Source organism: Geotrypetes seraphini, chromosome 1, assembly GCF_902459505.1.
Source record: "Geotrypetes seraphini chromosome 1, aGeoSer1.1, whole genome shotgun sequence".
Classification (NCBI taxonomy): domain Eukaryota; kingdom Metazoa; phylum Chordata; class Amphibia; order Gymnophiona; family Dermophiidae; genus Geotrypetes; species Geotrypetes seraphini.
Window position 1 is genome coordinate 72,107,496 of NC_047084.1, and position 126,400 is coordinate 72,233,895.

The following is a 126,400-nucleotide window of genomic DNA, read 5'->3' on the forward strand; positions in this document are numbered from 1 at the left end:
CATACGAAGGGGTTTCGTCAGTCGTAAGGCGGAAGTCATTATGCCATTGTATAGATCCATGGTGAGGCCCCACCTGGAATACTGTGTGCAATTCTGGAGGCCGCATTATCGCAAGGATGTGCTGAGACTGGAGTCAGTGCAAAGAATGGCCACCCGGATGGTCTCGGGACTCAAGGATCTACCATACGAAAAATGGCTTGACAAATTACAGCTATACTCGCTCGAGAAGCGCAGAGAGAGGGGAGACATGATCGAGACGTTCAAGTATCTTACGGGCCGCATCGAGGCGGAGGAAGATATCTTCTTTTTCAAGGGTCCCACGACAACAAGAGGGCATCCGTTGAAAATCAGGGGCGGGAAACTACGAGGTGACACCAGGAAATTCTTTTTCACTGAAAGAGTGGTTGATCGCTGGAATAGTCTTCCACTACAGGTGATTGAGGCCAGCAGCGTGCCTGATTTTAAGGCCAAATGGGATCGGCACATGGGATCTATTCACAGGGCAAAGGTAGGGGAGGGACATTAAGGTGGGCAGACTAGATGGGCTGTGGGCCCTTATCTGCCGTCTATTTCTATGTTTCTATGTTTCTATTACTCCCCAAAGTCTCTAAAAGGTCCTAAACAGATCCAAAGAAGCCTTAGGCATCTGAGCCAATTGGATTCTTAGGCCCCTCACCATGCATCTGGTGGCAGAAGGGAATGGGTATCCCTCCAATCAATTTTTTTTACGAAGGAGAGCAGGGAAATGGAGGGGGACAGTTTGGGGGGTTCTTGGCATGGGGAGGACATCTGGTGGCAGGAAGGAGTGGGCATCTCTCCTGCTTATTTTGGCTGGCATGGGGGTTTTTCAGGGTGGGAGGAGGGAATGTACATCTCTCCTGTCTCTCTGGGTGTGTCGCTGTCACTGGAGTGGCCATCATTATTGTGTGTGTGTGTAGGGGGGGTTTCGAGGACCTGCGGTTGTCATTGGGGGAGGGATGTGGTGGCTTGTCATCATGGGGGGAGGGGCTCGGCTCATTTTTTTTTTAATGGGGCAGATATTGTGCATGTGTAACACACACACAGCATCTGTGCCCTTTAAAAAAAGGTATGGTATGTTATATTAATTTCAGGGCTGAACTATGGGTAGGACAGGCAAGTGACTTGTCTTGACTAGTTGCTTTTTTTGGTTCACTAAAAACGATCAATTGGGGGTGGGGGGGCATCAGGAAGCCATGTTAGAGCAGCTGCTAGTTTACATGGCATTTCAATATTAATGACCTTATTTGCATGGCTGGATAGGAGAATGAGCGATCATGCCCAAACCACATGGTGAGCCATTTTGTGCATCGGGTCGCCAAATCCGATTGTCACTAAACTAGTTAAAACTGGTTTAATAACATTCATTAGATGATTGCTGACTTTAGTGCATCTGGGCCTTAGTAAAATATGACTCTTTTCCATAACTTTTGTTAAACAAAAGAAAGGGTAATAAAAATACAATAGGACAGAGCATTAAGGCAAGAACTGCAACCAAGCAGTCTTGTTATATAAAAGTTTTGTTATATATGTTATCATTATAAGTTTCATTTACTGATAATTCAAAGGTTCCACATGTATTAAATCAATTACCGTAGTTACTGTTACAAGCAACACAGGTTGTTATGGATCTTCAACTGAGCTCTAAATACACAGCAAAAATAAAACATAAAGAATAATTGTAACATTATTGCATAAACTTGCTAAAAATAGCATTTTCCAGTTAAAGCTGTAAAAATAAGCAATCAAATTTCTCTCCTGAAAGCAGCAAAAAAGAGATTATGTTCTTACCTAGGATATGTGGCACCTGGGGCCCATCATTTTTGACACCCCCCCCATGTAAAAAAATATTTTTTGTAATAACCATGAAAAATAAATGGTCATAATAGAAACAGGCACTGAAAATTTTCTTTTATTGAACCTCATATATGTAACCATTAATCCAAACATAACATAAATTATGTCTAAATTGTCATGACATCAGAAGTACATATGGATTAGTTGCAGGTGATGCTTGGGACAGTTCTGATTGTGTTAGTTTGGTTTTATGTGTTTTTTGAATAGAAGTGTTTTTATTTCTTTTTTGAAGGTTTTGTAGTTTGTGGTCGAGGTAAATAGGTTGTAGAGTTGGGGGTTGAGCGTTAAGAGGTTGTCGAACAGTTTTTTTTCTTTTGACAATTTTGGTTGGAGGGTGTGTAAATGGTGTGCGAGTTCTCCTATGTCTGGTTGAAGTGGATTTAATTATTTAGCTGAAGAAATTAGTTACCCCCCCTCCCATTCCACACACATTAATTCTCTTCCATTATAAAAAACACTGATAAGTTCCCAGAAAAAAAATACATTAAAATAAAAAGTGAAAACAAAGGCCCCTACAGATGAGAACATAACATAAGAATAGCCTAACTGGGTCAGACCAATGGTCCATCATGCCCAGTAGCCCATTCTCATGGTAACCAATCCAGGTCACTAGTACCTGGTCAAAACCCAAAGAGTAGCAACATTCCATGCCACCGATCCAGGGCAAGCAGACACTTCCCCCATGTCTTAATAACAGACTATGGACTTTTCCTCCAGGAATTTGTCCAAACCTTTCTTAAAATCAGCAATGCTATCTGCTTTTACCATAATTTCTGGCCACTTCATTTTTAAGCTTAGATCTTTCCTTCCAAACAGAGACCTTGCTAGATGTCAAATACAGAAAGAACAAGGTAACTTCACAAGGACTTAGCTGTGCAGGAAATGTGAATCTCCTCATACACCCACCATATAGTGCAAAAATGTGCAAAGGTCTGGTTTTTTCTTTCGATCACTACATAGCCTAATGCCACACAAGCAGCGCTGTTACAAACATATTCTGAAGGTCAATGCTATGGTTAACAAAGTTTCCTTCCTTGGACCAGAAGGAGATACTGACAAACCACTGGAAGAGATCCCAAAACAACTACCCAGGCACAACACCCAAAGATCCACTCAGTGTGTGAACCAGTTGAATGGAGTGGACTAACTGGAGGGTGGAAATGGGCCCGAAGTTTGCTCAGCAGAATTTCCCAGACCACCTCTTCCTCTCAACACATTGACACGCTGCCGCCACCATCACCACCATTAGGAACACCTCACCGGGTAGGCCAGCAATGCTTATAAACTTTATAAAACACATTATTATATTTTCTTATAAAGCACATATTTTAACTGAACTCTCCGACATCCTCAGCCTTGCCATTCACAAAAATAGAAGGAAGAAAAGTTCCCGTTTCCTGCTGTCTCATGTCCCCGGCCTATACAATATTTTTCTTCTGCAGACCCTTCAAAAGTCTGACCAAATTCTCATTTCACTTGCATTATAAAGTACTGAGGATGCTATTTCTCTCCAATCCCAGGTCCTAAAGTCTAAGACAGTAGCGCAAACTAGTGCTGCCCGATACAAGAAAAAAAAAAAATTTAGATTTGATTCAGCCTATTGAATTGGTTTATCGATTCAACTTTCCTGCCAAATTGGGTGTTTGTTTTTTCAAACATCCTGGTAGGTTTATTTTATAGCTTTTTCACCCCCCTTTGGCTTCTCCTAACCACACTGGCGCTGTGGTGTAAATAAAATAAAGAAACAAAAAGGACTTTTCCTCTCTGTTAAATCCTAGCTCACGTTTGCAGTCTAACACCAGTTCTGGCAGGATACACATTTCAAATCTGACATATTGTAATCACAAAACAGAAAATAAAATTAGTTTTTCTACCTTTTGTTGTCTGGTTATTTTTCAAATCTTGTTGGTCCAAGGCTCTGGTTGTCTTCTGATAACTTGCTTGCCAGGGTCTCCTTCTTCCTTCTTTCTGCATCCATCTGCCATCTCTGTCCTCCCCGTTTCCCTTCCCTCCCCAAGAGGTCTGGCATCTATCCTTTTTTCGTCTCCTTCCACAGATCCATCTTTTCTTAACAACCCTTTCATCCAGCATCTCTCCCTCCTTCCCCATCACCCCAGGGTCCACCATCTCTCCATTTCTTTTCCCAACTACCCTCCTATCCAGTATCTCTATCCCCCCCTCCACACCATCCCTTGTGTCCAACTTCTCTCCCTTTCTGTTCCTTCCCTCTCTAAAAAACCATGGTCCATCATCTCTCTCCCTCTTCTCTATTTTCAGACTCATTATTTCTTCCCACCCAAAGTCCAGCATATGCGCGTCTCTTTGAACCCCCCATTCCCTCTGTGTATTTTTACACCAGGGCCCCCCTCCCTGAAGGCCTGTCCCCCCCCTTAAAGGTCTGCATCCCACCCCTGAAGGCCTGCACTCCCCCCGAAGGCCTGCACCCCCCCGAAGGCCTGCACCCCCTCAAAGGCCTGCACCCCCCTTGAAGGCCTGCATCCCCTCTTGAAGGCCTGCCTGCCTGTCCCCCCCCTTGAAGGCCTGTCCCCCCCTTGAAGGCCTGCACCCCTCAAAGGCCTGTCCCCCCCTTGAAGGCCTACCTGTCCCCCCCCTTGAAGGCCTGTCCCCCCTTTGAAGGCCTGTCTGCCTGTCTCCCCTTTGAAGGCCTGCCTGTCCCCCCCTTGAAGGCCTGCCTGCCTGCCTGTCACCCCCTCCCCTCCCCCTTGAAGGCCTGCCTGCCTGCCTGCCCACCCGCCCCACCCCGAAGGACCGCTAGCCCCCCTGGCTTCCCTGCACCACCTATGACGCACCCTGCAGCGGGATCGCGATGTCAGCGATCCCTGCGCTGCTTCAGAGCTGCTTCCTGCGCCGCGGTCCAGCCCCTCCTCTGACATCAGAAGAGGGGCGGGACCGGGCGCAGGAAGCAGCGCCGAAGCAGCTCAGGGATCGCTGATATCGCGATCCCGCTGCCGGCTGCTTCTTGGTGGTGCAGGGAGGCCAGGTGGGCGAGCGGTCCTTCGGGGGTGGGGGGGACTGAACGGCAAGGCCGGGAGCACCCCCTCAGGGCTTGTCACCCGGGACGGACCGCCCCCCTTAGTACGCTACTGACTACTACTACTATTAATTATTTCTATAGCGCTACCAGACGCACGCAGCGCTGCAAGAGTCACAAAGAGTAAGAAAACAGTCCCTGCTCGAAAGAGCTTACAATCTAAACAGGCAAAGACAGACAAACAAGATGTCATGGATACAGTTAAGGGGAATGGTTATTCAGCTGGCTGAGTTGCTGGGCAGAGGAGTAGGGTTAAGGATTGAAAGCTATATCAAAAAAGTGGGTTTTCAGTCTGCTTTTAAACAAGGGAAGGGGCTTGAAGGACAAACTCCTTGATAATATCTTTTCCAGTAGATAGGTGTGTCATCCTGGATAAGCAGGTTATCTCCCCATGGCCATGAGCCGTATGCAGAAGGAATCCACTCTAGATTTTTTTCTGTGACTCTCCAACTTCACTGGGAGCCCTGCTGCCACCTGCAGTTAGTATCCAAGCCTGCAAGAGCTCCATGTGAAGTAAGGGAAAATGGGAAACTTCCCAACCGTTCTGCTTGAACATAACATGGAAACAAGCAATGAACAACTAACAGCCAGCAGAAGCATCAAAGAAGTTCAGGTAGTACCCCTGTAGATGCTAAAACATACTATACAGCATTTTTCAGGGCCCAAAGAGCTGACTGGCAACCAAGATACAAACTTGGAGCAGAATAAATAGAATGAAATAGTAGGCAGGCGAAGGAAAGATAGGGCGGGGGTTCAGAATGACACACATATCTACTAGAAAAGATATTATCAAGGTAAGAACATAATATCTTTATCCAGTGCAATAGGTGTGTCATTCTGGAGAAGCAGGACATACAAAAGCAGTTCCAGAAATCTAAGGTGAGCTGACTGTGCCAGCCATAACAATGAGGACCCAAAAGCAGAGTTCTCTCTTGCAGCAACGCCCACCCTGTAAAACTTTGCAAATGTAGGTAGAGTGGACCAAGTTGCACCTCTACAAATCTCTGCTTGAGAGACTGCCTTAGCTTCTGATCATGACAAAGCTACACTTCTGGTCGAATGTGCCTTAATAGAAACAGAGGACTTTTTCTCACAGATAATGTAAGCTGACAAAATGGCCGTATGGATCCATCTGGAAACTGTGGCCTTGAAAGTGGGCATGCCTCACTTAGTCGAATGAGTCAAGTATATAAAAATAAAATTATTATTATTGTTATCACAGACGGATGGTCTGAGATCTAAACTCATTAGTGACTTCCAGATAGCGAAGAAGCATTCTTCTCAAGTCCAACTTCTTCAAAATGCGGTCATAATTCTTAGAACCTGTGGACTGGAATACAGGTAAATGGATTTCCTGATTAACATGAAATGCCGAAACCACCCAGTAGGTGTAGGGAGACTCCAGTGTCTGAGATTTTAAGGAAAAGCTATTCACAAGAAAAGCTATTCACAAGAAAGAGCCTGGAGCTCTGAGACTCATCTCACTGAGGTCACCGCTACCAGAAAAACTGCCTTTAACGTCAAGTCCAAGAGAAACGGAGAGCACCCTTCAAAAATCTGGCGATGTCTAGATAAGGTGCTAGCATAGGTTTGGGTTCCCAAGCCCTGAAACAAGAGAACCCTGCTACTTGGACCCGAAGGGAAGCCACAATGAGGCCTTTGTCAAGGCTGGTTTTCAGAAAAGCCAACACCACCAAAACTGGAGCTGTAAACAGCTCCACCCATGCTTGGTCACATCAAAGCTGGACCGTCTTCCATGCTTTAGCATGGGCAGATACTGTGGTCAACTTCTGAAACTTGAGAAGAATGGCAATTACCACTTCTGAATATCATCTTCAATGCTGATCTTCAGGCTGACTGCACCCCCCACCCCCACGGGCCAACAGATGCACTACCAGAATTAGGGAGACAAAAAATGCAGCCTGTGAGACACTGTTGAGCCTCTTAGAGAAGCCTAACAGCTTGCACTCAAACCCCTGCTATGCAGTAGGTGAGAAGGTAAGCAGGTACCACCAGAGATCGGCTTGTTAGTTGCAGACCTCAATCTGCTTCATCTCTATGCAGGCAGAGCTGACACTAACAGTGATAAGCTCCAAGCACTTAAAAACACCAAATAAAATAAGAACAAGGAGAGAGCAGAACATGATGGCAGATAAAGGCCAAATGGCACATCCAGTCTGCCCATCCGGAGAAACCATTATCTCTTTCTCTCTCCGAGAGATCCCAGGACCCAGGCCCCAGGCCCTCTTGAATTCAGGCACAGTCTATGTTTCCACCACCTCTTCTGGGAGATTGTTCCATGCCTTTTTGTAAAAAAGTATTTCCTTAGAAACACTCCTTCCAGCTCATGAGCAGAAGGGAAAAATTGCAGGTGGCAGCAGAGCTCCCAGTGAAATAGGAGGGTCACAGAAAAAAATCAGGAGTAGATTCCTTCTGCATATGGTTTGCGCCCATGGGGAGATAACCTGCTTGTCCAGAATAACATAACATAACATAAAATTCATTTGTATACCGCAAATACCATTAAGTTCTATGCGGTTCACAAAAATTAGTAATACAAATAAATAAGGATCCAGATTCTAACTTCCAAAAGATTCCCAAGAAAGATACGTTTTTAAGGCACGATGAAATTCTTGGTATGAAATTGGAAATATAAATATATGAGTTAAATCCCTAGTCCATGAGGCTGCCTGAAAAGATAGCAGTTGCCTGAAATTTCTTGTATTTACATCCCTTAACGTAGGGGAATGAAAACAATGGATGCAATTTTCTAAGATGTTTAGAACTTGTAATAATAAAAGATTCCATGATATACTCAGGAATTGAGCCCATTAGTGCCTTAAAGCAAATGCAGCTGAGCTTAAACTTAACCCGCGTCTCAACTGGAAGCCAATGCAGTCAACGATAAGAATCAGTAATGTGGTCAAACTTCAAGTTGAAGATCAGTCTGACTGCTTAATTCTGGATTATGTGCAGTCTATGGAGGTTTTTCTGGGTACCAACAAGATGAACAATGTTGCAATAGTCTAACTGACTAAGGATAAGTGATTGAACCAGCAATCGAAAGGAATTAACATCAAAATATGCTCTAATAGTTCTTAATTTCCACCTATTGCACTGGAAAGGCAAGTTCATTGATGTAATCTGTAATAATAAAACCATAAATCCCAGATTCTCTCTGTATGGGCATGGGAAGACAAGAATTTTTGATCCTCAGCTTCAAAGCAGTAACTAGGCAGTTTAGGAGGGAATTCATCAACAGATACTAACCACATTAATGCAAGCTAAACGTTACAGATGGCTATTATATTCCTATGAGAGTTTTTAGCATTTAGCGCACGCTAATTGTGAGAGCGCTTGCTAACGCGGTAGCACCTGTTGATGAATTCCCCCCTTAATGTCTAGGGCAAGCACACATATTTGCACCACTGTTCCTTCTTGTATTGGAGGTCTGATGTTAGAGAGGTCTGATATTACAGAGGCCTCTCATGAAACGAGAAACTAAAGGGCATTGAGAAATCAGTTTATTGTCCAGGAAAGGATGATAAAAGCTGCAATTGCTGCTACATGAAAATGGACAGTTTGACTTCAGTCCTGAATCTGACAAGTGAAGCAGGTAAATTAAAATGTAGTTGAGAGGGCAGTGAAAAGGGTTTTGCTTCTGAGCCTGTGCACAAACGGTAAATTGCTTCTATTCTGACTGGTAAGATTTTTGAGTAGAAGGACGACGTGCTACTAAGAGAACTGACTTTACAGGTTGAAAGAACGGAAGTTGAGTTAAGAGTGAGCTCTCAACTTCCGAGCTTTTAGGCTGAGACTGCGCAGATTGGGGTGAAGAAGTTGACCGTTCTGCTGAGATAGACGAGAAGGATGGGTCCCCAGTGGAATTGGAGGAACATCGAGAAGGTCCAGTAAGAGTGGATACCAGATATGTCTGGGCCAACGAGGGAAATATGACCCCAGACTATAAAACATTCAGAAAAGAAATAAAGATTCTACTCTTCAAAAAATTCCTGCAAACAACTTAATACCGCTAGCTCCTTCCCACTTCTCAATACCTTCCTGATTCCCCAAAGCAACCTCATCTGCTCCGTATCTCCTCTAGAAATTACCAGATATCTTCATGTAATACCTTTTTTGTAATTCTTTTGTAATCTGTCTTGAACCGCAAGGCAATGGTGGAATAGAAATCTCTAATATAATGTATGACATGCGCCTTGTCTCTGAGAATTTTCTGAAGTACTCTGGAAATTAGAGAAAATGGGGGGAAAGCATACAGCAGATCGTTCCCCCAGTGAATGGAAAAAATATCTCTTGCCATGGCTTGAGGAGCCGGATGGAATGAACAAAATTGGTTGCACTGGGCATTGTCCTGGGATGCAAAAAGATCCATGTTAGGGTTTCCCTATTGTTGGAGCTTCTTTTTACAGCCTGCCGAATCTGTTGACTTTTTCTTATTATGCGGCTTCGGCGGCAAAATGCTTCCCCCCCACTTGCCCTGAGTCGGATATTTAAATCGACGCTTATTGCCTTACTGAATAAGATATGAAAAAAAGAACTACAGGCCTAGGGCAGAATCATTTTAAAATCGTAATGCTTTTCTTTCCTAATTGCTATTGGATGGCTCTACTTCCTCTGTGCATTTGTGAGAGTTTCCTGGCAAATAACCAAGGTTCCAAAGTGCTTCCTTCCCAGTATTTCCATGCCTAATCACGGGTCACAACCTATTAGACACGTTCTCAGTTCTCATCACATTTTTCACACTTAAATGAAAACATGCCAAAGAAAGGTACCACGTTTGTAAATGACCTCAAGTAGGGATCATGAGGGCATCATAAATAAGTAAGGCATTCATAGGCGTAAAAATCAATTTTGCTGGAGATGGTAAAGTGATGAGTAACGTCTGCCTTATGCGAGAAGGCATGACTGATTTAAAACAAAGGATCCTGCCATTTTGGAGTGGTTGCAGTTGCTGCTTTTGCTGCTCGCCAGCTTATAAATCCTTGCAAGAAGTCAAGGCATGAGCCTTGACAGCCCAAGCATCTGAAAGGATTGCATTGCTGTAGAAGAGCATTCTACCTGGGCAAACATTAATTTTCTGAGGAGCATGGCACTGCAGGATTTCATCAAGTGGCATCTGCTGTTCTTACTTGTCCTTCCCTTCTGCCTGTGTCAAGACGAACACATAGAGGTGAGGAGAAGATATTATAAACCTGTGGTCAAAGTAGTTCAAAGCCACCACCAGCTGACAGGCAATAGCAGCTCCAGCAGAGAAATGATAGGAGAACGGAGTCAACCCGTAAATAGGACTTTTGATGGTAACTCATCTTCTGATCAAAACTGGCTGATACCAGAAGTCCCTGTAGATGATGTAACAGAGACTACCTCAGACAGAGTCCAGGTACTCTGAACTAATCTTTGACAACTTCAAGAAAAAAAAATGTTAATGACTTTTTGTTTACAGATTATTAGTGAAAAGTATCAAAGGATAAGTTATTTCATGTCATTAGTAATTTACATAGCTAAATATGCATGGGTGAGTCTATACATCTAATACCACAGTATTAATAACAGCATAGCCATGCAGGGTAAAGATGGATTTTAACTTATTATTGTTCTAAATATACCAAATACAATTTTTTAAAAATAATATTCCATTTAAACTTGCCACACAAGTTCAGTGAGATATGTATGAATTCAGACTACAGATAAAAAGTACTATTACTTGAATCTATACAGGACTTTTCATTCAAACAGGATTCTACTATACTTTGTAAGTTAGCATTTCCAGAGATGTCAGAGTGAACTGCAAAGAAGGAGATTTACCACACCAAAGAGTGAGACAGAAGGTGGAAGAGTGAAATTTTTTTTCGGAAGCTATATCTGGAGTATAAATCTAGAAAAATTTAGGTTCCACACTGCTTTGTAAAAGAGAGAGAGAGAGAGAAAACAACCCCCCAGCTTTTCTTTGGTGCTTCTTAAAGGGTATAAACAGATAAAGCACTATGAGACCATTTTCAAAGGAATTAGTCCTTGTAACTGAATAGTTACCTGTACCAGTTATGCAGACTGAAAGTGCCCTCTGCATGCACTTGTAGGTATGGGGAAAAGGAATGGGGCAGGGGGAGATAAAGTATACAGGAAGATGTGCTCAGAATTCTTCCTATGGCTAGGCACCTTGCCTTTTCTTCTCTTAGGTTTGTCTCCTCATGACAGCTTCAGATGATATGGGCAGTCCGATTAGAGCAGCAAGCAGGTTCCTGGAGGAGCCGAGTAAGCGGTGTAGTGAACTATAGAGATGGAGACTCAGGCCCATATCTCACTCTAACTTAGAGAATGACACGGGGACAAATTTTTCCCCATCCCCGTGGGAACTCATTTTCCCTTCCCGTCCCTGGGAGTTAGTTTCCTGTCTCTGCCCCATTCCTGCAAGCTCCATCTTCATCTTCACAAGCCTCCAACACTTTAAAATCATAAGTGTTCAAGGCTTGTGCGGTTAAGGCAGATCTTACAGGAATGGAGCAAGGACAGCAACAGCAACAAAACTCATGGGGGATGGGATGGGGAAATTGAGTTCCTGCGGGGACAGGGACAAATTTGTCCCCGTGTCATTCTCTACTCTAACTGCTACATTTATGGTGGAATATGTGTTTTCCAAAATCCACCCAAATTCCACTGTACCTACATTTAGGTGATACCTGTAGGCATATGGCTATTGGAGTGGTGGTAGGTTTTGGAGGGCTTGTCATACAACACAAGTGGGTTATGGTGAGATGTATACCTGGGACTTTTTATGTGAAGTTCACTGAATTCCACCCTAGGGTGCCCCACTTCTCTGCTGGGATGTCTGTGTGGCCAGTCGACTACAAATGCTGGCCCCCCCGTACATCCCAATGACTTAGTTGGTGTGTTTTTATTTTGGATGTTGTTTTGCATTTTTTTTTTTTTTTTAACATTGTTCAAAAAGACAGACACATTGAGGACAAACACATTTGCGAAATGGCCATTTTCGAAACAAAAAGATGGATGTTTTCCTGTTTTGAAAATGGCCATATTCGCTACTGGATTTTTGTGTGTGTTCCGTGAAATGTCCAGACTCGGATTTGGATGTCATATTGAAAATGCCCCCCCCCCCCCCCCATTGCTTGTGGGGGGCTGTCCGCTGCTACTCAGTGGCACTTATCCAGTTAGTGCTGCTGAATATTATCAATAATTGCTAAATCCATAGCTGGCTATTTTGTAGGTGGCCTGGGGGTGGAGCCAGCACTACTGCGATTAAGTGGCCAGTATTCGGTACTTAACTGCCTAAGTTCTTTAAGGATGGAAATTAAAGAACTAAGGCCGGTATTGGACAGACCTGCACGGTCTGTGTCTCATATATGGTGATTTGGTATAGGATGGGCTGGGGTGGGCATCAATATGAACTCCACTAATATGAAACATGTGGATGTCACTGGCCAGACTTTACGGTAAATATCCTGCATACGGGATGGTTGGATAGGCTGGAGTGAGCTTGGACGGCAACTTCAGCATTTGGAACCTGGGACAGTGCCAGACTTTACAGTCTACGGCCCAGAAATATCAAAGAAGAGACAAGTTAATCTAATCATGTATTTTTAATGGGTATAACTTATGGGCAGACTGGATGCACCGTTCAGGCCTTTATCTGCCATCATTTACTATGTTAAGCAGACAAATCAGACCACATCGAACACAGTCTTATCTTTGTCCATTTTCACTTAGGTGGTTAAGGGCTCCTTTTACGAAGCCGCGTTAGAGGTTTAACGCGCTAATTTGCTGGCCGCACTAGCCGCTGCCGCTTCCTCTTGAGCAGGCGGTAGTTTTTCGGCTAACGCGCACTAAAAATGTACGTGCGAAAAAGCTGCTAACGCGGCTTCGTAAAAGGAGCCCTGAGTGCTGAATACTGCACTTAATTGGACAACGGATAGGCAGACACTGCCTGTGTGGTGTCAGGTCAAAAGCGCACCGGGACAAAGGCGCACGCAGACAACTGAGCGCAATGCAGAGATGTGCGCCAAAGAAAATGACTGTTTTAAAGGGCTTCGACGGGGGGCGTGGGGGGACTTTATACAGATCGCGCCGTGTTGTGGGGGCGTTGTGAGGGGTTTGGGGGTTGTAACCCCGCACATTTTACTGAAAACTTCACTTTTTCCCTAAAAAACAGGGAAACAGTTAAGTTTCCAGTATAATGAGGGCGGTTACAGCCCCCCAAACCCCCCCAATGCTGCCGCGATCTGTATTAAGTAAAGGGGGGGTTTCCCCAACAAAACCCACGTCAGAGCCCCTAAAAACACTATTTTTCTTCAGTGCGCGCTTCCGTCTTGTCCGTTGTCGGCGCGCGCCTTTGTCTTCGGCGGTTTTGTCTATGAACCGTGCAAAAAACAGTAATCAGACTCCTTCATCACAGTTCAAAGTTTGACATGTCACCCCCCACACACACACACACACACTTAAAGGTGAACACAATCTTCCAGTAACCTATAGAATTCCTTTCAAATACAATATTCTCTTTTAGTCCTCTAGTCTCCCTTTTTTGTACAATCTTCCAGTTCATTAATCTTCACTCTTCCCAGAAGCACTTACTGACTGTCCCTTTTTTTTAGACAAGTATTCCTAGATGTTCACAGAAACTCGTCTTTCTCAGCTATGGCTCCTATTTTATGCAATTCTCTTCCTCTTTACTGAAAGCTGTTTCTCAAAATTTAAAGCACAACTACAAGCCCATTACTTCTCTCTAGCCTTCGTTGCATAGCTTCCCTCACCTTATACATCTCATTCTTGAATTAAATCAACTCTCCTGCTAGTAGTAAGCTCTCCCAATATTTTTTATGCTCTTTTCCCTACCCATTGATCTTTGATATTATTTTTCCTTGTGTTCCAGTCATGTCTTGTTCATTGTTTTGTCAATTTTTTTTTAGTATGTCTCCGCATCCTGCACATTTTCCATTGCAAACCACTTAGGGTATTAACGTGCGGAATAGCACGTGATTCAATGCTGCACATGCTGAGCTGGCGTTAGTTCTAGCCGCGCAGCGTGGGGTTAGTATGCGCTAATCTGCTGCGTGCGCTAAAAATGCTAACGTACCTTAGTAAAAGGAGCCCTTAGATTTTAACTATATTTTATATTTGCAGTATATCAAATAAACTGAACTGAACTGGACATTGCCTGGCATTGAATATCTGGGCATAATACCAGAAATGGCCAACAACAACAAAATACTGACCCCCACAATTGAATATTTACCCTTATAAGCAACCAAGGATGACAATTTTTATACCTGTATCCAAATTCTGTTATGCTATAGAGTGATCTATTAAATAAATATTTGCCTCAGTGATTTTTATTCTAGTTGTCCAGTATTTCTTAAACTGTATGGATGAAAGGTCTTACATACATTCAAGTAATATTCCCATTATCACGGGTAGCTGACTAGATGACAGACAGACAAAGAGGGAGGTAAACATTGATCTTTATTTGCAATCTTCATATAATAAATACATATATATACACAATATAATCTTATTAACAACACATAATGGTTAACCACAAAATTAAACTACATAAAGCACACTGTATGCTTCTCAACATTCATTCCTACCAGAACACCTGGCCTTGGTCACACATGAAGAACATAGATAACCCCTATGCATATATAGGACCACAAACTAAAAGTACTAATATATACAAATGAAACTCTAAGATGCAAGACTCTGTATGCAGTACAAGCCCAGAGAAATAGAAACAAATGCATTTCTTCCTGAACAGTGCAAAATATAGACAGCAGATGTAGTCTTAAAACTGACACAATTCAATCACTAAATTGAAAATAAAATTATTTCCCTTACCTTTGTTGTCTGGTGATTTTGTTTTTCAAACTATCTTTTCCCAGTCTCTGCCTGCACTTCCTTCTGTCTGTGCTCTTAACTGTGTATCCAGGGCTACCTTATCCATTTGCTGTTTTTCTCTCCTTCATTTTCTGCCATACATTCATCTTTAGCATTAACTTATAACATTCAACTTTATTCCATTTTTCTGCTTTCTTCTCAAAATCTATCTACTTTTCCATGTCTTCCCTTCCCATCTATCCATGTATACCATCCAGTGGTGTACCAAGGGGGGGCTGGGGGGGGGCGGTCTGCCCCGGGTGCATGCCTTAGGGGGGATGCACAGTTGGCCAGGTCTGGGTCATCCAGTGTCGGTCCGCGCAGGGCCGGCAAGATTGCATTGGGGCCATCGGGAGAACAAATGCTGAATGGAAGTGGAGAAAGAGAACACATACTGGATGGAAGGAGGGATAAAGAAAAAGGACATATGCTGGATGGGGGAAGAAGATAGAGTTAGTGAGATAGTGGAGGGGTGAAGGAAAGGGGTGACATGCTGTGGGTAGACACAGTGAAAAGAGGGAAACTGATGATTAGAAACAAAGAAACATAGAAAATGATGGCAGAAAAGGGCCACGGCCCATCAAGTCTGCCCATTCTAATGATCCACTCCCATAACTTCTTCCCCTAAGAGATCCCACATGCCTATACCATTTTTTCTTAAAGTCTGGCACGCTGCTGGCCTCAACTACCTGCAGTGGAAGATCATTCCAGTGATCAACCACCCTTTCGGTGAAGAAATATTTCCTGGTGTTGCCATGAAATTTCCTGCCCCTGATTTTCAGCGGCCGTGGGTCCTTTAAAAAAAAAGATATTATCTTCCACCTCGATATGGCCCGTGATATATTTGAACGTCTCAATCATGTCTCCCCCTCTCTCTACGTTCCTCGAGTGAGTATAGCTGCAATTTACTCAGCCTTTCCTTATACAGGAGATCCTTGAGTCCTGAGACCAAGGATCTCCCATATGAGGAAAGGCTGAGTAGATTGCATAGTAAGAAAGAATTTAATTTAGACGGAGGCAGAAAATAAAGAAGGAAGACCAGAAAAGGAAAGGGAAGAGAGAGAGGAGAGAGAGATGCCAGAGAACGGGGAAGGAGACAGGGATATCAGATCTGAGCGGAGGAAATGAGAAGAGATAGATGCTAAAAACCACAAGGAGGAGGGAACGAGAGATGAAAAGAGAAAGATGCCAGTCCAAGAGGGAACAGAGGGAAGATGATGGATATCAGACCAAAGTGTGTGTGTGTGTGTGGGGGGGGGGGCTAGAGGAGAGATGGCAGGGGAAGACAGACAGTTTCATTCAGTGGATGGAATGGACAGATGCTGGATTGGAGAGACAGGGCAGACGCTGGAAGGAAAAGAGTGAAAAGAAGATAAAAGCAGAAATCAGAGACAACAAAAGGTAGAAAAAAAATCATTTTATTTCTATTTTGTCATTAGAATTGATCAGATTTGAAATATGTATCCTGCTAGAGATATAACTGGGGAGTGCAAAGCCCAGGCAGTGCTTCTTTAGCTAGATGGAAGGGGTAGAGAAAGAGGGCACATGATGGAAGGAGGGGATAAATAAAAGGAGGGCACATGATGGGGGAAAAAGGATTGAGTTAGGGAAATACTGGAGGGGGTGAGGGAAAGAGTGGTGAGCTGTAGGTAGACAGTAAAAAAGGAAATTGATGAGAGGGTAGAAATAACTTAATCTAGATGGATGCAGAAAATAAATTGAAAGGAAAATGAGGGAAGAAAGGGATTGCAGAAGAGAGGTGTGGGAGAGGGAGGAGAGGAGAGAGATGCCAGACCAATGGGGATGAAAGGAGAGATGGAAGGGGGAGGCATAGAAGGAATTTCCAGTTTCTGGAAGGGGCATAGAAGGAGAGAAGATGCCATATAGGGGCAGAGAGACGGCAGATAGTGGATGGAAGGAAGAGAGTAACAAGAAGATGAGGAAAGCAGAAACCAGAGAAGACAAAGGTAGAACAAAAATTTTCCATTTATTTATTGCTTTAGGAGACATGTGTCACTGTTTCTGTGGTGTTGCATTGTATGCAGAGTCCAGCTTCTTGCTGGTTCAATTTAACCTTTGTCTATGTATTTCTATTTCATCCCCCCTTTTACAAAACTGTGGAGCATTTTTTAGCGCATCAGAGCTGTTACCACCGTGGCTAAAATCCACACTAGTTTTGTAAAAGGGGGAAGGGTTAGTTTGTGATGGCATATTCCATACTAGGCGAAGGTGTTTTCTGTGTTCTGTGTGTTCGAAGGACATGGTTTTCTGTTAGGATTGACGGTGTAGGATTGATCTGTACTAGTCTGGCTTGTTTAGTTTTACAATGGGTGTATTGATGTACTGCTCACTGCAGTATGTAAGATGCTGCCTTTTCCTAGGTACTCGTGTGTGACGTGTGGCTTGTTACTAAAAATCATATTTTTCCTACAGATGGGGGGGGATGTCAATAAATGATGGGCCCCGGGTGTCACATATGCTAGGTACGCCATTGGTACCATCTCCTCCTTCTTTCTTTTTCCCTATGCCCATCTATCCATAAGAAGCATTTCTTCTATCTTTCTTCCCTGCCACACCCATTGCTGTGCACCATCTCTTCCCTCTGTCTCCCCTTCCCCTCCATCTCTGTGTACCATCACATCCCTCTCCCATGGTCACACAACTCTGTCTTCCCCCTTCCCCCCTCATATGGTCTGGCATCTTTCTCCTCTCCTTCCCATAGCCTGGAATCTCTCTCTCCTTCCATGGTCTGGCATCTCTCTCTCCTTCCCTCCCCCTTCCTGAGGTCTAACATCTCTCTCCTTCTCTCCTTTCCTTTCTGCAGTCTGGTATCTCTCCTTCCTGCAGTCTGGCTTCTTTCTTTCCCCTCCTTCCCTTCATTCCGTTGTCTGGCATCTTTCTCTCTCCCCTTCTCATTCTAGTGGTCTGACATCTTTCTCTTCCCTCCTTCTATCACCCTTCTCTGGAATCTGACATCTCTCCCTTCTTTGAGTCATTTCTCCTCCCTCCCAGTGTAACATTGCTCCTTCCCTCCTCTCCACCACTATCATGTCCAACAATTCTCCCTCTTCCCCATGTATGCCATCTCTATTTCCTTCCCACTCCACACACCTATGTCCAAGAATTTTCTTTTTCTCTTCTCTCACATACCAGCAGCATCTCTCTTTCCCTCCCTTCCTAACCCCCAGCCCATGCAGCCTATATCCTTCCCAATCCCCTCCCAGCCCATGCAGCATCTGTCCTTCTTGCTTTTCCAACCCCTCTTCCCCTGCAGCCTGTGCAGCACATCCTTCTCTCAATTCCATCCCCAGCCCTCCCTTCTCAGCTGGATCCTACGGTACAACCTGTCCCCAGTTCCCTATTCCCCCACCTACCACCTCACCACCGTTGAAATTTAAAATCTTCGGGCAGCCGATGGTGCAACGAAGCCAGCCTCCCACCATCAGCCTGCCCCGGAAGTGTTCTTTCTGCTGTATTTCCTCTTCCCATGTAGGCACTTCTGCGGAAGGCCAACGGTGGGATGCTGGCTTTGTTGCGCCGTCGCCTGCCTGAAGATTTTAGGTGGGTAAGTTAGGACTCAAGGAGGTTCCTGGAGAGAGTTTCACTACAGTGTAGTGTCAGGTGCACAGTCACCGCAGGCCACATTAAATGGCCAGGCAGGCCTTGTGTTTGACATGTGTACCATAGACCCTTCTTCCAGCTGCTGCTTGTCCTGGAGAGTTTTTAAGAGAAGTTGTTCCTGCACTACTCTGCTTAGCTTGTGTGTGCTGGGCTTAGGTTTGGGTGTAGCCCTGGAAAACTTATCTGAGAGGGAAGCTGGCTTCAGCTCCCTCTGGCTCCCCTTGTGGCCACCCAGGAGATTTTCCTGCCCTCTAACTATAGGGACCTGCCTGGGTTCTGCCTTGGGATAGACAGCTCTGAATGAACTAGCCTTACACCTATTGTGTGCCTGCCCTTTTCTGCTAGCATGAAGCACTGTTGCTTGTTCTCTCTGGGTGACAGGTCGCACTTTATGGTCTGAATTGTCACAATATGGCACGACTATAAAATCATCAGTCCCGTGTTTGATAGTCTAGATCAGTATTTCCCAAGTCGGTCCTGGAATACCTCTTTGCTAGTTAGGTTTTCAGGATATCAACAATGAATATAAGCAAATCTCTGATGTTTGCCCTCTGAAAATTGCATTTGCAAATTTTGCATGTACTCAATTTGTGTGTGCAATTTAATTGAATAACTACTGCTACTAGTATTTATCACTTTTATAGCGCTGAAAGGTGTATGCAGCATTGGGCATTTAACAATCAATAGATGGTCCCTGCTCAGAAGAGCTTACAACCTAATTTGGACAGACAGGACATCTCAGGCTTGGGGAGTTTCTGGCAGAAGAAAGATATGATGGGTAAAGTTAACTGACAGTTAGAGGGAGTTAAGAGTTGAAAGCAGTTTGAAAAAAGTGGGCTTTTAGCTTGGATTTGAATACTGCTGTTCCAGGCATATGGTGCAGCAAGAAAGAAGGGATGGCATCTGGAGTTGGCGGTGGAGGAGAAGGGTACAGATAAGAGGGACTTGCCCGACAAATGGATTTATTGGGGGGGGAGCATAGGGGGAGATAAGTGAGGAGAGCTATTGAGGGGCTACAGAGTGAATGCACTTCAGTAAGAGGAATTTGAACTGTAACAGGCTAATTAGTGCCATTAATTGGCATTTTAATGAGCAATTATTGGTGCTAATTAGAATTAATTACAAGTTATGCACATAAATTAAGTGTGGGATCTGTACCTATATTTTACACTTGAGTCAAAAAAGGAAATGGGTGGGTCATAGGTAGATCGAGGCGTTCCTTTAAGTTACACAAGTATGGCATAAGTGCATCTGCGCCTACACTTACCCCCCTCTTCTATGAAACCGCGCTAGCAGTTTCTAGCACGGGGAGCTGCGTTGAATGGCCCATGCTGCTCCCGACGCTCATAGGAGTCGGTCCAGAGGAAGGCTACTAAAAGAGTGTGTGGTCTTCGTGATAAGGTGTATGGGGCAGATTTAAAGATCTCAATCTGTATACTCTGGAGGAAAGGCAGGAGAGAGGAAATATGATAGAGACGTTTAAATACCTACGTAATATAAATGTGCACGAGTCAAGTTTCTTTCATTTGAAAGGAAACTGCAATGAGAGGGCACAGGATGAAGTTAAGAGGTGATAGGCTACAGAGTAATCTGAGGGAATACTTTTTTACAGAAAGGGTGGTACATGCGTGGAATAGTCTACCGGAAGAGGTGGTGGAAACAGGGACTGTGTCTGAATTCAAGAGGGCCTTGGATAGGCACGTGGGATCTATCAGAGAGAGAAAGAGATAATGGTTACTGTGGATGGGCAAACTAGATGGGCCATTTGGCCTTTATCTGCCATCATGTTTCTATGTTTCTATTCTGCAAACCACCTGGATCAAGTATGCAACAGCAATCCTTTTAACCCCACACAATCCCCTAACCCCTCACAAAAAACCCGTCTAATCTCCTTAAACCCTTATACTCCACACAAAACCCCCTACCAACCCTAATTCAGATACTTTAACTCCAAAGGTCTGAGCCTCAACCCAACTTCAAGTGCCTAATCCATGCATCCTACCAGTCCTTCAGTTTCATGAACATGGCAATACACGCCACAGTCATTCATGGCAACATTAAATGCTGAACAAAATAAAAAGGCAGGCGAGATGTTCAGAGAGTCAACCAATGGGACCGTTTATTAATGAGAGTCTCAAAATCAAAGTCCCATAAACTGAAGACTAAGGTCCCAACTAGGATCCCAGTTTCGGCATCCTTGATTGCCTTCTTCAGAGGACAAACCAATAGCTAGAGCACGTTGGTAGAAATACCTCAGTGAAAGTCAAATGGCTTTAACGATTTGTGTTGACATATTCATAAACACTGCACAATGTTTATGAAGACGCCAACATGCTCTAGCTATTGGTTTGTCCCCTGAAGAAGGCACCCAATGATGCCGAACTGGGATCCTGGTTGGGACCTTAGTCTTCAGTTTTTTTGTGACTTTGATTTTGAGACTCTCATTAATACACAGTACCATTGGTTGAATCTCTGGACATCTCGCTTGCCTTTTTGTTTTGTTTGTCATATATTGAGGCAAGAACTCTTCACTTTTTTGTTTGGTTTAACATTAAATGCTGACAATATTAAATTCACTCTGCATACTTTTCTAATGTCTAGTAGACTTCAGCCAACCACTGCAATGCCCTTGCCACTTCATATGCGTACTTGTTTTGCTTAACTGACTGCATTACACAACTAACTGTACTATATATTGTATACGTATTGTTTTGTATTGTATAATTTATATTCTATATCTTAAAATCATTCTGTAAGTTCCCCGTGTCCTGCATGGGCTCTTTGCACTGTAAATTGCCTTGAACCTATATAGGCATAGTGCAATCCAATACATTAGATTAGATGTTATCAGCTATTTTATTCCTATGGACCCTGCTGCAGATAACTTGAGCTAATCTATGTGACGGTTCTGGGACACGACTGAAGCTTTAAGCAGGCAGCCACTTTTAAATCTCCCATGATTTTAAAAGTCCCATTCTTCAGATATATTTTAATTTTCAATTTTTGTTCATATGTGCCAGAGAACCAGTCAATGGCCAGGCTGCCTTGGCTAAACCCTTCTTCCACATCCTGTTAATTATGTTAAATATATCAGACTATGCAATATATCAGATCTATGCAATAAAAACATAAGAACATAAGAACTGCCATCTCCGGATCAGACCATTGGTCCATCAAGTTCGGCGATCCAGGCCCAGACAGGTGTACACCTGGCGTAATTTCAGTCACCCATATTCCTCTATGCCTCTCGTAAGGAGATGTGCATCTAGTTTGCTTTTAAATCCTAGAACAGTGGATTCTGCAATAACCTCCTCTGGGAGAGCATTCCAGGTGTCCACCACTCGTTGCATGAAGCAGAACTTCCTGATATTTGTCCTGGACTTGTCCCCCCTTAGCTTCAGTCCTTGTCCTCTTGTCCGTGTCACTTTGGACATTGTAAATAATTTTTTTTCCTGCTCTATTTTGTCGATATATCAGATCTATGCAATGAAACATGATTGTGAGCGTAGTGTTTGAGCAACCTGAATAAGCGGTATATAAACTTGAAACTTGAAACCTGCATTTCTACTTAAGGTACCTTCTGGAGGGCAAGAGCAAACAGATTGCAGTCACTGCTGCCGAGGGGATTTTGCATACCGAGGATACCAAGGACCACCTGGCCCTCCTGGCATGCCAGGTAAAAATGATGTTTAACACTAGTGATGGCATAACATGATTCCTTTCTTTAGTAGTCACCAGCATGGGTATGCAGTTTGAGTTTGGGAAGGGAAGGGCAGAGGGAGAATAGCAGTTCTGCATTCTGTATCTTGGCGCTATTCATTTATTCTTTTTCTTAAAAATTAGGAAATCATGGGAACAATGGAAATAATGGTGCAACAGGACAAGAAGGTCAGAGAGGTGAAAAGGGAGATAAAGGGGACCTGGGAACAAGAGGGGAACGTGGAAATCAGGGCCTGAAAGGAGAGAAGGGCCATCCAGGCATTCCACCAGAACTCCAGGTACACTGCCTGAACACATGAATAAAAATATTATTTACTGTGACTTTCTATGTAGAAAAAGTCATTACACTTCTTATGTATATAAATATTATTCCTGTAGATGTTTAATGTCTTAAATTCATTCATTAAGTCTGTGGCTTACCACTCTATTTATATTCAGTTCACTAGCATATTTCTAGAAAATTTGGCTGACATGTCTTATAAGGAAATTAAAACTTGTTTTCAGAATTTATTAACATTTTGATTAAGAAAAGGGTAATAGAAACTGAGGCTCCAATGGCTGCTTGAAAACAGAACTGCTTGGTGCTCTTTCCAGAACACAACTGATCTTTGCATCCTTTCTTGAGATTTCCAACTTATATTAAAAAAGGTGTTTAAGGGCTGGTTCTGTCTAGGGTTACCACATAGCTCCAAAAAAAAGGAGGATGGATTGAGACATACGAGTTTTAATTCCATCGAAAGCAATGGAAGTAGAACTTGGATATCTCAATTTATTCTCCTTTCTGTCCAGTTTGTCCATCTGAAGGCATGATAAAATTCACAAAAAATTTCCAGTTCAATGTAAATTCTGAGGGGGGGGGGGGAAGGAGTACAGAACTGGATCATGAACTAAACACTAACACTAATGCACAAGCATGGTTTTCACACTTTGCCTCATTTTGTAGGGAGACATATTTATTCAAAATGGTGCATAATAGATGTGAGAACATTCACTGGAGTTTTGTTCCTAGCATCCCTCTCTCTCAAGTCCAGTAATAAAATTCATTAAAATAAACAAGTGCCGGAGTACTGGAAAGTTTTGAGTTTTGAGAAATGGGCTTGTTTTGGACGTTTTGATTTTCAAAAATCGCCAAAAAAGAAAGACGCCCTAACCATGACTCATTTTTGGGAAAAAAAAAAGAAAAAAGACATCTTGTGGTTTCAAAAACTGATGTTTTGCTGAACCAACTTTTGGATGTCCTTGCGGAACCGTCCAAAGTTGAACTTAGATGTCCTATCGAAAATGCCCCTCTAAGGGGTCCTTTTGCTAAGGCGCGCTAGTGTATTTTAGTGCGTGCTAAATGCTAACACGTCCATTATATCATATGGACGTGTTAGCATTTAGCACGTGCTAATTTTTAGCGTGCGCTAAGACGCACTAGTGCGCCTTAGTAAAAGGACCCCTAAGTGTGACTAAAGACCATGTATGACTAAGATGATGCATGTTTTTATTTTAACATTTTTTTTATTTCACTTATGACTAAGTAGATTAAAGGTAAAACAAACATATCAAGTAGTTCACAATTTTTTAACAATTTTATCAAATTTACCCCCCCTCCCCTTTACAAAGCCGTGCTAGCGGATGCTGCTGCAGTATATGCCCTGAAGCCTATTGGGATTTAAAGGGCTTTGGGGCCGTTGCCATGAGGCAGCAGCTTTGTAAAAGAGGGGGTTAGGATTGAAGGCATTGCTCCAGTACCGCAGATTGGAACAAGTTTGTGCTTGAAATGTTTGCCATATTTTGAAATAAACAGGTTTGGTGGCAATTTTATGGCCTCGTGGTCTGTCTTTTTCCAACTTAACATTACCATTCCGAAAACCAAAAAGTTCCAAAACCCGAAATATGCCTGGTCCGAAGGATTTTGGATAAAGGATCTTGTACCTGTACTAGCAGAGCAATGCAAATATGCATGCATAATTTAGGTTCAGCCACTTATGCCAGTCTTAGAGCTGGTGTAACTGCTTGCATCTAGATTGCTAAAAATGCTTCCAAATTATGGTATTCCATAATCTACATCTGTAATTGTGTGCCCCAGCCTCATAATGCCCAGACTCCACCAATTTGTAAACTTACCTTCAAACTACATGCCACTCCATTTAGGCATCGTATTAGGGAATAGCACATAGGCAGAATATTGGCATTTATGCATGTATATATCATTATTCTGGCAATTTTTATGCATTCTTGTGCTTAAATGCCTTCTTTATAGAATTAGCTCCTATGGGTGTAATTGTACGTATAAATCACACACTATAAGTACTAATGTAAAGTTGCAATGCTGAACCCACTTATTTAAGACTGTAGGATATATACCAATCTAAGACTTGTTTTTAGTCTATTTTTATTGTATGGACCTTCAGAATTCAACCAGGCACAAGCTACTTCTGGTTGTTTCTGTCTCCATCAGTCCACCTTTCTAAAGGCGTTAGCCATAAAGGAACAAAAGGATTTTTAAATTGAACTCTTTAACTCCAAGTGGTTTAAATGAAGACATCGAATGGCTCTCAATTATTTAATCAGAGCTTTTTAAACTCGGAGCATTCAGCCCTGTAACCGGTTTGAGCAGGGTTGCCTAGCAACTCGATTGAGCATTACGGTGTCCTGAAGTATCAGCTATACTGACGTCCCTAAGGAGGCAGGAAGCAGTACTAGAATTTGACGCTGTACGTGCTACATGATTGATTCAGTGAGGAATCAGCTGCATTTAAAAGCGGTAATTACAAACCGCGGCCATGTTTCTCGATGGCTAGTAGCTCCCGCAAATGGTAAGCGTTTCAATGTTTATGTGCTTGCTGTTTGATTTGCAATCTGAGTTAGATTACTAAATATAATAATTGCTGGACTACAAACTGATGATGAGGATCTAACCTTCAGTTATTTTTGACACAGATTTAGTTCCCCTCGACTCTGAAGAAAGTTTCCAATGAAACATGCATGTTGGGAGAGGTGGCTAGTGAAAGATAATGAAGAAATATTTTAAAAGCTATGTGATGGTTATTTAAATTATGAACTAATGAATGAGAGAAAAAATATTTAAAAACCCATAATGAATGCTATAAATATTCAATAAAAGGTGGACCAATGGAGATAGAAACAACCAGAAGTAGCTTGTGCCTGGTTGTATTCTGAAGGTCCATACAATAAAAATAGATAAAATAGACCAAAAACAAGGCTTAGATTGGTATATATCCTACAGTCTTAAATAAGTGGGTTCAGCATTGCAACTTTGCACTAGTACTTATAGTGTGTGACTGAGACTTGCTGTACTAGTTAGTTGAGGCTTTAACACTTAAGCAGTATCTGCAACAATTGTACGTATAAAGATATTTATGCACATAAAGTCATTTTTGCTGCTCAGACATCTTTGCACATATAAGTACTGCACCTACAAGATTGTGCGTAGGTGTTCCCAGGATCATGAGCAGAGATGCAAAGTATGTAATTTATAAAATATGCTGGTACACATCTACTCCTTCTTTGGAGAGGGCATACGTTTGTGCATCGGCATTTGCACACAGTTGGGGCTGATTCTAGGTGTCTATTATATAAAGACACGAGGCCTCTATGTTGTCTTTATAATATAGGATTAACATAGGCATCTTTTTGGACTTCTCAAATAGGCCCCTTTTATAAAATGACCCCTCTAATTTTCTCTTTTTCCTACAAAATGGCCAACAAGAGATTATTTGCCCACATACCATGATGGATCTCATCATAAGGAGTGTCCAGGAACAGTGAGCAAGTTGAGGCCCATAGACAGGATTGCCACTGGACGTATACTTCCCAGATTTAGGGGTGATCAGGTGTAATCTTCCACCTGGAGTAGCTGCCTTGTCTTCAAGTTGATCTCTGAAGAGCGGGCAGCTCTTGGGGCTTAGTTGCTCAAGACACAGTGGAGGAACCGGGACAGAAGACTGAGAGCAAATACACCAGGCGCTCATAGAGAAAACTCAATATTAGAGCAAGGCCAGATCCCAGCAAGGGGCCGATACTGGAGTAGAATCAGGATCATGAACACACAAGAATATAGCAAGGAGTCCAAACAGGAAACAACAGTAAGGGTACAGACCAAGCTCTGGCAATAGGCTAACCAAAGACTGGGTTTAAATATAAATTCAGCAGGAGTAAGCTATCCCTGAAGCAAATGTCAGTGACCAGATTGCCAGGTAAGATGTACACTACTGACCCTACTTGTAGAAGCTCAGAAGTTCATCTCACCAAGTTTTTAGCCATCTGTAGACTGGTAGTGGAATGTCACCATACTTGTGCATCTTTTATTCATCCTGTGGCATCATCAGATCTGAAATCTGAATAGATTTGCTCTTTCCTCGTACTAGAATAGCTTCAAGCGGAAGCTCTGTTGCTGTGGTTCGTAAACATGGAATCTCAGCAGGTCAGGTTTTCAGGATATCCATAATGCCAAATGAGTAGGAGGTTGTATTTATGTGATGAAATTTATTTTGTTTTACATTTTTATCTTGATTGTTTTTATGACTGTGTATGTATCATGGAACCTGCCTAGTTTTAGGCGTGCTACAATTTTTTTTAAATAAATAAAATCAGTTGGCCTGCGCTGCCTTCTTGGTATGCAAATACTAAATGCTCTGACGCAGCCCCGACGATCACAGAATTCTTATGAGTGGCAGAGCAGTGTCGGGCTGCAGTAGAAACCTTTACCATGGCTTAGTAAAAGAGGGCCTAAGTTAGCCTTTGCATGGATAAAAGATCAGCAAACTATTGTGTGCTTTATTTCTTTTCTTTTTTTTTCCTAATATTAATGTACATTGATTTAAACATAGATACAGAAAATGATAGCAGATAAAGGCCATATGGTCGATCCATAGAAACATAGAAGATGACGGCAGAAAAGGGCTACAGCCCATCAAGTCTGCCCACTCTGCTTACCCACCCCCTGTCTATGCCCTAATGACCCAATTTTCTTATCTTGACCCTCGTAGGGATCCCACATGGGTATCCCATTTATTCTTAAAGTCTGGCACGCTGTCTGCCTCGATCACCTGCACTGGAAGTCTGCCCATTCTTATTATCCTCCATCTCTTCTTCCCCCTAAGAGATCGCACATGCCTGTCACATAAGAATGTATGAATTGCCGCTGCTGAGTCAGACCAGTGGTCCATCGTGCCCAGCAGTTCGCTCATGTGGCAGCCCCCAGGTCAAAGACCAGTGCCCTAACTGAGACCAGCCCTACCTGCGTTCATTCTGGTTCAGCAGGAACTTGTCCAACCTTGTCTTGAATCCCTGGAGGGTGTTTTCCTTTATAACAGACTCCGGAAGAGCATTCCAGTTCTCTACCACTCTCTGGGTGAAGAAGAACTTTCTTATGTTTGTACGGAATCTATCCCCTTTTAACTTTAGAAAGTGCCCTCTCGTTCTTTCTATCTTGGAGAGGATGAACAACCTGTCTTTATCTACTAAGTCTATTCCATTCATTATCTTGACTGTTTCGATCATGTCCCCTCTCAGTCTACTATTTTCAAGGAACAATAGGCCCAGCTTCTCTAATCTCTCATTGTACGGCAACTCCTCTAACCCCTTAACCGTTTTAGTCACTCTTCTCTGGACCCTTTCAAATAATACTGGGAGGGGGGTCAGTGATCACTGGGGAAGTGTGTGTGTGTGTGTGTGTCATGCTTACATCCCTCAAGCAGTCATCTGGTCAGTTTGGTAATGTTTTGGCACTTATTTGTTATTAATACAGGTCTAGCTCCAAATGTCCAAATTATGCCCTGGACATATTCTAAAAAGTTTGATTGCTGCAGAAAAATGTCCAAATCCTAAGACTGCCCTCAACCCACCCAAATCATATCTTCAACATGCCCCCTTGAGATTTCGATGTACTGCAGATGAACAGCATAGAAATCCATCTAAAAATTGGTTTTAAAAATAGTGAGTTGGAAGGGTTTGGTGAAAAAAATGCCCATATGCCCCTTTATACCAGTTTTTGGATGTTTTCTTTTTTGAAAATGAGCCCCATAACATAGCAAATGTCGACAAAGACCTGTGTGGTTCCTGCTTCTGCCCTAGTTGTTGAGTTATAGAAATACGTACTCTCATTTTGTGCCAAAAAGAGCTTCCTTCTGAGTTCATAAGATGCAACATGTACTGTATAGGTTTAAGGTGCGCTTGAAAATTCATTTTAATTAAGCCTGCAGCATCCAATATGATGGGATCTATTTTTGTACATTTTGTTTTGGTTTCTAACTGCATTGTTTGGTTTTTGAAGATCTTCTCTTTCTCCACTTGATTCACAGAATAATTACTTGGGGCTGAGACCTCAATGCAATTCTTGTGTTTTTCTCCCTTGCTATGATGACTGTTTCAGACTTTTTATTGGTTAGGATTGGAATGTCCCAGGTGATCATAACCTTATTATTTTTGATAATTCTCTTAGGGTCTTGATCTCAATGCTTTTCTGGTATTGTCATGTTGCAATGTTTCCAAGGTTTCTAATAGATGAGATGTGCCACTTTAATGTGTCTTTCCACATTCTTAGTTGTAGATGGATTATAAATAAATGAAATAAAAATAAATATTCTCTCATTGAATTCCTTCTACTTCTTCTGGTAATCTTCCTTCTGATACCTTTGGGGAAACTAAATAATTCCTTTCCCAGTGTCCTAAACTAAACTAAACTAAACTAAACCTTAAGTTTATATACCGCATCATCTCCAAGGATGTGGAGCTCGGCATGGTTTACAAGAACTTAAAATATAGGAAGAGAAGGAAAAAAAGGTTTACATGAACTTATATATAGAAGAGAAGAGTAAGGGTGGATAGAATTACATTTTAGTGAAAAGCCAGGTTTTCAGTTGCTTGTGGAATAATTGGAGGGAGCCCAGGTTCCGCAGCAGGGTAGTAAGGTCGTTCCAAAGACCTGTGATTCTGAAGAGAAGGGATTTTCCCAGTTTGCCTGCATAGCGAATACCGTGTAGAGAGGGGAAGGATAGTTTATACCTTTGGGCAGGTCTGGTAGAGTCAGGACTTGAGGAGTTATAAGATAGTGGGATTAAGGGAGGAAGGATGCCGTGAATGATCTTAAAAGCCAGGCAGGAGCATTTGAAATGGATTCTGGAAATCACTGGGAGCCAGTGAAGTTTGGCTAGGAGTGGGGAGACATGGTCAGACTTGCATTTTGCAAAGATCAACTTGGCTGCAGTATTCTGGATTAGCTGGAGTCTTTGAAGACTTTTTTTTGATAGGCTTAAGTAGATGGCATTGCAGTAGTCTAGTTTGGAGAGGATGATGGATTGGACAAGGACGGCGAAATGTTGTTGGCGAAAATAGGATCTTACTTTCCTCAGCATGTGGAGGCTGAAAAAGCATGATTTAGCCAAGGAGTTGAGGTGGTCATTGAGGGAGAGAGAAGAATCGATAATGATGCCAAGGACCTTGCTTGAGAACTCAAGCTGCAGTGCAGCGCCTGAGGGTAGTGCAAAGAGGATGGGCAGGTGTTCTAATTTTGGGCCAAGCCAGAGTAATTTTGTTTTTGATTCATTCAATTTCATCTGTACTGAAAAGGTCCAGGAATGGAGTCTCATTATGCAAGCTGTAATGTTCTCGTGGAGGTTGGTGAGGTTCTGGTCTGTCTCAAGGAGCATAGAAAACTGAAGGCAGGTAAAGATCATATGGCCTATTTAGTCTGCCTACCTATACAATCTACTATCCCCTCCTCTCCCTTAGAGATCCAACATACTTCTCCCAAGTTTTCTTGACTTCAAATACACTTTTGATTTCCACCACCTCCTCTGGGAGGCTGTTCCATGCATGCACCACCCTTTCCTTGAAAAAATATATTCTGAGGTTATTCTTAGTCTATCCCCTTTCACCCTTATCCTATGCCCTCCTTCCGCCCCTCATTCCAGAGTTTCCTTTCAACTGAAAGAGACTCACTTCATGTGCATTTATGCCATGTAGGTATTTAAATATCTCTATCAGCTCCATATGTTTTATGACAAAGACCACTGGCCATTATAGTAGCCATCCTCTGAACCAATTCCATCTTGTTTATATCTTTTTGAAGGCGCAGACTCCAGAATTGTACCCAATATTCTGAATGAGGTCTCACCATAGTCTTATACAGGGGCATCATTACCTCCTTTTTCCTACTGGCCATTCCTTTCCCTATGCATCCAAGCATCCTTCTAGCTTTCACCATCATATTTTCAACCTGTTTGAACACCTTAAGATCATCACATACTATCACACCACAGTCCCGCTTCAAAAACAGGATGGAGTTGGTCCAGAGCAAGGCTACTAAAATGGTTGATGGTCTTCATTATAAGGTATATGGGGAAAGACTTAAAAATCTCAATATATATATGTTGGAGGAAAGGCAGAAGAGGGGAGCTATGATAGATACATTTAAATACCTACTTGGCATAATGACGCATGAGGTGTCTCATTTGAAAACAAACTCTGGAATGAGAGGATATAGGATGAAGTTGAGAGACGATAGGCAGAAGTAGACAATACGGAAAAAATTTGTCCCCGTCCCATCCCCACAAATCATCTGATCACATCCACACAAGCCTTGAATAGTTATTTTATACTTAACTTGTTTTATTGAAGTATAAAAAGAAACAATTGTCTGTACAATTGTTATTTTATAAATCACAAATAATACAGAGCAAGGATTAACAAAACCCCTGTCTCCCTTCTCCTCCCCCTTCACAAATATCCCCTCCACTATCGAGAAAACTGAACAGGCCAAATTACTACAGAATGCTACATAGAAAAATCAAGCTAACAGAATACTTCAGTCATACATGGCAGGATAGTGTTAGGGGAGTGCAACTATGGCAACTGCCCCCTGGTCAGAGAGAGCCCTAAGCTAGCTGGAAGCTAAAGAAGCATGGTCTGGCTTTGCGGTCCCCAGTTATGTCTAACACCTGCTCTAGCAGGATACATATTTCAAATCTGATATATTCTAATCACAAAATAGAAAATAAAAATTATTTTTTCTACCTTTTGTTGTCTGGTCATTTCATTCTTCACATCACATTTGGTCTCAGGCTCTGATTTCTGTTTCCTTCTTTGTACTCTTAACTAACTCACTAGGTTCTCCTTATCATTTGATATGTCTTCTTTCCTCCATGCTCAGCATTCATCTTCCATCTCTGTGTATGGTATTCCCCATCTCCCTTCTCTGTCTCCTATACTTATTAACAAAAGAGAAGAAATCTCCCTGCGCCCCACAAGAGCAAAAAAGAGGGGGCGAGAGGGAGAGACAGCTCAAACTACTCACTATCAAATAAAGCTACAAAGCAATTAAATTAATAATGGTGAAAGGGAGCCCTCAGTCACACAGCCTGCAATGGGGACAAAGCCCCTAAAGCTCCAGCTGTCACAAATATACACCCAGACAGGGTGTTAACTGTGAAACATCCCCGGGCTCCCTTTGTATTAGTTTTGTGAAAAACCAATACACAACTGGGTGTTAACAGTGAGAGTACAAATCAAAATAATGCCCACTCAAAGAGTCGCTAAAGGCTCTCTACCCCTCATCCGGGGGCAAAAAACAGCGTCCAAAATCAGCAATGCAAACAAGTGAAAATAACCATATATCTGGAGGTACTTAACTTCTCCATAAGCAAATCAGCCAGCAGGCATCTAAATTCGTCCAACGGGACTCCGTTTCGGGGGTGAGAACCCCCTTCCTCAGGAACGAGCCGAGCCACAATTATAAAGCACGGTTGAAACTGGTGCTGGGCCGGAGAGGACGCCTACAATGTTTTAACCGAGTAGACATGTGGCAAGGGTTGAAAATCAGTCACATGGTCGGAAGCTCGGAGGGTTCATAAACCTCTCCGAGACACCTCCGGGTGACACAAAGTTGTAACAATGTTCCAAAAGGTAAAACCCATCTGTGGAACCCTGCGATTCCTAAAATACAGAAAAAATACAACAAAATGCAAAAAGATTACTGTCATAGCATTGAAAGATGTAATGATAGAGACTAAATGGCATGCTGCCATTCAATGTATTCATTGAGCCCCAGCAGATGTAAGGACTGGAGCTCAAAAATCCAATATTGTTCTCTCCGTTGTAGGAGAGATAACCTGTCTCCTTCATATTCCTGGTAGATCTGTTCAATGACTATCCAACGAAGATCATCAAAAGAATGGCCCAATTGCATGCAATGAGGAACTATAGGTGAACTCATAGATTTCGTGTTGATCCTACTTCTATGTTCAATTAGGTGTGTTTTAATAGCCCTTTATGTACGCCCCACATATAACATCTGACATGGACATATTATGATATAAATCACCCACGTAGATTTACAGTGGGTGATAGACTTCAAAGAATACTTCTTATGGGTGTGAGGATGATTCCATTCTTCACACTCGATGGTGGTCTTACATATGTCACATGTGTCACCACATTTTGCATGTTTCCCATCACGGTTCCAGATAGTAGAATCCGGGATGTATCTTGAATGTACTACTTAGTTTGCCACGTTTTTAGTGTGGGAGTATGCTATGAATGGTAGGTCCTGGAACAGAGGGTGTAGTTGGAGAATGTGCCAATGTTGTCTAATGATAGTGAGTAGTTTGGGCTGTCTCTCCCCCTCGCCCTCTCTTTTTTGCTCTTGTGGGGCGCAGGGAGATTTCTTCTCTTTTGTTATTGCTTTCTCTCCCTCTTCAAGGGTTTATTTTGTTTTCCTATACTTATTATACATCATGCAATACATTGAGAAGCACCATGGGAAGCTTTAAAGAAGTATTTACCAAACCGTTCCTTGCGTTCACAATCAACAATGAGGTTATCGCTTGAGCATCTACGAGGTACTCTATTTAAAAAAAAAAACATGGATGGCAGCAATTTCTATGGCTGGGCTTTGGTTATGAAATGCTCTGAGTGGCTCTTTGAGGCTATGTGAAGATTTGAAGTCTTTCAAAAAAATCATTGAAAACACATTTGTTTTTCAAAGCATTCTTTTAGACTATAGAATGTTCTTTCTGGCGAAGTTTGTTTGATTATCTGTAAAGATATACTATTGTTATTTTTACTCAGAACCTGTGTATGTGAATACAGCAATCTGCTTAGGTTATAAGTGGAATATAAATTTTTAAAATAAATAAATACTTCCCTTTCTAGGGCTCCTTTTACTAAGGTGTGTTAGGGCCTTAACGTGCGGAATAGCGCGCGCTAAATTGCTGCATGCGCTAGACCTTAATGCCAGCATTGAGCTGGCATTATTCTAGAAGCGTACCGCACAGTGTAGCATGCAGTAATTTCGTGCGTGCGCTAAAAACGCTAGCGCACCTTAGTAAAAGGAGCCCCTAGTATTTCCCATGTACCCATCTCCTTGCCTTCATCATCAACACTATTCTATGTCCTTATCCCCCTCCGTGCCCAGTGTCAATCCTCTGTGTCTCTTTGGCCCCACCCCTCCTAAGTCCAACATCTCTCTTCTGCGTTCCTTTTCTTCTTCATGTCTAGCCATCTTTTCTCTGTGTCCATATACCCTCCTATGTCTGTATTGTGTCCCTGTCCCTATGCTCCCATCCATGCCATAAGAACATAAGAAGCGCCATCTCCGGATCAGACCTTCGGTCCATCAAGTCCGGCGATCCGCACACGCGGAGGCCCCGCCAGGTATACACCTGGTTTATTTTATAGCCACCATATCTTTATATGCCTTTCTCAAGGAGATATGCATCTAGTTTGCTTTTGAAGCCTGGGACTGTCGATTCCGCAATAATCTCCCCTGGGAGAGTATTCCAGATGTCAACCACTCTCTGTGTGAAGCAGAACTTCCTGACATTAGTCCTGAACTTGCCCCCCCTTAGCTTCATTTCATGTCCTCTTGTCCGTGTCAAATTGGACAATGTAAATAATCTTCTCTGCTCTATTTTGTCGATTCCTTTCAGTATTTTGAAGGTCTCGATCATATCCCCACGCAGTCTCCTTTTCTCAAGGGAGAACAATCCCAGTGTTTTAAGTCGATCCTCATATACCAGTTTCTCCATACCCTTCACTAGTTTAGTTGCTCGTCTCTGCACCCTCTCCAGCAGTTTTATATCCTTCTTTAGGTAGGGAGACCAATGTTGGACGCAGTATTCCAAATGGGGTCTGACCATTGCCCTATAAAGCGGCATTATTACTTTCTCCGATCTACTCGAGATTCCTTTCTTTATCATGCCCAACATTCTATTTGCCTTCTTTGCCGCTGCCGCGCATTGTGCCGACGGCTTCAGGGTCCTATCTATCAGTACACCCAGGTCTCTTTCTTGTTCACTTTTTCCCAGAGTTGCACCTGTCATTTTGTACTCGTATTCCTTATTCTTACTGCCTAAATGCATTACCTTGCATTTCTCCACGTTGAACCTCATTTGCCATTTCTCCGCCCATTTTTCTAACCGACACAAATCGCTCTGGAGTTCCTCACTATCCTCCTGCGATCTGATTGCCCGGCAGAGTTTTGTGTCGTCTGCAAACTTGATGATCTCACTGGATGTTCCGTTTTCCAAGTCATTGATATAAATATTAAAAAGGATCGGCCCAAGTACTGAGCCCTGGGGTATACCACTAGTCACTTTCTCCCAGTCAGAGAACTTCCCATTTATGCCCACTCTCTGCTTTCGGTTTTCCAGCCATTTGCCTATCCATCTTTGTATATCTCCCTCTATGCCATGGCTTTGTAGTTTCCTGAGAAGTCTTTCGTGTGGAACTTTGTCGAACGCTTTCTGGAAATCCAAGTATATTATGTCCACCGGCTTTCCACTATCAATTTGCTCGTTCACGGTCTCAAAGAATTGGAGTAAATTCGTCAAACACGATTTCCCTTTCCTGAATCCATGTTGACTGGGTTTCATCAAGTCGTGTGTGTCCAAGTGCTGAACTATGCTATCCTTGATCAGTGATTCAATCATCTTGCCGGGGACAGACGTAAGACTCACAGGTCTATAGTTGCCCGGTTCTCCTCTCGATCCTTTTTTGAAAATTGGTGTGACGTTTGCTTTCTTCCAGTCGTCTGGTATCTGTCCAGTTCTGATTGACAGGTTTGCAAGTTTTTGCAATAACTCTCCGATTTCAACCTTCAATTCCTTCAAGACTCTCGGGTGAATTTCATCCGGTCCAGGGGATTTTAAGTTTGTCGATCTGGTAGTATATCTGATCCAAGTTCACTTCAACTGTGGTGAGGCTGTCCTCTATTTCTCCTGTAAACAGTTTCTCCGCTTCAGGTATTGTTGAGGTGTCCTCCTTCGTAAAGACGGAGGCAAAGAAGGAATTTAGTTTGTCTGCGATTTGTTTATCTTCCTTGATGTACCCTTTTATTCCCTTGTCGTCCAGGGTCCCACTCCCCTCTTTTCATATATTGCCCTGTGTCCAGCTTCTCCCTTCTTACCCCTTACACCAATGTGTCTCACCCTCTCTCCCTCCCTCCCTCCACCGTGTTAAATATTTCACTCCCTTCATTTCCTTGGTTCAGCATCTCTTTCCCTATGCTTCTCTCTCCTCCTCTCTGCAGATCCAGCACATCTCTCCCTTCCCTCAGCACTTCTCCCATGAACACCTAGCTTACTCTTCCCTCCAGCCCCCCTTCCCTGCAGTCCAATACCTCTATCCCTTCTCTCAACATTCCTCATGGATCCAGCACCTTTGTTGCTGTTTTTACCAAATTCTAGACCATTTTTTAAGCTTTGCTGGATCCTTTCTCATGTTATCCACTCCCATTAGCAGTGTCTACCCTATTGCAGATTTTGGTATCATCTGTAAAGTGGCAAACCTTACTAGCAATATCACTTATAAAAATGTTAAAAAGAACAGGCCCATGAACTGAACCTTGTGGCACACCACTGATAATATCCCTTTCCTTGAAGCTGAGATAGATCCACCTAGTTGCTAGATTCCTTAAGAACATAAGAATAGTCTTACTGGGTCAGACCAATGGTCCATCAAGCCCAGTAGCCCGTTCTCATGGTGGCCAATCCAGTTCACTAGTACCTGGCCATAACCCAAAGAGTAGCAATATTCCATACTACCAATCCAGGGTAAGCAGTGGCTAAGCCCTGTTTTACTTAATAACAAACTATGGACTTTTCCTCCAGGAACTTGTCCAAACCTTTCTTAAAACCAGCTACGCGATCCACTCTTACCACAATCTCTGGCAATGTGTTCCAGAGCTCAACTATTTCTTCCATTTGGTTTTAAAAGTACTTCCTGTAACTTCATCGAGTGTCCCCCTAGTCTTTGCAATTTTTGACGGAGTGAAAAAATCGATCCACTTGTACCCATTCTACTCCACTCAGGATTTTGTAGACTTCAATCATATCTCCCTTCATTGTAGGGGCTAGATACTCCTCCTTGAGACTTAGCCACCCTCCCAGAGGAGCTCAGTTATGCAAACTGAGCATCTGTACCACTTTCATTATATTATATGTGGCCTTTATCACCTGATTTAGATATCATCTGCAACTGGACTGGGTGGAATAGGTACACTGGAATATATTGACTTTGTGTCAGCTAAAACTATAAGCATTATCTCTCCCTTTTACTAAAATTGCAATAGAGGTTTCTACCATGGCCTGGAGAACTAAATGCTCCAATGTTTGTAGCATTCCTATGAGCACTGGAGCAGTGTTTTTCAACCTTTTTACACCTATGGACCGGCAGAAATAAAAGAATTATTCTGTGGACTGGCATCGGTCCGTGGACTGGCGGTTGAAGAAGACTGGGCTAAGTCGTGGGCCAGACACCGCCCATCTCCACCTCAGACCCCGCCCCCAAAATAGTACTAAATGCACCTTGCACGTCCCGTGCCTGAACTGGAAGCCTTCCCTCTGACGTTGCAACGTCAGAGAGAAGGCTTCCGGTTCAGGTGCAGGATGCCCCTTAGGAGCCACTACCTATGGCTTTGTGCACTAAATCAGTTAGGAAGAGGGAGCTGGCTCGAAGATAACGCCGCACAGATCGCACCGTGGACCGGCGATTGAAGAACACTATTTTGGGCCTGATGCACATGCTGGCCCTATGGACCGGCACTGGTCCGTGGACCGGTGGTTGAAGAACACTGCATTGGAGCATTTAGGACCCTCTATTGCAGCTTAGTAAAAGGGCCTAAGTTAAGAATGATTAATAGTCAGTGGCGCGCAAGACACCAGCACGCCGACAATCCAGCTCTGACAATTCAGCGCAGGACAGAAGCGCACCGCCGAAAGCCGCCCAAAAAATTATTTTTTAAGATCTCCGACGGGGGGTGTGGGGGGAACCCCCCACACTTTAATGCACAGTGTTCGCGCTGCCATTGGGGGGGTGTGGGGGTGCAACCCCCCCCCCCACATTATAGAGAAAATGGAACAGTTTCCAATTTTTTTCAGGAAAGTTCCATTTTGTCTATAATGTGGGGGGTTGCATCCCCCACACCCCTCCCCAACGGCAGCGTGAACACTATGCATTAAAGTGGGAGGGTTCCCCCCCTCACCCCCTGTTGTAGCTCTTAAAAAATAAGTTTTTTGGCAGCGCGCTTCTGCCTTGCGCTGGATTGTCGGTGCGCCGGTGTCTCGCGTGTGATTATCCCATCACCTTTAAGAATACTAATCCACATTGTATCATTACAAAATGGATAAAATTTCTTATACAGCTTCCAAAGGAAAGGGAGAAAATGAGAAATATAAATCTTGAAAATATGGTTAATATAACACACTTTTATACATAGATATTGATATATATATATAAAGATAAAGTATGCTCTACTGAGAATACACTCTTTGACAAATATACCCGTTTTTCCTATCTCAAGTATTGCCTATTTTGCCACTACCTCCTAATAAGCATCACTGCACATCAATCTACGGTTTATATACTGGGTCATCTCCAAACGGAGCTTGACTCGGTTAACAAAAATCAGAAGACCAGATTTTACAAAGAGATAGGGAAAAAAAAGGGGAGTAATAAATTAGACCTAGCCTAGCACAACATGAGCCCTGCAATGCTTAACAATTACCAAGGGCAAGATTCTCAAAAATCCACGTACAAAAACATGGACGTTGGGAGAGCGAATTAAAAAAAGCGAGACATTCTCCAAAAATCTCGCATGCAAATGATGTCGACGGACAGCGGGGGAGATTTGCTCAATTTACAAGTGTCAAGTCGCTGACCGGCACATATGCAGAACATACATGAAAGAGGCGTGAATGTGCGCATGTCACTGGAAAGCAATGCAATGCAATCAACACGGGCGTTGTTTGAGCATAGAATATGATTACGCCACATGCACACAACACACGTGGGAGGGGAGAAGCTACGTTGACTTTTATCAATTGCGCATAAAACATGCCCTGCCTATCTCTAAAAAAACCTAACAATTCAGGTAAATCTTGTAATTGGTTTTATTTAAAATTTATTAATCATGACCCACAGCCAGAAACACACAGTATAAGAGTATCATACACATGCTCAAGAAGAAAAGTTGGCTTTTAACAAGCGCGCATGAAACATGCTTGTCTCCCCCCTAAACTCAAAAGAAGCGAGATTTATCTACCCTTCACTTATAAAATATATAGATACACATTTTTTTTTTTTCTATATCCACAGTCAAAACACAAGTGCAGGCACTGTAACGGCACCCCCGGACCAGTCACTGCTTTTTGTTGCCAAAAGCCGGTGCCGCTCTTCGAAAATGCCTCGGCAATTTTTAAGAATCCACCGGAGGGCTCATTCCAATGTTAAATAGCACATTTGCATGCCATTGTCGGAGACTGCTTGAAACCTCGCTAAAGACAGAGATAATCCGGTTTGATAATCCTCCGCTAAAAATACGTGCAGGCAAAACCGCTGGAAAACAGTTTAGCGACTGCGTTAAAGTTTTGAGAATAACAAAGTGTTCAGAGTTTTCTGAAACAATTGAAAAGAACCTACCGTTCTAACAGAACAAGGAATTCCATTTCAGATCTCCGTTAACCTAAAAGTAAAAGATTGACAAAGTTTCCCAGCTGAGTTGATTCCCTTAATAGAAACATATCACTCCATTCAACAGCTGTGAAGCTTACTTCTGTGTTATATCCCTCTTAGGCAAATATGTAGCAATTTCTTGCTCATCTAAGAGGGATATACAGTGGTGCCTCGCATAACGGCCGCCTCGCACAGCGAACGCTGCGCACAACGAACTTTATGTCTTGATTCGTACAACGGACTTCGTTTCACACAACGAAGTCGCCCGAGCTGCATCCTTCCGGGGTTCCTTCTCCTTACCTGCCCTGTCGCAGCACACAGCCGAACGGAAATCTTCCCGATGTCAGCGCTGACGTCGGAGGGAGGGCTTAAGCAAAGCCCTCCCTTCCTCCGACGTCAGCGCTGACATCAGGAAGACTTCCGGTCGGCTGTGTGCGGCTGCGGCAGGGCAGGTAGGAAGAAGGCAATGGCGAACGAAAGAGGGGGGAGGGGGCGGTCCGCCTCGAAGAATGTGCACAGCTGGTCAGGTCCCCCGATCGACCGACAACAGGCCCGGCCGACAAATCTCCCTGCCCTGTAGCCGCAAATCTAAATTACCTCTTACAGCAGCTTCACTACTCCAGCTGCTGTAAGAAGGTAATTTAGATTCGCGGCTACAGGACAGGGAGATTTGTCCGACCTGGCCTGTTCTGTTGTCGGTCGGGTGCAAAAGCGCCACAAAGGTGGAGGCAGGGAGGGAGGAAAGGTGGAGTGGAGAAGAAAAGACGCTTAAGGGGGGAGAAGGCCGCTGAAAGCACATGTTGGAGCAGGGGATGAGAGGGAGGGAGAGAAGGGGAAATATTGGACAAGGGCAGAAGGGATGCTAAATCATAGGGTGACAGGCAGAGAGAACAACAGGAAAAAGAGTGGAAGCAATCTTGAACCCTGAGGGTGAGGGCAGAGAGAGGTGGTGAGATGATTGATCATGGGGAGAGGGACAAAAGGGAATAGAGATGGGATAGGAAGATAGTGGAAGTAAAAGGACAGGGAGATGTATGTTTTTAGATGTATCTAAATAAAAATAATAACAAAAAATTTATCTTTTTTTATGTCATCTTAGCATATTTTATGCTACAGAACGAATTATTTTTTTTAACATGTATTGTTATGGGAAAACGCGTTTCACATAACGAACTTTTCGCATAACAAACTTGCTCCTGGAACCAATTAAGTTCGTTGTGTGAGGCACCACTGTAAATACAATCTAACACAGTTGTCTCAAACTCGCGGCCCGCCAGGTACTATTTTGAGGCCTTTGGTATGTTTATCATAATCACAAAAGTTAAAATAAAGCAGTTTCTTGATCATATGTCTCTTTAGCTTTAAATTACAATACTATTATTAAGACTTAGCCAAAAGGAAATATTTATAAACTATAAAGAGTTTTACCTCGTGCAAAATTGTAATTTCTTTAATAAGATATTAACTATTTTTTCTGAGGCCCTCCAAGTACCTACAAATCCAAAATGTGGCCCTGCAAAGGGTTTGAGTTCGAGACCACTGATCTAGCACATGTGGCCTCTGTCAGCCTAACACTGCTAGCAGTCAGCATTTTCGGTTGGCCTAACCCAGGGGTAGGCAATTCCGGTCCTCGAGAGCCGGAGCCAGGTCAGGTTTTCAGGAAATCCACAATGAATATGTATGAGATGGATTTGCATGCACTGCCCCCTTGAGATGCAAATCTATATCATGCATATTTATTGTGGATATCCTGAAAACCTGACCTGGCTCTGGCTCTCAAGGACTGGAATTGCCTACCCCTGGCCTAACTGATGTCAGCAGAGACCTATGGGACAGGAAATACAATAGTTTCTCTATTTTTAGAATAAGATTCCAACCTATAAAAGCCTCCTCTCTGCAACACCCTTCTCTCTCTCTCTGGAACCTGAAGCCTGGACCATTTCCCCCCACCCCCACCTTTCTTTCTCTCTCTGGAACTTGGACCCTGGCTTACTTTCCCAGTCTTCTTAGACAGCCTCTCACCTATCCAAACATACACAAGCAGTCTCTGAATCCACTCTGTATTTGTAAAGCTTATATCTGTTTCTTTCTGTACATTTGTAACCCAGTATATGCTGGATGTATAACCCTGTAACATTGCCATTCTGTAATATTAAGCCTATTTCTGCACATTATATTCTTTATGCAATCACTCTTGGCAGTCATTGTCAGTAATCTCACATCCTATTGAGAGTCTTCTACGAGGGTATCGAATCCAAGACCTGCGGATAGATAGTATGGCCGCCACATTATATCATTGGGGCTTGTTTGCTCCAACATTACCCCTCCAAAACCTTACATTTTGGGTGAGGCTCATCCTTACAGCCTCCATTACCTGTATATTAATATAACAGGAAGGGCCCTTCTTATATTGACAAATCTTTCTTACAATCAGTATAATATGATGTCCAACTGTGTGAAATATTTCCGCTGTGCAAGACCACATTCCATGGCTCATTTCTGCAAACGTAATTGCCAGTTACTAGGATCTAAAAATGCAGCCATCAGATGCTTTTTACCCCCTACATTTACTACCCTTGCAGAGATTACAGCTTCTTTACTTCCTCCCATTCGTATGAAGCAATACTGCAAATTTGAAAGAATCCTTGATGGCTACGTCTACCACAACCTGTAGGTAACTGTAGATGACTGCTGATCTGTGGATAGATTCACCTTCTTGTCCAGTTTGTCTGTCTTGACTAGATTGTAAGCTCTTCTGGGCAGGGACGGTCTCTTCTTTGTCTTGATTTAAAGAGCCGCATATGTCTAGTAATGCTATAGAAATGATAAGTAGTATAGTAATCTCAACAGAAGCCAAGGTAGCTTAACTAAATACAAATACGACTTGGCAAACAACCCAGGGTCACGTGGAGGCAAGGGGGGGTGGGGGGTCTGGGTAAAAGCAGCATCATTCAAATTCTATACTTTCTCCCTTAAAAGCTACCCGAGTTGTACTTCCAGGTTGCAGCTCCAGCAGTTTTTAAAGTTGAAAACATAAGATCTAGGGCGGTGTTTTCCGAGGAGCAGAGGTGTAGTTAGGAAGGGTATTAAGGGAGCAGCTACTTCCCCAAACAGATTTTGAATAAAATGATGCCCTAGGCAGATCACATTGATGCTTATTTTATAAAAGGTCTGCTCCCTCTGACATCGAAACCTGGCTACACTTCGGTCTTGGAGTATCCCTTTACCAGTTAGGTTTTCAGGATAACCACCCACTCAGGTATAAGAGTGCTATTACTATATATCCAAAACACCAAGGAAAGACAAGAGGGATGTCTTTACAACCAAGATAAGTCTTTATTAGAAAAAGTAGAGACATCCCCCCTTGTCTTTCCTTGTTGTTTCGTTTGTATCCCAAGGCGAGGGGCTCTTGTTTGACTGATTACTGTATATCCACCACAGCTCTCTCCTTCTTGTATACAGTGTTCCCCCGTGAATTTGCAGTTCGCAAATCGCGGACTCACTCATTCGCAGTCTGCTCCGACCACTTCTTCCTGTAGTAAAGTCAGGCTACACCAATTAGGAGCTGCGTGTCAAAGCAGCTCCTGATTGGTGTAGCCTGACTTTACTACAGGAAGAGGCGGTTGGAGCAGACTGCGAGTGATTTTCTTTACCTGCCGGCACTCCAGCTGCCCTCTCCTGCCTCCCCTGCCTTTTGACAGGCGAAAAACCGTATTTGTGGTTTTTTAAAAATTCACGGGGCTTCCTAGAATGGAACTCCCATGAATTTCGGGGGAGTACCGTATACGTAAAGCAGAGACCTTCCTTTCTTACTACTTCAGTGCTAAACAATTGTATGGGTTCAGCAGAGTTAGAGCAAGAGAGCCCAGTTAGGTTTCATCCAAAGACAGGCTGATGCTAAGCGATAGTTTTAGAAAGGAAATTTTCATCTAATTGTATTACATTAAAGCTGTTAGTCTTGGCTCTCTCGGGTTTTGCAGCAGTGTTTCCACACCATAGTTCTCTTAGCCTGTGGAGTAGGGAAGGCATAAGAGGGCGTGGCTGCATGACTCAGCATTTTCCTTCTACTCTGGGGCATTAGAATCCGAACTTGGTGTGTCTCAAAGCTGGACTTTTCCATGCACTAAACCCGATTCAATGCATCCTAATTTAAGGCATTTTTGAATATGTATTTATTTATTTTTAAAATGTATATAACATCTATACCTAATAATATTTTTTTCACATTAGCACTTGTTACCTGTAAGAAGTTTAATTTGGAGACACTTAAGGGGTGATTCTGCAAATGGACATCCCGATTGTAGAAAGTGGACTAGGTATTTGTCACGGGTCTAGGGAGATGCGTAGGGACACTTAAGCTCGCCCAAGGCTGGACGTGGGCATGGTTTCACCCGGAAGTGGCCTTGGGCGAGTTTAAGCATCCCTATGAACCATTCTATTTAAGTTAGACATATTGTATAGAATCACGCTTAGTGCCACCTAAATGACATTATGTGTTGCAAGGTGTCCTAACTTTAGGTGTGCTGTATTTATGCCACAGTTTTCTAAATACCTAAATACCTGCACCTAAATTAGATGCCTAATTCAAAGAGAGGTGCCTAACTCAAACCACAATCTACCCCCAACCACGCCCACTTTTAGGTAAGTACTTTGTAATAAGCGCCTAATTTTTATAGAATCACGTTTTTCAAATTAGGTGCCTAACTTTCAATTAAGTCCAATTAACAGCAGTTATGAGGCTTTCAATTAAGTCCAATTAACAGCAATTTTGAGGTGTTAAGTGCCAATTATTTGTGTGATTAAGCCTATTAACCAATTGTTAGGTGCCTACCTTGGCTAGGCGCAACCATGTAGGTGCCAAGCTTGAGGCGGACTATACGAGTAGAATTGGCCAGTTACTGTCTCCTAATTAACTCAGTGATAGCCAATTAGCATGGGCCAATGCAAAAGTGCTAACTGGTTAATGCTTTCATGCCCATTCTCTGCCCACAACAACCCCCCCCAAGAAATATTTTTTAAATATAGTTACCGTATTTTTGCTCCATAAGATGCACTTTTTCCCTCCCAAAAGTGGGTGGAAATAAGGGTGTGTCTTATGGAGCGAATACCCAAATACCCAACACCCCCCTTCCCCTCCCCCCCCCCTGTTTACCTTATTTTACTTCTGGCACCCTCCCTCACTGGACGCAGCTGCCTCTCTATCGGTAGAGCGGTGCAAAAGGCTGTCTGCCTGCCTGGTTGGCTGACGCGGCTGCCTCCTCTTCTGTTCTCTAGCAGCAGAGCGGCGCACAAGGCTGCCTGCCTGGTCTCGCGCCACTTCCCATGAGATCCTGAAGTTCAGGGGAATCTTTCAATGGGTTCTATTTTTTATCACAGTAAGTTAGAAAATTCATGTTAGATAATTTGGTTTATGTACTGATTTATTTTTGCTATTATTCGCTTTGAACTTCAGTGGTGAAAAGTGGAGTATAAATCTTTTTTTAATTAAATTAAAAGTACTCGCTTCATCACAATAGTATATTTCAATAACTGCAATGTTGAAATGACATTTTATATAATAGCAACAGAGCTGATGTGCCTTATACTTGAAAGGGACAGTAAATGTGCAGTTAGTGGATCGTATATAACTTTTTATGTAACTGTATTGCAGTTAGAAATATATGCCAAATTTCTTTCATCTTTTCATATTTCTAAAACACCGGTGAAATTACCCCTTCTGTGGCATGGGCATTGGAGGGGAGGAACTACTATAGGGCAGGCAGGTGATTTTATTGCTTCAAGAATGGCAAGAGGCTACTGGGAACTGTGGGGATACATGTGGCATGGTTTTCTATAGATTATAGCAAACTGGGTTAAAGGATGTCTAACAATCACTCTATTCAGGGATCTCAAAGTCCTTCCTTGAGGGCCAAAATCCAGTCGGGTTTTAAGGATTTCCCCAATGAATATGCATTGAAAGCAGTGCATGCACATAGATCTCATGCATATTCATTGGGGAAATCCTGAAAACCCGACTGGATTGCGGCCCTCAAGGAGGGACTTTGAGACCCCTGCGAGTCTATATCATATTACTTGGCATAAGTATGCCATTAACCGATATTTTTTCTCTTCTTTAATTAATCATTGATATATTATCATTTTATACTTTTTTTCAAATGGCCCTCATTAATGAGATGAATAAATAAATTAATAAACTAGGAGGATGGTATATCATACAATGTGAAGTTTTCAGTACATAGGACTTCCCAAACGTGCATTATCCCAAGTTCGTATTCTGTCCAATTCATATCAAATAATCATTTATACCATTACCTCCATCCCATCCTTTATATTATAATAGTTTTTTTTATATATACCAATATGCGTCTGTGTTTTATATCTCATTTAAATTAATTTACATCAAACAGGCTGCCCAACAAAACATATTAAAACTATCAGTTGTACCCTCTTAATTCTTGTGCTCATTTGCTTAAATCAGCAACACATCATATATGGCGATATGCCAGTCCAACGTTGGTTATATGAGCTTGAACAGCCTGACGCTCCGTTTTTACATGCCATTCTTGCTGCTAAAAATGAAGATGTCCACGAAATAAACAATCAAATACTTCCTGTTTTACCAGGCGTAATCACTGAATACAAGTCTATTGATACAGGAAGATTGGGATAAATAAATATCCGGGCAATGCCGGGTGATCAGCTAGTGATAAATAAAAACAGGCTTTATTCTCAGGACTATTAGAAAGACACTTTACTCCATACATACCCTAATACCCTACATACTTTACTCCATACATACTCCATACAGAGAACCCTAAGATCTGAAGAAAGAAACTTGCTCGTGGTCCCGTCCCTAAGAATTATAAATACTAGACAAGACACTATCTTTTCTGTTACAGTTCCAAAATATGGAATGCATTGCCAGCCTATATCAAAGAAGAAAAAATAGTCATCAAGTTCAAAGGAATGCTAAAATATACAAGGATGCTTTCGAACTGACCCACGCAAGACAATGTTTTTTTGTTAAGTAAACAACTAAACTTTTTATCTTTCTAATATTCTGACTTATATGAGTCAACCTCTTGCACCCCTCTAAAACATAGATTCTCTTACCTCCCTTAAGTTTTGACCCATTTTTTGTTCTCATGTGTAAGTTTGTAATTTCTTGGTCTTCAATGCATTTTAAACAGTATGGACTCCTTTCATTTGTAAATCGCTTAGAAACTGCGATTATCCCAGGACAAGCAGGCAGCATATTCTCCACATGGGGGTGACGTCATCCACGGAGCCCCGTCCCGGACAGCTTTTCAAGCAAACTTGATTGAAGATCTTGAAGTTTGCTAGTGCTGCACCGCGCATGCACGTGTGCCTTCCCACTCAAGCTAGGGGGCGTGTCTCCTCAGCGTGGCCTCAGTTCTTAGTTTTCCGCAGAGCCAGAAAGCCCTGTCTCTCTTCGCTGCGTCGAATCTAAGTGCCTTTCTTGCACCACGGCTTCTTTTTTTTGTTTTGTACGATCGGAAGTCGCTGTGCCGCGCATCTTTACAACTTTTGTTATTTTTCTCGATCGACGACCGGGGGACCCCGGTTTTTCATTTGCCCGCCTGCCTCGTGTGGCTGCGGCTACATCTTCTACTTATGTCCCAGCCTGTTACCGGGTTTAAAAAGTGCATGCAGTGCGGTCGGGTGATCTCGATTACCAACCCGCACCGTTGGTGTATCCTGTGCCTGGGTTCCGACCACCCTACAGACTCTTGCCCGCATTGTGCCACTCTCCAACCTCACGCTCTTCGGTGCCAACGGGCCAGGATCGCAGAGCTCTTCGGTGCCATGGAACAACCGGATGACAAGACCTCGGTCTCGACCTCAACCTCGGCCCCGAACAAGTCACCCTCGGCTTTGAAGGCCTCGACTGCTCCAGCTGCTAAGACCTCGGCCTCGGGTAAGTCTCCACTTCCTCCTTCAGGTTCAGCTCCACTACTGAAGAAGCCTTACACGAGACCTTCTCCAAAGCGTGCCTCCAAGTTAAGGGAATACTCTTCCTCGAGGTCACCCTTATTGGAGCGCACTGCTGCACCAGTCCGACCAGTTCTATTGGTCTTGGTGCCGATGTTTGAGAACATGCTTAAGGCAATCCTGACCACCCAGATCTCCTCGGCTCTGGCGCAGCTTGCCCTGGCTTTGACTCTGCTCCCTGTAAACCAGCCTGAGCGGCGCGCGGAGGTTTCCCGAGACAAGCATCGTTGGTCTCGCCAGTTGTCCTTGAGTGATTCCTCACCTGCTCTCTCGAGGCAGGCTTCTCTGGCTGCTCGACCTTGATCGAAGCACCATTCCAGGCGTGCCTTGTCTTCGAAGCAGCAGTCTGCGAAATGACCTAGAGACTCCCCTCCTCGGTGGGATAGGTCACCAGTGCCTCAAGCCTCGAGGTTCATCGAGGCCTCGGCACTCCTGGAGTCTGTCCGTCGGCCTCGACTATCTTCCATACTTCCTCGGTCTCCGAGTCGGGGCGAGTTGAGGTCGAGGACTCCCTCCTCGCACCCGCGTCAGAGGGTCTCTTCCCCCCTGGGCTCTCCGAGGCTTACTTCCCGGATGTCCGTCCCTCAGACCCCGGGGTCCTCACCTTCCAGGCAAACTAAACGCAAGCATTCTTCAACGCCTCCCCGGTCTCTTAGCAGAGCTTCCTCGGCATCCATGCTTGTTGACACTGATGTGCCGGCGCAATATTCAAGGGAGGCCTCTCCCTCTTTTTCTGTGGCTCTGAGGTCCCGATCCTCAACGCCTATGGAAGGGCACTCCTCTACCAAGACTTCCTCCTTCACCAGGTTCGTTGTTGACATGGGTAACGCCCTTCAACTGGATCTCCAATCTGAGTCCAGATATACCCGGAAGTATTTGAAGGAGATGGAACTTCCTCATCCGCCGAGGGAATTTTTGCATCTCCCATTGAACCCAGTCTTAAAGTAGACTTTCTTCCGCAATTTGGAGACTTCTTACGCGATTCCTGCCATACTGTCCAAGATGGAATCCTGCTATCGGACGGTCCCGTGCAAGGGGTTTGAAAAGGCTCAGCTCTCCCACCAGTCCTTGGTCGTGGAGTCTTCCTTAAAGAAATCTAATCCCTCCAAGGTCTACGCTGCTGTCCCACTGGGCAGGAAGGGCGTACTATGGACAAGTCTGGCTGGCGCCTATATCAGAATTCGATGATGGCGAACCGGGTCCTAAATTACAATTTTAATTTCACATCCTATCTGAAGCACTGCATCAAATGCATGCCATCTTTCCAGGATGATTTGGCTGCCCACCGCCATTCGGATTCCGCCAGCTTCAAGATACGCTGTCGCAGATTTGCCTTTATATGCTTCAGGCTACATATGATGACTTTGAACTATCCTCAAGGGTCACGGCCTTTGCGATCACCATGCGTCGCCTGGCCTGGCTTCGAATAGTTGACATGGACCCTAATCTGCAGGACCGTCTGGCGAATCTCCCGTGCTTGGGCAACGAGCTCTTCGATGACTCCATCGAGGCGGCTACCAAACGCCTCTCAGAACATGAACGCTCCTTGGCCTCCTTGGTGAGACCGAAGGCGAAGCCTACTCCTAAATCGTATAAATTGCCACTTAGGCGCTATCCCCAGAAGTCAACGCTGGCTCTTTCCCGCCCGCCGCCCAGGCATCAACAACAGCAGAGAGCCCCCCAAAAGCCTCCGACCCCTAAGGCGGCTAAGCCAGCGCCGTCCTTTTGACAATGCCGGTTTGAGCATGCCGCCCTCTTTCGTCCACGAGCCTTCTCCTCTACCCATCATAGGTCATCTCAGCTCTTTTTGTCACCAGTAGAAGCTGATTACATTGGACCTCTGGGTTCTCTCCGTCATCAAGGAAGGATACTCCCTTCAGTTCCTGGTGGCACCTCCAGACCTGCCTCCAAACGAGTGTCTTTCCAACAGGACGCAACTTCCCCTTCTTCTTCGAGAGGCTCAAGCCCTCCTTCACCTCCGGGCGGTAGAAGAGGTCCCTTTGTGTTAACAGGGCTCCGGGTTCTACTCCCGGTACTTTCTAGTCCCAAAAAAGACCGGGGACCTATGCCCTATCCTCGACCTCAGAGCGTTGAACAAATTTCTGGTCAAGAAGTTTTGCATGCTCTCTCTTCCCACATTGTAACCCCTGATGGACGAGGGGGATTGGTTATGCTCGCTGGATCTCAAAGAGGCCTACACTCACATCTCGATTCATCCGGCCTCTCGCAGATTTCTAAGATTTCGGGTGGGGAATCTCCATCTGCAGTACCGAGTCCTCCCTTTCGGACTTGCATCTTCCCTGAGGGTCTTCACGAAGTGCCTCATGGTTGTGGTGGCGGCCCTACGGATGCAGGGTCTTCAGTGTTCCCGTACCTCGACGACTGGCTCATCAAAGCGCCGTCCAGGCCAGAGGTTATTGCAGCGACCCAACGGACTATTATATTCCTTCAACGTCTGGGTTTCGAGGTCAACTTCTCCAAGTCCCAGTTGTGTCCCTCTCAGTCTCTGCAATTCATCGGAGCGGTGCTGGACACGGTTCGCCTCCGTTCTTTTCTGCCCCAGCCTCGATGGGACGCCATCGTTCGCCTATGCCAGAGGATCTCCCTTCTATTGACGGTTTCAGCCAAGCATATGATGATCCTGCTGGGTCACATGGCCTCCACCGTTCATGTGACTCCTTTTGCCAGACTTCGCCTCCGAGTTCCTCAATGGACCCTGGCATCCCAGTGGAGACAGGATCGGGATCCCGCCTCTCAACACATTGTGGTGACTCCTTTGTTGAAACAATCTCTCCACTGGTGGATGCTCTCTCTTCCAGTCTTTTCAGAGGTTTTCTCTTTCACGCGCCCTCCCCCCACCCCCGCAGAAGGTACTTACAATGGACTCTTCCGTGTACGCCTGGGGGGCTCACCTCGACGGTCTACGTACTCATGGTCTTTGGTCCAGTGCTGACTGTCGCTGTCACACCAATCTGCTGGAGCTTCGGGCCATTTTCAATGCTCTGAAGGCCTTTCATCATTTGCTTCAGGATCGCGTGGTTCTGGTTCAGACGGACAACCAGGTGGCGATGTATTATGTCAACAAACAGGGGGGTAGAGGATCCCTGTCTCTTTGCCAGAAAGCTCTACGGATCTGGGATTGGGCGATACGTTACACCGTCTTCCTTCGAGCGGTCTACATCCAGGGCCAGCAGAACTGCCTGGCAGACAAACTGAGCCATCTTCTCCAGCCACACGAATGGACGCTCCATTCCTCCACTCTGCTTCAGGTGTTTGCTCATTGGGGGACTCCGCAGATAGATCTGTTCGCCTCCCCCCCTCAACCACAAGTTGCCTCGTTTCTGCTCCAGGATTTACTCCCCAGACCGTCTCGAGTCAGATGCTTTCCTTCTGGATTGGACGGAACTGTTCCTCTATGCATTCCCTCCATTTCCTCTGATTCTGAAGGCTCAAGTCTGTCCAAGCCACCATGATTTTGATAGCTCCTCGGTGGCCCAGACAACCGTGGTTCTCCCTTCTGCTTCGACTCAGTGTCAGGGAGCCTCTGCTTCTGCCTGTGTTTCCTTCTCTGCTGTCTCAGAGTCAAGGTTCGCTGCTGCATCCCAATCTGCAGTCTCTACACTTAACAGCTTGGTTCCTCTCGACGTGATTCCCTCCTGTTTTTCTCAGTCTGTACAGGATGTTCTCGAAGCCTCTTGGAAGAGTTCCACTCGACAGTGCTATACCCAGAAATGGTCTAGATTTGCTGCGTGGTGTGCTACGCATCGCATGGAGCCACTGTCTGCCTACTTATCTTCAGTACTGGATTATCTTTACATTACATTAGTGATTTCTATTCCGCTTGTACCTTGCGGTTCTAAGCGGATTACATTAGAAGATGGCTGGTCATTTCCAGGCGATGACAATACAATACTTTACAAATTTTGCATACCTTACTTTACATGACTTTTCGTACATAACTTTACGTAGTTTTACATTCCTTTACTTTACATTACCTTACAGTACTTACATAACTTTACATTACGTTATTTTACATAGCATAACTTTACATTACCTTATAGTACTTACATAACTTTACCTTACGTTATTTTACATATCATAACTTTACATTACAGAGAGCTAGATTCTGTTTATAGGTGGAGGTATCGGTCATTTTGAGATATTTGGTGGTTTCAATGTTTCCGGGTATGTACTGACGTATCGTCATAGCGACTTTATAAGATGTTGCCTGAGGGGAGGAATTGCAGGGAAGGTGCGGAGGGGATAGGAGATGAGGGGACTTGTCTCAGTCTGGTCTCAAATCGACATCTATTCGAGTCCACCTCAATGCCATTGCTGCTTTTCATCAGCCGCTTGATGGGAAACTGCTCTCAGTCCATCTGGTGGTTTCCCGGTTTATGAAGGGTCTTTTCAATGTCCATCCTCCACTCAAGCCTCCCCCGGTGGTTTGGGATCTTAATTTGGTTCTGGCTCAGTTGATGAAACCTCCATTTGAACCCATCGATAAGGCTCATTTGAGGTATCTCACCTGGAAAGTGTTGTTGCTGATTGCCCTCACGTCTGCTCACAGAGTCAGTGAGCTGCAAGCTCTAGTTGTGGACCCGCCTTTTACTGTTTTTCATTATGACAAGATGGTCCTTCATACTCATCCTTAGTTCTTGCCTACAGTGGTTTCGGATTTCCACCTCAATCAATCCATTGTTCTTCCTGTGTTTTTTCCTAAGCCCCATTCTCATTCTGAAGAAGTGGTGCTACACACTCTTGACTGTAAGAGGGTGTTGGCTTTCTATCTGCAACACACTCAAGCTCATCGGACTGCTCCTCAACTCTTCATGTCGTTTGATCCGAATCGGTTGGGGGCGTCCTGTATCCAAGCGCACCTTGTCCAACTGGTTAGCTGCTTGTATTTCCTTCTGCTACACTCAGGTTGGTCTCCCACTGCAGGGTCGGGTCACGGGGCATAAAGCCAAAGCAATGGCGGCGTCTGTTGCTTTCCTCAGGTCCACGCCTATTGAGGAGATCTGCAAGGCCGCCACTTGGTCCTTGGTTCATACATTCACCTCTCACTACTGTCTGGATACTTTTTCCAGATGCGACGGCCAGTTCGGCCAGTCGGTTTTGTGTAATCTGTTCTCTTAACTTGCCAATTCTCCCACCATCCCATTCTGGTTAGCTTGGAGGTCACCCACATGTGGAGAATATGCTGCCTGCTTGTCCTGGGATAAAGAACAGTTACTTACCGTAACAGGTGTTATCCAGGGACAGCAGGCAGATATTCTCACAACCCGCCCACCTCCCCTGCTTAGCTTCTTTGCTAGCTATCTGAACTGAGGCCAAGCTGAGGAGACACGCCCCCTAGCTTGAGCGGGAAGGCACATGCGCATGCGCGGTGCAGCACTAGCAAACTTCAAGATCTTCAATCAAGTTTGCTTGAAAAGCTGTCCGCGACGGGGCTCCGTGGATGACGTCACCCACATGTGGAGAATATCTGCCTGCTGTCCCTAGATAACACCTGTTATGGTAAGTAACTGTGCTTAATGCGATTGAATCAAAATTTTAATAAAACTTGAGGACTTGACATGGCTGTGCTTCAGCTAGACAGCCTACATCAGAAATCAAGCATGAACATTGCTACGACGTGTTGACAATTGCTGTCATTTGTGTTCAGAAGCTATCACTTCACACTAGTTTTATCATAAGCTTCTTTCATCATGAGGTTTTTGGGTTTTTTAGAATTTTTAGCAAGGTTCACAATAGTCTTGAGAACAAAGACTGTTTTTATTTACCATTTTGCTGGTGGCCTTTTGTTTTTATATCCCACTTTTCCTGTGCTTTCTACAGGCTTTACATGTTCATCCCCTGGATTCTATATAAAGCCCTATAATTTTTGCACGGATCCAAGGTGTGCACGCTAGTAAATTAGTTAGCGAGTCATCAATTAATTGGCCTTAATAATCAATTATTGAAGATAACTGACACTAATTTGGACTTGCATGCACATCTGCCTAAATGCTACTCTATAACTTGAGATGCCTAAATCCCATAGCACACAAGGGGAAGAGCATGATAGGGTAAGGGCTATTCTAAAAATTTATGCACACTATTATACAATAGGGCCATTTATGTGCCAAAATGCCATGAGTTGGGCATTCATTAAACTAACCCACATAGTCTCAACTTATAAAACTCTTCAGGATGAGTCAGAAGTGTCCATTGTCAGCAAACGTTTTACTGCTGACAAACTATTGCCATCAAACACCTCCTCATCGGTCCACAGTGTAATTTTCTCAAAAATCTTTTCAAAACAAATGAAAACCATTTATCATTAACTTCTCAGTTCAATAAATCAAAACACACAAACTTATCTTAAAGTAGTGCAGGAGAGCCCTTGCCGACATAGCAACGTTTTGATTACTGCATCAGGGCAAAGGACTCCTTCAGCATACATGCACATTGATTAAGTTGTGATACCATTCTACTGTGCATGAGTTGGGCACTGGCATTTACGTCAGGTTCCGGCTGGTGTAACTACCGGTGCTCAGATTTAGGTGTGAGAATCTGCTCTAAGGTGTCCTTCTGCTGTCTGACAGCCAATTGGAATGCATGTTTTTAGAAAAAAGCTCCCTGAGGCAGGACTCTTACACTGTAGGAGTTTGTCACGGGTCTAGGGAAACGCATAGGGACACCTAAGCTTGCCCAAGACTGGATGTGGTTTTGCCCGGAAGTGACCTTGGGCAAGTTTAAGTGGCCCTGGCGTCTCCTAGAGCTGCGACAGATGCTTGAAATGCAGGCCTGCAAAATGCTGGACTACATTTCAGATCTTTAAAACTAGAAGTGGTTGGCTAAGCTGATTGCGGCAAGAGAATCCCCAATCAGATGAACTGGCAGGACTCCCCAAAACCGTGGCTTTGGAGAATCCTGCCCGCTTAGCTGATTGGGGGGGGGGGGGGATACTCCTACTATGATCAGCTGAGTCGGCTGCGGCAGAGGACCCCCCAACAGCACCTGCAAAATCAGCAAGAGGGATGCCCATTCCCTCCTGCCACACACCCCTGAACCGCATATGCCCCCCCATTGAACATTGGCAGGAGTGATGCCCACTCCCTCCTGCTGACACCATCTGAACCCCCCAAATGCCGACAACCCCCCAACTGCTGACACCCAATACCTCCCCGACACACCCCACCCCTCCGTATCTTTTTGAAGGCCAGCCAGAGGGATGCTTGCTCTCTCTGGCCAGCAGGCCCGCCTCTTCAAAATGTCAGGCCTTTCCCTTCCTGGTGCATTCTGGGATGCAACTGGGAGGGGCCTATGGCCCTGATTGGTTCATATGCCTAGAACCCCTATGGGAGGGGCCGTAGGTATCTGAGCCAATCAGGACCTTAGGCCTCCTTCCCGGTGCATCCTGGAATGAAATGGGTATGGCCTAAGACTCTGAATGGCCAGATTCTTAGGCCATGTCCATTGTATCCCCTTTGGGGAGGCCTTAGGCATCTGAGCCAATCAAGACCTTAGGCCCCCTCCCTATGCATTCTAGGATGCAGCAAGAAGGGGAAAGCCCATCATTTTGTTGAAGCGGGCATGCTGGCCAGAGGGAGTAAGCATCCCTTTGGCTGGCTTTTCTTCAAAAAGGTACCAGGTGTGTGTGTGTGGGGGCGTGGGGGGTGGTGTTGAGGTTCACAGGGTGTTAGTGGTTGGGGTGTTGGGGGTTCAGGGGGCTGGTGGCAGGCGACAGTAGGCATCCCTCCTGTAAATCTTCAATGGAGGGCATCAGGGCGGTGTCAGCAGAAGGGAGTGGGCATCCCTCCTGCCAATCTTCAAAGGGGGGCATTGGGGGTTCAGGGGTATGTGACAGGAGGGAGTGGGCATCCCTCCTGCCAATCACGATGGGGGTGTATGGCAGGAGGGAGTGGGTAGTCCTCCTGCTGATTTCATGGGTGCTGTCGGGGTGTTCTCTGCCACAGCCAGCTCAGCTGTTTGCAGCAGGGGTATTCCCCCCACCACCAATCAGCTGAGTCAGCAGGACTTGCTGAAGCTGCAGTTTTGGGGAGTCCAGCTAGCTCAATTGATCAGAGATTCATGCTGCAATCAGCTAAGCCTGTCACATCTACAAAGGTCTCCAACCAGCGTTGGGCACCGGCTAGATAATCAGGGGGAGTTAGGCATCTGTCCATTAGGACAGACGCAATTCTGTTTAGGACACCAGTACACAGTTCTCAGCCACTTCTTAGGTGGCCATTGAGATTGGCGTCCTATTCAAATTCAGCCCCTAATTGTTATTTTATTGTCAAAATATTTTTATTGAGCTCAACAAGAAGAAACAAAACGAGAGAAAATACAAAGAACAAGCTCACAATTTTCCATAAAAATCAGAACAAACTACATCCCCCCCAACCCAACCCCAAACCCCCTCTCTCCCCTCCCCCTCAGTCCTCCTTCAGCAACAGACTTTAACAGGAACCACCAATGAAATCAGGTACAACAGCTCAGCCATAGATAATAAGGGGGGAATAAAACCCAAAATATCAACAGTTCAGCAAGCGGCTACAAGCCAGGGGAGTGATGGTGTTCCAAAAGGGCTCCCATATGTGCTGAAAGGAGCGTCCACGAAGGGAAGAAAAATCCAGCACATCTCGGCATTCCCACATCAGGAGCGTGACCATACGACACCGCCAAAGGGAGTAATCAGGCACTTCCACCTCCAGTCACTTGAGTAGAATACATTTCAGAGCCACAAGAATAGTCCATCTGAGGAAAGAAGCAGTTCCACTTCAGCGGGGAAAATAATGGAGAGACGCACCAAAAAGAAACAATGGATAGCGTTGTACAGTAACATGCCAGAGACACTCCACAAACAAAAATATATCCTCCCAAAATGACCTAACAATAGGACAGGTCCAGAACATATGTCCCAAACCCGCCTCAGGAGCCTGACATCTAAGACATAAGTGCTATTTTATAAAAAGCACTGATTTTTTCCCTGCTCTGATTTCTGAGCACCATTTGTAGAATTCCCCCTATATGTTTTTGTGGATACTGCTTTGTTTTCATGTTGTATGTACAGGAATGCTGTGGACATCTCTGTATCATAAGTATGTGTTGCTTTAAAAACAAGAGCAATAATTGCCTTTTGTTGTGTGGTCTGTGTAGTCAGTCTTTTCTTGTATTTAAGTTTCTTAGAATTATACATTTCACTGTGTTGCATTCTGTATAAGAAATAGCTGTTATTTGGCTTTTGCCTCGGGGTCTGTTTGAAGCTAAAAAGTAATTCCAATTTAAAAACAGTATTTTCCTTTTATTATCTACAGAAAACATTTTTCTCAGAAGGAAGGAAACAACAAAACATTCAAAGTCCCCCATAATATCAGAAAGTAGGTGGACAGGTGACATGTCATCACACTCCCACATTCTCCCCGGAAGAGCTAATATGATAATAAAGCAATCCTCTCATTCATTCTTGTCTTAGTTGAAACATAGAAACATGATGGCAGATAAAGGCCAAATGGCCCATCTAGTCTGCCTATACGCAGTAATCATTATCTCTTTCTCTCTCCGAGAGATCCCACTGCCTATCCCAGGCCCTTTTGAATTCTGACACAGCCTGTCTCTATCACCTCTTCTGGGAGACTGTTCCATGCATCTACCACCCTTTCTGTAAAAAAGTATTTCCTTAGATTACTCCAGAGCCTATCACCTCAACTTCATCCTTTGCCCTCTCATTGCAGAGTTTCCTTTCAAATGAAAGAGACTCGACTCATGTGCATTTACATTATGTAGGTATTTAAACATCTCTATCATATCTCCCCTCTCCCGCCTTTCCTCCAAAGTATACAGACTGAGATCTTTAAGTCTATCCCCATTTGCCTTACGATGAAGACCCCATACCATTTTAGTAGCCTTCCTCTGGACCAACTCCATCATCCTTTTTATATCTTTTTGAAGGTGTGGTCTCCAGAATTGTACACAATATTCTAAATGAGGTCTCATCAAAGTCTTATACAGGTGCATCAATACCTCCTTTTTCCTACTAGCCATACCTCTCCCTATGCAACTTAGCATCCTTCTAGCTTTTGTTGTCACCTTTTCAACCTGTTTGGCCACCTTAAGATCATCACATACAATCACACTCAAGTCTCACTCTTCTGTTGTGCACATAAACTCTTCACTCCCTAATCTGTACCGTTCCCTCGGGTTTTTGCAGCCCAAATGCACGACCTAGCATGTCTTAGCATTAAATTTTAGCTGCCAAATTTCAGACCATTCTTCAAGCTTTGTATTTAATTCCTCAGAGCCTGATAGGCTATCTACATGAATGCATTCATGAATGCCATAATAGGTAGAAATGATAAGGTTTGACAGAAAAGTGTAGTTGTAAGTAAAAAAGTCAAACAGCTTCATGTGTGTGTGATTGTGTTTCCTGTTTGCCATGGCCTCAGAGAATATGCATCTTGCGCAGCGAAACTGAAATTCTTCCCTCTGCCCAATAAATGTTGGCATCGGCCTTGTGATGATGTCCCTGCTTTTCCAAATGGTGCTGCTAAGGACAGCCCTGTGTAGGGTTATCATATGGCTCCAGAAAAAGGAGGATGGATTGAGACATCCTGTTTTTACTTTCATTAAAAGCAATGGAAATACGGAAGACAGACTGAGACATTGAAAGCAATGGAAGTAAAACCCAGATGTCTCAATCCATCCTTCTTTATCTGGAGCCGTATGATAACCCTAGCCCTGTGGAAGTAGCTGCTGATCCTCCAGTGCTGCCTTGAAGACTGGGCCATACAGTGGTGGTTTCATTTTATTTCCCAGTGCTTCCTCTGAGGTAGGCCTCATGGCACTAGCAATTGCTTGTCCTATGAAGAAAGGTTAAAGCAGCTAGGGCTCTTCAGCATGGAGAAGAGACAAAATATGAGAGATATGATAGAGGGTTCTGAAAATCCATCCGGACCCCCGGACATGTCCTTGAAAAGGAGTACATGTCCGGGGAAATCCGAACGTCTAGTAATCGTACTCATGTCACCACTGATTTAGGAAGGAAGAGATGAGGCTGGCCAGATGTGGTTGAAGAGGAACAAAGGACAGACTGAAGGGATGAAGGTGAATCTGTTGGAAAAAGTGAGGCAGTGTGACACTGAAATTAATGAAAATAGAAGTAAATGATCTATATACAACAATCAGGAAAACAACTTTGGGCTCCTTTTACTAAGCCTTGCTAGCGGTTTAACGTGCGTAATAGCGCACACTAAACCACGGGACGCGCTAGCCGCTACTGCCTCCTCTTGAGCAGGTGGTAGTTTTTGGCCAGCGCGGGGGTTAATGCATGATGAAAAGTCACGCGCGTTAACCCCGCTAGCGCAGCTTGATAAAAGGAGCCCCTTATTTTTAAAAGAAAACTATTTTGCATATTAGATGTCATCTTCCATTCGGGGAGAGAGAACTGGGGGTGCAAGGTAAGATGGAATAGGTCATATAGAAATATTGAAGGAATGATATAAATATGTATGTAAATATCATAATTTATTATAATTTGATCAATTACTTCAATACAATGTTATTAGGAGGGGGAAGGGAGTAGGGTGGGAGTCGTCAATTCTAACGTCGGAGAGGACGTTCTAGGCCAGCCAGGCAGCGATTGGCTGGCCCAGAATGTCCTCTCCGACGTCAGAATTGACGCGAGTGGCGAGAGTTGGCCGGCCCCACAGGGAAAAGCAGGGAGAACTTGGCGCCGGCCTGTTCCCGATGGCGGCGGTGGCACTCAAGTGGCTAAAGAGCCGCAGTTTGCCGGCCTAGGGACAACACTGGAGGGTGGCCAGCTGTGCACCCCCTTGGGACTTAAACCCGGGGTGGGGCAGACCGCCCACCCCCACCCTGGTATGCCACTATCTGTACCTCACTCCCTCCCTATGACCAAAAATTCTCCTTTCTTCTATTCCCCGTGTACACAACCATCTCTTTCCCTCCCTTCCTCTCTCCAAAGTCCATGCCTTCTGTGTCCAAACACTCATTCCCTCCCCCACCTCAGCATCTTTCCCTCCCTTCCTCTCTCCCAAGTCCATTTCTTCTGTGTCCAAAAACGCATTCCCTCCCCCACCTCAGCATCTCTTTCCCTCCCTTCCTCTTTCCCAAGTCCATGCCTTCTGTGTCCAAAAACCCATTCCCTCCCCCACCTCAGCATCTCTTTCCCTCCCTTCCTCTCTCCCAAGTTCATGCCTTGTGTCCAAAACACACTCCTTCCCCCCTTTTGTGTTCCGTGTTTGCCTCCCAGCCCATCTTTGCAACTTTCTCAGCAAAACGAAGCTCAAGCCGCGAGGCTTGTCTTCTGCTTCCTGCCTGCCCTGCCGCGCACAAATAGCCGAACGGAAGTATTCTCCGACGTCAGCGCTGACGTCGGAGGGCAGGCTTTGCTTAAGCCCTCCCTCCGACGTCAGCGCTGACATCGGGGAACGCTTGCGATCGGCTATATGTTAGCTGCAGGGCAGGCAGGAACAGAAGACGAGCCTCGCGGCTCGAGATGTATTGAACTCCGTGGGTCCCCCGTCCAGCTCTCTCCTGTCCACGTGGGGCGGACCGCCCCTCTCCCTAGACTGTGGCCTAGGACCCTGGGGGAGCCCGGGCCCCCTGTCAGCTCCGGGCCCCTGAATGCAGGACTGGTGGTACTGCCCTGATGGCGGCCCTGACCGTACGGCACACCAGGCAACATCTCGCGGCACACTAGTGTGCCGCGGAACAGCGGTTGAAAAACACTGATTTAGTGGACGGAGAAGCAGGCTTGCTTGCTTGAACACAAGAGGCAGGCAGGGCGGCAGAGAGTAGGGATTTTTTCAGGGCTGCAGGGCTGGTATTTCAGGGCGGTAAAGAGCAGGAAAGGAGTGAGCCACTGGTCCTCATCAGTCGCTTGGTTTTGGATCGGCCAGCCCAGTCAGTGTGCCTGAAAAATGTTGGTGAATTGCTGCCTTCCTAGATTTGCATGCCTTTTCCCTCATTTGCATGCATGGATCGGATCGGGTGCGGACAGGATTGGCCAGAAGGTTAGTGAATCGGGTCGGGGTCGCAAACCGATCGGTACACAATCGGTTTGCTTAGTGAATCTGGCCCAATGTTCCTTGCGGCCTTGGGCATGTTGCTTCACTCTTCATTGTACAAATTTAGCACCTTATTTACTAAGTTGCAAAAGCAAAATTCAGCCTGAACACAGGATTATTTTAATGTGTTTTCAATAGTTATAAAATATGATGTTTGCAAAATGAATAATGCAGCTTTCATTAAACCTCACAAACAGTGTTATTCAAGGAGAGATAACACCTCTAATGCACAGTTGATGCTCTTGGAGAGCAACTTAAAAGTTTGATTAAAAAACAAAATCACCCAAACCCACTGTTTGAGCCGTTTCTGTGCTACCTCAGCAGCAAGGATGTTAATTGCATGCTTTCAGCCTCCAAAATTGGCAGTCCCCGTGCATGCTCAGTTTATGAACTATTTTGACTAAAGATATTCTGTTGGGATGCAGCGGAGTAAAATAGAAGGGGGGACTCGTTCTTGAGAGAGCCTTCGGGCGAAACATGTCGAGCTGACAGGTCCTACCCGACATTCAAAGAAAATTATCGTTATGCTGAAAGTAGGACAAAACTACTGCTGAAGCTAAGTACAAAGTTATTTTTTTTTAAATATATGAAATATTTAGATGTTGGGAAGTGGTTCAACACATATATGAATAGCACAGAGCATTTTAATAAGAAAAGAAAAGAAAAATTAAGTCTGATGAAGATAAACATGCCAATTGATTGGCACACTCTGAAGACTTTAAATACAAACTTTTTTTATTTAAGAGTACATCAATTACAATATAGATGCTGTTTTTGTTTTAGTGATGTGAGATTGTGACAGCATTTTCAGTCTTTTGGGCTAATTATTTACACAGTTTATGAACTGAGCATGTATGGAGACTGATGATATCAATGACTTGAAGAATACCTCCAGTTTCCTTGCTGCAATGCTAAGGCAGCACGGGGGGAGAGGAAAAGGGAGAGGAGCTGGATAGCAGACCTCTTTGACAAATCTTAAGCATCTCCATCAGCAATTTTGGTGAGGCCTGAGCTATGCCATTCATAGGAGCCAACTTTCAAAATGATTGGGGGTGTTAAACCCAATGGAAATTATGCCTTCCTGGACCCAGTAAAGGAATTTCTCAAGACTGGGGGGTGCTTAATGATGCCACTGATACAAAAGTTTTGATAAATCAGCATGATGAAAGTGGGCAGGAGAAGCTCCTGCCTGCTTAAACCATATTGCGCTAGCCAGCGGCCATTATTTCTTCAGAGAAAGTAGCGGCAGCTAGGATTTTTAACAGCATATTTTGACCTGAGGGTTGCTGGAGTTGAGTAAGAGTTGTATATTGCTGCCTGAAAGCAAAGTGTTGAATGTGCGCTTGATGCAAAACAGAAAATGAGAAGTGAACTTTAATGTTCTTATTATAAATTGCCAATAATAAATCACATTTTAATTTGTTAACAGTAATGTATAAAGTATCAAAGCAACATTTTGGCTTTCAAGAAGGTCTTACAGTAGTGTACTTGAGTTTCTTTTTTTTTAAATTCTTTATTCATTTTCAAACTTACAATAAGTGTGATATGTCCAAACAAATTAACATTAAATATATAACTTAATAATCATCAATGGTACAAATGAAATGCTTTTATCTCCCCCCCTTCCTATCATATAATCAATACCTTATACAATATGTAACAATATGTACTTGAGTTTCTGTCAGGTACTTGAGACATGGATTGGCTACTACTGAGCTAGATGGACCATTGGTCTGACCCAGTATGGCTATGTGTTTATGGAAAGTGGACATTACATGAATGCAGTATGTACAGTGAGTGGCCACATCTTCTAATTGTTTGGGAATTTCAGTTTTCAAATTGTGATGAATAACTTCTCTTTGACAAGTTTCCAAGTATCTACTTTTCTTAATGCAGGTATTTTTGCTTTTCATGGTATTTGTTCTCCAAAACGTATTTGGATTAATTGAGCCATCTAAGAGATTTATAGGGATGGGTGTGTGGTACTACTTACCTTAGGAAACCTATGTTTTATTCCCACAAGTTGGTAGCATGAATTGACTAGAGCAGTCAATTCATTACCATCAGTGTATCTACTGGAAACCCAGAAGGTGAGTTGTACTATCAGAAAGATGTGTTTTCATTTCCAAATCAATAACTGCTTGAAAGGATGATTTTTAGAAAGAAACAGCAGGGAGGGTTGTTGTTGCTGCTGTAGACATATGTATTGTTGATAACAACATCTTGCTGGTACAAGGAAGACATCCAACACTGCCTAGAATGGAGGTACGGCTTGCTTTTTATGAGCATAAGATGGGAGTTCATTTGTATTTCACCCTTTAAGAAGAAGAAATGCAGAAAAAAATCCTAGGGTCATAAATGTTAATGCAACACTTACTTCAAGGAAATGTTTCAAAGACAAGGGCCTCCGTACAAATCCTGCTGCAGAATGAAAGATCATACTGGGTGGACAGAGATACTAAAGCAAGAAGGACCCCTGAGGAAGGCTTGTTTTAGCCGAAACAAGGCGTGTTGGGTCCATTGTACCTGAATAGAGTCATCATCTTTACATGTGGATGTATTTGATTTGACATGATTCATCGTTCTCAATAAAACACATTTCAATAAACATTGTATTCCACAGTTTCCTTCTTGTTTTGGTTTGTCTTCATCGCTGTGGAATAGTTGGGCCTATGCTGTTGTTTTCCTGGGCAGAGATACTGCCAGACCTGATAAGAAAGACTGAGTATAACTAATGATGATTTTAGTGTGAAATATAGCCCAATGTGCCAGTTCATTAACTTACTATTTGATAATCTCAGTTATAGAAACACAGAAAATGATGGTAGAAATAAACCAAACTTATGGCCTATTCACTTTGTCCAGTTCAGTTTCTACAACCTCTTCTCTCTTAAATATCATTGGTAGTTGTCCATGCTTTCTTGAATAGTCCTGTGTCTCGACCACTTTCCCTGGAAGGCTTTTCCATGTATCTACTACCCTCTGTAATGAAATACAGGCAGTCCCCAGGTTAAGAACAAGTTACGATTTTAAAACTGTTCTTAAGTCTGATTTGTATGCAACTCAGAACTTGCAGATTTTTAGATTCTTGCTGCTTACCTCTGCTCCCAGCTGACAAAAGGGCCAACTGTCCCTACCAATGTTCCCTCTAAGGTTCAGCATGCACAACCACACACTGTTCTTAATGTGGCCATGCATCATTCCTGAGTCTGCTACAGGAGAAGTGTAGGAGTCTATGTCACTGGAAATATTGTTAAGTGAAATCAAATTAAGCTGCGACCGCGTTCTTAAGTATGAGTTGTACTTAAGTCGGGTATCTGTAACTTGGGGACTGCCTGTATTTCCTTAGGTTATGTCTGAGCCTGCCACTTCAGCCCGTGTTCCAGAGCCTCCTGTCAACTGAATAGGCTCAACTCCAATATATTTATATCATGGAGATATTTAAATGTCTCCCTCATCTTCCCTTTACTGTCTCTCCTCCAGGGCATATAAGAGGGGGCACTAAAAAGTTCTCAGCCCAACCAAGACGAGAATGATATAGATACGGTTCAATCATTGATCTGAAACAATGTCAAAACACAGAATTTCGTTTTTGCAAATTGACACTTAACGAAATATGAAAACACTCTTTTTCAAGTATTGCTATTAACATCATATCAGCAGCATGAGATTTATGCGCTATCTCACTCAAATGAAGCAATTTATTGAGTGCTGCATTAATTTATAGATGCTGCAAGGTTACACTATGCAAACCTAAATTTAAAAGGAAAGTAAATAATTATATACTTCCTCATTTACCACGAGGACTATTACAACATTTCTATTAGGTATCTTCTAATGTTTACTTGGTCATTGAATAGGGCAAGTTTATAATTCAATTTTAGGATTACACTAGTTTAACTCAGATATTCCTATTTTACACACTTTCTTATTGATTGACCTATTGTTTTGATTGTATTTTGTGATAACTCATAGTACTAGATCAGTAATCCTGATGATGTAAGGATACATTGCACAATTTACTGGACCTTTGATCGTGCTACCCTTATTCACTCTCTTCCCATGGTGTTTCTCTGTTCTCAGTCTTTTTCAAGACTGAACAGTTTCATGATGCATCTGTATGTTATGATACCTTTTCAATGTGATTTCTGTTACTTCTTGATGATATGGATAATGCAGTGATTCTTATGATGTCAGTGGTATCCATTTAACCTTCTCCTAAATAAGCATCTCCCTTAGGTATCCGTTTAATTGATTCCTTCAAAGTTAGGTACCTTTCCTCAGTTGCCTATACTATTTTCCCCACTGAACCTTGTAATCTACTTGATCCCTGTCGAGTTATTCTATCGAGAAATCCAGATTTCTTATACCTGTATTTCTATACCACAGCATTTAATTTACTTGATTGTTGTTACGTTATTCTCTCGGTAATGCCCTTATCTCTTTTAACTGTAATCCGCTTAGAACCGCAAGGCACAGGCGGAATAGAAATCACAAATGTAATGTAATGCAATATCTCTCTTTGATCATCCACTCAATAAATCTAGATGGTGACAATAATATCTTTAAATGTCAAGGGGTTTAATAATCTCATAAAATGTAAAAAATTTCTGGATTATGTTTCAAAAAAATCCCCTGCCATAGTATGTTTTCAAGAGACCCATTTAACTAGGGAAGAATTGGTCAAGCTAGGGACAAGGTGGTCCTTGCCAGTCATTGCTTCACCTGCACTGCAGTCATCAAACTAACTCAGCAGATATAGTGGTTTTACAAATACTGCATCAGGCCAGATTGGACTATAATCTACTGCTTAGCAGGAAAGCAGGCAATGCAATCTTTATGCAAAAAGCCAATTACTACTGTGACAATAATAAAGCAGGAGGTGCATTGGCAAGATATCTGAAAATTTAAGAAGAAAGACTCACTATATCAGTGATCAAAGCTCCCGATGGTCAACTGACATCGGATCCTGAGAAAATATCACAATCTTTTCAACGGTTCTACAAAGAACTTTATACATCTGAGATTACCACTTCTGATACATCAACATTCTTATCTGAGGCGCCATATTGCACCCTTACTAAAGAAAATAATGCTATCTTGTCTTCAAATATTATGGATGGCGACATTAGATCTGTCTTGAAAAAAATGGCTAAAAGGAAAGCACCAGGCCTAGATGGGCTAACCTCAGAATTTTACTCTACCTTCCAAGACCTATTGACCCTGCAACTTTTATCTCTATACAATCACTTTATTCACACAAGTCAGGTCAGGGGTTCATTTACGGGGGCTAGCACCATAGTACTACCTAAACCGGGCAAAGATCCTCTCCTCATCTCTAATTATCGTTCATTGTCACTTATAAATGTAGATGCAAAAATATATACAAAAATCATTGCTAATCGTCTTCAGACTGTTCTTCCCAAACTGATAGGCTTAGAACAAAATGGTTTCATGGCGGGTAGATTATCAAGTGACAACTCACGAATGTTTGCGAATGTAATTCAACATGCAAATGAAATCAATACACCTCTCCTGGCATTGGTACTGGATACTGAAAAAGCATTTGACCGTGTCAAATGGCAGTACCTCTTCTCTACTCTGAAATGATTTGGAATGGATGATTCTTTTATGAATATGATTAGAGTGCTGTATACAGCTCCCACCACCAATGTAAGAATCAACGGCAATGCCTCTACTTCATTTCACCCCTCAAGAGGCACAAGACAGGGTTGCCTGTTGTCACCACTTCTTTTCAATCTAGCACTCGAGCCATTTGTTCATTCAATTCATACTAATGTTAATATCAAAGGTGCTAAATGTGGAGACACAGAAGGTAAACTCTCGGCTTATACAGATGAAGTATTCATTTACACAACCCCAGATTCACTGCCTGAATTGTTATCAACCATACAAGCCTATTCCAACATATCTGGCTACAAACTTAATAAACACAAAGACTGAATTTATGTCCTTAAATTCATTAGTTCAACAATTCGAAGTTAAACATCATAATTTTCAGTGGTCTGATAATAAAATCAAATATCTGGGTATTCACTTTGGTAACACCATTGAGTTGACTATACTGTCTAATCTTCAAAGTAATCAACGGTACTGTACCTGCCTATCTAAACGATCGCCTAAACCGTAACCTTCCACCCAGAACAAGAAGAACACTGACACCATTCTCATACCCACCATTCAATGGCACTCATCGTAAAAAGATTTATGATAACCTCATAGCAACGCATGCAGCTAAACTCGAACCCTCCATCACCAGATTGTTAACCTCAACATCAGACTTCAAAGCATTCTGTAAAGAAATCAAAACGCTACTATTCAAAAAGTATATACAATCTACCTAATCTCCCTCTCCTCTTCCACTTACACCGACCAGGTTCTGCGCACTCCCTGGCACCATACCCTCAATCGACCAATAAAAATAATAATAATAAAAAAAAAACTACCTGGAACCTAATTCATCCTACCGAAACCGATTACCTACCAACGTATGGAAACAGACAATTTGCTATGTAATGTAATGTAACCTGATTTATCTTCCAATGTTATTATGTCTACACACTCATTCTGTTATTAAGTCTATACCCTCAATCTGTATTCTCCAATGTCATGTACCCTCCTGGAAATGTCCAGCTCTCTTCTTATGTAATCCGCTTTGAACCGCAAGGTACAAGCGGAATAAAAATCACTAATGTAATGTAACACTGCACTAATCATATTGTGTAGGTTATAAAAGATCAAGTTACTAAATGGGCTCCATTAAGATTATCGTGGTGGGGGTGATTAGAGGCCATCAAAATGGTTTTAACACCAAAGATTATATATACCTTAAGCATGTTGCCAATGCTCCTGCATCCTTCTTTGTACAAAAAAATCGATACAACTATATCTCAGTATCTTTGGAATAACAGCACACCTCGGATTGCACTGAAAAAACTGAAATGCAGCAAGAAAGAGGGTGGAGTCAACTTTCCCGATTATTTCGACTATCATTGTGCTTTTCTTCTGCGCCAAGGTTCCCGTTAGATACTTAAAGATACTCTTCCATTGGTAAATAATGTATGGCTACCTTTTGAAAAAGATCGACACATCCCTTACTCTCTGCAGTGTCTTCCCTTTATGGAACCGCCCAATAATGAACTCGGCAAGGACCAAATTCTGTTAACTATGAGAACAATTTTTAAACAGATTGATTGTCTACTTGAGTGCCCATGGCTTGGCTCATACTACTACCCAATATGGAGAAATGATTCGATCAGAATACAGAAAAATACGGTTGATTGGAAGCAGTGGCAAAGAGCTGGCATATGGCAGATAAAACACCTTCGTGATGTGCATGGATGGATTCCATTCGGCAGCCTATGCAATAGCACTGGATTGTCAGTTAAGAATCGGTATCAATGGTTACAACTCAGAAATGTCATACAAAGCATGATCCATTCTAACTCAGTGCTAGATTATACACCAGATGTTCTCACTCTTTGTCAAGCTATTACTTGTACCCGAAAAGAAGCATCTCAATGGTATAGGGTAATAAGACATAAAAAATCTTTGAGACCACATGAAGTTGAAACTCGATGGAATGATGAGTTACAATTGGATCTGACAGAGGAGGATTGGAGTATGTTATGGATTCTACATCTATGGTGTGCAAAGCTGCGTCATAGAAACATTTTCCTTTCTCTGGAAAAGATTTTGTTCTACGTTAATACCCTTTAAGTATTTGAACGTCTGAATCATATCTCCCCTGTCTCTCCTTTCCTCTAGGGTATACATATTCAGGGCTTCCAGTCTCTCCTCATATGTCTTCTGGTGCAAGCCTCCTATCATTTTCGTCGCCCTCCTCTGGACCGCCTCAAGTCTTCTTACGTCTTTCGCCAGATACGGTCTCCAAAACTGAACACAATACTCCAAGTGGGGCCTCACCAATGACCTGTACAGGGGCATCAACACCTTCTTTCTTCTACTGACTACGCCTCTCTTTATACAGCCCAGAATCCTTCTGGCAGCAGCCACTGCCTTGTCACACTGTTTTTTCGCCTTTAGATCTTCGGACACTATCACCCCAAGGTCTCTCTCCCCGTCCGAGCTGATATGCACGGACGGGGAGAGAGACCTTGGGGTGATAGTGTCCGAAGATCTAAAGGCGAAAAAACAGTGTGACAAGGCAGTGGCTGCTGCCAGAAGGATTCTGGGCTGTATAAAGAGAGGCGTAGTCAGTAGAAGAAAGAAGGTGTTGATGCCCCTGTACAGGTCATTGGTGAGGCCCCACTTGGAGTATTGTGTTCAGTTTTGGAGACCGTATCTGGCGAAAGACGTAAGAAGACTTGAGGCGGTCCAGAGGAGGGCGACGAAAATGATAGGAGGCTTGCACCAGAAGACATATGAGGAGAGACTGGAAGCCCTGAATATGTATACCCTAGAGGAAAGGAGAGACAGGGGAGATATGATTCAGACGTTCAAATACTTAAAGGGTATTAACGTAGAACAAAATCTTTTCCAGAGAAAGGAAAATGGTAAAACCAGAGGACATAAATTGAGGTTGAGGGGTGGTAGATTCAGGGGCAATGTTAGGAAATTCTACTTTACGGAGAGGGTGGTGGATGCCTGGAATGCGCTCCCGAGAGAGGTGGTGGAGAGTAAAACTGTGACTGAGTTCAAAGAAGCGTGGGATGAACACAGAAGATTTAGAATCAGAAAATAATATTAAAGATTGAACTAGGCCAGTTACTGGGCAGACTTGTACGGTCTGTGTCTGTGTATGGCCGTTTGGAGGAGGATGGGCAGGGGAGGGCTTCAATGGCTGGGAGGGTGTAGATGGGCTGGAGTAAGTCTTAACAGAGATTTCGGCAGTTGGAACCCAAGCACAGTACCGGGTAAAGCTTTGGATTCTCACCCAGAAATAGCTAAGAAGAAAAAAAAAAAAAAAAAAAAAAAAATTTAAATTGAATCAGGTTGGGCAGACTGGATGGACCATTCGGGTCTTTATCTGCCGTCATCTACTATGTTACTATGTTATATATAGAAACATAGAAGATGACGGCAGAAAAGGGCTACAGCCCATCAAGTCTGCCCACTCTGCTTACCCACCCCCTGTCTAAGCCCTAATGACCCAATTTCCTTATCTTGACCCTCGTAGGGATCCCACATGGGTATCCCATTTATTCTTAAAGTCTGGCACGCTGTCTGCCTCGATCACCTGCACTGGAAGCTTGTTCCAATGATCAACCACTCTCTCTGTGAAGAAATACTTTCTGGTGTCGCCATGAAATTTTCCGCCCCTGAGTTTGAGCGGGTGCCCTCTTGTGGCCGAGGGTCCCTTGAGAAAGAAAATATCATCTTCCACTTCGACACGTCCTGTGAGGTACTTAAATGTTTCGATCATGTCTCCCCTCTCCCTACGTTCCTCAAGAGTGTAGAGCTGCAATTTGTTCAGTCTCTCTTTGTACGAGAGACCCTTGAGCCCCGAGATCATCCTGGTGGCCGTCCGTTGAACCGATTCAATTCTGCGCACATCTTTACTGTAATGTGGCCTCCAGAATTGCACACAGTACTCCAGATGAGGTCTCACCATGGCCCTGTACAATGGCATTATGACTTCAGGCTTTCGGCTGACGAAACTTCTATTGATACAAACCAATATCTGCCTTGCCTTAGATGAAGCCTTCTCCACTTGATTGGCAGTTTTCATGTCTGCACTGATGATTACTCCTAAATCTCGTTCTGCTGAAGTCCTAGTTAAAGTTTCTCCGTTCAAGAAGTACGTCCTGCATGGATTTCCGCTTCCGAGGTGCATGACCTTACATTTCTTAGCATTGAAGCCTAGCTGCCAGGTTGAGGACCAACTTTCCAATGTAAGCAGGTCCTGCGCCATATAATTCTGTAAACTGCATTCACTTACTATATTACATAGTTTGGCGTCATCGGCGAATAGTGTTATTTTACCTTGAAGCCCTTGAGTCAGATCCCCTATGAATATGTTGAAAAGGAGTGGACCCAGGACCGAGCCCTGCGGCACTCCACTGGTCACCTCCGATGTTTTAGAGAGGGTACCATTAACCACCACCCTCTGAAGTCTGCCACTCAGCCAATCATTGACCCATGCAGTTAGTGTCTCTCCTAACCCCATCGATTCCATCTTGCTTAGCAGCCTGCGGTGTGGGACACTGTCAAAAGCTTTACTGAAGTCCAGGTACACGACGTCCAAAGACTCTCCCAAGTCCAACTTTCTTGTTACCCAGTCAAAGAAGCTGATGAGATTGAGTTGGCAGGACCTACCCTTGGTGAATCCATGCTGACTGGGATCCCGAAGATTCCCTTCATTCAAGATCGTGTCCAATTTGCTTTTAATTAGTGTTTCCATGAGTTTGCACACTATAGATGTGAGATTCACCGGTCTATAATTCGCAGCCTCTGCCCTGCAACCCTTTTTATGCAGAGGAACGACATTAGCTAATTTCCAGTCCAGGGGAACTTTCCCCTTACTTAGGGAGAGATTGAATAGCTCAGCCAACGATTTCGCCAGGACATTGCTCAATTCTCTGAGCACTCTTGGGTGCAAATTGTCTGGTCCCATGGCTTTGTTCACCTTGAGTCTTGCCAGTTCACTGTAAACTTCACCTGGTGTGAACTCAAAATTCTGAAACGGGTCTTCTGTGCTTTGTGTTGCCTTCAACTGCGGACCGTGTCCTGGTGCCTCACAGGTGAAGACTGAGCAGAAGTATTCATTCAGTAGTTCGGCTTTATCGGAATCTGCTTCCACGTAACTTCCGTCCGGTCTTCTAAGGCGTACTATCCCGCCTGTGTTCCTTTTTCTGTCACTAATATACCTGAAGAAGGATTTGTCCCCCTTTTTAATGTTTTTTGCCAGAATTTCTTCCACTCGAAGTTTTGCCTCCCTAACTGCCATTTTGACCGCTGTAGACCTGATCCTATATTCTACTTTTGCCTCTCTTTTCTCCGTGCGCTTGTAGGAGAGAAACGCTTTTTTCTTCTCCTTAATGAGGTGCGAGATCTCCGCGGTGAACCATTGGGGTTTATTGTTTCTTTGTCGTTTATTTACTGATTTTATGAAGCGGCTAGTTGCTTCATGTATGGTTGATTTCAGTGTTAACCACTTAGCTTCTACATCACCGGTCTCCGCTTGGTCCTGCAGCGTCTGATGGACGAAATCTCCCATGTGTGCGAAGTCTGTGCCCCGGAAATTGAGTACCTTTGTTTTCGTGTTTGATCTAGGGAAGCCTTTCCTAAGGTTGAACCACACTATGTTGTGGTCGCTGGAGGCTAGCGTATCTCCTACTGAGACCTCTGAGACGCTTTCCCCGTTGGTAAGTACCAAGTCGAGGATCGCCTGGGCCCTAGTGGGCTCCGTTACCATTTGTTTGAGACGTGCTCCCTTTATGGAGGTTAAGAGCCTCCTGCTACCGCTGGTTGTCGCTGAAAATGAGTTCCAGTCTGCATCAGGCATATTGAAGTCCCCTAGCAGTACAGCTTCTCCTGGTAGAGTGATATTCTCTATGTCTTCAATTAATTCTGTGTCCATGTCTTCCAGTTGTCTTGGGGGTCTGTATACCACACCTAGATACAGGCATTTTTCTCTGCCTCTTGCCAGGTTTACCCAGAGGGACTCCCCGGTGTACTTGACATCTGTGATCCTGGTGGTTTTGATGTCCTCTTTAATGTATAGAGCTACCCCCCCTCCTAACCTGCCCTCTCTGTCCTGACGAAGTAGATTGTAGCCCGGTATAGCCATATCCCACCCATGTGAGTCCGTGAACCAAGTTTCAGATATTGCCACCACATCTAGGTCGGCATTCCTTATTTCAGCCTCCAATTCTAGAATTTTGTTACCTAAACTGTGTGCATTGACATACATGGCCCTCCATATCTTGTGTTTGCTAAGTCCCTGTGAGGCGTATCCTACCCGAGTCGGTGTGACTCCCAAAGAACTGTTTGCAATGTGGGTACTTACCTTGGACATGGAAGCGGAGTTTCGACACCTCATCAGGATAATTCCTTTCTGCACTAATATGTGAATGGGTACCCTCCCCCGACTTACCTAGTTTAAAGCCCTGTGATGCAGGCGGGCTAGTCAGTGTCCGAAGACGTTCTTACCCCTACTGGTCAGATGGAGTCCGTCTGGTCCCTGAAGTCCTTGTAGCGCTTCCCCATGGTTTAGGAATCCGAAGTTCATATCCCTGTAGCCACTCGTTCGTCCTCAGGATACGTTCATCTCTGGCTCTTCCCTTGCCTCTAACTGGGAGGATCGATGATAAAACCACCTGCGCTCCTGTCCGCTTCAGCCTCTCACCCAGTGCTCCAAAGTCTCTGGTGATGGTCTCCGGTGTGTTCCTGGCAGTGTCGTTGGTTCCTATGTGGACAAGAAGCATAGGAAAGTGGTCTCGGGGCGTGAGTAGTCTATCCAGACTGGCGGTGACATCTCGTATCCTGGCTCCAGGCAGACAGCAGACCTCCCTAGATTGCATATCCGGTCTGCAAATTGGTCCCTCGGTGCCCCTCAGCATGGAATCCCCAATGACTATTACTCTGTGCTTTCTTCAAACATCTTTTTTCTTACTACATAGGGCCTTCTACACTCCCAACCGATTATCCAAATTCAACACTAATAAACATGACATCTGCTGGTTCTGCGGCACCTCAAGGGGTATGCTCCGCCACATAATATTTGATTGCCCCTTACTTCAGATCTTCTGGAATAAGGTGTGGAAAGACATTTCTGCTTTGATTAAAGTATCCTTCCCATTGGCATACCCCATCATTATAGCAGGGAGCCATGGATCCTTAATGTCTTTAACTGAGGAATCTGAACAACTGTTGCATATACTACTAATAATAGCTATAAAGCTTATTCTTTCCAATTGGAAGAACTTGGAAGCAGTGGAATATGCTGCGTGGTGGAATTTGGTTTGCATAACAGTTAAATTTGAATGAATAGCAGCTGAAAGGATTATCTCATTAAAAAAGTTTGATCGACTAAGGGCTCCGATGTTAGAATTTGCTAAATTGCCTTACACTATTACTCAATGATTTATCCTTAGACTTGGGTCTCTTGAACAAAGACTATTTAATTGCCAAATTATACAACTGCATGCTTCTGATGAAACTTACTGCACTTCTTTCTATTTTTAGAAGTAATAACATTATTTATTTTACTCATGTCATATAGATGTTATCGAATCTTTAGTACTAAACTTATGTTTCAAGCTTTACTCATTCCTTCCTTTATTTCTTTACTTCTTTCTTTCCCTTCCCTTATTCTCCTCATCTACACGAAAGCATGATGACATGTTACTGTCATAATCTGTATTGTATAATCTTGGAATGTTGTAATATGCTTTTTCTTTCTTCATGTTTTGTTATCAAAGCTTTAATAAAAATTTTCATGAACTTAAAAAAAACAAAAACACTCTTTTCAGCTACTGTGGCAAAATAACATTTAGAATTTAGGAAGTAGGTTGAATGGGCTGTGAACATTTCAGCACTACCTCGTATGTTTAGACTTTAAATCTGTTTCCAAACACTTTATGATGAAGACTGTCTACCATTTTAGTAGCTACCCTCTGGACCAACTCCATCCACTTTATATCTTTTTTAGAGTGCAGTCTCCAGAACTGCACACAATATTCCAGCTGAGATCTTACCAGAGTCTTATACAAAGGTATTGTCACTTCTTTTATCCTGCTGATGAGGCCACACTTGAAGTATTGTGTTCAGTTTTGGAGGCTGTATTTGGTGAAGGATATAAGTAGACATGAATCAGTCCCAAGGAAGGCGATTAAAATGGTAGGGGGTCTGCGCCAAAAGAAGTATGAAAAGAGACTTACTCTGGAGGACATGAAGGACAGAGGATATATGATATAGATGTTTAAATACTTGAAAGGTATTAATGTAGGACCAAATCTTTTCCAGAGAAGGGAGAAAAATGGTAAAACTAGAGGGCATAAATTGAGATTGCAGGAAGGTAGATGTAGGAGTAATGTTAGGAAATTCTTTTTCATGGAGGGGGTGGTGGATGTTTAGAATGCACTTCTAAGAGAGATGGTGGAAAGGAAAATGGTGACGGAATTCAAAAAAGCATGAGATAAACACAAATCTCTAATTAGAAAATGAATGGTATATATTGAAGAGCTAAGGCTGATACTGGGCAGACTTGCATGGTCTGTGTCCCATATATGGTAATTTGGTATAGGGTGGGCTAGGGAGGACATTCATGGGAACTCCAGTAACTTGGAACATGAGGATGTTGCTAGGCAGACTTTACGGTATGTATCCGCAAGCGATGAGATAGCTGGATGGGCTGGAGTTAGCTTTGATGGCAACTCCAGAAGTTGGGACCTAAGGACAGTACCGGGCGGACTTTATGGTCTATGGCCCAGAAATATCAAAGAAAAAAGGGCAATTTAATTATGAATTTATAATGCATGTAACTAATGGGCAGACTGGATGGGTGGTTCAGGTCTTTATCTGCTGTCAGTTATGTTATGTTACTGGCCATTCTTCTCCCTATGCACCCATGGAGGGGCATTTCAAAAGGATTTTCTAGTCCAAATAGAGATGTTCAGCTTATAATGTCCAAAGTGGACATCCATTTCACATATGTTTTCCTATTCAAAAATACCATAGATGGACATCTGTGTGCTGAGGATGTCCAGCATGAACTGCCATTTTACAAACTAGAATATCCAGCATATAAATGGCAGAAAAGCAGAGGACAAAGACATCTGTCTGGCAGTATTCCTAGAAGAATGGTCACACACAGAGCAGCAGCTTAGCGGTTAGTACAGTGAACTTTAAAACCAAAGGGCCCAGGTTCAAATCCCACTTTAAACTTTTTATTTTGTAATTGAGAGCCCTCCAGGAACAGAAAAATACATACGGTACTTACTGTACGCAACTTCAATAGCCGGTGGCTTATACATTTAGACACAGTATGTATTTTTCTGTATGTTTCTGGAGGCCTCACAATAAAAATAAAAGAGGGTTGTGAACCTGGGTCCTATGGTTTAAAGTCCACTGAACTAATCACTAGGCTACTCCTCACACTTGCTTCCTGTTTTGCTAAGAAAGTCCATATCTAAAGCTGTCATAGACCCTGGTATCATCTTTCAGTTTCACTTTCACGGGAGAAGGAGGGAGACAACAACCATTGGGGGATTAAGGAGATGTTATGCTTTAATCTCTCTAGTGATTATAGGTGCTCAATCAAAACTCAGTCCCACCCATCCCTGCCCCACCATGCCTTGGTTCTACCCTGTCACATCCTCAAGCCCCGCCTCCAATCCCACCCCCGCTTCCCCCCCCCCCCCCCACTGCCTTCTCTCATTGGGCAGGACATCTGCTCATGCACGGATGCGATGCAATGATGTCACGCATGGATGCCCTCCTACCCGAAGGAAAGCTTTTCAAAACCCGGACAAAGTGCTGGGCTTTGAAAAGCCATCTGGTCCCCGGACATGTCCTCAAAAGGAGGACATGTCTGGGGAAATCCGGACATCTGTTAACCCTATGTTTTGCGTCGTGAACATGAGTCAAACAGGTCTAACTTAGGACGGCCTTCTTTTTAGACTTGGACTTTTCTTCCCATTTGGTAATTGCTGTTGGATCTCCTGATTTTGGGCCCTCCCTAGTCCTGCCCCAAAACATGCTCCCTCGCCGTTTGGACATACTGCAGTGATGTACCTCCCTTTTCAGCTTTTGCAAAATCAAGTTTTGGACGTTTCAAACACGTGGCTATCCATTTGGGCATTTTGAGATGTCGTATGCTTTTAAAATAAGCTCCACAGTATCCTATTGGCTTTTCCCAGAAGATGCAGTGATAAGCACCATCTATATTATTCCTACATATAGTATTGTTGAAGAATTTATCAAAGACAGAGCACAACACATGTTGCTAGTGGTCACTCTCCCTTTTGCACTATAAAAAATGACCATAAAAATTAATGAAATTGTAACAGACAGCCTGCTGCTATATATTTCCCGTATCATTACTTCTTTCCCTGTATAATAATTGCTGATTTGTATGTCATCTCTCTTTGCTAGGTGGCATTTATGGCATCCATGGCCACTCATTTTAGCAATCAGAATAGTGGAATAATCTTCAGCAGCGTGGAGACTAATATTGGTGGTTTCTTTGACGTCATGACTGGAAGATTCGGTGCCCCAGTGACAGGTAATTTAATAAAATAATACATTTTGAATTAGATGGAAACTTGAACAATATGCTTCTCAGCTTCTACAAAGACAGTTGATTCCGAATTGTCTGCATTGTCCCTGAAAACCAGATGTTAATTGGTAACGGTACAATACATTCATGATGGCATAAAGTTCACAACCTGCCGGCTATTTGCATACATTTTTTCTTAAGAATCAGTATCTGATTTGACTCTCCCAGTATTGAGCAAGGGTTGTGTTTATTTAGGCTGTGCATTAAGGTTAGTTTCCATAGAACATGTTAGGTGCTTCCGACCTGGAAGTTTCGGCGCTATTCAATCAAATTCCTGGCAAGCACTTATGCACCACAGCGCTGCTTTTCTGTACTGATCGAGACATGGGACATCTCTTTAGCCCCCTGCTAAAGCAGCAGAGCTCATTCAAATCAACGGAGGTGAATGAAATGAACCAAGAGAACTGCTCCTGCTGAACCACTCAGCACCCTTGTTCCATGGAGTATTCAAATCTAATTTTGGAAGGCAAACCCTGTTACACCAAACACAGCTATGTATTTTTCTGTATACCACTGAATCTGACAAAATTAAGGCCTCCTTTTACGAAGGTGGGTTAGGGCCTTAACGTGTGGAATAGCGCACGTTAAAATGCCGCATGCGCTAGCCGCTACTGCCTCCTCTTGAGCAGATGGTAGTTTTTCGGCTAGCGTGCACTAATCCGGTGCGTGCGCTAAAAACGCTAGCGCACCTTCGTAAAAGGAGCCCTAAGCCTCTGCTTTTTGAGAGCATAACATAACATTTTATTTGTACAGCGCAATACACTGTGAAGTCTGATGCGGTTGACAGGAGTTACCATAAGTCGAAAACTATATATAAGAGGTGAAGATACAAGTATAAGTAGCATAGGAACATGATAAGGTCAGAATGAAGTACAATTATGGTAAGGTAATACGAGAAGAGCTCAAGTAGATGAACAGCTATTTGGAGAGACCTCCCAGGAAAGGGACTTGGGAGTTCTGATCGACAAGTCGATGAAGTCCTCCACGCAATGTGCGGCAGTGGCATAAAGGGCAAACAGAATGCTAGGAATGTTAAAGAAAGGAATCACAAACAGATCGGAGAAGGTTATCATGCCGCTGTACCGGGCCATGGTGCGCCCTCACCGGGAGTACTGCGTACAGCACTGAAGAAGAACATGATACATGAAGAAGGACATGATACATGAAGAAGGACATGATACTACTCGAAAGGGTCCAGAGAAGAGCGACTAAGATGGTTAAGGGGTTGGAGGAGCTGCCGTACAGAGAAGATTAGATAAACTGGGCCTCTTCTCCCTCGAACAGAGAAGATTGAGAGGGAACATGATCGAAACATTCAAGGTATTGAAGGGGATAGACTTAGTAGATAAGGAAAGGTTGTTCACCCTCTCCAAGGCATACAGAACGAGAGGGCACGCTCTAAAGTTGAACCCCCTCCCACCCCACAAAGATCTGAATGAAACAGTACATACCTGTCTCTAGAACAGTAGCATTTGGTAATGGAAGGCCTAGTAGAGCATTACATAGTTGTCCTAACTAACCTGGTGGGTAGCCTAGTGAACCATAGAGAGGAGGAGCCAGACTCATAAGCCACTCTACCCACCACATTTATGGGGAAAAGTGTGAGACCACCAAAACCCTACTCTGCTGCCATATAGGTGCTACCTGTAGCCATAAGGGCTATTGAGGTGGTAGACAGGTGGGTATAGTAGGGTTTGGGGGGTTATAGTGAGATATACATTTGGCACCCTTTATGTGAAGTTCACAGAAGTGCCCTCTATTGGCATATCTATATGGCCAGTCCATCACAATAATGATCATTCCCACATCCAAATAGTCTGGATTTGGACATTTTCAACTTGAACGTTTCTGTGGTTGAAAATGGGGTATAAAATTAGGTGTCCAAAGGGTTGTATGTACTGTCGGCCAAAACGTCCAACTACACGATTTTTAAAAAAATTAAAAAGAAAATTGGGAGGATGTCTAGCAGTTCGGCTTTCAAAAATGGACATTTCTGTGCTTCTGACTCTGGACATTTTGCGAGAAATATCCAAAACGGACTTAGACATTCTTTTTGACAATGGCCCTTCATATGTCCTTTTTGACACCATTACTTCATCCATATATATTTTCTTAAGTGTTAGCATTAATATTTAAGCTACATTCATGTTAGCACAATTAGCCTCGCTGGATCAGCTTCTTTTATGGAATACATTACAGGTCATTCAAAATTACCACCTATCTAGACATCTTATTACAGCAGTCCAGTGACTTGTTCCCTGTTCTAGCTCTTAGGTCAGTAAGCATGGCACTTCCTCTGTTCTGTTACTGGGACCTTCCAGTACCCAATCTACAAGATGTACCAGCTGGGACAAACATCTATTTTAAACTTTAAGTAGCAGCTTGCCAGTAATATTACACAAAGCAAATTATTTTCTTTTACTGTAACTTTAGAGCATTTCTCTATCTTTCTGCTTCATCTTCTATTTATCTGTACACTTCTCCCTCAATATTTGCGGGTTCGGCACTCGTGACTTTGATTATTCGCATGGCTTTTGCCCCCTCCCGGACTTACTTTTTAAACACTCTACAACTTACTTAGGGCTGATTCTGACCCATCCCTGGCTCCCGGACCCCTCCACAACCTACTTAGAGCTGACTCTGACCCACCCTCCACAACTTACTTTTGAAAGCCTGGTGGTCTAGCAGTGAAGCAAGGCAGGAGCAATCTTTGTACGCTCCTGCCCTTTGCAGAACCGCAAACATAAATGACTGCCATGAGTTCCCGCTGTAGTCTTATTCATGGGCCGGCTTTGTGAGGGAAGTGTATAAAAGTGTCTCTCCTTTTCTTCAGGTATCTTAGACAAGAGGTGTCTCGCACATATTGGGTATGGCCTCTTAAATCCTGCTTAACATTATTATTCTCATCAATATAACCAGGAATAGACTGGACAACAAGATTAAAAGTTCTCCCAAAACTTTACTTTTTTCTTTTTGAGGGGAACCTGCAATTCTGATACTCACAGTCTTTGATGGATATGCAGGCCTCCATATTTCTTTCACTTTTGGCACATAATTTTCACAGTTCACTTCCTTGCTCCTTGGCTGCTCTGAAATGTCAGGGAGAAGTGAATGTTTTCCTTTATAGGAAAGGCTCCTACCAGGCGCATTCCAAATGCCTAATTCTAGTTTTCTTATTATAGAATTGTTCTGAAACTGTTCTGCCTTGGAAACATAGAGTCCCTAAATCTGGTCAGTAGGTATCACTGTTTAGTGATGACCAAGACTCACTCCCCATCTGGATTATGAATGCTACCTCCACAGCAGTCCTGACCCTGGACAGCCTAGATCAAGAATGAAATCTGGGTCTGCAGCAGGGGCATTGATCTACTACCTGAGCCCCACCAATGAGCAGAATTAGAGATGATATGGCCCAAATATGTTTGACTTCATTAAACTGCTGATCTTTCCTATTAAAGGGGCAATAACCAAAGGTTCTTATTTAAATAAAAGCATATTTGTGTAGAAATATTCAGTAGAATCTCAGTTAACCGGTATTCAATTAACCAGCACTCTCAACCAACCGGCAAAAAAATTGTCTCCCACATTCCTCAAACAACGTCCAAAGTGGTGCTCCTGAGCCAACCCCCCTCCCTCCAGTCCCAGAGGCATTAGCAGCAACAGCCACAAATCTCCCTCCCTCCATTCTCAAAGCAGCAGGCAGCCAGTCCTGACTACCCCCTCCTTCCCTCTGTTCCCAAAGCAGTAGAGTCGCTCCTGACAACCCCCTCCCTCCTTTCCTGAAGCAGTAGCGTCGGTTCTGTCAACCCTCCCTCCGTTTCTGAAGCAGTAAAGCCAGTCCTGACAACCCCCTCCCTCCATCTGTGCCCGAAGCAGAAGAGCATCCCTCACTCAAAGCTGTAGCATCAGCCGGTGAGCAGAGGAAGTGCCAGTAAACAGGCTGCTTTCAGCCAGCCCCAGCAGAGCCTTTCTTCTGCTATGTCACTTGTGAAGCTGCAGAGGAAAGGCCCTGCCTGGGCTGGTCAGAAGCTACCTGTTTATTGGCTCTTCCACTGCTCACTGGCTGTTGCTACAGCTTCAGTGAGTGAGGGAGGAAGGGGAGTTTGTCAGGATGCTCAGCTGCTTCAGGAACAGAGGGAGGGAAGGGGTTGTCAGGACCGGCTCTAGTGTTTCGGGAATGGAGGGAGTGGGGGGGGGGAGAAGAGGGAAGAGAAAGTGGGAGAGAAGGGAGAGAAAGAAGGGAAGAACAGATGCTGGACCTATAAGTGGGGGTGGGGGGACAGATGATAGAGTGAGATGGGAAGGGAAGGAAGACCAAACTTATTTTTACAGTAACTCTCAAACAACCAGAAACTACAGTTATCTGGCATCCACCAATCCCCATGGATGCTGGATAACTGAAATTCTACTGTTTTAAATAGTGTCCCCTTTCCCTACCACATGCAGGTAAAAGTAGACATGCTATTTTAAAGCAGACATACTTTTATCCACATAGAAAAGGTCAGAAATCGGTTGACAGACAGACAACAGGTTAGCCAAATCTCTCCACATCTTACCACATATTCACCCTACCTCCAAACAACCCAACATTCCAAGGTTCCCACCACATATTGCTCCTCCATTAGACACTCACACATCACCCTCATATACAGTACGAACAGTGATATAAGACCCCAACCACACTTCTTCCCAGCCAACATCCCCATCCCATCTCACACCACTCAACTTTTCAGTTCTCCCCAGTGTCTTACACATACAGGTGCCAGTTATCCCTTGTGACCTTGGGCAAGTCACTTGGTTCACCATTGTCCCAAGTATATTAGATAGATTGTGAGACCTCTGTTACTTTATGGATGCAGAGAACAGGCAGTAAATTTCTGATGTACATTGTATCTTTCCAGGGGTATATTTCTTCACTTTCAGCATGCTAAAGCATGAAGATGTAGATGATGTCTACGTATATTTAATGCACAATGGGAACACGATGATAAGCATGTATAGGTAAGTTCAGTGATGATAGAGCATAATGATGTCACACCATAACAATAACGTGTGAACCCACTGTCTATATAATGTGTCATAAGTTAGGCGCTATTCTATAAATTAGCACTTAAGTGCTTTAGTGTGGAACTACAAAGGGGAGTGTGCATGTGGGTGGGGCATAGGCAGGTCACCCACCAAACCTATAGAATGCACATTAGCGTAGTAAGGGGGGGCTGGCAGTCTGCCCCAGGTGCCATCATGCTCCGGGTGCCTGTACCCCTCCTCCTCTCCCTCCTCCCCACGCCCCTTCCATTCCCCCGTACTTCAGCGCGAGCAGCCACCAACTTGCCGCCCTCGTCAGCATTGGCCCTCTCTCATCAGAGTTAAGCGCCGAAGCGACACAGGCAGCAAGTCGGTGGCTGCTTGCGCCGAAGTTGAAAAGGTACAGGGAAGGGGCGCCACCGACTCGGGCGCCGCTCACCCTCGCTACGCCACTGAGAATACAGTAAGTTGTATACCTAGGTGCCAAACTTTAGGCGCCCACATTTGCACCTGCCTTTTACATAGTGTAAATGTTGGCACCTAATGTTTTGCAGCTACATGTTGGTGCAGAATGCCAACCTAGGATCCATTCAATAACAGAATCTGGGCATCCAGATGCTATTATAGCTGAACTATCAGCTAAGTGCTTTTTTACACTACTACATTTTTTAATGGAGGAGGCTGTGATCATTTCGGAAGGTCCTCATGATTGTTATTTAACTGCCTAATCCAGGGGTGTAAAATTCAATCACATAAGGGCCTGAAATCTATAACACAGGCTAAATCGAGGGCCAAATTTTTTATTAAGATACTTAGTCTTAGTGGAAGTATAGATCCTTCCTTACCCTATCTGTGGCGTGGTCAGGCACTTGTGTGGAGCACTCTGGGACTGGGTCCTTCTGCTTGCAAATGGGTACTGAGGCAGCATGGTGAGGCGCTTGGAGCTCTGCTGGGAGCGAGGCAGTGCGTTTAGATACTCGGAGCGCCATTGGGGCTGCACAGTCAGGCACTTAGATGCGGCACAGTCACTGCGGACCACATAAAATGGCCAGGCGGGCCAAATTCGGCCCCCAGGCCTTGTGTTTGATATGTATGGCCTAACCGCTAAATTGCTCCTTTACAAGTTTGAAAAGTTAAAATTTAATAATTATAATTATATTGAGTTTTGGTGCACCATCACATTTGATTTATTGCACTCGGACATATCCCACGATGGTGTGCGGCTTTAAGTGAGATAGGTAATTGTCTCGCTTTTTGAGCCATTCTTACTAGCGCTGGAACGGCTACTTTGTACCAGTTCCTTATGCTGGTTGTCCCACACTGAGGATATGTCTCACATAATTATAAACTGATGTTCACTGTTATTACCTGTTAAAGGGCAATTTAGCGTTTCGTGTGGTAACTCTGGATTGATCTATTGGCGTTGCTGCCCCTATCACTGTCTTAAGTACCTTTCGCAGCATTTGAGATTTAATTTTGGGTGATTATATCTTAGTGCCCAAATTTTGTGCACCTAATTTTTGGCAGCCTTTATTGAATGCCTCCGATACATATTGCTGTTCTACAGGGCTAGTACAAGGGTTTTAGGCCGTCTCCTATATTAACTCTCAGGCCTGTAAACCCTTTAACCCGAGTTTTGATAATTTAGTTGATGAAATGATGATCTCATCATCTCCTTCCCAATACAATATACATAAATGACCATCATACTTTTAAATATAAAACTTTGTATGAATATATAACACAGTTTCAAAAATCATGTCGTGGTGTAAAATGAATCTGTCCTCTGTATTGCATAGACTAAAAAAAAAAGTTCAATAAATTAAGGGCTCCTTTTATCAAGCCGCGCTGGCGGTTTAACGCGTATAATAGCGCACGTTAAACTGCTGGCCACGCTAGCCGCTACTGCCTCCTCTTGAGCAGGCGGTAGTTTTTGGCCAGCGCAGGGGTTAGCGCGTGATGAAAACCCCGCTAGCGCGGCTTGATAAAAGGAGCCCTAAAAGACATTTATACCACACTGTCAGAAAGCAATGTCTAAAATGACGGACTGTCTGGGCTGAACTAGTATAATTTGCCTCATAAGAGCCAGCTCAGGGGGGTGCCAATGGGTGGTGAGTACCCCCAATATTGAGCACGCTCCTTTACTGTGTCCAGGGAGAGGTAACATTATGTTTGGTGCCCTCGATTACTTTGAAATGTTGACTCCTATGATTTACCTGATTATTCATGGTATAACAGCGACACAGACTCCTTCCATTGCTAACACTTTGAAGTAGCACAAAACCTTTAAAAAAAAAAACCAAACTCAGCAGGTACATAGAAAGTCTGCCATGCCAAAACAGCAGCAACTTCCAGAACTCATATAGCAGCAGTCTCACCTATGAAATGGCAACGCAAAAGAGAGTGCTGCTGAGAAAAGGTTCCTGTCAACATAGACAAGACAAATAGGTGCTTGGGGAGAAGAAAGGAAAAATGTTTAAATCTCAAAGATCAAATGCCAGGAAGTTCTTCTTTACCCAACGCGTGGTGGACACCTGGAATGCGCTTCCAGAGGACGTAATAGGGCAGCGAACGGTACTGGGGTTTAAGAAAGGATTGGACAATTTCCTGCTGGAAAAAGGGATAGAGGGTTATAGATAAGAGGATTACTGCACAGGTCCTGGACCTGTTGGGCCGCCGCGTGAGCGGACTGCTGGGCACGATGGACCTCAGGTCTGACCCAACGGAGGCATTGCTTATGTTATGTTCTTATGAGCTTCACTGTGATTGATGACAAGGTCCATTGAGGTCCATTTTATTTCATGACTAGGTACTTTGATGAAATTTAAAACCCTGTAACAAACACACTTACCAAGGGATAGCAGATTTTACTTTAGTAAAATCTGGACCCTTAGACCCGCCCCTAGGCTCGCCCAGTTCCACCCAGCCAAGCCCCCAGCCCCAGCTCCGCCCCTCACTGCCTGCTCTCGTCGGGCAGGAGGGTCCTCCTGCCTGACGCAATTTTGAGGAAGCCTTTCAAATTCCGGACAAAGTGCTGGGTTTTGAAAAGCCGTCTGGGGAAATCTGGTAACCGTACACTTACCTCCTCATTCTATAACAGGCCACCTAACTTTTACTAAGGTGCACTAACCGATTAGCATGCACTAAACGCTAATGCATCCACAGACTAACATGCACACGTTAGCGATTAGCGCGCGCTAATCAATTAGCGCACCTTAGTAAAAAAGGGCCTAAGACCTTTTTGTGCACTTAGGGGAAAATTCTATAAATGGCACCTAAGCTTAGACACTGGTAGGCACCCTACCGGTGTCTAAGTTAATTGAAAAACGCCATTTAAAACAGCAAAAAATATTAAAGTTAAAGTACCTACCGTCACCTATATAAAAGGTGATGAAATCGTGCCTACATCAGACGATATCAGTGCCATATAGAGAATCTGGGCCTTAGGGCTGGATTCAGTAAATGACGTTCAAGATTCAGCACTGAATGGTATTCTATAATAGTGTGTTTGGATCAACACCCTTTATAGAAGAGCACATAGCACTGGGATCGCCACTCAGCTTTGGGCGTGAGGAGTTGCACCAACTGAACAGCTGAAGGTGTAATTTCTGATGTGCAAGTTGGATAGCTCTAAGTCTAATAGATGTTGGCACTGTCATCATCTTTAGATCATTTATTATTCTATTGTCCATTTATTATGACTTTTTGGAAATCAATTTGGGACCAAATTAATTATTAGAAAACCCAGTGGCATTGTCATATGATACTGCATTATTTGGTATGTCAATGAGAGCAAAGAATCAGATATCATCAAATAATAACAAGCTGTTACTCATAATGACTAGGGTTGCCATTCAACAAATTACTTATAACTGGAAAAACTGGAGTAGACTAAATTATAATTTTTGGTGGAATTCATTATGTCTTATGTATAAAATGGAAAGAGTAATAGCAACACAGCGAGGATATATTAGGAAATTTCAAGATGTGTGGGAGCCATTAACAAAATTTTGTAATGATTAGTTGTTACTTTTCCCTTAATTCTTAAAGTTCATTTTTCAGGAGGGGGGATTTTAAGTATAATATCTTATATAAAGTAATTTAATTACTTATAATGAAGGGGTGGGAAGGGAGGGAGATAAGATTTTATGATTGGTATTATTGCTGAATATTAAGTGGTATTCTCAATGTGCAAATGTGTTTATGTATTATCACACATTGTACATATAAAAATGAATAAAGATTTTTTTTTTTTAAAAAAAGCTGCGCTATTCTATAAAACTATGGGCTGGATGCACTAAAGTCAGTAATACCAGCTGTATCACTATTGGCCGATTGTCTGGCCAATTGTGAACCAGCGATCGATATGCTACCAAGTTTGAAAATCATTTGCATGCAAACCCGACAGATCAATCGCTCAGTGAGCGATTGACACATGCGCAGAGCCCTAACAGCAGTGATAGAGGAAGCAGTCTCCTGTCACTGATGTTAGGGCTTTTTCTTTTTTATTTATTTATCATATTTTCCAAAAACATATCAAGTATCCACTTGTACAGAAAGATGAAGTTAAGTAAGAAAACAAACATTACAAATTGTAATAATATACATGACCATAATAAGAAATTAAGCATAACTTCAGCTAAAGTCCTCGATACCAAGATCCAAGAAGTATAATCAGCGAGCAATTACTAAAAACAAATCAAGAAAAAAAAAGAAGAAAACAGGAAATTCAATCAGCTGAAAGAAATGTCCAAATTAAACATTAGCATAAACCAATATCAAATTTCAAGCTTCCAACCTTTAGAATATTCTTTCTATGTTATTCCTTTAAATCCTTAACTGATGTTTTTTAGCCATAGACCTCAGAAACACCCCTCCTCCGTCCCATAAAGGTTATGATCTCATAACGGGGAGATTCATGTGTAACCTCCTCATCGGTCAAGGCTTAAATTTATCCTAAGAGTCTATGCGGAATGGTGGTTAACGGCAAGAGTGGATCCCTGACGAAGCGGCAGCGAAACATGTCGGGTCCACCAGCCTAAGTACAGCAACACTTTTGAAGATAAGTACATAAACTTTATTAGTCGCTTTAAAGTATAAAAAGTGTTCAAAATAAATATAAAATTATTGAGCATCAGCCATTAAAAATTTAAGCCTTGACCGATGAGGAGGTTACACATGAATCTCCCCGTTATGCGATCATAACCTTTATGGGATGGAGGAGGGGTGTTTCTGAGGTCTATGGCTAAAACAGAAGTAGCAACATCAGTTAAGGATTTAAAGGAGTAACATAGAAAGAATATTCTAAAGGTTGGAAGCTTGGAATTTGATATTGGATTTATGCTATATGGTGACAATTCCAGGAATAAGACTTTAAACAGTGCCTTATAAGGTTGAACAAATTAAACATTAAGCACTCATGCTATCCCTGCTTTCAGGCGAGCAGCCGACAAAAAGGTTGTCAGTTGGGTAGGATCAAAGAAAACATATTTTTGCGTTTGATACTGTATCACACATTTACATGGGTGATGAAGAAAAAAAGTTGCTCCAAGAGCAGTAACTCCTGGTTTTAGGATCAAAAATTCACGACAAAGTTTTTGTTTGTCTCGTGCCAGATCTGGAAACTAGTGCTGCCTGATTTCTGATTCGAATCGATTCACTTTGGGTGAATCGATTCGAATCAATGTGTATTTTAAAAAAATCGGCCTCTCCGATTCGGGACCCAAACCTCCTCCCCGTGCCCGGCTGTCATCGCGATCACAAATCCTGCTGTCGCCACTGCTGCCACTCAAAACATTTTTTTTTAAACTCTCACTGGCTTGTAGATTCCCCTGCCTGGCGATTTTTCAAACCCTCCCGGTAACACTAGCCTGGATTAGCAGCTGCACCACTCTCTCCTTCCGTAACTATAGCGAGTCAATTCCCTTCTACAGCCTCAGGGCCTCTGCTAGGCCATCCCTGCAACTTCCTTCTTCCTCAGAGGTGGGACGGCCTAGCAGAGGCCCTGAGGCTGCAGAAGGGAATTGACTCGCTAAAGCTACGGAAGGAGAGAGGTGCCTCATCCTCCCCGCTCGAAGCTTCACTCGGAGAGTGGAGCAGCGGCAAATGAGCGCTTCCTCCCGGCCGGGGCCCCAGATAGTACGCCCAAGAGCCCCCCCCCCCCCGGCGTTATGCCGAGGAATAAAGTAGAGACTCTCCTGAAACGCAAGGCCCGCTGTGGCTGCTACAAACCTGCCTCAGAGCCAAAGTAACTGACACTTGTTGCCGAGCAGTCCCCCCACACCGATACAAGACCTACATCCGTGAGAACACACACACACCCGTGCGCGCTCACTCTCCCCCTCATTTGCGATCACGTGCTCCGGCCCCTGCTTCTCCCGAGTTTAAGCAGAGCTGACCCTGAATCAGAAGTGGCTACTGCCGGCTGGTGCACGCAAGGGGGTGTTCTTTGCGAACAGAGGTGTCTGCACTGCAGCCAATCTGTAGGCGGGACTGGGTCGCGAGAATTAGGGGGCTGGAGGACAGTGAGCATCACGTGAGCTGGTCGCTGTCCCCGAGGCTTGACTTGTTTGGGGGTGAAAGCAAGGTGAACATGTAAGGGAGTGCAAGAACCTTATTAGAGTAGGAGCAACTTTTCTGAAGTCGAGTCAGTGTGTCTGTGAAACTCGCCTACTGCTCATGTCATCCCTGTGTCTAGGCGGGTGACCAACTCTCCCTTATTTCCCGGGAACTCCCTTATCAGAGGACTTAAGTTCTGCAGCATCAGCAGAAAAAATACATCTGTAGCTCTGGCTCCGCCCACACGCAGCCCGCGGGCTCTGGCCAGATTTGCTATCAGATCTTGTAAAAAGATGAATTGACAAGTCACAATCTCACAGTCTCTCTTGGGCTTGGAATAGGCAGGAGGACTGCAATCCTGGGATCTCAGTCACAGCACTCAGTTATCACCCCTGCTGATAGGAGATGAGGAGAGGAGGGAGTGGTGCTGCTAGACCTGGGAGGTGAGTGGGTAAGGCACTGCTTCTAGTCAGATGGAAAGGGAAGGGAGAGGAGCCCTGCTAGTCAGAGAGGAGAGTTGCTGCTTGTCCTGGGGTGGAAAGGAGAGGTGCTGCAGCTAGTTGGTGGGGAAATTGGAAGTAGAAAGGACGGGAAGAGGAGGTACTGTTGGAGCTGAGTGGTGGAGGGAGGTGAGAGAGAGAGGTGCTGCTGGATTGGGAACAGAGGAGAGTGCTGCTGGACTTAAAATGGAAGAGGGAAAGCTGCAGCGGGACTGATGGGAGAGCAGTGGAGGAGCAGAGGGGAAGGGGGAAGAGCAGTGGAGGAGGAGAGTGAGAGGGGAAAGGGGAAGAGAAATGTTGCTTCTGCACCCAATTGGGAAGGAGGAAGAAGGAAGACCAGGAAGGGAGAGGAGAGGAGAGGATAGAGAGATGCCAAGACCATGGGAGAGAGGGAAAGGAAAGGCGATACTAGACCATGGAGGGAGAGATGTCAGGGCATGGGTGGGGGGGAAGGAGACAGATGCCAGACCAGGGGAAAGGAATGGAAATGGAAGGGGAAAACACAGATGGAAAATGGATGGTTAGTACGGAGAAAGAAGAAAGAAGCAAGTTATCAAAAGACAACCAGAGCCTGGGACCAACATGATTTGAATAATGACCAGACAGCAAAAGGTAGAAAAAAATCATTTTATTTTCTGTTTTGTGATTACAATAAGTCAGATTTGAAACGTGTATCTTGCCAGAGCTGATGTTAGACCGCAAACGTGAACTAGGATTTAACAGAGAGGAAAAGTCTTTTTTGTTTGTTTATTTTGTTTACACCACAGCGCCAGTGTGGATAGGAGAGGGCAAAGGGGGTGAAGAGGCTATAAAAGGGGTGAAGAGGCTATAAAATAAACCTAATATTAATATATAATATATTCCCATGTATCTGAAAAAGTGTATCCTATTTTACCTAAAAATATATCAAGGAGGAGGCCTCAGTAACAGAGCCCACGTTCAGTCGTATTCACAGACTGGAAATTTCGACGTGGTTATATTGCTCTTTAGCTCTAATCATTGGCCAACTCCTGTATTTAACTTTATTATCTTCTATCAATATAAGTAAGAATTCAATATTCTAATTAATATCCTATTCTATAACTATTTTTTGTCAATATTTTTTATCACGTTTTTACTTTAAATTTTTCCCAAAATAACTTATTGATATCTATACATCTACACTTCTCCATCTGGTTTGAGACTACACTGGCAAGATTTAAAGAGCTCTTCAGTTCTATTTCAAAAAGGACCTTGCTAACATTCAATTTCTTGCAAGTTACTTAGCTTTTTAACAGCGCTTATGTCAGAAACAGCCGAGGCCAGCGTTTCGTGGACTTCCACTTCTGTCCACTAATTCAGGGCTATAAATTATATGCACCAAGCCATTTTCCGTAACTTATTGACAGCGGCTTGGTGCATATAATTTATAGCCCTGAAGCAGTGGACAGAAGTGGAAGTCCATGAAACGCTGGCCTCGTTGGCTGTTTCTGACATATAAGCGCTGTTAAAAAGCTAAGTAACTTGCAAGAAATTGAATGTTAGCAAGGTCCTTTTTGAAATAGAACTGAAGAGTTCTTTAAATCTTGCCAGTGTAGTCTCAAACCAGACGGAGAAGTGTAGATGTATAGATATCAATAAGTTATTTTGGGAAAAATTTAAAGTAAAAACGTGATAAAAAATATTGACAAAAAATAGTTATAGAATAGGATATTAATTAGAATATTGAATTCTTACTTATATTGATAGAAGATAATAAAGTTAAATACAGGAGTTGGCCAATGATTAGAGCTAAAGAGCAATATAACCACGTCGAAATTTCCAGTCTGTGAATACGACTGAACTTGGGCTCTGTTACTGAGGCCTCCTCCTTGATATATTTTTAGGTAAAATAGGATACACTTTTTCAGATACATGGGAATATATTATATATTAATATTGTGATACAGTTTCCCATTAGGGGATTATATTGTTGTTGGTGTGTTTATAAAATAAACCCACCAGGATGTTTTAAAAAACACCCAATTGGGCAGGAAAATCAAATCAAATCGAAAAATCGATTCAATAGGCTGCAATTGGCTGGCCCAGAACGTCCTCTCCGACGTCTGAATTGATGTCGGGCGGCGAGAGTTGGTCGGCCCCATGGGGAAGAAAAGCAGGGAGGGAGAACTCGGCGCCGGCTTATTCCCGATGGTGGCAGTTGCAGCCTATTCCCCGGCGGCAGCCTATTCCCGGTGGGTGGCCAGTTGTACATCCCCTTGAGGTGTGCACCCGGGGCGGACCGCCCCCCCTTTGGTACGTCACTGCTAAAGGAAGACAAAGCAATCACCGACAAACTGAACACATTTTTTGCATCTGTATTTACCGAAGAGGATATACACAACAAACCGGAAGCCGACAGGCTATACATGGGAAACTGACTGGGTTGACGGTCAGTCTAGAAGAGGTATGCAGGCAGATTGATAGGCTTAAAAATGATAAATCCCCGGGACCGGATGGCATCCACCCAAGGAAATGAAAGGGGCTATAGCTGAACTGCTTCAACTAATAGCCAATCTGTTGATCAAATCGGGAAGGATTCCGGAAGACTAGAAAGTGGCGAATATTACGCCTGTCTTCAAGAAAGGTTTGAGGGGAGATCCGGGAAACTAAAGACCGGTGAGTCTGATCTCGGTACCTGGAAAGATGATAGAGGCGTTGATAAAAGACCGCATCATTGATCACCTTGACAGACACGATCTGATGAGGACCAGCCAGCACAGCTTCAGCAAAGGAAGATCTTGCTTGACGAACTTGCTTCACTTCTTCGAGGGAGTAAACAGGCAGATAGACAAGGGTGACCCGGTTGACATTGTATATTTGGTTTTTCAGAAGGCGTTCGACAAGGTTCCGCATTAATGACTACTTCGGAAATTTGCAAGCCATGGAATCGAGGGTGAATAACTCATGTGGATTAAAAACTGGTTGGCTGGTAGGAAACAGAGAATGGGGGTGAATGGACAATACTCGGACTAAAAATATGTCACGAGTGGAATGTCGCAGGGTTCAGTGCTTGGACTTGTGCTCTTCAACATATTTATAAATGACCTGGAAATTGGTACGACAAATGAGGTGATTAAATTTGCAGATGATACGAAGTTATTTAGAGTAGTGAAGATGCAGGTAGATTGCGAAGACCTACAATGACATAAACATGCTTGAGAAATAGGCCGCGACATGGCAAATGAGGTTTAACGTGGATAAGTGTAAGGTGATGCATGTTGGTAACAAAAATCTTATACACACCTACAGGATGTCCGGTGTGGTACTTGGAGAGACCTCCCAGGAAAGAAACTTGGGAGTACTGGTTGACAAGTCAATGAAGCCGTCCGCACAATGTGCAGCGGTGACAAAAAGGGTAAACAGAATGCTAGGAATGATTAAGAAGGGGATCATGAATGGATCGGAGAAAGTTATCATGCCGCTGTACTGGGCCATGGTACGCCCTCACCTGGAATACTGCGTCCAGCACTGGTCGCCATACATGAAGAAGGACATGGTACTACTTATAAGGGTCCAGAGAAGAGTGACTAAAATGGTTAAGGGGCTAGAGGAGTTGCCGTACAGTGAGAAATTAGAGAAACTGGGCCTCTTCTCCCTTGAAAAGAGGGGACATGATCGAAACATTCAAGATAATGAAGGGAATAGACTTAGTAGATAAAGACAGGTTGTTCACTCTCTCCAGGGTAGAGAGAACGAGAGGACACTCTCTAAAGTTAAAAGGGGATAGATTCCGTACAAACGTAAGGAAGTTCTTCACCCAGAGAGTGGAACGCTCTTCCGGAGTCTGTTATAGAGGAAAACACTCTCCAGGGATTCAAGACAAAGTTGGACAAGTTCCTACTAAACTGGAACATGCGCAGGGGAGGCTGGACTCATTTAGAGCACTGGTCTTTGACCTAGGGGCCACCGCGTGAGCGGACTGCTGGGCATGATGGACCGCTGGTCTGACCCAGCAGCGGCAATTCTTATGTTCTTATGACATAAACCACAGAAAAAGGTAATTATAAACACTACCACACTCCTAAGCATGTCTTGTTGTCATTATGTAGGGTTACCAAATGGCTCCAGAAAAAGAAGAATGGATTGAGACATCCGGGTTTTACTTTCATTGAAAACAATGGAAATAAGGAGGACAGACTGAGACATCTGGGTTTAATTTCATTGAAAGCACTGGAAGTAAAACCCGGATGTCTCAATCTATCCTCCTTTTTCTGGAGCCATATGGTAACCCTATGACATTATGCCTTGTTATAAATTTTCTGACAAAATCTATGATCCAGCTGATATTCAAAGCAATTTAAGCTTGCCACCTAACCCCCTGATATTTAGCAACACTAAAGTGGGCAGTGCTGCTGAATATTATCTCTGACCACAAAAAAAGGGCAGGTTAGGGTTGGTACAGGGTAAGTTTTAGGGAGGAGCCTGGGGTTAGCCAGGTGCAGACAATATTCAGTCGGAACTTACTTAGCTAAGCAGCTCAAAAGCTGTCCTAAATTAGGCTGCCAGCTATGTGGGTGCTGACACCATAGGCGTTGGAACAGGGGAGGCCACAGAGGCCATGGCCTCCCCAAAATCTGGTGCCCGCCTATCCTCCTGACTCCCAGGGTTTAGCTTATGATGATCGGCAGCCGCTGCGATGCAGCTTCAAGGAGCAGGCCTACCCCCAGAAGTAGAATGAAGACTTCTGGGGACAGGCCTTCTTCTCGATGCTGTGCGGCAGCTGCCCAATCATTTAAAATTTAAGCTGCCTCATGATTTCGCCGGGGCTAGGGCGGAATGCCTCGGCTCCCCCCCCCCAACAAAACAGCATTCCGCTGCCCCTGGCTGGCATTGAATATGTGCTTCTCAGTTTTGTTACCTCGACTTCCCCTGACCTGAGTCTTCCACAAAGCATTTCCTCTCCCTTGATTCCTATTCCTATTGTGATTCTATAGTTAGGAATAGAGTGATCCAGAAATTGCAGATTAGATTACATATTGACTGGCAACCGCATATATTTTTTTGCCTAATCCCCCTCATGGGCCCCTGACAAAGCCCTTTCCTTCCCTCCCCCTTCCCTCAGCCCACTGCTATGAACAAGTGCCCCCACTTCCCCAGATCTCCCCTCTGTTGTCCCTGGTGGTTCATGGAACATTGGAGACAGGAGTGAAGGCCACTTGCGCCTGCTCCTTGCGGCTTCCCTGAGAAAATGGCTGCTATGAGCTATGGTGGCAGCTGGTGGGACTTTGTGAGTACTGTGATCTGCCACAAATAGTCACAGAAGCCATTTTATTGGGGAAGACGCAAGAAGCAGGAGTGAGTGGTCTTCACTCCTGCCCCCAATGACATCCAAAGATCACTAGGGACATTAAGCAGGCCTAGGGGAGCCTACATATACAACAGGTGGGTTGGGATTAGGAGAGGACATTCATGGTGGCAGGCTGCAGGGGGAAAAGGGAAAGGAGTTTGTCAGGAGGTCAAGAAGGGAATTTTTTTTTTTGTGCGTGTGTGTGGGGGGGTGGAGGTGGGGAGGGGGGGTGTTAGGCAAAAAAGTTATGCAAATCCTGGTGATATTTAGCTGGGACCTGAGTATGCCCCAGTGTCCAGCATCAGGAAAATTAGCCTTGGATATTCAGTGCTGGGAGTCGCATTTGGCCTGTATTGAATATCCAAGGCTAATCTAGCCAACGACAGCATTTTAAAAACACTGACCATTGCCAACTGAATATCTTCTGGGATTTACAGTTTTTGAAAGTGGTAATTCTGTGTTGGACATAAGCTTCAGAAAAGGAAGTTGCTGGAGTAATATCTCTGATACAACACTGCAAAGGTGTATCCACAGGGGAGGGGGTTTGTGGGTCTAGGCCCCACAAAAATGAACTTCGGCTATGACCCTGCAGTGCTGTATCTAATAGCATACTTACCACTGGTTAACCATTGCAATGTAAACATGAGATAAACCCTTTATAATGCTTTTTTTTTTTTTTTTTTGCAAAAAGAAACCCTCACCATTACAGAAAAGCTAAGTTTTCTGCATGCTTTTCAATTGCAGCTTCGAAATGAAAGGAAAACAAGATACCTCGGGAAACAGCGCTGTCCTCAGGCTCTCAAAAGATGATGAAGTGTGGTTACGCATGGGAACTGGTGCACTTCACGGAGATCACCAGCGTTATTGTACCTTTGCTGGTTTCCTTCTCTTTGAAACAAAATAAGAGACCCTTTGGGAAGGCAGAATCCACTTTCATCATTGAGATACATTAGTACACTATCATTATGAGTTGTTTTTATTGTCAGTCGCTCTCTATTGTCATATCCTTCTAAGACATACAACACAGAACTCAGTTTGTGGTTAACTTTTGTAAGATAAGCCAACATTATAGGGGTGAGGGGATGATGCAAGTTTGATCCTGCAGATGCAGTTTGACGTCAAATTTGCCTTTACATGAAACTGGAACCCTCCAAATTCCTCCATATATAAAGAGTGGATTGGGAGTTTGATGGAGATGATGACCGTGAAAGTATTACGAGCTCAACAAAGGGCATGGCAGACTCCTTTCAGAGAAGATGATTGCCTTTCCTAAAATTTCTTAAACGTGGAAGTCAGATCAGGTATGAGGAAAGCGCCTGGATTCTTGAAAATGTGATATGGAAAAGCCATTATTATTTCTCTGGTTTTCTAATTTTCCTTTTCGTTTTTGGTTCACAAATTTTGATATGACTTGTATAGTGTGCCGACATATATCATGGTATAATTAAGTACTTACATTGTTGATAGTATGTCTTATGATGAGAGAGTGAGAATGGTGCAAAGGGAGTGGGTGAGGATGTGCCTTGGGTTGGTCATATGAAAAAACCAAAGTAAAAGATAATGTGTATGTGGTAAGACCCAGAGAAAAAAATAACCTGTTTGAGCCATGTGGGGCAAAATGAGTAACCCTTTGTAGAATGAAATTCTAGCACATTTTTTCCACAAGAGCAACAAAAATATCATGTATTTACCATGAAAACAGTGGGACAGATATTCAAGAAAAGTTATATGTTCACTAAGAGTTAATGAATGATCACTTGCTTATCTGTGGATTTTTAGCCATTATGGGTGCAATTCTATAGTGGTTGCTAAAACTCAGATTCCCACAATCTCTGGGGGGCCCCCAGATTCTGTTATAGAATAGAGTCTAAGTTGGCATTTTGATGTCAACATTAAAGCACCAACATTTATATCAGTAAGAGCAGGTGTAAATGTTAGCACCTAAATGTTGGCACCTAGGCATATGACTAAGTTTGACACCTAAGTGTGTGACCTGCTCATGCCCCACCCATGTGTACACTCACTTTGTTAGAGCACTTACAGTAGATGTTCATTTATAGAATAAGCGCCTAAGGGCAGTTTACTCCAGTTTGGGGGCCTAACTTCAATTTGACTGTCTAAAGCAGTGTCTCTCAAACTCATTCCAGAATTTTACTTTATTTTTTTTAAAAAGTTCCCTTCATAAGTATACACTAGAATAGATGACATGTACATCACATACGCATTTGTCAACATTTGTCAATGTTATAAACATCTGTGTGCATAAGGATACAACCGCCCAGACAAGCATCATTCTTTGACGTGACTGGTTCTTGAAAACTAATGGCAAGTAATTTTATTTTTTATGCAGTAGTTAACGAGCAACAAAGCAATCAAGGTTTTGTTACTGTTTGGATCTTCTTATCTTTGCAAACTCGGATTTTCAGCTCTGACAGAAATTAAACTTAATAAAAAAATGACTGCAGATTGTGAATGATGAAATGTGTGTTTGCTTGTTGACTATCGAGCCGCATTTTGTCTTAATTTGCACTCAAAAACAAGCACATCCATCGCACTGATTAGCAATTCTATTCTATCTACTTTAGTTTCACCATTATTACAATTACCCATACATAGCTTAAAGAACTTTACATTTGAGTTATTTAATTAATTTTTTGTTTATTTTGCAATTTTATAATTTCAATCATAATGTACCACGAATAACATTTGCTCTGTTTAGTGTGCCACATAAAACATTTGCTCCGTTTAGTGTGCTGGAGCTAAAAAAGTTTGAGAAACATTGGTCTAAAGTTATGCACTCAGTTGGTGCCTAACGTGAGGCGCATTATATAGAATTACTGCCACATTCTATATATGGTGCCTAAATACTCTATGAAAGGCATGTGCCATACATAGAATCTCACTTAGCAGCCATACACATAGCTAACATTTAGACACACCCATTTAGACCAAGATAAACCAGGCCTAAGCACTTGCGTCTAAGTTGTGCGCTGATTAGGTGTATTCTATAACAGTACCCTCAATTTTTAGGAATACCCATGATCTGCCCATGTTCCCTTTTGAGATTTGTCGACTAGAACTGAAGCGCACCACTTTATAGAACGCGCCTATCAAGTTGTGCGCGTAACTTCTAATTAGCGCAATTATTAGGTGCTAGAAATGATAAAGAAGGGGATCACGAACAGATCGGAGGTTATCATGCTGCTGTACCGAGCCATGATGCGCCCTCACCTGGAGTACTGCGTCCAGCACTGGTTCCGTTCTTGAAGAAGGAAACAGTAGTACTCGAAAGGGTCCAGAGAAGAGCGACTAAAATGGTTAAGGGGCTGGAGGAGTTGCCGTACAGAGAGAGGTTAGAGAAACTGGGCCTTTTCTCCCTTGAAAAGAGGAGACTGAGAGGGGACATGATCGAAACATTCAAGATACTGAAGGGAATAGACTTAGTAGATAAAAATAGATTGTTCACCCTCTCCAAGGTAGGAAGAATGAGGGCAGTGTCTAAAGCTGAAAGGGGATAGAGTCCATACAAACATAAGGAAGTTCTTCACCCAGAGAGTGGTAGACAACTGGAACGCTTTTCCGGAGTCTGTTATCGGGGAAAACACCCTCCAGGGATTCAAGACAAAGTTGGACAAGTTCCTGCTAAACTGGAACATGCGCAGGTGAGGTTGGACTCATTTAGAGCACTGGTCTTTGATCTGAGGGCTGCGGACTGCTGGGCAGGAAGGACCACCGGTCTGATCCAGCAGCGGCAATTCTTATGTTCTTATTATGAGTGCCAATTGGCAACTAAGTTGCATGTGCAACTTAGCACACAATATATACATATTTTCTAAGGCCCAAATTTTATAAGGATAGTATTGGACTGAAAATCTATCTACACAGCCTGATGTTATCCATACAGTAAAGAGGTGGGCAGGCTTTGAAATTTTCAGGATAGCTGTGATGTTCAGCTGGTACGTAGAAAAGCTATAAGTGCAATTCTATAAGCTGGCAACTAATGTTAGGTGCCAAATTCATAGATAGGTTATAGAATACTAGCACTGGCACCAGCAATTGGTAAGCACTTGGAATTATTCTATAAAGTATGTGCCAAAATCACTTAGCGTGTAACTGCTAAGTGCTATTTATCTAGTGATATTTGCTCTGATGCTGCTGCTGTGGCAGAGGAAATATTAATTGGAAGTGCCTGGCTAACTGCCACTGAATATTTCCTCCTCGCATGCTGATAGGGGCCATGAGTTCCCGTAGTCTCTCAAGACTACGATGGGAGCTCACGACAGCCATTTCCTATTGGCGATCTACATGGGGCAGGAGTGTAGGAAGATCGCTCCTGCCCCAAAAGCCCACTAGACCACCAGGTAAGGCCAGGATGCCGGGGAGGGGGGGAGGGGGGAAGGCTGGAGAGAGGCGGGAATGTGCTATTCCCCCCCTCCCCCCAAAAATTGTGAATATATGAAATCATAAGTGTCGAAACCGCAAATGGGGAGGGGGAACTGTATAGAATACATAGGCAGCGGAACACTGTTTGGTTTGGGGGAGCCCAGGAGCTCCACCCTAGCCTCAGCAGAATCCTGAGGCACAACCCATCACCAGCTCCTGACTCCACCCCCTACCTTCTCCCAGCATTGTATTGTAAATCTTCGGGGGTAGCCACTGCGCAGTGATAACAAGCAGGCCTGCTCCCATAAGTCGAACGAAGGGTTCCGAGGAAGGCCTGCTCGTTGACGCTGCATGGCGGCTGCCCCAAAGATTTAAAGTATAATGCCAGGAAATGGGTAGGAGGGCGGGCACCAACCACCAATTGTTGGGAAGACCATGGCCCGTGTCCTCCCCCGTTCCGATGCCTATGATAGAATTCTAGCGTAAGTCTGTTTACACTCGAGAGGAGAAGACTGAGAGGTGATTTGATAGAGACTTTAAAAATATTAAAAGGATTTGATAAAATAGACCAAGAAGTAGTATTACTAACATTTTCAGATGTGACACGGACAAGAGGTCACAGCCTGAAACTGTGTGGCAGCAGGTTCAGGATAAATGTCAGGAATTTTTGTTTCACACAACGAGTGGTGGGCGCTTGGAATTCTCTTCCGGAGGATGTTGTGGTGGAGACTACTCTTCTGGCTTTCAAGCGCAAGTTGGATATACACCTTCTTGCAAATCATATTGAGGGATACGGTAATTTCAGGTCTTCATAATAGAGAACCTAAATGGGCCGCCGCATGAGCGGATCGCAGGACTTGATGGACCTCGGTCTGATCCGGTAAAGGCATTTCTTATGTTCTTATTAGGCTAGCTCAGTGGCTGGCATAAATGCTCGCACCTAATTATAGGCAGGCGCATAAGTGCTAGTGTATTTTATAACTCGCCCATGAAATTGATAGGCAAGCTTCAGACCCTTCTATGCCCCTCCCAAGTCTACACCCCCCTTGAAGTTGCATGCTATGCATTTTGCATGCACATTTTGTAGAATAATGTGTTAATTAGTGTCAATTACCAGAAATTATAGCCTATTACTTATTAGCAGTTCATTACTGAATTGCATTAACGTGCATTTGTCATTGTGTGAAGTTGTGTGTGCAGTTTTATATTCATTTAAACCCTGGTGTTCAAAGGCAGTAACCACTGCTTCTGAAAATTGCCCTTATTCATTTTTTAAGAAACAATTTATGAAAACCTGTGGCTACTTTTAGTATCTCTATACATGAAGAAGTTGATTTAATGCATGCTGCCAATAACTGTAGAACCCTTAACTCATCCTCCTTCACTGCAATTGCACAGGTTTTGTGCCAGCGAAAATGACTCAATAAGTGCATGCAATCCTGGGAACAAAAGAGCTGCATATTAAAAGAATGCTATCAGGGCTGGGACAATGGCACTTTGATAAGTACTGATATTTGTTTACAGCAAAGGCACAATAGCAATCAAATACCAAAGGCACAGGTCTGTCGAGTTGCTGCAGAACCTTTCATTTCAGTTTGTCTCCCTTTTCTGCTGTACTGTGGCATTACATCAAGGATGAATAGTCAAAATATTACATATCTGAAAACCTAGCTGCCAAATAAGTTGGTCCACAAAAATAGTGATATTCAGCCTGCGGTGGTCAGCAGTTTCATAGCCGCTGAAAGCCTGGGCTGAATTAGAATCAGATATTCGATATTGGGCTGGTCCGGCACAGACTATCACCAGCGCCCGCATGTCTTCCTTGTCTGCCCTGACTCTGCCCATGGACCACTCTGTCACTGGCTCAACAGTGCCGCAGTGGCAGAGGAAATATTTGTGGGAAGTGCCTGGTTAACTGCTACTGAATATCTCCTCCTGGCATGCCGATAGGGATTTAAGCAGGCAGGAGCCTCTCCAGCCTGCGGGCAGGGCAATGTTAACCAATAGGCCAAGGGCCCAAAATGGTTAGGGGGGCCCAATGAAGGAAGGCATCAACACTGTTTTTTCCAAATGGCAATGGGCCCCTCCAACATCGATCGGCAATGCGGGCCGGGCCCCCCCCCCCCCCACAGATTGGCAACGCAGGCACCCCCATCGACGGAAAGTAAGACAAGCAAGCAATGCGGGTAAGAAAGGCAACGGGAACTGTTATTATGCAAGTGGTGCTGCTTGCCCAAAGCTTCCCTCTGACGCAGCTTCCTGTTTCCGCCTGGGCGCATGGTGAGGTGGGGCAGGGCAGGGGGCACAGTGTACTTGTGTGCCTAGGGGCCCTCAACGAATTAATCCTGCCCTGCCTGCGGGGCAAGATTAACCCGTTGGTGAGTCCTAGGCAAACACACAGACAGTTGGTCCTCTTGTAATATCAGTGCACCTTTATAATGTTCACAAGTCCTGTGTGATTCTGAGTGCAGAAGAAAGCTAGCAGGGGAGGAAATACAAGTAAGAAGTGCTGCTTGTCATCTCCTGAAATCAGAGGACAGTGTACAGTGCACGGGGAAATTAGAGAGAACTCTGCAGGCAGCTTTGGTCCTTGTAACTCCTCCATGACTCTTTCTACCAGAAACTGACATATAGGAAAAAATATCTCCAATGAGAGTCATTAAATAAACATCTAGGGCCGATTTCCACAAATGGATCATATTTTAATTACACAATGGTGCCGTTTGGAGAGTCACAGCTATGTGAGAGGTAGGCACCGGAAATGTAGGTCAGAGTTTTAAAGGCCTACATTTTTAGCGCATATCTTTCACGAGAATCGCATCTACAGGGGTTCATAGACAAAATCGCGCGAGACAACGGCGCGCCGACAACTGAGCACAGACAACTGAGTGCAAGGTTGACGGCGCGCTGAAGAAAAGCACTATTTTAAAAGGTCCCGACGGGGGGGTGTTGGTGGGGAACCCCCCTATTTTACTTAACAGACATCGCGCTGGCATGGTGGGGGGTTATAACCCCCCTCATTATACTTGAAACAACTTTTTGCCTGTTTTTTAGGGAAAAAGTTCAGTTTTAAGTATAATGTGGGGGGTTACAACCCCCCAAACCTCCCACAACGCCAGCGTGATGTCTGTTAAGTAAAACAGGGGGGTTTCCCACCAACACCCCCGTCGGAACCCTTTAAAATAGTGCTTTTCTTCGGCGCACCATCAACCTTGCGCTCAGTTGTCGGCGCGCTGTTGTCTCGTGCGATTTAGTCCCGTCACCCATCTACAGAGGCACCTAAGGATGTCAAAGGCCACTTCCGGCGTTAACCGTGCCTACAGTGGCCGTGGGTGCCTTTAGATGCCTCTTTAGTCAGGACAAAAGCGCTGTTTTATGGAGGCACTTAAAGACACCTCCATTTTAAAAAAACATTTTAATTGGTTTATAATTGGCATAGTCAACTACTGTGCCAATTAAACCAATTGAAACGATTAAGTTATGCAATGGTAGGGCACCTACCACCACCTAACCAAAGATGCTGTTTTGAGAATTTGGTTCTTCGGTTCTAGGCGTGTACCTAGAGTGCCCATATCCTAATCCTACCTTGCCTGCCTGCTTAAACCCCTTTGAATATCAACCTCATATTTATTCACTTCAATTTATAACCTTTTATACCCTCTCTGGCCCTTTTCTCTCACTGAAAAGATCAAGGTATAAAAACACGTTGCTATAGTGTCTTCATTATGCAAGTTAATTTTGCATGTGTAGTTTCTTCTCATATCTGATCTTTTTCACATATGCAAATCACAGACAGACTCTCACAACGTATAGACTAAGTAACCACAAATTAAAAATAGCAACATATACAGTAAAACCTTGGATTGCAAGTGTTTTGCATGACAAGCAAAACATTTTATTAAATTTTAACTTGATATACAAGCAATGTCTTGCAATACAAGTACATACAGTATACATGCGTCACATCATCACAACTGAGCCAATGGTTCTTCTCTTTCTGACACTGCAGGGGTGTAGTGACTGTTCTAAATGAGCGAGGTCTTGCAATACAAATACATCTAGTATTTTGTATTAAAGTTTTTGGGTTGTGGAACGAATCGTCTGAGTTTCCATTATTTTCTATGGGGAAATTTGTTTTGATATATGAGTGCTTTAGATTACAAGCATGCTTCTGGAACAAATTATGCTCGCAAACCAAGGTTTTACTGTATACATATTTGAGCCCCCAAGAAGCCAGACTGTGTATATAAAGTACCGTATATGCTCGACTATAAGTTGATCTGAATATAAGGAGGAAAAAAGGTTGACTCGAATATAAGATGGGGGTGGGTTAATATTCATGTGCCCTGCCAGGAGCTGTGACCTGCCCTCCCTCCCTCCCAGGCTGTGCACTCAGCCCCCCTCACTCCCTGCCAGGCTATATACCCTGTCCCACATCACTGCTAGGTTCTGTACCCTGTCCCCCCTCTCTCCCAATGTCCTGAAGACCTCCACCAAGCCTGCCATATGACCTGGTGGTTCAGTGGTAGGCTGGGACAGAAGGGATCCCTCCCGTCTCTTGTCCTGGATGACTCTTGACAATTTTTTTTACCTTCCTCCCGTCTCCCCCTGTGTACCTTTTTGAATCCCTGGTGGTCCAGCGGTGTACCGGACAGAAGCAAGCTTTCTGCACTCCTACCCCTACCAGAATGGCTGCTGCCAGTTCTCTGAGCAGTATTTCCAGTGGCATAGACTCTTACACTTCTCTTGTATCAGATTCAGGAATGATGCATGGCCATATTAAGAAGTGTGTGTTTGTGAATGCTGTACCGCAGAGGGAACATTGGTAGGGGCAGTTGGCCCTTTTGTCAGCTGAGAGCAGAGGTAAGCAGCAAGTTTACAAGTTCTGAGTTTACAAGTTCAAGTTTACAAGTTAAAGTTTACAAGTTCTGAGTTACTTACAAATCTGACTTAGGAACAGCTTGAAAAAAACATAACTCATTCTTAACTCAGGGACTGCCTGTATTTAAAATCACCAAACAATTTCTGTGTATACATTCCATGGTCTCGCAGGTGGACTTGCTATAGTACATTTCTCTGCTGGTGTCAGGACATGAAATATTTTGCTGCTAGAACAGCTGTTTCCTATGTTTGCTCCAGGATTGCACAGAATTGTTCATGCTTTGAGTTCATTTTGCTTCCAGAGACTGCAAATGCTAGCTTATGAAAAAGAATTCCTAATTTAAAGCACTTATAATAAGCAGAGTACTTTACATGAGTCAAGGTAGCTTATCTGTGTCCTAGCTTAAGATGATACTTTTGTTTGATCAATAAGAAATTCTGAAGGTTACTCCTTCAGTTTAATGATCCCTCAATGTACCTATAACACTGCTTTTCTTAATAGCATTATGCACATTTTCTGCATATTCTCCCGGAGCACAAGCAGAGGAACAAATTGTACAGTCCTCTATCATAGTCTAGAGCACAGAGGGCAAGCTATACTGGGTTCATTGCTGGCTGTGAACTTTAGATTTGAAATACCTGTGCAACAAGCTTTCATCTGCATGCTGGGATACTGATGACTAGAGCTTTCCACTTCTATTAACATGCATTCAAGAAAGCTTTAAAATCATGGTTATTCTCTCTCTCTATATAGAGAGAAGGGGGGTTAATGGATTTTACGTTTTGGGAGATACTAAAGAATGAGGTAGAAATGATGTTTTATAGAGGGTTTTAATCTTTGTTGTTGTAGGACTGTTGTGTTGGGGTGGGTAGTTCGAATAGTTTTAAGTAGCTTTTCAATAGTATATAAAAGATTTTGATAATAATATTTCCTCCCAGCACACCCTGCCCTGGAAATTTTGGAGACACTGGCCTAGATTCACTAACCTTCCTTTCCGTGTCTGATCGGTGGGCAATTGCAGGCAAGCTGACAAATTTCCTAAAGGCCTGTATGCAAATTTATTTCTTTATTTTATTATTTCTATACCACTTCTATCCTAAGTGGTTTACATTCAGGTACTTTATCATATTTCCTATCTGTTCCAGTGGGCTCAAACTCTATCTAGGGGCAAAGAGGGGATTAAGTGACTTGCCCAGGGTCACAAGGAGCAGCGAGGGATTTGAACCCACAGCCTCAGGGTGCTGAGGCTGTAGCTCCAACCTCTGCGCCATGCCCCCCACCGACCGCACGGATTACTGGAGAGCGATCCTTGAGCATGCGCAGACCATCTTCCTTGACTGTAGATGGTCTGCGCATGCGCTAGCCCTTTGTGCCTGGCAGAGCTTTTATACTTTTTTTTAACTTAGCGGACTGTTTTTTTTTACTTCACGAGCCTGTGGTTTTAACCCGCTTTAAACCCGCGGGTTAAAACCACGAGCTCACACTGTGGGAAGGGCAGGCGAGTTGGAGCTGAGCAGAGCAGGAGAAGTCGGCAGAGAGCAGGAAAGGTCCGTGAGCGACTGGTCCCCACCAGTCGCTTCTTTTTGGATTGGCCAGCCCAGTCAGTGTTGCTGAAAATGTTTAGTGAATTGCGTCCTTCCTGCTTTGAATGCCGCTTATCCTCTTTTGCATGCGTGGATCGGCCACGAGGTTAGTGAATCGGGTCGGGGTCGCCATCGGTTTGCTTAGTGAATCTAATCCACTGTATCAGTGGCGTACCTAGCATATGTGACACCCGGGGCCCATCATTTTTTGACACCCCGCCCCATCTGTATGAAAAACATGATTTTTAGTAAGAATCCACACGTCACACATGAATACCTAGGAAAAGGCAGCATCTTACATACATAAACCCTTTGTAAAACTAAACAAACTAGACTAGTACAGATCAATCCTACACAGTCAATCCTAACAGAAAACCATGTCTTTTTGAACACACAGAATACAGAAAACACCTTTGCCTAGTATGTAATCACAAACTAACCCCTCCCCCTTTTACAAAACTGTAGTGTGGTTTTTAGCCACGGTGGTAACAGCTCAGATGCCAACGCTAAAAAACGCTCTACAGTTTTGTAAATGGGGAGATAGAATAAAAATACATAGACAAAGGTTAATCTGAAACACCAAGAAGCTGGACTCTGCATACAATGCAACATCACAGAAACAGCGATGCATCTCACCTAAAGCAATAAATAAATAGAATTTTTTTCTACCTTGTCTTCTCTGGTTTCTACTTTCCTCATCTTTTTGTCACTCTCTTCCTTTCATCAACTGTCTACCCTCTCTCTGCCCCTTCTATATGGCATCTTCTCTCTTTCTATTCCCCTTCCAAAAACTTTATGCCTCCTCCTTCCAGTCTCTCCCATCACCTCCATTGGTCTGGCATCCATCTTCTTCCCTTCCCTCGTCAAATGGTCTGGCATCTACCTCCTCTCCTCTTCTTCCCTCTCCCACACCCCCATGGTCTGGCATTTCACTCTCTCCTCTCCCATCCCCCCACTTCCAACAGCATCTCTCCCTCCAACCCAATTCCATGCAGTATCCTTCCCCCGTATGTCTCTTTCCACACAATTCCATCAGCATCTGCCCCTTTCTCTCCTTCCACCATGCTTCCATCCATACCACTCTGACCCCTTTTCTCACCTTCACCATGATTCCATACCACCCTGACCCTCTTTCTCACCCTTCACCATGATTCCATACCACCCTGACCCCCATTTCTCACCATCCACACCCTTCCATACCATCCTGACCCCCTTTCTCACCCTTCACCATGATTCCATACCACCCTGACTCCCCTTTCTCACCCTCCACATCCTTCCATACTACCCTGACCCCCTTTCTCACCCTTCACCATGTTTCCATACCACCTTGACCCCCTTTCTCACCCTTCACCATGATTCCATACCACCCTGACCCCCCTTTCTCCCTCTCCATACCCTTCCATTACACCCTGACCTCCTTTCTCTCCCTTCACCACCCTACTATGCTCCTTTCTTTCTCCATCCCAAATCAGCAAGGTCCCGCGATGACTGCTTCTGCTCCAGATGGAAGAAGTAAGTGACATCAGAGGGGGCTGTGCCAGCAGACACAGGGAGTTGAGGCAAGATCCCGTGATTCTGCGGCTGCCGGCCACCCCCCCTACCCCTTCAACATCACTTACCTCTTCCGGAACAGAGGCAGTAGACGGCGCAGTCATCACGGGACCTTCGTTAACGTCAGCAAGGCTGCTGACTCTGCTCTGTTATAAGTACGGCAGCCACGCTGAGGTGCCGTTTGGAGAAGCACGGGAGGTTCCGGATAGAGAATGACACGGGGAGAAAAATCTGTCCCGTCACTGCACTGTCCCCGGCCCACCGTCCCCTTCACTGCCCGTCACCATCACCACCATTCCATTCACCGCCCCGTCACCGTCCCCGCAGCATCCATACAAGCCTCAGTACTGCAATATTTAGCTTATTCCTTCCTTATAAATCAAAGTTTTGGCTGCTAAATTGGAGAAAGAGATGTTCAGCTGGCAGGGCTTTGTTTATAAATTTTCATCAACACAACTAATATACTATTTTATCCTGAAGCAAAAAAAAAGAAAAAGAAATATAATTTTTTTTTCTACCATTGTTGTCTGGTTTCTGCTTTCCTTATCTTTTCATTCAATTCCTTCCATCCACTGTCTCTCTTCTCTCTGCGTCTTCCATTTCTGTTACTGTGCCTCTCCCTTTCTCCCCCCTTCCAAATTGGTCTGGCACCCTTCTTCCCTCCGCTCCCCCCATAGTCTGGCATCTCTGTCTTCTTCCTTGCCAGCAACTTCTCCCCACTCTCTATTCCCCATTTCCATTCAGCATCTTCTCCCCACTCTGTCTTCCCAATGTCCTTTCAGCATCCTTTTCCCCCCTCTGTCTTCCCCAAGTCCTTTCAGCGTCCTTCTCCCCCTCCTCTGTCTTCCCCATGTCCTTTCAGAGTCCTTCTCCCCCTCTGTCTTCCCCATGTCTTTTCAGCATCCTTCTCCCCCCCCCCCTCTGTCTTCCCCATGTCCTTTCAGAGTCCTTCTCCCCCTCTGTCTTCCCCATGTCCTTTCAGCATCCTTATCCCCCCCTCTGTCTTCCCTATGTCCTTTCAGCGTCCTTCTCCCCCTCCTCTGTCTTCCCCATGTCCTTTCAGAGTCCTTCTCCCCCTCTGTCTTCCCCATGTCCTTTCAGCATCCTTATCCCCCCCTCTGTCTTCCCTATGTCCTTTCAGCGTCCTTCTCGCCACTCTGTTTTACCCATTTCCCTTCAGGGTCTTTTCCTCTCCACACTACATTTCCTCCTCCCTGCCCCTTACCTTCGTGGAGCTTTCACCCCCACACCCTGGACAACAGGCCCAGTGCAACAAACCTCCCTGCCCCTGACCTGTGGCCGGCGATGTCTAAACTGTCTTCTTATAGCAGCCAGAGCATTGTAGTTGCATATGGCTGCCGTAAAGGTCGTCTCTGATGCAACTTCCGGTTGTGTCAGAGATGACCTTTATGGCAGCCACACGCAGCTTCAATGCTCCGGCTGCTGTAAGAAGGCAATTTAGACTCGCGGCCACGAAGGTAAGGAGCAGAGAGGGAGAAAGGGAGCTGTTTCAACTTAGTGGCGGCAGTAGGGAGGGAGCGCAATAGGTGACCGCGTGCATTCCCTCCCTTAACTGCGGGGAAAGGCCATTTACCGTTCCACGGGGCAGTGAATGGCCTTGTCCCCGTAGCCACGATGGACACATTCTCTAGTTCCGGATCTAGCCGGCTGTGCACCCCCTTGGAGCGTGCACCCGGAGCAGACCTCCCCCCTGCGCCCCCCTCCTAGGTACGCCACTGCACTGTATCAAACTGGAAGCAAACACTTCTATGCTTCTCAGTTATCAGTTGGAAGCAAATATGCACCATGCAGAGGTAAAATATTTTATGACTGACTTTATGGTCTCTGTAGACAATATTGTCACTATGATATGCATATAGATGCTAAGACTCACTAACTGGTGTGTTTTATACAGTTCAAGTAAGTCTCTCATCCTATACATCACGCTGGTGTACTGGTAGTAATTACTGAGATAAGATCAAATCTAACATGAAAAAGCTAGGTATCTCCACAGTAGGATGAAATCTGACAAAAGTTTCTCTTCTACCACCAAGGACTAATTGTCTCACTCAGGCCTGGGAATTCAGCAGCCATGTGCTCAAAAGCACTTTTCAAAGATGCACTAGGAGAGTTCAGCAGGAGATGAATGAAGGAATAAAAAAGTCTTTCATCACCTTTATATTCAACAGTCTTATGTGTCTCATACTCTTTTTTTGGGGGTAAATCTTTAGTGATTTTAAAACTTTGATAGTGTGATTGATACAAATGGAAAAAAATCAGAAAAACACTATTAACTATACAATTATTACAATGAACAATCATTTTTTCCCCTTCTTATCTTAATTATTAAAACAATAATACATATGGTATGATTTCAATATTATCATGAAATAATTTAACCCCTCAAAATACATTTCCCACCCCCCACCCATCTACCCTCCCTGAATGTGCAAGGAATCTAATGAAAAAGGAAAGAAAGAAATATATCCCTAATTATAATGCAATAAAATTAGTCAATGGACTCTATACATCATTACCGTATTTTCACGCAGATAACGCGCACCCGTGTAAAACGCGCACACGGGTATAGCGCGCAGAAACCACGATTTTATGTACAAAAACTTTTGTATACCGCGCTCACGGGTATACCGCGCATGCAGCCCGACTGTCCTTTCGCCCGCCCCGACTCTCCTCTGGCCACCCCGACTCTCCTTTCGCCCTCCCCGACTCTCCATGCGCTGTCCCGACTATCCGTTCACCCTCCCTGACTTTCCGTGCACTGCCCTGCCTCTCCGTGCGCTGTCCCGACTCTCCGTTCACCCGCCCTGACTTTCCGTGCACTGCCCCGACTCTCCGTGCGCTGTCCCGACTCTCCGTTCACCCGCCCTGACTTTCCGTGCACTGCCCCGACTCTCCGTGCGCTGTCCCGACTCTCCTTTCGCCCGCCCTGCCCTGCTCCCAGTTGGGCCCATGTGCCTCAGGCCGCGCCCCCAGGTGGGACCTAAGGCTCCAGGGCCTATTCTGATTGGCCCATGCGCCTTAGGCCCCACCAGTAGGCGGAGCTTTGGGACAGATGGGCCAATCCGGCCTCATTCCGTCGTTGGCTGCCTGCCGGACAGGCGGGTTTGGCTCCCGTCTGTCCGGCCAACTACCAAAGGTACAGGGAAGGGGGGTGGGGGTGTCGTGGGGGTCGGCCAGGGGGGTCGCGGGTCGGCTGGAGGGGCGGTCGGAGGTTCTTGGGGGGGGCGGTCGTTGGAGGGAGGGGGGTTTACGTCGAGGGCAGGAAGGCCTGGGATCCCTCCTGCCCGTAATGTAGTGCGGGGTGGGGGTAGGGGTTCGCCGTGGCCAGGAGGGTTTGGGCTCCCTCCTGGCCCGATATTGTCGGGGAGTTGGGGAGTCGGCCGGGCAAGAGGGCTTGGGCTCCCTCTTGCTCCGATCGTGGATGCGGGTGCGGGTGGGAGCGCGTGCGAGCGGTCGTTCGGGGTGGGGGTGCGAGCGGTCCTGCTGGGGGGGGTGAATCGGGCGTCAGGCGGGGTGGGAACTATGTAAAAAAAATTTTGTATACCGCGCTCACGCGTATAACGCGCGAGGGGTATGCGCGGTAGGTAAAAACGCATATAACGCGCGCGTTATATGCGTGAAAATACGGTAGATGACTTATTATTCCCCAAACGTTCTGCAATCATATTTATTCGTGGTACAAAGAGTTACCCACCAAAAAGTAAAATTAATTCTATCATGGTTTTTCCAATTGTGAGTAATCAGTTGAACCCCTATTCCTGTCAGGATCAGAAAAAGGCGACTTTTAAACTTATCTAAAGTAGGTTTGACATGAAGTAGCGTACCACATATTATCGCTTCATATGACAAGGGGATAGATGATTCAAGAATAAGATTAATTTGTCCCCAAATTGACTTCCAGAAACCAAGTATCAATAGACAAAAATATAACAGATGTCTCATAGTCTGAGCTCCATTTTTCATTGGAGGAGGAGGAGATGTTCACTATTTAATTATGTATTTTACAAAAGGCTCACTGAGCATGTATGATTTTGCACAATATACATGTGGAAGTACTGGATTTTGCAAAACTACTTGCACAAGACAAACCAAAAAGGAGCCAATATCTAAATTTAGACTAGTGTTTTCAAGGTCCAAGGACATCGATTCCCTGATGAAACTGATGAAAGAGTGGACAACAGTTAGCATTCCTGTAATAGGATCGTTTAGCTGGGTAAACAAAGACTTTGATAAAGTCTTTTAATTGGGTAAACAGAGATTAATAGGATCACTGAACTGAGTAAACAGAGACTTTGGAAGAATTGTGTTAACATGCAAGCGATGAAAACAAGAAATTTTATGAGACAAACAGATATGATATTGTATGAAACAAAAAACTATGATAAGTTATAGAACTATGGGGAAGGTTCTTAAAACTTTAATGTGGTCACTAAACCAGTTCCTGTCAGTTTAGTGTTCATGTACTCGTATTTTAGTAGCAAATTATCAAAACCACTTATTGTGGTCTTTTCCGAGTTTACTAGTGGTCTCCAACTATGCCATGCAAATGTATTACAACGAGGTCATTACTATTTAAACGAGCACTCCGTGCGATTCTCTATTATCACTGGGTGATTTCCTAACCTCGATGTCCTACATTTGCAAGCAAAATTTTCTGGTAGGTCTGAGCTGTTGTAGCCTTATTTTCTGGTCAGTGCCTGAGTGCTGATTGGCTCAGGCATTGATAGGAAAGTAAGGCTTGACAGCTCAGAAAATGTTGCCACCGTCAAGCAACACCCCCCTGACAGCGGAACGGATGCCTACTCCCTCTTGCCGCTGCTGTTAGACAATTCCCCGCCCCCATCACTCATGGCAGCAGGAAAGATGCCCACTCCCTCCCGCCGCTGCTGTTAAGCAACCCCCCCGACACTCCCAACCCAACAGAGATACCCACTCCCTCCTGCCGCCATGCAACCCCCCTCAACACCCTCCCCCCAGTGGGAGAGATGCCCACTCCCTCCCGCCATGCAACTCCCCTCAACAGCGGGAGAGATGCCCACTCCCTCCAGCCCAACAACCCCCCAACAGAAGAGATGCCCACTCCCTCCCACCGCCAAGCAACCCCTCTGACACTCCCACTGGCAGTGGGAGGGATGCTCACTCCCTCCCGCCACCATCGTCGTGCCTCTGACAACTCCTCTGCCCCCCCCTTACCTTGTTTATGAAGGCCAGCTGGAGGGATGCCTACTCCATCCAGCCAGCAGGCTCACCTCTTCAAAATGATGGGCCTTCCCCTCCCCAGTGCATCCTGGGATGTGCAGGGAAGGGCTCTGGGTCTGATTGCCCAAGTTGCTTAAGGCCCAACCTATGGGAGGTCTGAGCTGAGTAGGCATCCCTCCGGCCGGCCTTCATAAACAAGGTAAGGTGGCAGGGGGCTCATCTGAGGCAAGGGGGGGGTGTTTGGCGGCAGGAGTGGGCATCTCTTCTGCTGCCAAGATGGTGTCGGGGGCGAATTGTTTGGCGGTGGTGGGAAGGGGTGGGCATACCTCCTGCTGTGGGGTTGGGGAGTTGTCAGAGGGGTTGCTTGACGGGCAGAGTGGGCATCCATCTCTCTGCCAGGGGACGGGGGTTACTTGACTTTGGCAGCAGGAGGGAGTAGGTATCCACCCTGCTGATCTTTGATTTGGGGTCGTTCTTTCTTTTTTTTATTTGTGTGTTTATTCTGTACATGTGCCGATTGCTATCACCAGCGATCGGCATGTGCCTCCGCAAACCTCATTTGCATGCATGGTGTTTTAAGAATGACTCACTGACTCGCCTTTTTGAAATCGTTACAATAGGGGCCATGACTGTGGCCTGTCGGATTTTACCACGAGCATTTGAGAATCTTCCCCTGTGTGTTTCTGGCCTATTAAAGCATACGCCCTCCTTAATCTCCAGAACCCAGCACCAACTCAGCATCCACACCAAAGGCTTTGCTTTCCTGAATTTCAACTGTTTATTGCAATATAAATAGAACAATTGCAGTATGCAGAAGCTGAAACCAGAATTCTTTCTTTCTGCCTTAGGGCAAGAGTTTTTTTTATACTGGATATTCATAGTTGCTGACAAGCAGACAATATTGTAGAGGGGTAGATAAGGAATGTCTGTACATTGAGTTTATTTACTGCAGAAGAGGGTAGTGAAAAAGTTTGTATATTTCAAAGGAAGTGAATGCTGAGTTTAAAGCAAGCTTTGGAATTAGGCCTAAAAGAAGTGCATTTGACGAACATAAGTATTGCCTCTGCTGGGTCAGACCAGGGGTCCATCGTGCCCAGCAGCCCGCTCCCGCCCTCCAGGTCCTTGACCTGTAAGTTCCCACCACCTGAATTGTTTATGCCCTACTCAGTGTTCCCTCTAAGCTGCGCTGGCGTGCGCTGGCGCACAAAATATTACATCCAGCGCACAAGTTTCACGTCACAGCGCACGGCGTACGGCAGATGGCAGGGCGGCGAGAGGAGAATCGGGCGAGTTGGCTCATAACTTGCTGGCGCCCGATATTTTTAGCGCACAGCGAAAAAAATTTTGCTCACAACACCCGCCCGCTTAGAGGGAGCACTGGCCCTAATCCTGAAGTACCTTTTATGGTACCCCTCTATCTATACCCTGTAAACCCTTTCTCCTTCAAGAAGTCATCCAAGCCCTTTTTGAAACCCGTTATTGTACTCTGTCCTATCACCTCTCCTGGAAGCGCATTCCATGTGTCCACCACTCTCTGAGTGAAGAAGTATTTCCGAACATTTGTCTTGAATCTGTCTCCTTTCAGTTTTTCTGAGTGCCCTCTTGTTTTTGAGGTCCCTGCTAGCCTGAAGAATCTGTCCCTCTCTACCTTTCATGATTTTATATGTCTCAATCATGTCCCCTCTTAAGTCTCCGCTTGGGCTAAGGTTTGTGGTGAAGATAGTTCACTTTCTACGAGATGGAAAGAGCAGAGTAGCATGTTCTGATCAAAGATGGCAAATCTCCTTTGCAGGGATAAGGGGTCAAGAAGACCAACAAATGCCAATCAAAACTGAAACTGCCACTGACAATGCCTGAAAGCTTTCAGCTGAACTTGAACCTGCAGCCGAAGCTGAAAACTCAAGTTTGGTTTGGTTGAATGAATGTGGACCAGTGAGGCCTGCTGGGGACTGTCAGAGCCTGCAGTTTGCATCTCCCTTACACCTAAAGTATCCAAGCCAAAATGTAATAATTAAAATAATGGGAAACTACGGGTATTTTACCTTCAAGCAAAATAGCTTCCACACACATGTGCTGGAACTAATGGAACTTATAGTGGCTGATTTTTGCACCATACCCAGAGGAGCAACTGATGTCATTACTTCACAGGCTAATTAATTCCTAAGTAGCTTATCATCCTAAGACTTAAATTCCTGCTAAAACTTTGTATCAGCAACATTTGGAGCACTTTGTTTACCATACTTTGGGCTCCTTATACAAAGCTGCGATAGCGGTTTTAGCACACGCTAAACGTTAAACCCAGCATTGAGCTGGCATTAGTTCTAGCTGCGTAGTGTGGGTTTAGCGCGCGCTAAAATGCTGCATGCGTTAAAAACGCTATCGCAGCTTAATAAAAGGAGCCCTTTATTGCTCGTATTCACAGTACCATCCCCCTCCCCCCCCCCTCCCGAGAATATTACTCCTTCAATGCTACTTTACAATACTTACTATGACAGACAGGGCCGCCATCAGGGCAGTACTACCAGTCCTGCATTCAGGGGCCCGGATGTGACAGGGGGCCCGGGCTCCCCCAGGGTCCTAGGCAGTGTTCCCTCTAAGGCAGCGGTCTCAAACACGCGGCCCGCGTGTGGCTCTCCAGGTTTTATTTGTGGCCCACGGTCTGGAGGCGATCATTCTCTTCCTTTTGGAGCAGCAGCCGGCTCGTTCGTTCAAAGCCGCGGGTTGGCGGCTCTTTGCGCTATCCACTCCTGCATCGGAAGCCTCTCTGACATCATAACATCAGAGAGGCTTCAGACGCAGGCGCGGATCTCGCAAGGAGCCGCCACCCGCGGCTTTGAACGAATGAGCCGGCCAGACACGCTGCTGCTCCAGTGGCGTACCAAGGGGGGGGGGGCGGTCAACTGTTCTCCTTAGCGTGCGGCTCGCGGCTCGTCTAGAGCAGTGGTGCCCAACCTGCTTCCCTTCTCACTGCTGCCATCGGGGATCAGGCCGGCACCGTGTCTTTGATCTCCCTGCTGGGCCGACCAACTCTCGCGGCGGCCCGACGTCAATTCTGACGTCGAGAGGATGTTCTGGCTAGCCAATCGCTGCCTGGCTGCCCGGAACGTCCTTTCCGACGTTAGAATTGACGTCGGGCGGGGAGAAGCAGGGACATTTCGGCCTGTTCCCGATTGCAGCAGCGGCAGCAGTCCATTCCGCGGCGGTGGTGGCATGGGGGAGGCAGGAAGGAAGAAAGAAAGAAGGTGGGGGGGGGGACAGGGAGCCAGAAAAAAAAGCAAAAAATGGGGCACGGAGGAAGGAAGGAAGAAAGAAAGAAGGGGGGAACAGGGAAACAGAAACAAAGCAAAAAAATGGGGCACAGAATCAGAGAAAGACAGACATAGAGAAAGAAAGAAAAAGTTGGGGGAGGGAATGAGGTCTGGAGGAGAGGAAGCATACAGGAGGCTGAAAGAAGGGAAGAAATATTGGATGCACAGTCAGAAGAATAAAGTGCAACCAGATGAAATTACCAAACAAAGGTTGGAAAATGATGTTATTTTAAATTTAGTGATCAAAATGTGTCTGAATTTATATATGCTGTCTATATTTTGCACTATGGCCCCCTTTTACTAAACTGCAATAGTGTTTTTTAGCGCAGGGAGCCTATGAGCGTCGAGAGCAGCGCTGGGCATTTAGCGCAGTTCCCTGTGCTAAAAACTGCTATTGTGGTTTAATAAAAAGGATGGGGGGTATATTTGTCTATTTTTGTATGGTTGTTACTGAGGTGACAATGCATAGAGTCATCTGCCTTGACCTAAACTAAACTAAACCTTAGGTTTGTATACCGCGCCATCTCCACAAGCGTAGAGCTCGGCACGGTTTACAGGGTTAGGTTGAAAAGGAGCTACAATGAAGGGTTATAGGAAAGGAGCTAGGAAGATAAAGAGGGACAGGGAACCAAAAAGCGGGAAGTGTTAGATTTTTGAAAAGAGCCAAGTTTTCTTTGAAAAAACCCAGAATAGGAATGATAATTAACATTTTCTCAGCGTATAGTGTGCTTTGTGTTTTTTTATTTTATTTTTGGTAGATCATTTTGACTTGGTCATTTTAAAGTAGCTCGCAAGCCCAAAAAGTTTGGGCATCTCTGAGCTAGAGCGTTGAAACTGTGCATTTCTATTTTATCCCCCCTTTTACAAAACTGTGGAGCGTTTTTTAGCGCCAGCCGTGGTGGTAGCAGCTCTGATGCTCAGAATTCTATGAGCGTCGGGGCTGTTACCACCGTGGCTAAAATCCACACTACAGTTTTGTAAAAGGGGGAGGGGTTCGTTTGTGATGACATATTCCATACTAGGCGAAGGTGTTTTCTGTGTTCTTTGTGTTTGAAAGACATGGTTTTCTGTTAGGATTGACGATGTAGGATTGATCTATGCTGGTCTGGCTTGTTTAGTTTTACAATGGGTGTATTGATTTACTGCTCACTGCAATATGTAAGATGCTGCCTTTTCCTAGGTACTCATGTGTGACGTGTGGTTTGTTACTAAAAATCATGTTTTTCTTACAGATGGGGGGGTGCCAAAAAATGATGGGCACCGGGTGTTACATAGGTATGCCACTGTATGTAAAGATACCAGAAAGCTGGCGTAGCAAAAACTTTAAGTAAATTGTTATTCTTCTAAGTTTTGAGTATTTAACCATCCCACAATCTCACGGGCACTCGTTTCAAGTTTCAAGTTTATTGAGATTTTGATTTAAACGCAATATCAAATATTTTCAATGCATATAACAAAAATAAATTTTGGGAAATAAATAAAACCATTTGAACAATAAACATACAAACATATCCATAGATGATTAAAAATACATAAGGAGTACAAGGATAAACTACATTTGTTTAAAAATGTGTCCTCCGTGCCTGCTCATAAATTTGTGGAGTATGTAACTTGTCGCTCATGCATATTTTTTTTTGCACACACCTCATCAATCCTTAGAGGAAACATTGGTCCTAGGCCACCATAGCACAAATTCCTGTATTATGCTTCTGCTGTGCACAACAATAAACACTGCTGTCATACTTTTTTTTGTCCCCTGCCGATTTCCTGATAGCACCCCCCCCCCCCGGACAAAAGGGGGGGGAAGGGGTGCGTGGGGGGGGGGGGCCCAATAGGATTGCTCAGTAAGGGGCCCAGAAATTTCTGATGGCGGCCCTGATGACAGACCAGCGAATACAGAAAAACCGCGAAGAACTTTTTCATATGTTATTCGCTGTTTTCTATTAAAACCCATCGTGAATATGGTGAAACCACGAATAACATGGTGGGAGACCTGGCCTGTTCCTGAAGGAGAGGCAAAACATGGTGAAGAAAGTGCTGGGAATCAGCCATCTTCTCTGTAAATGCTTGGAATCAGTGATTTCTCTATGCAAGCTGGCATAATTTGGGGGTGGGGGGAGGAGCCAGCAAGCTAAAAACCGTGAATAATCAAAATCGCGAATGCTGAAACCGTGAATACGGAGGGAGAAGTGTACAGCACTGGAGGACAGGGGAAACTTGGAGAGCCATACCCAACTCCAGGATGGCCCAGGTGGGGGGCTGGAGAGAAAAAGAGAGGGGCTGCGCTGGGGCAGTTTAGGGGCAAACTAGAGGGTTGCAGGGATGGAGAATATGGGTGGGGCATGGATGGGGGTAAGGTGTCCTCTTTTTTGGCTTAATATGGTAACCCTAAGATGATGTGCTATCACATTAGTGAATGCTAATATTATTAATCCATATCATTGCTAATTATATAGATAGGACTTGTGTTAAATAATACTCAGCAGTACATAGTAATTAACCTTTTAGTAAATCTAGCTCTATGATTGTAAGCAGTCTCAGGAAATACCTACACTAGAACTGCTATTTTGCATCAGAGGCTATGAGGTTCATAATCGAAATGGAAATACATCTAAATCCATGCCTAAATCGGCACTTGGACGATCAAAAAGGTAGGCTGTCCAAGTGCCGATAATCGAAACGGGTATTGGGCGTATCTAAAACAGCTTAGGCCTTTACCCTGCCACTGTATGCCCAGAGTGAAAAGGGGCGTTTTTTGAGGAGTGGTTAGCACAGGAGGTGGGCGGGATGTGGGCCGACCTTGACTTAGTCGTCCTGCAGTGAAAATTGAAAGTTTAACGAGACTGCCTAGATGGAACTTATACGTTGTGACTTAGGCGATCTAAAAACAGGTATAAGTGCTCAGAAGGTATCCAAAGTGACCAAATAACTACTGCAGAGACAAAGTACAGACCCCCCCCCCCACTCCCCCGGTGATCACTGACCCCCCCCCCACCATAAAAATCAGAATAAAAAAGTACATACCTGCCTCCAGAACATCAGCACCTTGCATAGGAAAGCCTAGTACAGCTGAACAAAGATGGCTTAAGTAGTCTGAGGGGTGGGCTAGTGAACCATAGAAAGGAGGACCCAGGCCCATAAGCCACAAAAGTTCTTGTTCTAGGCATTTTTGACTTGGATGAATTTTTGGATGAGAATGCGTCATAAAGATAGATGACTTGGCGGTTTGAATGATCAAACGGCTGGACGTAGAAGTAGACAATTCTCGAAAAAAAAAAAAAATTGGAGGATGTATTTTTCGAGAATGGATGTTGGATGTTTCTGACTTTGGACGACTAGTATTCTAGGCCCAAAACGGACTTAGACGTTTTTTCTATTATGTCGTTCCACGATCATACCAGACTCCAACAATTCAGGTTAAATAATACTATATTTGATTTTATACTTGTCAAATTTTTACATACTTCTGCTCAGTCTATGTTGGGATACCAGTCCTGAGTTTTGAATTTTCATTCCTTCACTTAGGGCTCCTTTTACTAAACGGCGGTAGAGGTTTCTACAGCAGGCTGGTAAGGTAAATGCTCCGACGCTCATAGGAATTCTAAGAGTGTTGGAGCATTTAACTCACTGATCTGTGGTAGAAACCTCTACCACCGTTTACTAAAACCAAGTGTTTTTTTCATGTTTCAGACACTCCCTCCCCTTCCCAATAGGAAATAATGGGGTTGTACTCACAGTTCTGATCAGTGCCCGTCTGTCAGCTTTTCCCTGCAGCTGGAGTGAATGGAAAGGACTTTCTGCCTGAAACTTCTCCAAATGACTCCAGTCCTTGAAATCTTTGGGCTGCCAGTCGGGCTGACCCCGACCAAGACCTCTACCCGCACGGAACCTCAAAGCATGACAGGGGCGGTAAATACACAGCCAGCACCCCGAGGGTTCTTAATCAGGGATCCTTCAGTCTGTGCTTAAACCTCTGAAAGATTCAGAAGGAAAACTAGCTCCCAGGGACACAGACACTGAGCTCTGAAGTGGCACACAGCAGGCTGGTTCCACAGGTCCACCCAAAGGCTTGCACTGTGAAGCTTCTGTCCAGCCCTGTGGAACCTACGTCCTTTCCCAGGCAGAGAACCCTTAGGCAAGGGGTCTCAGGGCACCACAGCCACCAAAAAACAACAAACTTTCACAGAAAAAAAAGAAAAACTAAGCAGAGCAGATCAGAAACACCTCTTCACAGTTTGCTTGCAGAAGGAAAAACTGAAGGGGGCACTATACTCCACTGACAATGTGGGAGGTGCTGAAAGTTATATCACACTTCTGCAAGACTCAGTTCACACGTTTGGACTGAACACCATACGAACGGACTCCAGAGGAGATGTAACAGATGTGTTGTTATCCACCTAGAATCTAATTTTTGAGATTAGAGCAAGTTATTCATTTATATAATATAGTATATATATATATATTACTAATTGCTTCAGCTGCAATATCTCTAATTCTCTGTTCTGTTATTTCCTGGATCATGGTTGTGCAGGCTTGCTTCATTTCTCTTTCCCATCCAACATACAGCTCTCTGGCAAAACTTTAATAGTATATTTCTAATAGCAATAAGATTACCTCTTCCAATAAGCTCATCTTTCCCCTCCACAGTCTTCCTGTCCTGGTATTTTAATCTAATAGGTGGATGCTTCCCTATGGCTTCTAATCAAGACCTTTTGAAAGCAAACACATAGCACTCCTGTAAGTTTCCCAAAACAATCACAGTTCTTTTAACTCCTTAATAAAATCTGTTGAAACATTTTGCCCATCAAGCTTCTGCCTCATTTCTGACCACTAAACTTCCGTGCATTCACCTATTCTGTCCTGCTGTCCCTCTTCTACCGCACTAATAATCTGATCTTTTGTTTCATTCTAGTACCTTGGCAATTGGTTCCACCTGCTCAAATACCTTCACCTGTGTTCTGAACCTTACTTTGTTACTCCAATTCCCACACAGTCCTTCTCCAATATAAGCTCACTTCCTGCCAATTCAAGGATTTTCAAGGACTACATTGCCCAGAATTACCATGAGTGTAATTCTTCTCTTTTGAGTGCCCGCTGGCTATGAATGTCTGCATGAATGTATGTATAGTCAAAGGGAGCTCAAAAGAAAGGATATGAGCTCACTGTAATTCTGGACAATGTAGTCCTTAAGAATCCTGATTACTCAATGCCACATTCAATCAGGTGGTGGGTGACTTCTGGGGACGAATGATGAAAGGGATTGAGAGTAAGCTAGAGTATGACTCTTGGAGTTGCAGAGGAGCATGTGCTGAGGATGAGAAGGATAAGGAGACATTGTATATTTTAATTTTAGAATTTTAATAACATAACATGTAAAAATTAGAATCCATCTAACAATTTGCTCAAAATTTTAGCACCTTCCCAAGCACCTAATTAGCATGAAAATAAAGACCTAAGTAATGATGTATAAACCCCTAGATTAGAACAATAAGCCTGGATTTACCTTGCTCTTGTTTAGTAGAGTGGAAGAATGTAGGTCCTCTTATTTTCTTTACAGTTGGACCAAAATTATGGAATTGGTTGCCAGGCAGACTGAGTGGCATCAGAAAAGTAATTTTTTAAAGGAGTGTTTGAATTGGAGAATATTTGTCCTTTGTGTTCTGTACTATTTTTTTTTTTTTTTTTAGTCTACTGTTGTTGACTTTTACATTATTGTGTGTATTATCTGTGCTCTGCTTAGAGTACAGAGATAAAGTAGAATATAATTGCTTTAATAAATAATGAAAGATTAGGTTTCTTACATCCCCGCAAAAAAAAAAAATCAAAAAGGACTAGGAAGATAAAACAAATCACGAGCAGAATTAACTGAGATGATAGCATGCAGAGAAGCTGCAGAACAAACTGGGCAAGACAGGAAGCTCCCGGGCAGGTAGCCCAAAGGGGAGGGATCATCTTTTAGTTGCCTACAGCTGAAGCTAATAAAGATACAAGATCCCATCCATTCAGCATCCAGAGAGATTGTACAAGAATTAAAGTTATAATGCTTGAAAGTATAAGATCATGAAGGGTATGGTTTGGAGCGGCCTATATGTTTTAGTTCTATGGCATTTTCATTTGTACCAAACTGTTAATTCTCAGGAACAAGTGTACCTGTGCCACCTACAGTTAATGCCAGAAAGAATAACAAAATGATGAAATAATTGTACAGTATGTATACCTGCCGCAGACAAAATCAATTTCCTGTTGCAAAGGCCCCACAGAGATGGTTTTACTTTTGAAGTACACTTTGATGGTTATGTGTCACACATACAGTCATGTTCACAGCAAGGTTCTCCCGGCTTTGCTTACAAAATTAGGAAAAATTCTAGGTCACTTCGGGTTTTCAGAAGTAATATAAACAATGTAAGATGAAAACATGTTAAGAAAGAAATAGATCAATGCCAAATATCTTGAACAATAGGTAAATTACACTTTATTTAACTCAGTGGGTGAGCAAATTATTTTGACTTTTTCACGCTGAAATATAGATTTTTTTTGAGAAATATGAAAATACGTATGTACATAAATAAGCTGTCATAGGAAGGCTATCTGGATGTAGAGCAGAAGGATAAAGGAAACATTTAACAAATACCCACCAAGTGGTGGCTTAAAGCAAATAGAATGTTAGGAATTATCAGGAAAGGAATGGAAAACAAAAATGAGAATGAAAATGCCTTTGTATTGCTCCATTGTGTGACTGCACTGTGAATACTGTGTGCAATTTTGGTCACTGCATCTTAAAAAAGACATACAGTAGCAGACTTAGAAAAGGTACAGAGAAGGGTGCTGAAAATGATAAAGAGAATTGGACGTCTTCCCTACGAGGAAAGGCTAAAGCAGCTAGGACTCTTCAGCTTGGACAAGAGATGGCTCAGTGGAGATATCATAGAGGTCTATAAAATATAGGCAGTCCCCGTTTTACAAACATCCGACTTGCGTCGAACTCATACTTATGAAACAGAGGTCCTGTTCTACCTTCGGTGTCTCAATGCGGCTGAGCTGAAAGCCTTCCCGACAATGTGGGAGGAAACTCCTTCCATGTCGGAGGGAAGGCTTCCAGGTCAACCGCGGGACGCGCGTAAGAGCCGCTTCCCGCGGCTTTTTGCAGAGAAACGACTGTGGCAGGAAGGAGGGAGCTGGCCAGAAGGTAAACATCCGCTGGATGACGGCATGTACTTGAGGCACAGAATGGAGGGAGAGAGAGGGGCGCGTTGGGACTCGGGAGCACAAACTTCGGACAAATGATCGAAGGAAAGAGGGAGGGGGCAAGAACGTGGGACACAGAATGAAGGGAAGGAGGGAGGGGAGCATAAGCTATAGAATGGAAGAATGGAGGGAGTGAGGGAAAGAGATGCTGAGGTGAGGGAGGGAATAGAAAGGGAGAATTGGGTGTCTGAGAGAGGGAAAGAGAGATGGTGCATATGGGGAGATGAAGAAAGAGAATTGTTGGGCTTAGGGAGGGAGGATTATTGGACATGGTGGTGGGAGAGGAGTGAGGAAGAGATGCATGGGGAAGAGAGAGATAAGAGGGAGTAATGTTGGATGTGGTGGGAACATTGGCATGGATGGAAAGGTATGCAAGAGGGGCCTTAAGAAGGCGGAGAAGGTGAGAATACTAGGCTCCGAGTTACATACAAATTCAACTTAAGAACGGTTTTAAAAACGGAACCCGTTCTTAACCCAGGGACTGCCTGTACTGAGTGGAGTGGAATGGGTAGATGTGAATCATTTGTTTACCATTTCCAAAAACACTAGGACTAGGGGGCATAAAATAAAGCAAAGAAGTAGTAAATTTAAAACAAACCAGACAAAATATTTCTTCACTCACACCTCCTTTACAAAGCCACACTAGCGCTTTTAGTGGCAGCCGCGACGGTGACAGCTCAGATGCTCATAGGAATTCTTTGAGTGTTGGAGCTGTTACTGCAGAGGCCAGCACTAAAAATGCTAGCATGGCTTTGTCAAAGGGGGGGGGAGGTCAATGTGTAATTAAACTCTGGAATTCATTGCCAAATAATGTGGTGAAAGCAGTTAGCTTAGCAAGGTTTAAAAATTGTTTGCTTAATTTCCTAAAAGTCCATACGCAGCATAAAATCTGTTTTACTCTTTTGGGATCTTGCCAGGTACATCTGACCTGGATTGGCCACTGTTGGAAACAGGAAAGTGGACTTGATAGACCTTCGTTCCGTCCCAGTATGGCAACTCTCATGTTCTTAAAATGAAGGACTATTCAGTGAGGGTAAAAATTAGAGAAACGGGGCCTGCTCAGTTTTAAGGTGTTCCGGTGGCAGCTAAAATTGATGTCACTCTTGTACACACAAGTCCTCCAAGTGTGCTAGAAAGTTTAGGAACTGCCAGGAAGATGTCCTCACTTTCTCCTTTACACCAGCAGCTCTTCCAGATGACAATCGTGCTCCAATGAAACCACAGGGTCTGCTTGGGTTTAAGTTATTCCAGTGTAATTCTTGTATGCACAGGTCCTCCAAGCATGCCAGAAAGTTTGGGAACCTCCAGAAAGATGTCCTCACACCAGCAGCGAATCCAGATGAAAATAAACTCTCGTTGGGTGTTGATTTTAGATTATGTTAGAGCAAAATATTTTATATATGCAGATGGTATTACTGTTCTACTACCTGTATCATAGGTTTGGTCAGATACTTTAACAGATATTCAGAATTGTATAGGATTGTTTGAAGAATGGGTTACAGATCACTGTCTTATGTTGAACCAAGAAAAGACAAAGTTTTTATGGATATGGAATGATCCTAAGATTAAAAAAAAAAAAAAGAAGCACTGTTGATTATATCAGGGGCAATCAATTTTAAATTGATCTAAAATTTTAGGATTTGAATTTGACAATATGCTATCTATGCATCACCATGTTAAGAGCATAAGAATAGCCTTACTGAATCAGACCCAAAAGGTCCATCAAGCCCAGTAGCCCATTTTCATGGTGGCCAATCCAGGTCACTAGTACCTGGCCAAAACCTAAATAGTAGCAACATTCCATACTACCGATCCAGAGCAAGCAGTGGCTTCCCCCATGACTTTCTTAAAAACAGACTATGGACTTTTCCTCCAAGAAATTGGCCAAACCATTCTTAAAACCTATCAGCTATCAGCTCTTACAACCTCTGGCAATGCTTCCAGAGCTTAACTATTCTCTGAGTGAAATAATATTTCCTCCTATTGGTTTTAAAATTATTTCCCTGTAACTTCATCCAGTGTCTCCTAGTCTTTGTCATTTTTGACGGAGTGAAAAATCGATCCACTCAGGATGTTGTAGACTTCAATCATACCGCCCCTCAACTGCCTCTTTTCCAAGCTGAAGAGCATTAACCTTTTTAGTATTTCCTCATCTTGGTCACTCTTCTTTGAACCTTTTCTAGTGCTGCTTTATCTTTCTTGAGATAAGGAGAACAGAACTGAATGCAGTACTCCGGGTGAGGTCGAACAATGGAGCAACAGAGTGGCATTATAACATTCTTAGTCTTGTTAACCATTAATATCTGAATTCTTGAATAAAAAAACAAAAACTAGTCTTCGAGACATTTGGAGCATTGAGATTAAGCAGCAGATTTCTGCGCCTCAATGGCCATGAATTTGGACTTGGAAGATGAGATGTACAGCATCAGCATCTATGAGACAAATATGTTTTTTTTTTGTTGCATAGAAGTTTTTGGACCCCTGTTAGATTACAAAAATTAGATAATTCTAAGTCAAATAGATGCTGCTGTCATTTTGATATAGGGACACTGGATCATCTGCTCTTCTTTTGTCCCTTGATACTTAAATTTTTGCAATCCATTTGGAGTTAAATCAATAGAATACTGGAAGTTCCAGTGGCATTGACATATGATATAGTGCTGTTTGGCACGTTATTGAGGGCCAAGAATCCAATAACTTCATGCAATAATAGACTACTTTTCATCATGACGGGAGTTGCCATACAGCTCATTTTTAAAAAATTGGGACAGATTAAACTAGTTTTTGGTGGGAATCCTTGTGCCAAACTTATAAATTTGAACGTATGAGTACAATACAATTGGGACATTATAAGAAATTCAAGGAGGTTTGAGACCCATTGACAAAATTTTGTAAAGATTGATTTTTAGTTTTAACCCTTTGATTATACACGTCCAGGATGGGTGGGTGGGAGGGGCCAAAAACTTCTTTTCATTCCTTCTTTAAAAGAATCATACTATACAAGGAAAACTAATTTTGCTATAACAGCCCCCACACTATGGAATTCTCTCCCTCAATTTCTCCGGGATGAAATTCATTTACCTAAATTTAAAACCAATCTTAAAACTTTCCTATTTCAGGATGCCTTTGACAAATCCTAATCTTTTCTTTATCTATTTATTTACTCATCTTTTTCCCTAACAGCTCTCCTTTATTTCAGCGCATATCTTTTATACCATGCACCCTTATCCTTCATGTCCTATCCCTTCCCTCTATCTCATTTCTTCTAATATTATGTAACTTTTTCCCTCCTTCCCATTTATCCTCACGGTCATGTTTGTCAGTATATGTCTAATATGTTTTCTCTAATTTTTCTAATACACCAATAACTAGTTTTTACTCTCCTATTTTAAATTTTTTATTGTTAACCGGTCAGATATTTGTTTTATGATCGGGATATTAAAAATCAATAAACTTAAAACTTGATCGCACTTTTGTTTGTCTTGATCATTGGTGTTACTCTTGATTGTCTTTATGCTGTATGAAAGGATGGGTGGGAAGGGATATATATTTATTATATCATTATATCATTTGATGGAATTAAGTGCTGTTTATTTGTACATTGTTTGATAATATGTTGCACTTGATGTTAGTTTTTAAAATGAATAAAGATTTAAAAAATAAAAAAAAACAATCATCCCTTTTTAAAAAAATTATTAATAAGACTGTCAGCACAGATCTGTGGTAGTGCTGCCCGATTCACGATTCGAATCGGTTCACCGATTCACTTTGGGTGAATTGATTTAAAATAACAAAAAATCGGCTTCCCGATTCGGCTGACACTCCCCCCTCGCCCCCAAAAGCAGGAGCGGCAGAGCTGCTCTTGTTGGCCGGCTGCTGCCGCACCTGCTTTAGAGGGCGAGGGGGGAGGGTCAGTCGTGAAGTACTGCTGTCCAGTGTCCCCCCCCGGCGTCCGGTTCCCCCCCTTGGCGTCTGGCTTCCCCGCACCCATTTACCTTTGAAGAGTAGCCTGCATAGAAGATTGCAGCGTTAGCGATGTCTGCAAACAGCTTCGGAGCTGTTTCCTCTGCCGCGGTCCTGCCCCTTTTCTGACATCAGAGGAGGGGTGGGACCGTGGCAGAGGAAACAGCTCCGAAGCTGTTTGCAGACATCGCTAATGCCGCGATCTTCTGTGCAGGCTACTCTTCAAAGGTAAATGGGTGCGGGAAGGCCAGGGGGAAGCCGGACACCAGTGGGAGGCCAGGGAGAACTCGCAGGCCTTCCGGGGGAGGGGGTTTGTGAGCAGTCCTTCGGTGTGGGGAGTGGGACAGACTTTTGGGGGAACAGGCAGGCAGGCCTTCAAGGGGGG

At 44.0% G+C, this 126,400-nt stretch overlaps 1 protein-coding gene across 1 annotated transcript; it reads left to right on the forward strand.

Moving 5' to 3' along the window:
• The first annotated feature begins 9,980 nt into the window (after positions 1–9,980).
• C1QTNF3 (C1q and TNF related 3) lies at positions 9,981–96,224 on the forward strand. Its single transcript, XM_033929219.1, has 6 exons — positions 9,981–10,328; positions 22,028–22,130; positions 22,298–22,452; positions 76,306–76,435; positions 81,391–81,490; positions 94,625–96,224. Exons 1-6 carry the CDS (start codon positions 10,035–10,037, stop codon positions 94,782–94,784), a joined length of 942 nt encoding a protein of 313 aa, XP_033785110.1. The 5' UTR covers positions 9,981–10,034; the 3' UTR covers positions 94,785–96,224.
• Positions 96,225–126,400: the final 30,176 nt, after the last annotated feature.

Excerpts from the sequence above, each read along its gene's own strand:
- C1QTNF3 (XM_033929219.1), top strand. The coding sequence starts at position 10,035 with ATGGCACTGCAGGATTTCATCAAGTGGCATCTGCTGTTCTTACTTGTC. Across the intron at positions 10,329-22,027 it reads CTACCTCAGACAGAGTCCAG|GTACCTTCTGGAGGGCAAGA; the intron begins GTACTCTGAACT and ends TTTCTACTTAAG. Across the intron at positions 81,491-94,624 it reads ACGATGATAAGCATGTATAG|CTTCGAAATGAAAGGAAAAC; the intron begins GTAAGTTCAGTG and ends TTTCAATTGCAG.